This window comes from Diaporthe amygdali (genome assembly GCF_026229845.1).
Source record: "Diaporthe amygdali strain CAA958 chromosome Unknown NODE_43_length_333103_cov_65_012416, whole genome shotgun sequence".
Taxonomy (NCBI): Eukaryota; Fungi; Ascomycota; class Sordariomycetes; order Diaporthales; family Diaporthaceae; genus Diaporthe; species Diaporthe amygdali.
This window is the reverse complement of record NW_026517063.1, coordinates 1-110,492: the sequence shown is the minus strand read 5'-3', so window position 1 is coordinate 110,492 and position 110,492 is coordinate 1. Positions and strand designations below refer to the sequence as shown.

At 53.2% G+C, this 110,492-nt stretch overlaps 34 protein-coding genes across 34 annotated transcripts; 16 read left to right on the top strand and 18 right to left on the bottom strand.

Annotated features, from left to right (window-relative positions):
* Positions 1-1,767: 1,767 nt before the first annotated feature.
* J7T55_000034 (uncharacterized protein) lies at positions 1,768-3,494 on the bottom strand (the record flags this gene model as incomplete). Its single annotated transcript, XM_053134244.1, has 2 exons — positions 1,768-3,290; positions 3,350-3,494. 2 exons carry the CDS (start codon positions 3,492-3,494, stop codon positions 1,768-1,770), a joined length of 1,668 nt encoding a protein of 555 aa, XP_052987935.1.
* Positions 3,495-4,587: 1,093 nt separating this feature from the next.
* Positions 4,588-6,032, top strand: J7T55_000033 (uncharacterized protein; the record flags this gene model as incomplete). Its single annotated transcript, XM_053134243.1, has 2 exons — positions 4,588-4,672; positions 4,732-6,032. The coding sequence occupies 2 exons, from the start codon at positions 4,588-4,590 to the stop codon at positions 6,030-6,032; spliced, it is 1,386 nt and encodes a 461-aa protein (XP_052987934.1).
* Positions 6,033-10,221: 4,189 nt separating this feature from the next.
* J7T55_000032 (uncharacterized protein) lies at positions 10,222-12,123 on the top strand (the record flags this gene model as incomplete). Its single annotated transcript, XM_053134242.1, has 4 exons — positions 10,222-10,273; positions 10,327-10,679; positions 10,731-12,023; positions 12,079-12,123. The coding sequence occupies 4 exons, from the start codon at positions 10,222-10,224 to the stop codon at positions 12,121-12,123; spliced, it is 1,743 nt and encodes a 580-aa protein (XP_052987933.1).
* A 945-nt stretch (positions 12,124-13,068) lies between these two features.
* On the top strand, positions 13,069-14,440 carry J7T55_000031 (uncharacterized protein; the record flags this gene model as incomplete). The annotated part of the gene is made up of 5 exons (XM_053134240.1): positions 13,069-13,299; positions 13,362-13,633; positions 13,694-13,731; positions 13,797-14,243; positions 14,406-14,440. 5 exons carry the CDS (start codon positions 13,069-13,071, stop codon positions 14,438-14,440), a joined length of 1,023 nt encoding a protein of 340 aa, XP_052987932.1.
* Positions 14,441-15,715: 1,275 nt separating this feature from the next.
* Positions 15,716-17,149, top strand: J7T55_000030 (uncharacterized protein; the record flags this gene model as incomplete). Its single annotated transcript, XM_053134239.1, has 1 exon — positions 15,716-17,149. One exon carries the CDS (start codon positions 15,716-15,718, stop codon positions 17,147-17,149), a length of 1,434 nt encoding a protein of 477 aa, XP_052987931.1.
* Positions 17,150-17,208: 59 nt separating this feature from the next.
* J7T55_000029 (glycoside hydrolase family 3 protein) lies at positions 17,209-20,317 on the bottom strand (the record flags this gene model as incomplete). Its single annotated transcript, XM_053134238.1, has 3 exons — positions 17,209-19,801; positions 19,863-19,914; positions 20,113-20,317. 3 exons carry the CDS (start codon positions 20,315-20,317, stop codon positions 17,209-17,211), a joined length of 2,850 nt encoding a protein of 949 aa, XP_052987930.1.
* Positions 20,318-20,740: 423 nt separating this feature from the next.
* Positions 20,741-22,513, bottom strand: J7T55_000028 (X-Pro dipeptidyl-peptidase C-terminal non-catalytic domain-containing protein; the record flags this gene model as incomplete). The annotated part of the gene is made up of 1 exon (XM_053134237.1): positions 20,741-22,513. One exon carries the CDS (start codon positions 22,511-22,513, stop codon positions 20,741-20,743), a length of 1,773 nt encoding a protein of 590 aa, XP_052987929.1.
* A 704-nt stretch (positions 22,514-23,217) lies between these two features.
* J7T55_000027 (phytanoyl- dioxygenase) lies at positions 23,218-24,500 on the top strand (the record flags this gene model as incomplete). The annotated part of the gene is made up of 3 exons (XM_053134236.1): positions 23,218-23,471; positions 23,556-23,815; positions 23,917-24,500. 3 exons carry the CDS (start codon positions 23,218-23,220, stop codon positions 24,498-24,500), a joined length of 1,098 nt encoding a protein of 365 aa, XP_052987928.1.
* Positions 24,501-25,297: 797 nt separating this feature from the next.
* Positions 25,298-27,154, bottom strand: J7T55_000026 (major facilitator superfamily transporter; the record flags this gene model as incomplete). Its single annotated transcript, XM_053134235.1, has 4 exons — positions 25,298-25,723; positions 25,786-26,237; positions 26,297-26,896; positions 26,989-27,154. The coding sequence occupies 4 exons, from the start codon at positions 27,152-27,154 to the stop codon at positions 25,298-25,300; spliced, it is 1,644 nt and encodes a 547-aa protein (XP_052987927.1).
* Positions 27,155-27,932: 778 nt separating this feature from the next.
* Positions 27,933-34,690, top strand: J7T55_000025 (bc heavy metal transporter; the record flags this gene model as incomplete). Its single annotated transcript, XM_053134234.1, has 11 exons — positions 27,933-29,443; positions 29,640-29,922; positions 29,989-30,373; positions 30,919-31,017; positions 31,258-31,346; positions 31,645-32,013; positions 32,096-32,649; positions 32,710-33,625; positions 33,676-34,182; positions 34,265-34,407; positions 34,495-34,690. The coding sequence occupies 11 exons, from the start codon at positions 27,933-27,935 to the stop codon at positions 34,688-34,690; spliced, it is 5,052 nt and encodes a 1,683-aa protein (XP_052987926.1).
* Positions 34,691-35,303: 613 nt separating this feature from the next.
* J7T55_000024 (prolyl aminopeptidase) lies at positions 35,304-36,241 on the top strand (the record flags this gene model as incomplete). Its single annotated transcript, XM_053134233.1, has 2 exons — positions 35,304-35,732; positions 35,864-36,241. 2 exons carry the CDS (start codon positions 35,304-35,306, stop codon positions 36,239-36,241), a joined length of 807 nt encoding a protein of 268 aa, XP_052987925.1.
* A 229-nt stretch (positions 36,242-36,470) lies between these two features.
* J7T55_000023 (uncharacterized protein) lies at positions 36,471-38,593 on the bottom strand (the record flags this gene model as incomplete). The annotated part of the gene is made up of 3 exons (XM_053134232.1): positions 36,471-37,660; positions 37,779-38,041; positions 38,175-38,593. The coding sequence occupies 3 exons, from the start codon at positions 38,591-38,593 to the stop codon at positions 36,471-36,473; spliced, it is 1,872 nt and encodes a 623-aa protein (XP_052987924.1).
* Positions 38,594-39,617: 1,024 nt separating this feature from the next.
* J7T55_000022 (uncharacterized protein) lies at positions 39,618-40,403 on the bottom strand (the record flags this gene model as incomplete). Its single annotated transcript, XM_053134231.1, has 4 exons — positions 39,618-39,743; positions 39,898-40,062; positions 40,134-40,259; positions 40,338-40,403. The coding sequence occupies 4 exons, from the start codon at positions 40,401-40,403 to the stop codon at positions 39,618-39,620; spliced, it is 483 nt and encodes a 160-aa protein (XP_052987923.1).
* A 1,346-nt stretch (positions 40,404-41,749) lies between these two features.
* Positions 41,750-42,355, top strand: J7T55_000021 (uncharacterized protein; the record flags this gene model as incomplete). Its single annotated transcript, XM_053134229.1, has 3 exons — positions 41,750-41,898; positions 42,093-42,205; positions 42,270-42,355. The coding sequence occupies 3 exons, from the start codon at positions 41,750-41,752 to the stop codon at positions 42,353-42,355; spliced, it is 348 nt and encodes a 115-aa protein (XP_052987922.1).
* Positions 42,356-43,308: 953 nt separating this feature from the next.
* J7T55_000020 (uncharacterized protein) lies at positions 43,309-45,868 on the bottom strand (the record flags this gene model as incomplete). Its single annotated transcript, XM_053134228.1, has 6 exons — positions 43,309-43,839; positions 44,002-44,015; positions 44,712-44,922; positions 45,022-45,524; positions 45,587-45,783; positions 45,849-45,868. The coding sequence occupies 6 exons, from the start codon at positions 45,866-45,868 to the stop codon at positions 43,309-43,311; spliced, it is 1,476 nt and encodes a 491-aa protein (XP_052987921.1).
* A 350-nt stretch (positions 45,869-46,218) lies between these two features.
* Positions 46,219-47,358, bottom strand: J7T55_000019 (uncharacterized protein; the record flags this gene model as incomplete). Its single annotated transcript, XM_053134227.1, has 2 exons — positions 46,219-46,482; positions 46,729-47,358. The coding sequence occupies 2 exons, from the start codon at positions 47,356-47,358 to the stop codon at positions 46,219-46,221; spliced, it is 894 nt and encodes a 297-aa protein (XP_052987920.1).
* Positions 47,359-48,630: 1,272 nt separating this feature from the next.
* On the top strand, positions 48,631-50,279 carry J7T55_000018 (uncharacterized protein; the record flags this gene model as incomplete). Its single annotated transcript, XM_053134226.1, has 3 exons — positions 48,631-48,825; positions 48,888-49,606; positions 49,664-50,279. 3 exons carry the CDS (start codon positions 48,631-48,633, stop codon positions 50,277-50,279), a joined length of 1,530 nt encoding a protein of 509 aa, XP_052987919.1.
* Positions 50,280-50,463: 184 nt separating this feature from the next.
* On the bottom strand, positions 50,464-52,932 carry J7T55_000017 (uncharacterized protein; the record flags this gene model as incomplete). The annotated part of the gene is made up of 4 exons (XM_053134225.1): positions 50,464-51,110; positions 51,169-51,760; positions 51,809-52,804; positions 52,870-52,932. 4 exons carry the CDS (start codon positions 52,930-52,932, stop codon positions 50,464-50,466), a joined length of 2,298 nt encoding a protein of 765 aa, XP_052987918.1.
* A 2,129-nt stretch (positions 52,933-55,061) lies between these two features.
* On the bottom strand, positions 55,062-60,342 carry J7T55_000016 (uncharacterized protein; the record flags this gene model as incomplete). The annotated part of the gene is made up of 2 exons (XM_053134224.1): positions 55,062-55,250; positions 55,330-60,342. 2 exons carry the CDS (start codon positions 60,340-60,342, stop codon positions 55,062-55,064), a joined length of 5,202 nt encoding a protein of 1,733 aa, XP_052987917.1.
* Positions 60,343-62,175: 1,833 nt separating this feature from the next.
* J7T55_000015 (uncharacterized protein) lies at positions 62,176-62,780 on the top strand (the record flags this gene model as incomplete). Its single annotated transcript, XM_053134223.1, has 2 exons — positions 62,176-62,192; positions 62,294-62,780. The coding sequence occupies 2 exons, from the start codon at positions 62,176-62,178 to the stop codon at positions 62,778-62,780; spliced, it is 504 nt and encodes a 167-aa protein (XP_052987916.1).
* Positions 62,781-63,170: 390 nt separating this feature from the next.
* J7T55_000014 (thioesterase family protein) lies at positions 63,171-64,358 on the bottom strand (the record flags this gene model as incomplete). Its single annotated transcript, XM_053134222.1, has 4 exons — positions 63,171-63,388; positions 63,544-63,602; positions 63,792-64,079; positions 64,270-64,358. The coding sequence occupies 4 exons, from the start codon at positions 64,356-64,358 to the stop codon at positions 63,171-63,173; spliced, it is 654 nt and encodes a 217-aa protein (XP_052987915.1).
* A 6,130-nt stretch (positions 64,359-70,488) lies between these two features.
* Positions 70,489-73,897, top strand: J7T55_000013 (uncharacterized protein; the record flags this gene model as incomplete). The annotated part of the gene is made up of 2 exons (XM_053134221.1): positions 70,489-72,474; positions 72,530-73,897. 2 exons carry the CDS (start codon positions 70,489-70,491, stop codon positions 73,895-73,897), a joined length of 3,354 nt encoding a protein of 1,117 aa, XP_052987914.1.
* Positions 73,898-74,863: 966 nt separating this feature from the next.
* Positions 74,864-76,574, bottom strand: J7T55_000012 (Cytochrome P450 55A3; the record flags this gene model as incomplete). The annotated part of the gene is made up of 7 exons (XM_053134220.1): positions 74,864-74,976; positions 75,156-75,345; positions 75,419-75,577; positions 75,630-75,813; positions 75,867-75,979; positions 76,067-76,330; positions 76,386-76,574. 7 exons carry the CDS (start codon positions 76,572-76,574, stop codon positions 74,864-74,866), a joined length of 1,212 nt encoding a protein of 403 aa, XP_052987913.1.
* A 1,878-nt stretch (positions 76,575-78,452) lies between these two features.
* Positions 78,453-78,974, top strand: J7T55_000011 (uncharacterized protein; the record flags this gene model as incomplete). The annotated part of the gene is made up of 2 exons (XM_053134217.1): positions 78,453-78,474; positions 78,553-78,974. The coding sequence occupies 2 exons, from the start codon at positions 78,453-78,455 to the stop codon at positions 78,972-78,974; spliced, it is 444 nt and encodes a 147-aa protein (XP_052987912.1).
* A 122-nt stretch (positions 78,975-79,096) lies between these two features.
* On the bottom strand, positions 79,097-82,178 carry J7T55_000010 (cytochrome p450; the record flags this gene model as incomplete). Its single annotated transcript, XM_053134216.1, has 5 exons — positions 79,097-79,633; positions 79,719-80,964; positions 81,515-81,572; positions 81,685-81,842; positions 82,120-82,178. The coding sequence occupies 5 exons, from the start codon at positions 82,176-82,178 to the stop codon at positions 79,097-79,099; spliced, it is 2,058 nt and encodes a 685-aa protein (XP_052987911.1).
* A 392-nt stretch (positions 82,179-82,570) lies between these two features.
* J7T55_000009 (uncharacterized protein) lies at positions 82,571-84,160 on the bottom strand (the record flags this gene model as incomplete). Its single annotated transcript, XM_053134215.1, has 2 exons — positions 82,571-83,508; positions 83,617-84,160. The coding sequence occupies 2 exons, from the start codon at positions 84,158-84,160 to the stop codon at positions 82,571-82,573; spliced, it is 1,482 nt and encodes a 493-aa protein (XP_052987910.1).
* Positions 84,161-87,193: 3,033 nt separating this feature from the next.
* On the top strand, positions 87,194-91,041 carry J7T55_000008 (uncharacterized protein; the record flags this gene model as incomplete). Its single annotated transcript, XM_053134214.1, has 3 exons — positions 87,194-87,389; positions 87,539-90,366; positions 90,574-91,041. 3 exons carry the CDS (start codon positions 87,194-87,196, stop codon positions 91,039-91,041), a joined length of 3,492 nt encoding a protein of 1,163 aa, XP_052987909.1.
* Positions 91,042-91,991: 950 nt separating this feature from the next.
* On the bottom strand, positions 91,992-92,378 carry J7T55_000007 (uncharacterized protein; the record flags this gene model as incomplete). Its single annotated transcript, XM_053134213.1, has 1 exon — positions 91,992-92,378. One exon carries the CDS (start codon positions 92,376-92,378, stop codon positions 91,992-91,994), a length of 387 nt encoding a protein of 128 aa, XP_052987908.1.
* A 747-nt stretch (positions 92,379-93,125) lies between these two features.
* J7T55_000006 (uncharacterized protein) lies at positions 93,126-94,825 on the bottom strand (the record flags this gene model as incomplete). Its single annotated transcript, XM_053134212.1, has 3 exons — positions 93,126-93,653; positions 93,746-94,185; positions 94,786-94,825. 3 exons carry the CDS (start codon positions 94,823-94,825, stop codon positions 93,126-93,128), a joined length of 1,008 nt encoding a protein of 335 aa, XP_052987907.1.
* A 104-nt stretch (positions 94,826-94,929) lies between these two features.
* J7T55_000005 (uncharacterized protein) lies at positions 94,930-96,511 on the top strand (the record flags this gene model as incomplete). Its single annotated transcript, XM_053134211.1, has 4 exons — positions 94,930-95,267; positions 95,329-95,749; positions 96,065-96,097; positions 96,476-96,511. 4 exons carry the CDS (start codon positions 94,930-94,932, stop codon positions 96,509-96,511), a joined length of 828 nt encoding a protein of 275 aa, XP_052987906.1.
* Positions 96,512-99,403: 2,892 nt separating this feature from the next.
* On the top strand, positions 99,404-100,490 carry J7T55_000004 (uncharacterized protein; the record flags this gene model as incomplete). The annotated part of the gene is made up of 4 exons (XM_053134210.1): positions 99,404-99,437; positions 99,559-99,627; positions 99,728-100,055; positions 100,118-100,490. The coding sequence occupies 4 exons, from the start codon at positions 99,404-99,406 to the stop codon at positions 100,488-100,490; spliced, it is 804 nt and encodes a 267-aa protein (XP_052987905.1).
* A 1,140-nt stretch (positions 100,491-101,630) lies between these two features.
* On the bottom strand, positions 101,631-104,851 carry J7T55_000003 (uncharacterized protein; the record flags this gene model as incomplete). Its single annotated transcript, XM_053134209.1, has 2 exons — positions 101,631-101,931; positions 102,009-104,851. The coding sequence occupies 2 exons, from the start codon at positions 104,849-104,851 to the stop codon at positions 101,631-101,633; spliced, it is 3,144 nt and encodes a 1,047-aa protein (XP_052987904.1).
* Positions 104,852-107,506: 2,655 nt separating this feature from the next.
* Positions 107,507-107,983, bottom strand: J7T55_000002 (uncharacterized protein; the record flags this gene model as incomplete). Its single annotated transcript, XM_053134208.1, has 2 exons — positions 107,507-107,921; positions 107,976-107,983. 2 exons carry the CDS (start codon positions 107,981-107,983, stop codon positions 107,507-107,509), a joined length of 423 nt encoding a protein of 140 aa, XP_052987903.1.
* An 86-nt stretch (positions 107,984-108,069) lies between these two features.
* Positions 108,070-110,166, top strand: J7T55_000001 (uncharacterized protein; the record flags this gene model as incomplete). The annotated part of the gene is made up of 4 exons (XM_053134206.1): positions 108,070-108,312; positions 108,434-108,645; positions 108,820-109,341; positions 109,941-110,166. The coding sequence occupies 4 exons, from the start codon at positions 108,070-108,072 to the stop codon at positions 110,164-110,166; spliced, it is 1,203 nt and encodes a 400-aa protein (XP_052987902.1).
* Between the last annotated feature and the right edge of the window lie 326 nt (positions 110,167-110,492).

Below are 110,492 nucleotides of genomic sequence, written 5' to 3'. Positions count from 1 at the left end.
CGAGTGCGAGTGATTGTACAGGTCAAGGGTCGTCTGATCTGCTCTCGAACTCTGCGACCGCACAGCCGTTCCCGGCAATATAAGCTTAAGTCACTCTGCTGTAACACCTCCCGGATGCCACAGTAGGGTACCAACAGCACGTGATCTTGGACTTCATGCTGCCGACTGCCGGATCATCCCAGGACATGTCTGGTCTCAAGAGCTGTTTCCGTCCATAATAGTCACGCAGCAATAATCAGCCAGGTACGTAACTTTCCATCTCACCCAGAGTACCTCGGAACCAGGCAATTTTCATATGTCAGGCCACTAGCATAACATTCTTGCTGGTTATGCCAGATCGGAGGGCAGGGCTCCTCCCACTCTCGCATGGCGGAAATGTGCCTAGCCTAGTACTTCAGGGCCAATGAGGCTTCATCTGCAACCCTTGCTTTCTAGAGTACCCTGACGGATCTGTGAGGCTTGTCGTGTGGTCCAGCTGGGCCACATGCGCAGATCTTGGCAAGCTAACGCACTCATGGTTCGATGACCAAGGATTGATGCCCGGAGATTTGGAAAGATATGTCGATCATCGAAGTCATGCAAGTTTCTCCAGGCTTTTTGGGAACAAGAGCCAAATCTGATATCGGGTACCGAACATCTGGGCCAAGATTTCGCATACACGCCAGACGAGCCCACTGCCCATGCAGTTTCCGGCCCTTGTCCACAAAGTGTCTGGGAACTTGACAACGGCAATCACTATGCTTTACTGCTACGTCATTTTTACGAATTCGAGATGTGTTCCATTTAGACTCTAAAGCAACCGATGTCAAGAGTCTGGCAGATTAGTACCCACAGAAACGGGAGCATGTTTTTCCAACTTCTTCGCTGCAATGGGCAGTGCGCTGGACTCTGTATCTGCAGCTTTCCTGTCAAGCACGCGCGTACGGGTACTTCCACTGTTGAGCTGAAACTTGACATCGCAGATCTCTGGCAGTGAAGCAGCCTGGGTCCAGAACCCCCATCGGAACTATCTCCTAATCCAGCCAGCGATCTAGATAAGCTTTCCAAGAACGCCCGAGGTACAGACCCCTGGGTCGTCCAAACGCCACGAGTGTCGCCAAATGGCCCTACCACGAGCCGGAGCACCCATCCTAGGCCACACAATGCCCGCTGTTAAACCGTATCTCGGATCTCACAACCGTTGGAGGTCTGTGTAAGCGACTGCTTGATCTGAACCTTAGAGCGAAAGGCTCCGTGGGTATGGGCCGCTTTGTCGACTTCAAACTTCGTCGAATATTCCGAGTAAGCCGCGTGCATATGGGCCCGAGAACTCCACCCACAGGCTCCGGATCGCTCGATCTGTCAAGAGCGCGCTTCGCTTCCCTTGACTGAGTATTTTCCTCGACACAGCACGGAACGAGAGCATCAGGCCATAGCTTCAAACACCCCGGCGTTTTTCGCACCCCGGGCACGACCCGGACAAATAGTAAGACGCGGACACGGGAGAAAATAACGACCGCCGTCGATCGATTGTCATTGCGAGCGAGATCACTGATCTACGTGCCACCACTTTCCGATAGTACACAGAAATCTACAGAACGCGCGCCACCAAACACCAATTCTCATGCCTTGAACTCCGTAAACAATGCCGCAAACCCACTCCCCCCAAAAACATACCCACAAGAAACTCCAGGTGAGAAGTTTACACCAATGCCGGTCCATAGTGGCGCCGCGCTCAGGTCATCGTCGGCGACACTGCTCGGCGAGTCATGACCGCGCCCGCGTCAACTACACGTCGCTTCGTGGGGGCCACTTCACCCTCCTCTCTGCGCGCACGTACAGGTTCGTGGGGCGGATCAGCTGGAACATGGGGTCATAGTCGATGGCGCCGTCGGTGGCCAGGGTGAACTTGTAGCGCCAGACCAGCTTGGTCAGGAAGATGCGCACCTCCTGGAGCGCAAAATTGAAGCCGATGCAGCCACGCGGGCCCGTGGCGAAGGGGATGTAGCTGTTGTTGGGCTTGTTCTTCACGCGGTCACTGTCCCAGCGGTCAGGGTCGAAGTCAGCCGGGTTGCCCCAGATGCTGGGGTTGTTGTGGATGTGGTGCAGGGCCGGGATTACGATCGAGTCCTTGGGGATCTTGTAGCCACCGGGAAGCACAAGATCGCACTTGGCCGTGCGCGCCGGCTGGTATGACGGGTTGTGTCTCCGTTGAGTCTCCTTGATGTAATGATCGAGGAAGGGCAACTTGGCGGTGAAGTCGGCAGTCACTTCTGTCTCGTCGGTGAAGTCATTGTCAACAAGCTCCTGGAGGAGGCGTTCTTGCATGCCGGGGTAGTTAACCATGCCGTAGAGCAGCCACGACAGGAGAGAGCTGGTTGTGGTGAAGCCAGCTCCAGTGGCGACTACCAGGGGCTCCAAGACCCGATTTGTTGGGATCTTATTGCCTTTGTTATCGGTGGCGCGCAGCACGTAATCCACCATGTTGTTTGCCTTCAGTGCAGCCTCTTGCAGGCCCAAGTCCTCCACGCCTCTCGATGCACCCGCAATGACCTCTTCGATCATCACGCGCATACGCTCCTTCGCATCATATAACCTTTTCGGGTCGCCGAATGGGAGATGAGCATACCAACTGCCCATTGACGTAATCTTCTTGTTAAGTTCGAGAGAGGTGGCCATGAGGATCACCATCTCGTGTGGTGGTGCATCCACAGAGGAGAAGTGGTTGAAGTCCATGCCGAGGATCAGTTTTCCGACGGCTTGTGAGCCGAGCTTCAGCATGTACGAGTACACGTTCCACGCCTCATCCCGGTTTGCAAGCTCGTCGAAAACCTTGAAGGCATCCTCAACAGTCTTGTTCATGGTCGGGGCATAGTGACGGACGGCTTTTGGCCCAAAGAAAGGCGGCAGGAACTTGTGTGCAACTTTCCATTCCTCGGTGTCGGTATCGCCCAAGAAGACACCAGCCTCATTGTTCTTGATGGGATAGAGCGGATGGCCGGGGATGATGTCCTTGGTGAAGAAGTCGTTTTCTGAAAAGAAGATGCCTGCCAGGGTGGGGTCGTTTGTAAGATAAGTGGTACTGCCCATGTTGTTTGTCTTAAAAACAGGGCCATATTTCTCAAATAGTCGTTGATGATTTCCCAGATGATCGGGGTAGATCTCAAAGTAGTTGCCGACATATGGCAGACCCTTGGGACCCTGAACGTCACGCACACCCCGGCCGTCAATAGTGATGGCGATTGGACCTTGGGCATCGAGTACGTCTGCGACCGAAGAGAAGGCTTCGTGGTCATTCACAAATCCAACGCCTGGGGTTTGCAATCAGTAAGAAGGAGCCAAACGATGAGAGCTGTGTCCGAATACGTACCTTTGGCTGCCACAATGGCGAAATGTGATGCAACTAGTTGTCTGAGTTCGTCCTCATCTACTGTTGTAGGGACGTCGATCTCTCGTGCTGTGGAGACATCTTCGCCAAGCAGATAGAACTGCTTAGTTGCAAAGTCGGGTCTCATCTTGGCCAACAGCTGGGTTTGTCTAAATGGAACTCCGGGTAGACTTGATTGAAGGTGGTCTAGTTGTCTAAAAGACTGAGAGGATATTACTTTGATGACCTGACACAATAATAGCACGTCTGCATCACAGACTCAGGGACATTGGGAGTGACGATATATAAATGAGTCCAGGGTGGACGCGGCGGCTTCATTATCGGCGGTCAGGGGCTACCTCCGTTGCCGAAGAATGACAGCATTCCGGGAACCCCATTGCTGCAGGCATATCTTTCTTGGTCTGCCGATCGAATCCTGCTAGCTAAAGCCCGCGAGCGGCATTATTAATTCCACAATGTCCACTTGCCGAGGCGTAGACGAACCACTTCTTTACGAAGAAGCGAGTCGAGCCGCGACAGGTGTCACTGGTGTGGTGGACCCGGGCAAGGCGAGATTCAACCAAGCAATGCGACGAAGCGCTGCTGAAAATATCCCATCAGAAATTTTCAGTGGAGTCGGATAAGCTGCCTAGGTATTTTTGGGACCCTTGCTGTGCCCATCCAGTTGCCTCGGCTCACCGGTGCTGGAAAGCAAAATGATGTCCGACTGAACCAAAATCTCACGCCACACGACTTAATCTAGCGCAATGCTGATACCGGCTGTTCAGGAACTGGCGCGTCATGACGCAGAGCCGACGCGAAAGATCGGGGCGCGAATAGCACGAATAGCACGAACGCGACACCAACCAGTAGAAGATCCTCCATTAGCGAGTGCTTCCTTTCCCGGCCGCCTCGCCGCTCCGGATGCTCCCGGATCTGGCCGGCGCCTCGGCAGATCGATAGGTCGGGTCGTAATCAAGCTTCAAGCCTCGGCGACCCACTATTAAATCGAAAGGTCCATCCCTGACTAGTTTTTGAGGGTCCGATACGCGCAGTCCGGCCAAGCAGGAAAGGAGAACCACTTGATGACCAGATATGATAAGCATTGTCCATTTATATACAAGCCTGCCACCAGTACCCATCATAAAAAATGGCAATCGTGTAGTTAATAAGCTCCCCTAACTAGAGAATCCTCCCCTTCCAAAGTCTCTTTCGCACCTCACTTTGGAACACTAGACAATATGTCTGTGGACACAGAATTTACGGCGAAAGAAGTCGCAGCTCACCGGGAGCGCGAGGACGCCTGGATGGTCATCAATGGCGAAGGTGAGCAACTTCAAGGCGAAGTCACGCGCGGGACAAAGAAGCTAACAAGTGACATCCAGTCTATGACCTTACCAAATATCTGGAAGAGCATCCAGGAGGCTCAGAGATTCTGATCGAAGCCGCCGGAACAGACGCAACCGAAGCTTTCGACAATGCCGGACACTCTGAGGATGCTTTCGAGATCATGGCAGATTTCCGTATCGGCAAGCTCAAGGGCGCCGGCAAAGCCGCAGCACCAAAGCCCGTCCGTGTAACGCTGCAGACACCGCCAGCATCAAAAAAGTCCGGCAGCAGCGCATCCACAGCTGTAGGCGGCGCGGTTGTATCCCTTGGTGCTTTGGCCGGTGCCACCCTTGGTCTGCGCAGGATGGACCTGTCAGCATTGTCAAATTTCCTCAAGATAAGACAGATCGAGGGCCCAAGAAGTGCAGGCGGACTCGGCTTTGTCGAGGGCTTTGTGATTGCAGCAGCACTTGCGCTCGTGGCAGGAGGCGTCGCAGCCAGGAAATTCTCTAAACTTCTCGATATGGAGGCTGGAGCACTCCACTATGCACCACACAAGAAGATCCCAAGGGTAGCGAAGGCCGACCCATTATTACAGCGAGGCTTTCTGGACCCACAAACATACTACCCGCTTCCCTTGATCGAGAAGGAGCTTGTCACACCAAACGTTTACAGACTTGTGTTTGAGCTGCCGACGCCAGACACCGTGCTGGGTCTGCCGATTGGACAGCACGTGGCCATCAAGACAACAATTGACGGCGCGACAGTCCAGCGATCTTACACACCCGTGTCAAACAACTCAGACAAGGGCATACTTGAGCTTGTCATCAAGGTGTACGACGACGGCCAGCTCACCGGCAAGTATCTGAAGCATCTGTCTCTCGGAGACGAGGTGATGTTCCGTGGCCCCAAGGGCGCGATGCGATACAAGAGAGGACTATGCAAGAAGATTGGCATGTTGGCAGGCGGCACAGGTATAACGCCCATGTACCAGCTGATCCGCGCCATCTGCGAAGATGAGAGGGATACCACCGAGGTTAGCCTCATTTACGCCAACCGGACTGAAGACGACATCTTGCTGCGGAAGGACCTCGAATCATTCGCCAGGCGATACCCCAAGAACTTCAAGATGTTCTACCTCCTTGACAACCCTCCGGAGAACTGGGCGTATGGCACGGGCTACGTCACTAAGGAGCTCATGGCCGAGAAGTTTCCTGACCCCAAGGAGGACGGCTCAAGGGTTATGCTTTGTGGGCCACCTGGAATGGTGAACGCTGCGAAGAAGAATTTGGTGGAGTTGGGGTACGAAAAGCCCGGGGCATCATCCAAGATCACGGATCAGGTCTTCTGCTTCTAGATCGGTGCATTTTGCAACGGAGCACCCAACCGTGAAGTCTGTGCCTTTTAGCACAAGCAAGTCATTATAAGGCAAGAATAAGGGGCGTTTTCATTTGAATATGGAGGGTTGCGCAGGGAAAACTAGAGGATAGATTTGGTGTTATCGTGCATTGGCTGGCGTCTAGAGACGGTTTACGAATGTTCGTGAGGCTGGAGCATGGCTAGGAGTTGTGAGGCATTTGTTGCCTACCTAAATTCGATATCAATGTCTATCACTCTTACACAAAACCCTGCTGATTCAAATTGTGTGCCATGTGTCTCTAGGGTAGACTTCGGCAATCGCCTCACGCAGGCAGCCAGGGCTCAAGGGAGAGGTTGGACGGGCGGATGATTCAGCCCATGCTCGGACAGGGAACAGCGCATGCACGACGCGATAGCTAATGATCCTGGAGTATACGCGACGCAAATCAAGTAGGGTGCATCATATTAAATACCGATTACCACGTGGGAGCACAAAGCGATGGTTCCGACTCAGTGGGCTGCATGGCGATCACACCACCTGGAAATGGTGGGTGTACATTCAGGCTCGGGATGGCCAAAGACATCTCACCAAATAGAGTTTAAGGGATATGCAGCTTAAAGCCCTTTGCTTTTCTATCATAAGCAAATGCAGCAAATTTCCGCAGATTATCCGCCGCTAGGCCTTTGGACTATACACGGGAAGAATTGCGTATCAATGGCGGTATGGCTGCACTTACTGTGGTAAGGAGCGAGAACAATGACCCAGGCTGCTGAAGTGTGTGTGGTTTAATATAAGCAATAGCTTGTTTCATGCACAGGTCTCCCTGCTTGCCTGTATTTGGGCGTTACCAAACAGTTATCTCGACGCCGGATTTGTAATCAAAGATGGTCTGACTATGCATACATTAAAGTCGTTGTTGTTAGCCTTTATTTTGATTAAGCAGCTTTTCCGAATACGCCGGAATAATAGATGGTATCGCGGAGAGATCGAGAAAAAGGGCTGAAAGTATATTGTGGGATGTTAAGGAAACCACCTGCGAGTCATAAAGGCGTCGCATATAGCTGGGAATCGATGAAGCATTAGACTCTGCGCCTCACATGAAACATTTCGTCGTCTACCTACCGCGCGCATACATGCACAGCAGCCCAAGATGCCTGTCAGCCCTGTTTTAAGGTCCAGCTACAAGGGCGCTGACGTGCTAGTCGCATACTCTTATCAGCTGCCAAGTTATGATGTCCATTCTCGATCATGGAAGGTTTAGACAAAGTTCACGAGGTTGGCGCGCGTATCAGCTTTACAAGATCTTCTCTGGCAAAACGTTGAACAAGCATTGCCAAGAGCGTAGACGCCACCACATCCCGAACGCGGCTAACACGGCAGGAAGTCCACAACCTCGCCAAATTTTGCCCAGACTAGATCCCCCATCTGATACTTCCGAGGAATAGGCGACCGTATTACCACCACAGCACTCCTGGCGCTTTCCACAGCCCACGGATCTGAACAGAAACCTACGCTGTCGATACAGATAAGTCTCGAATTGGCCCGCATTTGATGCAGAGCTGAAACAGCTTGGTTCGCCACCTTCAGCATAGGTCATAGAAAGTACCAAGTTGGTACCGACTACACAATCTCGAGAGCACACAAATGTACCCTGTCCAGAACTACGATAAGAGACCTCTTCTACAGTTGTATCTAAGTAACGAGTTGTATGCTTCTATGGAAGTATTGAACATTTGAAGATGTGCAGCTAACGCACTGTCTCACATTCATCGAGCAAAGTTGGTTTTCGATCTGACAGTGATGGAGACAGTGCAACCAGCTTTCATGTTGGCAGAGCCCTGTCGAGGAGAGGCAACAACTGCCAACAAGAGTGGTTGTTTTGTGCTGTACAAACTTGTTACTCGTGAGGAGTTCTCATGCATGAGGATGGGGTAGAGAGAACGGGAGGGCTGTTTCTTTCAAAGGATCCATATAATTGAACGGCTTCGTCGTCGAGACTCTGCCAATGAATGAGCCTTCTTTGGCTATCTGCGAGAGCGTCAGAATGCTGCCTTGCGACTTCACTGGTGAACGCGGCATGGCCATCTTTTTGTCAGCTCACAGATCTACTCGTTTCTGTTGCATTCATTGAATTGGCTCTTCAACAAGATGTCTCAGAATACACAAAATACCTAGTGCATCAATTCTCAATATGAAGCGAGTTGCATTTTCGTAGTCGTTTGCCTAATTCAACCGTCAGTACAATCAGCAAGGCGGGTCGCAGGGCTTGGCAAGCTGCTTCCTTCCTGAAGTCTCTTGACAGATTTTTGCTCGCGCTCGTGTCCTACTTGAGGCAGCAGTACAACGACATACAAATCCTCAGATGAATATCAAATAGCCCTATTTGGTGGCACATTTACCCCTGCTTGAGATGATGAGTGTACACTCATGCTACCAGAAAAAAGACTTCTGGCCTGTTCGCGACCTCACCAATAAGCCCACCGGTCAGAATCTCTATCAAAGGAAACTGGCCAGAGACGTTTTTGATAAGGAGATGAGCCGGAGCCTTCCAATGCATGTGGGTGTTGTCAAAAGCTGATAAATGCTTAACTGTGAATCCGCGCTCAGTGGAAAACACGATAACAGACCAGCAAATATACTCGCTTGGTGTCAAGTCTCCATACTTCACACTCTGATGACAGGAGAATGGCGAAATGAGGGTAGCGTTTGTTCTGATGTTATTGAGCAGTCGTTGGGGGCCAGCTGAGCACTGCTGTGCAGAGTATATGGTTTAATTTGTGTAATTTCTGTTTGTTCTACTATTTAAGTCGACCTTTTTGCGATAATCTGCAGCCACAGCCAGAAGTATTCTGTCGCCAGCTTGTGACACTACCAAATTTTTGAACTCTGTTGAAGTAGCGAGTAAATAGTTGTAAACAGGGATGCTGTGGAAACCCACTTTTTGAATCAGGACTTACATGAAAATGTTATTCATCTTCAATCATATTGGATCCATCACTGGTCGAGGTGAGTGGTAGTTGAGCCGTTGCAAACAGGGACGGAAGAGTAGGCGAGTTGACTTCGATGTTACTGGAAGGGATGCAGCTCAAATGTCGAGGTTAAGCGGTGGATTGAGCCACAAGACTAAGCAACTTTGTGACTTAAGGATGACTTTACAAGCCGTCCTTTTGTTTCAGTTTTCTTTTCTTCGAATAGATGCAATGTTGGACGCCTGTGTTGACTGTCCACGAAAGCAAAACGTTCTCGGAGTTGCCCCGGGTTCTCGCAATGCTGATCAAATGAGTGATTGGAACGCAGTTGGAAGAACTAATCAAATTTCCATTTGCACAAAGTGAAAAGACTGAAGTCTAGAGATTTTCTCCAATGCAAGAAGAGAAGCCTGTAACGCAAAGACTTGTGTTGCAAGCTACACAAAATGTGGAAGATGCCTCTCATCTCGGAGTTTGTTCTGTCGGCCATTTCGCGGGCGTCGAGTGACTGCACTTGAGATGCCGAATTTGCGCTGCAGATGTGGGGCTTCTCGGGGAGTTCGTTGCTCACGCCAACGGCGCAAGCTTAGCCTTTCTGCTCCGCTACACACACAAGTGGTGCTTACTCATTGCATGGCCCAATGACGGTTTACACAGCGAGTCTGCCCAACCCCGAACCATCGCCGCGTCATGGTCCACGCTTCATGACACTTTCTGCAACACTTGCTCAACAGGCATGTGTAAGTCCCTGCATGGACCTGCATGGTATCAAAACTCCAGTATCTGATTTGAACCATTGGCAAGACCGTCTCATTCGGCCCCAGCCGCGTTCAAGCTCGGGGAGCGAGCCTGGTGTCGTGACACGGCATTCACCGGTGAAGACAGTCTCCCTGGATCGTCTGGCTAGCTTCTCTGAGTAACCTACAAATCATTGGTATTGAGGTTCAGAGAAGCTTCAGAATTGAGGGGAATCAGACAGTGTTACAATCCAAGGAGCTGATCTGCCTCAACTACTGGCAAAACACCACGTCTCAATAGATAACATGGCATGTCCACCTGGAGATATAAGAAGGGCATCTGTCCACCATCGTAGCCAGATTTTGTGACATTCGAAAATTATCCTTCTCAAAGATCCACTGATTTTTCAGTACATCTCTCAGTATTCAAATTATACCTGACCAGTGACAACATTGAGCCCAATTGAGTCGCCGCTCATCATGCCTATCATCACCGAAGCGCCCAAGAAATTCGACTTCATAGTCGTCGGAGGTAAGTGAAGAAAAGCCTGAATGTTCATGTCAGTGATTAAGTTTCCTCGATAGGCGGTACAGCTGGCTGCGTCGTGGCCGGTCGTCTTGCGGAGAATCCCAAGGTCAACGTGCTTGTCATCGAGGCAGGCATAGGAAACCCAGAGGATGTTGATGCTATCACGACTCCCGCCCGAGCCTTTGAGCTTCGAGGCAGCAAGTACGACTGGCAGTACAAGACGACCATGGTCGACCGGCCTGAGTACACTCGGATTGAGAAGCCCAATACTCGGGGCAAGGTCCTCGGAGGCAGCAGCTGTCTAAACTACTACACCTGGATCCCCGGCAGCGCCGCAACCTTTGATGATTGGAGTGAATTCGGGGGCGATGGTTGGACGTGGGAAAGCATCAAGGACTACCTCTACAAGGTAAGCCCTAGCAAGCCTTCTGATAATGTATCATCTGCTGAAGAAGTCTAGCCCGCGACGTACCACGATGACCACGGTGATTTTAGGCCCGAGCTCCAGTACATTGGTCAAAACGGACCACTTCCAGTTTCTCACTCGGACTTGGTTCCTGAGCTTAAGCCATTCCGAGATGCCCTGGAAGAAGCCTGGGTCAGCAAGGGCGAGGAACTGACCGACGACGTTCATAACGGCACCATGAGGGGGCTATGGAAATGCACCAACTCGATCTACAACGGGAAGCGCTCATCGAGCTGGATGTATTTGAAGGGAAAGGACAATGTGGCTGTTCTATCGAGAACCCACTCAAGAAAAATCATCACTGAGGACGGAAAGGCGGTTGGCGTTGAGGTCAGCGGCCCAGACGGCGAGACCTACTCCTTCTACGCCAATTACGAAGTCATCGTCTCACAGGGAGTCTTCGAAACTCCCAAGCTTCTGATGCTTTCTGGAATCGGTCCAAAGAAGACCCTGAAAGACTTCGGCATCGACCAAGTTGTCGCTTCGGAGAACATTGGCCAGAACCTCCTTGACCATCCGATCATACCCCACGTCTTCAGACTCAAAGATGGGTACGGTCTGGACGGACACCTCCTCCGTCCCGGTGCAGCGCACAGTGCAGCAGTTGACGCTTATAACACCTCAAACAGGGGTCCGTACACCAGCGGGCTGCTCGAGCTCGTTGGGCTTCCACGCATAGACAAATGGCTCGAGCAGGACGCCGAGTACGTTGCCTATAAGAAGGCCAACGGAGGCGTGGACCCGTTCGGCCCAGGTGGACAGCCGCATTTCGAGATTGACTTCGTCCCAATGTTCTCCGATGCCTTCCAGTGGCACATTCCTTGCCCTCCAGAGGGTGACTGGCTAACCATCATCGTCGACCTGCTCCGCCCGCTTTCAAAGAGCGGCGTCGTGACGCTCAAGTCGGCGGACCCGCTCGTGGACCCCAGCATCAACCTCAACTTCCTGGAGGATAAGCTGGACATCATCGCTCTACGCCAGGGGCTCCGCTTTGTGGACGACATACTGATGAATGGTGATGGGATGAAGGACATCATCGGCGAGGACTATCCTTTCCCAATTCCTCGCAACTCTGATGAGGCTCTGAATACGATGATCAAGGAGCGTTTCCAGACCGGCTTCCATCCTTGCGGCACATGCCGGCTCGGAAAGGACATCAGTCAGGGAGTCGTGGACAGCAAGCTCAAAGTCTTCGGTGTCGACAGGCTCCGTGTCATCGATGCTTCGGTAATCCCCGTCATTCCTGATTGTCGTATCCAGAACTCGGTCTACGCGATAGGAGAAAAGGTATTTATTTCTTGAACCAACATATGTGTAGAGGATGCTGACATGATTGTTGCAGGGAGCCGATATGATCAAGGCTGCTTACCCGGATTTATACGCTTAATCAGGAGTATTTACTTCGAAAGGGGATTCCAAGGGCATCACAGGTGGGCGATCAGAGCAAATTGCGAGAATGGACTTATCTAGAAGTTATTTTCCCTAAGCAGTTAATTTTAAGGTTCTTACCTCCGCGATCAATTATTCCCCCTGCCGCATGGCATTCCCGAGTGCCACGCTTCTAGGGGGAAATGAATGCTGCAGCCACACATGGGCTGCCGTTCTCCGAGGATTTCAATATAGAGTTCCGCCCGCTAAACCAAGTAATTTACGAGAAAGCTTAACACAAATCGATCCTTAACATGAACAGTTACTGCATGATAGCGAACTTGCTAGAGGTGTTTGAAACCCGCTGACCCCTCCTTCAATGCAGAATATTTCCACTCATCGGACACAGCGTATGACAGTGTGGGGGCAATTCTGGCCCTGCTTGTGATTGCTGCAGTCCCGCAAGGTGTCCAAAGTCATGGGAGGGGTTTAAGCTAAGCCCCGGGCATCCAGCTGGTGAAAGGAGGATGCAGATCCCAGCTCTGATATTGACCAAGCATGCATGTGCTTAATCTACAGCCCCTTTTGAGGCAAACTTTCGCAGTCGATATCACGAGACAGTCTTAAAGATCGTGGGGTCAATCATCGATTTGAACTGACGGTTCTCGACCAGGGAAGAGGTACAATTCATTGATTTGTCAATCCACACATCGCATTATGTATGCACCTATCCTTAGAAATAAAGTTGTCTAAAGTAGATTCATCTCCCTTGCAGATATTCGATAGCAGCTGTGTGCTATACAATTAGCGACCGCCACGGCCACCTATGGACACTCACTCACTCACACCTCCTCATCATTAGCGTTCATCGAACCCTGGTGTCAACACATACGAAGGTCATTGCTTCCATCCCTCATGGTTTGAATTCTGTTGCCCACCAGTATTTCATCTCAAATCGTTCAAAATGCTGCTCCTTTGTGTCTTGCTGATTTTGGCGGCCTTCGCTGCATCCTGCGACGCGTATGCCCACGCGCCTAATCATGTTGATGGCATCGCGATTAGCAAACTTCAACTTCTCTCCCACCGTGACCTGTCCACGCGCAACGACACCAACTCAAGCAGAACATCTGGTGTGTACAAGCTCTCGGATCTGTATGACTCTACCAACTTCTTCGATAAATTCTCTTTCATGGAGGTGAGCGAGCTTACATGTCCCTACTCAACCAAGATCTTGCCACAAAGCTGACCCATGCCCAGAGCCGTACGGGCACAGACGAATACACCGATGTTGACCCGACGCATGGCTTTGTGCTTTACCAGAATCGGTCCGAGGCCGAGCGCCTTGGCCTCGTGCAGACCTGGGGCGATGTCGTGGGAATCATGGTAGACTACACCAATGTGATCGAGAATCCACGAGGCTACGGGCGGAACAGTGTCAGGATCGAGAGCACCGCGACTTACAACCACGGCCTGGTTATTGCCGACTTCTCGCATCTCCCAAAGGCCCAGTGTGGAACATGGCCAGCCTTGTAAGCCACGGTGGCCCCATAGCTCCAGTCTCTTATGTGACACTGACAACCTCGATGTAGCTGGATGTACGGACCGGGCTGGCCAAAGAGTGGAGAACGTGAGTGCGGTGCTTTGACCTTACCGATCAAAAGCTGAACATGAAGCTGACACCGAGGCACCCAGTCGACATCTACGAGCAATGGAACGCGTACAAGTTCAACAGACAGACCCTCCACACAGACCACAACGCGACAGTCGGCAACTGCACCTACAACTCGACCAGTGCCCTCGGCTACCACAGCTTCGACATGTCCAACTACATGTACCGGGAAAGCTGCGACGTGTACGCGACAAACAATGACGGCTGCTCCAGCTGGGACTATGAGGGTCCATATGGGTCCTCGACTGGCGGCTTCTACGCTATGGAGTGGACAAGCGAGTACATCAGAATGTGGACTTGGCACCCGGACCAAGTGCCGCTGGATGTCAAGCATGGAAAGCCTGATCCGAATACCTGGGGCCTCCCTGGTCTTTCTGTGGGCGGCTCGCTCTGTGACATTGACAGGGCCTTTCAGAACCAGTCTATCGTGCTCAATGTTGACTTCTGTGGTGACACGGCCGGATCAGGGAGTGAGTGGACTATGACATGTGCCGCAGAGACGGGTTATAGTAGCTGTGCGAGGTATGTGGCGGCAAACCCTGGGGATTTTCAGGAATCGTGGTTTGGTGTGAGGACAATCAAAGTCTACACCTTGAAGTAATTCCCAGTGGATATCTTGCATGTCTGGTTAGAGACATCTGTCAACCCCGGTATGATCTCATTTTGAGTCTGAATGTCGGGCTGCAACAGTCACTGGACCAGGAATGGGCAAGCTCGAATTACTTTCAGTCTGCCATGATACTCGTAATTGAGACAGAAAATGTTCAAAACAATATCCACTGGCAACAACCGATCAATGAGACAGCAAATCATCAAACAAAATGAAGTGTGAAAATTCAGGGCTTTGGTATAACAAGGCAGTTGGAGAGCAGATATCGCAACCACCTGTTGAATCCAGGAAGCCTTGTGGGGCTCAAACCATGCTCAGAGGGCATGTGTGCATCCATTTTCCTCTGTTCTAGTCCACCCAAGCCACTGTGCAGCACATTGAGTCCCCTTCAACTATGGATCCACTTTGTCTGTCCAAGAACAAGAGGATAAAGAAATTTTCAAAAACAGCCAGGGCCCCAGAATCTCCAGAATGAGAGTCGAAAAATGTCGCACTCATGCACCAGCCCCGACCCTGCGGACATACGTACAACGACAACTATGCCAAATGTATCAGGCCCACAAGTGGCACCTCTTTGATGACGTGGTGTTTGATGAACGAGTCTTCTTACATTTGAAATTGAGGTCAGTGACTAAGGAGCAGACAGCAGGCAACTAGGAGGCTGGGTCAAATTATAATGGGTGCCAGCGCACAGATTGGCCAAAGTTGGGTCGTTAAGATCCTGCACAAAAGACAAGGGAAACAAAACATGACGCGTGGTTCTTAAGCTAGTCACATGAGGAGCCGCCGATGCGTGTTTATTCGATTTGAATGTGACAGCAGGGCGATCTGCTGGCCGGGGTTCACTGTCTAGGCCAGGTGGTTGGGGCTGTGAAGTTGTTGCCAAGCCACGATCTCACCATTGGATGGCCAACTCTGGAGCCAGGAGAGTAAATTCCAGACGCTACTTCTGAACACCTAGGCCAATTCAAGACGCTTTCATGGTTCAGCACGCCGTAGCAAAAGACTTCTAGCTTCCCGGCACGTTGGGTCAATTAGTTACATAGCCACACTTGCTCTTCGATCCTCCAGACCGCTCATCATCCTTCGGCCCGTCAAATAGTGATGCCTAATCGGGGCATATCAGAGGCCGAGCTAACTCACTAGTATTCCTCTGATGAGTTCCCTCCAATGAGTGACTGAGCTATGATATTTGAAATGTCCACCAAATAGACTGACTGCCTCATGCCCAGTTCCCCCATCTAGATAATGGCATACTTCTACTTACGTACAGATTGGAGCTGACAAGGTCTGTAAATACCAGCTACAGTCAAAGTCATCCATACGCACAGGATGACTGAGTCTCTTCAGCTGGACGAAGTCCCAGTCCCCAAGTACATTGAGACCGACGAAAGGGAATTCTTTGCTCGCCTGAAGGCAATTCAAAACAAATATCCAAGCTACCCAGTTGTCCCAGTGACAAAGCACCCCAGCACCCCAAACCCCGATCCCCATCACAACCTCTCAAGTACCGAATCATGGAAATCCGCCGCCATCAGCGACACCCACAACCTCCAGGCTGACATCCTAACCGCCCTCTTTGAAGATATTACCATGAGAGACATTGCCGCAGTCCAGTACCTTATCAGACAGGGCCTCATCGCCCCAGACTGCCCCAACGCAACCGGCGAGACCCCCCTGCTGGCAGCCATCCGCAGCCGCAGCGTTCCCATGGCACGCACGCTGCTGGCGCTCGGCGCTCAGCCGAATCAGTTCGGCAAGGTGGGCCCGGACCCAACATTAATTCCCCCACAGACAGGCCGGGACCGCACGCCGCTCATGCTGGCGGCGGCGATGGGCAACCTCGTCTTGGTGAAGCTGCTGATGGAGGAGCACGGCACCGACGACGCGCTGGTCGGCCCGGCGGGGGAGATCGTGCTGCGGCTCGCGGCTGAGGGCGGCCACCGTGATGTGGTTCGGTATCTGCCTGCGCGGCGGGCGGGCGCGTGGCGGCGGCTGAAGCACAGTAAGGAGGTGAAGAGGGCGCGGCGTGCTGTGGCCGCCGCCGGGAGGATTGTTGGGTTTCTCGGTTGGACTCTGCCCCGGTTTCTGCTGTGGGAATTTCCCAGGGAGGTTGCGAAGTGGGCGTGGAGGCATAGGCGCCTGTTTGGGGAGTTGTGTGTGCGGCTGATCAAGGGCGTTCCGGAGGGCTTGATGGTGATTGCTAAGGCTACTTATCGGCTGATCGAAGGCTTTCCGACAAGCTTGATGTCAATATTCAAGGCTGTTTATCTTCAACTCAAGGGGCTGCCACGTCTCGGCTGGCAGGTGGTTATTTGGATCTCAAAGGCCTTGCCGCGGGCCTGGAAAGTTGTACGAAAATGGCTGGTGGACGGCGCGAGGGCAATCGGTGGTGCCATTGCCTTCGGAGCCGTCCGGCTGGTCTCACTTTTGCACTCGCTCTTCGCTGCTGTCATCAGTCGCCTTAAGGAGACCAAGCTGAAGGACCTTGGGCATGACCTTTTGGTTGCCGTGGATGCACTCTTCAACAAGCTGCCCAGAGAAATATGGTCTTTTGTATCTCAACTGGTGGCGGTGTCCTGGAGGGCTCTGAATGCATTCTTTTGGAATGATTGCGTATGGCTGCTGTTAGAGGTGGTTTGTTTTGTCCCACGCACCTTCTGGTCGATGCTGGAAAGTCTGCTGGCATGTGTTGGCCGCGGGCTGGATGAGCTTATCACTCTGCTCAACCCGAAGAGGTTTCCAGCGGGTACAACTCGATCATAAATAATTCAGCTTGGATTGAATGCTATTTTCGTTGAATTATTGCTCACGTATGTGGCCTTTCACACACTGCTCATCGTAACATTCAGCCCCGTGTTCACTGCATCTCCACCATGCTCCAGCGCCGCGAAAGTGTACTCGCCCTTCTCCAGCTCCCATTCATCCCATCGATTGATGATTTTCAGATACCGATCAACATCCAGATCCATGTTCACGGTCGCCTCCTCTCCCGCGCCCAAGTAGACCCTTTGGAATGCCACTAGCTGTTTGACTGGCTGGACTATACTAGATGTTCGCCCGAGGAGATATACCTGCGGAACATAGCTGCCGTCCACAGTGCCGTTATTTTTGACGTTCACCGAGAAGGTGATGATATCTCCTGACGTGAACGTGCTTTGACTCGGTGAGGCATTACCATCTTTCGCTGTCGCCGGAGCACTGCTCGCTTCAAAGCCCGATATCTGGAAGGTCGTATACGACAGGCCATACCCGAATGGATAGGCCGGCTGGGAGTCAACGTCGAGATATTTGATCTTCCGCCCAAGACTCTTGTAATTATAATTAATTGGCACCTGGCCCACGTGCTTCGGCACGCTGACAGGTAGTCTCCCACCGGGATTGACCCTCCCGAACAACACATCCGCGATGGCCTGCCCGCCGCTCTGGCCGGGGAACCCGGCGCTCAATACAGCAGCGCTCTGGTTATAGTAGTCTGGAATTGCGAATGGCCGTCCACCTTGCAGGACGAGCACGACGGGTTTGCCTAAAGCATAGATGGCCTTGGCCAAAGCGTCCTGGCTCGGGGCGAGACCTAGGGTAGCTCGATCGCCGCTCTCGCCGTCGCTGTTCCACGCTGCGCCGACGGCAAGAACGATGACGTCTGCGGACTCGGCGACTGACACAGCCTGTGAGACTGAGTCATTGGTGGGATCGCTGCTGACTAGGTTCCAGAAGAGCAGAAGCTGAGAGTTTAGGGAGGCGACATTTTCGATCTTCTTGTAGAGATTGAAGGCTTGATATTCGATACGTATGTCGTATGTTTCCCCCTTCCGAAATTTGAAAGGGGCGGCGCCATCGGGTGGCAGGGTGCTGTTAGCTTGGGTATAGGTGAACTGTTGGATGTTGCCCAAGATGTTGCTCTGAGCGGTCAGTGGGAAGCCCCATGATGTGATGAGCTCTCCATCAACGTGGAGCTTGTACGTGCTATTCGCACCAACGGCAACACCGATCCATCCATCCACGTCGACGTCAACTGGAGAAGTCACGGTGCCCTCCCAAATAGCACTGAAGTTGTTGGATGGCAGACCCGGGGGAGGATATATTCCCCAGTCAAGTGCAGGAGCCTCCAAGTTGGTGATCAGCGGCTCACTGAAATTTGCATCTGCAAAGTATGTCACTTGCAAGCCGCCCGCTGTGCCGTTGGGGACTGAAAGAAGATATGGTGGGATAACATGCTGTGCATTATACTCCCAAGTGTTTGATCCCCAGCTAGAGACCAAATCGAAAGTGGTATCCATGTCTTCGCTGTATGACAGTATAGCTTGTCGAACTGTCTTGGCGCTGTTGGCTGGGTACTCTCCCCATTGACCGGAATAGTCGCCATAATTCAGGATATCAGAGAATGGCCCGATAAGTGCAACCTTTGAGATGCCCTGTTCTCTTGGCTTCAGAGGCAGTGTTGCATTCTGGTTCTCCAGCAAGACGATACTCTTCTGGGCAGCTTCGAGCGTCAAATTTCTATTGTCGTTCACTATCCGAACCGGTTCAATGGTCTGTGAGACAAAGGGGTCGTCAAACAATCCCAGATCCCATTTGACGCCAAGCACGGATTGCACATGCGACTGGAGAGTTGAAAGCTCCAGCGAACCGTTGGCGACGAGTTCTTTCGTGGTGCTCAGTAGAAGCTCCAGTGGCCAGTCGTAGAATTGCACCATGCCACCAGCGTTGTACCATTGTCTGATGGCATCGGCAGGCGAATCAGCGACCGCGTGCTGAGTATAGATGTCGTTCATCCCAGTGTCATCAGCTATGACGAAGCCATTAAATCCCATATCATTCAGTGCGTCGTACAATTTGGGATTGACGTGAGCAGGGATGTCGTCGAACTCGTTATATGCCATCATCACGCCTCGAACACCTCCAAGCTGCACCGCGGCTCTGAAGGGGGTCAGAAGATCCTGGAAGACCTGACGGTTCCCGTGCCCCATGAATGGGCCCGCGTTGTGACCAGCCTGGGGAGATCCATGCGCTGCGAAGTGTTTCATGACGGGCACGACGGCGTCGGGGTCGGACCAAGAGCTGTTCTTTGACAGTCCGGACGAGTAGGCCACGCCCATGTGAGAAGTCAGGACTTTATCCTCTCCCCACGCTTCTTGCATGCGCCCCCATCGCGGGTCCAACCCCATATCGAGCACGGGGGAGAAACACGCGTGAATGCCAATAGATCTTGCCTCGGTGCCGATGGCGCGACCCACGCGATGGACCAGGCCTGCATCCCAGCTTGCTGAGAGCCCCAGACTTTGGGGGAACATTGACTGCTTGAAAGAGCCGACCCCGTGGAGACATTCACCGAAGTGCATCAGTGGTATCTTCAGACGGGCTTTCTGGAGGTTGAGCTGCTGCACTTCGTTGTAGTGTGACGTATTCAGGGAGTACCTGCTGGGATCTCAGTGTCTTATTCATATTGTTCCTGGTGGCGCAGTGGAAGACCTCATACCAGTCGTGAATGATGCCGACTGGTGAGTCGGGGCTGAATCTCATCGTGTAGTCTTAACTTTACAATCAGCCACGATGTGTGGATTTACATGGCCAGAAAGCTCAAGAACCTAGGGAGAGGCGCACCGTAAAGCTCATTGTCCGAATTGACACCAACTATATCACCGCCAAAGGTCAAGTGCAACTGTAAGACTGCCTATCGTAAGCAATAGAGTACTTTGGATGTCGAGTTCGGGTTGGTGACATCTCACCGAGATCCTCAATGGTCATGTTCGAGACGACAGCGTTGATGAAGGCCTCTTTTCCCAGGCCCGTGCCGTGGACTCCAGCTCCTTCGATCCATTCTGTCGCTGGATATGGATAGGCAATGACTTGCTGCTGGTCGCGAGCCAGTACAACTGGGAGGAGAGGCGCTGTGAGTAGAAGGATGAGGTGGGCGGCGCGTGGAGGGCCCATGGTGGGTGAAGAGGGGGTAGGTGCTATGTGCAGTCGTGTACAGCACAAGACTGTATGTCTACATGTTTCTTCTGTGTACCCAACACCTGCTTTTGATTGGCATCGTCATTTCGTCGTGAAGTTGACCGAGCAGCGAGCAACGTTACAGCTACAGCCACAGCATCTTGGTCTGATTAGCGCACCGGCGTTTATTTGCCGACGGGTATTCTGAGGATGCATTGCAAGTGGAGGAGATGTGAACTATCGCCGGAAATGATATGCGCTCATGCTTGCACCCAGCAGTGCGGGGAGGATCTTGACAGTGCAAGGCTCGCCTGGGCGAGTGGGGTCAGGGCTGGGTGGTCACATTCAAAGGTTGGGGGGGGGGGGGGACAAGACTTGAGCTGAGGTCTCTATAGTCCACCCGCGATCTCGTCAACTTATTTACACAAACGGAAGAATCACATGGCTAGCATACTCTCCTCCCGAATGCAAAACATGCCGTCCCCGATTGAGCCCATGATCGAGCCCAAAATTGTTCACAGCAAAACTCCGCCCGCTAACAACCACCCTAACGCTCTCCCCCGCCTCGAACTCAATTCCCGTAGCCCAGATGCCAATATCCAACCTCACCACCTGCCCCGGAGTAATCTTCTCCTCCCTGTCATGGGGGTGATACGGCCAATGCGGATGCATGCTCTTACTCTCGTCGATTGCCCGGTGCGAAGCGCGCAGAATCCCGACAGGGCCCTTGTACAGCACGACCTCCGTCTCCTGTTCGGGTGAGAACTCGTCAAATGACGTGACCGGAATCCCGTTCCACGGGATGTTGAGGTTCTTCATCTGTTCGCCGTCGCGGTCGAGTTTCTGAACCATGACATACACGTCCATGTCGTCGTGTTCGGGGCAGGACATGTACAAGACCGCCTTTGGTAGGCCCATAATGCGAGTCGTTTCCGCGAAGGTGTACGTGAATCCGACGCTCTCGCTAGTGGTCGAATCGTAGCTGACCTCGACTGCCCTGCCCGACGGTGCTCTCCCAGGCACAAGTTCCTTCTCTTGCCCGAGATAGAACTCCCTGTACTCGGTTCTTTTAGGTGGGAAGTCCTCCTCGACGATATTTTCGATCGCCTGCGGGACCTTGTTGCCAAACCTCAACAACGCCATCCTCATCCTCGGCGTCCTTTCCCACCCGTTTTTCTCTTCCTTGAGATAGTAGTCAAAGAAATCGAACAGCTCGGCTTTCGCCTGAGAGTTCCCCCAGAGATCAAACCATTCCTGCCACGGGTGCCATCTCAACCACTTGTCCTCCGAACCGACCTCCAACCACGCCCTTATTGCGCCCATCCCGTGCATTGTGTTGGTCCACGTGCCCGTGATGTACGTAGGGACATTGATCCTGCCCATATCCGGCCTCTTATCGTTCCACCACGCGTTGGCCAGCGGGTGCCGCTCGTACATGCCCCGGAAGCTCTCGAGCCCGTTGCGCCCCTTGAGCATATGCTCGACGATGAGCCGGTCGAAGAGGTCCCCGGCGTAGATGCCGCCTCGGGCGAATTGCTCGCGGTACAGGTCCCCGCAGCCCTCCCACGGCGCGATGGCCCTGAGGCTGGGCGGGCGCAGCGCGGCAATGAACCACTGCGCGATGGCGAGGTGCGAGTTCCCGGCCAGGCCGACCCTGCCGCTGCACCAGTCCATCTCGGCCACGGCCTCAATGACGTCGTAGCCGTCCTCGGCTTCCTGCGTCCCCATGATCACCATCGTGCCTCCGCTGTCGAAGGCACCCCTGGTGTCCACGTTGACGATGGCGTAGCCGCATGGGACCCAATCCGCCGGGTCTGGTGCCTCGAATTTCTCGAGCCCTGAGAGCGTCCCGGCGGGTATGCCGAGGTTCCACGGTGTCATGTAGCCAAGGGACGCCAGCCCATTGAACTTCTTGCCGAAGGGGGACCAGCATATCAGGGCTGGGACGTTTTCCGAACCGGGAGGGCGAAGGATGTCGGCGTAGAGGGTCGTGCCGTCGCGGACTTTGATGCCGACGTCGTGATCGATCCGGATGTCGCAGGGGAGGGGGCGAGAGTCAGTATGTGGGTATTTCCAGCCCTTGGGGAGGGTTTCTGAGCGTGGATTGAGACCGGCGTAGCCATCTCTGCCTTTCACGGGGGCATTGAGAGATTCGATCGGGACTTCCACCCCGCGGAAGGTTGTAGACTTCATCTGGGAGAGATAATTAGGAGCTCGACGATCAAGTGATTGCGTCTCCGAGTGTGGCCAGGGTCACGAAGTACACGACAGGCAAGGGGGGAGCTGTGTGGAAACATAGTGACTTCTGCCTTCATTTTATTATGATGGGTTATTCTCTTTTCCTCTTTCCCTTTTCCCTCCAAAGTTTTCCAATATCATCAACAGCCGAAAATCTTCCCCGTGATGGAGCTCGGGAGTGAAATGTTTGCTGCAATTGTGTTAATGCATGCCACTACTACCTCACCTCCGTGGAGGAGGGGGCCCACCAATTCCCGAGCCGAGAGCACCAAGCTGATGCCGACGTTCCCGAACCGAGTCTCTCCGTGCCGACTTTCATGTTTCACCCACCGTTTCCGTGCCGGGCCGAGAATACAACTCAAGAACTGAGCAAGATGGCCAGAAGGGTATCCTCGGGGCAGTCTACCTGCGTATGGCCGCGTTAGAATTACGAAATGACATACAAAGTACTAGGATGAGGATGAGAAGATCAGATGCTCAACTAACAATCGACAGATGAATATAAAACATATCTGACGAACCTTCTTCATAGCTTTATTCCCTACATGTTGTAAAGTCAATACACGGGATACTCTGAACTCAATAGTATAAACCCGACCTGATCAAAGTTTCTCTTCCCTCGCGAAAGAAAGTATTCCACCCCTCGTAAATTCGTCAACATGGTCATCGCCACAGACTACGCCTCCTCCTCCGCGACCACTACGGTCCTAGCCAGCAAAAAGCTAGAGTCTTCTTCCGCGCCTCTGGCCCCCAAGCCAGCTGGCCCCAACAAGCTCTTCGCCAAGGAGGGCGTCACCTACGGCGACTTTCGTGATGACCTCCTGCGAGACGGCTACGCCGTTGTGAAAAGCGCCATCCCCCGCGAGAGGGCAGACAGATACGGCGACGAGATGATGTCCTACCTCGAAAATTTGTAAGTCCAAGCCAGGTTCCCCTTCACATCCGGCATGGGCCCCCTCTCCCAAACAGTCAGTCACTAAGTAGTGTACCCCTCCAGCGCCGGCGGTCTCGGCTTCGACCGTAACGACCCCAGCACGGTCAAAGAATCCAATCTCCCAATCATAAATGAGAAGGGAATGTGCTTAGGTTACGGGATCGCCCACGAGTCTTTCACGTGGGCTATCCGTCAGGAGCCGGGCCTCGTCTCCGCGTTCGAGAAGGTGTACGACACCCCGGACATCATCGTCTCCTTCGACGGCGTCAACATGGCTTTTCCCAACCGCGCCGATGTCGCCCCCAATAAGCCCTGGCCGCACCGTATGTACAATTTTTCTCGCTATGATCGTCCGTCCGTCTTCTTTTAGAATTTCCAGACTGCATTGTTCCGGGTTCCGTAGCAGGTGACTAACATATGGCAGAGGACCAGGACCCGGAGAAGCCCGGCTTCCGCTGCCTCCAGGGCCTCGTTAACATCCTCCCCAACGGGGACCGCGACGGTGGGCTGATCGTCTGCAAGGGCGCGCATCTCCTCAGCGAGGAGTTCCACGCCGCATTCCGGGACGAACCTGATAAGGTGTGGGCGTGGACCAAGGAATGGTATGGCTTCACCGAGGCGGGAATGCGGTGGCTACAGGACAAGGGGTGCGAGTGGGTCAAGATCAACGCAGAACCGGGCGACCTGCTGGTCTGGGACAGCCGGACGCCGCACTACAATCTCACCCCGGAGGGCGAGTCGCCGAGGTTTTGCGTGTACACGTGCTACATGCCCGCCGCGGAGGCGACGCAGGAGGATCTGGTGAGGAAGAAGGCCGCCTTTGAGAACTTGCAGAGCACCACGCACTGGCCCAACGCCATGCACGTCGGCGGCCTCCCCGTGAATAGGAACGGGGAGCCGTGTCCTTACAACACGGGGAAGCCGAGGGAGATACCCAGGTTGACGGAGAGCGGGTTCAAGATGACTGGTATTCCCTATATTCAGGGTGCTCCAATCGTGGCTTCCTAGAGCCGGCGTGGAGGATTTGTCTTATTTCTGTACCAGTTTATTGCAAGGATTTAGGTAAGGTCGGGCTGAAACACAGATACCTTTATAAATTGTTCGAAGAAAATCATTCTATTTGCAGAATTAACGTCCAGGAGTGCTCTTGTCAGATACGTGCAAATGTCAACCGATAGGCATCTCCCAATCTTACTGGTTATGATTAATATTAGACCATGTCTACCCTCTGCCTCCTTCGCTTGCCTCTCTCCCAGCGTGAGCTGCGGCTGCTCAGGCAGAGCCCTTGGCGTCTCTCCGCTGGGGCGAAATAAGGCATAAAGTTGCTTTTTGGACTTGTTACGATGCTTGTCTTTTTCTTCTTCTCCTCTTATGGTCCCATGATCTCGTCGGCCTGGCCGTCTGGTCAATGGCCACAGAATGGAATCCCGATCCTGCAATATCATGCACCGCACCCAAAGCCTCTTAGACTTTCGTCTCCGCAGTCGCTGGGAATATTAGTTCAAACGCTGCAGAGGGTATTCTACTACACTCTCAATGGCTTTTATCGCCACCAGAGCATCCCCATCTTGCGCCAAACCTCACATGGCTGCGTCCTTAGCAGTGAGCGGCATCGAGGAATCGCACCAAGCGCGCAGGTACCTTACCGAAGCTTGTATGGGAGCTATAGGTCAAGTTTTCCAACAAAGTGCTGGTCACGGGCGCGAACCTCACGTTGCAAGTATCACGGAGTTCGCGGGCTAATCCTGCTGTATTACTGCCAAAGTGTCTGCATTTTGCGTTTCTTCTTCTGGCGCGTACACGAGCTATCCCTGAGCCATATCAGGCCACAGCTTCTTCGTGGCCCACATCCGAATACGGCTTCCAAAAAGGTACATGGGAACCGTAATTGCCCCAAGCACACCGGAGATGATCGCAAAGATGTTCATTGCGCCATTGTAACCTGTCAAACTGATCAATGGCACGGTCGAGTAGCTAAGCCCGAATGAAATGAACCCTCGCCCGGCGCAGATTAACAAAAGCAGGGGTCCGGCTTTGCTTGGAAAACTGTCAATAGCATAGGTGATGCCGACCAGGCTGGCTCCCAAGAAGGCGAAGAATCCCATGTGGTAAGGAGCTACAATTGTCATCCAATGCCAGCGCTCTGGGTAAGCGCCGCCCTGGCCATACAAGACACAGGCGATGATAGCCGATGCGATGGGAACACTTAGGATAATCAGACGGTATTCGGGCTGCTTAACGTTAGAATACACCGACTCTGACCACCGAGTATCATAATGGTGAAGTCACGTACCTCAAAGATACCGTTCTTCAACCTGCTCATCGTCCGAACTAAGATATCAGACCCGTAACCGAGAAGTGGGACCATAATGACACAGTCCAACACTTGAACAAGCTGGACATATCCTAGCCATTCAGACTGGAAGGAATACGGCGGGGACATGAGAATCGTGGCAAAGGTTGATGCTTGGTAGACGTAGATGCCAAGGAACGTGCCGTTTACTAGGAGTATCCAGACGATGTTCAGAAGGCAAAGTGCTTGGAGCGTCTCCTTGTAGAACACAAGGGTCTGCTTCCATTCTGGCTTGAAGTGAAATATCCTCAAGTCGGATCTCCAGGTTCGCTCTCCAAAAACCTCAGGTTGAAGCACATGGTTCTCACGAGTTGTGACCTGGAAAACCATCTCGGTGTCCCCCTTGTCGGTGACATTGCCGTTGTCATCTAACGTGAGATGAACAGCACCACCTGCAAATTAGATCCGTCAGCATGCCGAAGTAGTCTTCTGTATCACCAGGCCAACTTACGATCAGCATCACTTGGTCTGCTGTACTTGGTTTCCACCGCGAAGAAGAATGCCAAGCCAAAGACGACAAAATTGATGATCGTGATAATGATGTACCACCACTTAGTGCCCCATGCCGGAACGATGTAAGCCGTGGCAACGAACATCCCAGCAGTGCCTACGGTCTGGACACCGATAAACCATGATAGCTTGGCACTTCGTTCATGGAGAAAGTGGATTTCCTCGATGATGAATGGAGCCAACGCCTCGCTTTGGCCAGCGGCGATGCTGTAGAAGTTGCGTCCGGCGATGTGACTGCTCAAGGACCCGGAGAAGGCGCACCAAATTCCAGAGACTATCATCAGAACTAGAGATGCAAGAAAGACAGGACGTCGGCCGACTGTCACGCTGAGAGGCATGGAGAAGAGATTGCCGATGCCCATGAACAGTGTGGGGTAGGTGAGAAGGTCTGTTGCTCGAGTGGCGTCCTCGGGTGGGTATTCTTTGAGAACTGACGGAAAAACGGCACCAAGGCCAGAAGTCACCAGGACAGCAATGGCTGAGTACGAGCCGACAACGAATATTATGAGGTATTTGTGCCATTTTGGGAGGTTGAGGGGGTCTATCGTTTCCAGTCAATTCGATTCTTATCAACTTGACGAAACATATATCTCCAAGTTTCACTAAGCTCAAAAATACAGGGTGAAGAAATACCTTTTGGGTCTGGGCTTGGAGTTGGGATGAGGACAACAGACCCTCCTTGAAGTAGTTGAACTGTGCCATATGCTTGGGTTTCTTGTGGGGTGTGAGGTGTTTGGTTTGGCGACTCGACTGTGTCGACCGTAGGTTCATCGTCTTTTGGAGCAGAATATTTGGACATGTTTCACTGTTCCAGTGTGATAGCGGCCTAAGTGGTACTCGAGACAAGTTTTGCAAGCTTCAACAATGCCTCCGGACCATGAGGTGAGGTCGGTGGTTCAGAGTCAAGAATATGTCTGGGGTCGATAAAGTTCCATGACTGCTTCTAAATACCCGGGAGCCTACTCACGAGCTATCTGCGCACAGCATCTTAATAAGCTCTCCCATGTTCATTCAGTCGAAGGCAAGCGTGTATGATAATACGACTTACATAGTATTAACGCGCGGGTGCTATTACACATCCGCCCTACTTGGTTGGCTCATCGGTTCGGCTCAGACCCATCAAATGCCGATTACATCGGACACTGGCCCTAATTGCGGAATACGTCTAAACGCGCATAGGTTGGGGCAGTTTACCCCGGGCCCCCACAACTTTACTGAAATTAACCCCATGGGGATGATCTGGGGAAAACTCATGATCAGCCACTCACAGAAGAGTTCATCCGGTGAAGATCTGTGATTGTGGGAGCTCACTAGCATCCCCCACCTTCGGATATCTCTGAGCGTCGTCGGGACGGAATGAGGGGCCGTCCCTCAGAATGTCAATTTGGTCCGAACCGTGCCCAGTGATTCGGAACCTAAGTCAAGAAAGTGCACTCCTCTCTCTACGACACACTTCGATATCTTCAACCGCTGCACCAGCCGACGCTACAATGAGCTCTCTGGCTCGGGAGTAGGATTCATTCGGTTCAATCAGTCAGTAAACCAGTCCAGCTCTCTCATTGGTCCTCACACAATCAATGTCACCATCATTCGGGAACCCCATATCCACTCCGACAGATTCTTTCGCCGACCCGGGCTCGGACGGGCGGCTGGCCAAGCGGAGACGTATCAACTTCGCTTGCAACTATTGCCGCAACCGCAAGACGCGCTGCGACGAGCAGAAACCCTCCTGCAGGGCCTGCATAGCCGCCGGGATCGAGTGCGTCACCACTGACCGCCGGCGTCCAGGCATCGAGGTGCAGCGGCGAGAGGCTAAGCGCCGCACGTCTCGAGCATCCAACTCGTCTCTACCGCAGTCGTCGACGTCGGCGGGAGCGTATGCGTCCCCACAATCGGCCGGAGAGGCCGGAATCTGCAATAGCTCGGCCAATGCTGGTATCCCCGGTCATAAGGGCTTACCTGTGGCAGGACTGGGACAAGACGATGGCTCGAATACATCGACGGCTCGTCCACCTGAACTGAGGAGCTCAAGCTCCACACCTTCCGTCCCCCAAGAGGAAGAGGAGTCTGCTCCCAGCAACGGCAGGTTCCAAGGAAAGTTACCCGTAGTCCGACCAAGCCGTCACAGCACCTCAGTAGAAATCCTAGCCGACTGGCTCGATCTCGCCTCTCGTCGGTTGGGGTTACCAAACAGTAGGGGTCTGCCGCCATACACCAATAACCGATCATCCCATCATCGTATACGCATACTCCTCTCATCTGGGCCATGCTGTTTCCCTCCCGCCGAGTCCGCGCGCTTGTTGGCGGCTAGGTTCTTCGACGGACTCAATGTTCTCCACCCTTTACTCAACCGCGACCGGTTCGAAAAAGACACGGACATGGCATTGGGTTCAGGTCCGACAGGATTTGCCGAAGCTAGAGGCATTGCCCTTCTCGCTCAATTGTATCTGGTTTGGTCCATTGGCTTCGCTGCACAACCTCTCCTCGACCCAGTGGTAGACCCGCAGGAGTATTTGGATTACTGCAAGAACTTACTTGGTCACCTCGTCACCACTAACAGCGTCGAGAATGTACGGGCGACTGTTCTTTTGGCCATATGTATGCACTGTTACGACGACTGCGCCGGAGCGTGGAACACGCTCACTGTCGGAGTCTCAATGGCGATGTCGATGGGCCTTCACAAGCCACGCACTTCTCGCCGCAACTGCCAGAACAGCAAACCAGATTCCCTGGACTACGAAGAACGTCGGATTTTTTGGCTAGGCATATACTCATTTGAAAAGTTTCTGGCGTTTGAGATGGGCCGTTTGTCATTGATTGACGATGAGGAGTGTTATTCACCTCACGTGTATGACCTTGCAACACATACAGAAGCCGGAACATCATCCAACGGCAGGGCTTTCGCCGTCACTGTTGATCTTGCGAGAATTTTCAGTGAGATTGGCCGGAATTCCGTCGTCATTAGTAGAAAGGAAGACGGTGTTGTAGGGCTTGCCCTACAGGCTGTCATCGCCGAGAAGGTTGAAAAAGTGGGCGAAGCACAACTACTCCTTACCAGATGGGCCGAGTCAGTCCCTGATGAACTAAGGTGAGCTACCATAAAGCATCAAAGATGATTCCAAAGCTAACTTCTCGTTAAAGACCGACGTCGGACATTCTTATTGGGTCTAAAATATGTCCATTCGCGTCATATATTTCCATGCAATACAATAACGCGTAGGTTGTGCTACTCAAGACATGCCCAACATGGTTTGTATTTGTCACTATTACTTACACTATTGTAGCCTCGTCATTTTGTCACGCAACAGCCTCCTTATCAGCGAAGAGGCAATATCCTTAGCCGCAAACACGATCGCCAAAGGAAAACCGTGGGACTACATTGTACGAAACGGGCAGTCAATAGCTGTCAACGCTGCCAGAAAGATGTTGCGATTACAAGTTGAGGTACTTGATTCTAAATCCAATGCAATATATCCAAGCCTGCTTGTCGCGCTACATGCCCTGGCTACCTTGGCAATACACATCGTTACCCACCCCGATTCCCGTATTTCGGCGATGGACTTACACGTAAGTGACCTCCCACACGCAGCTTAGTATGTAAGCGAACAAACGCATTGACTATTCTCCGAACAGCTTCTTCGTATGGCTTCCGAGACGATAAAGGAAGTATATTCACGGATCCGTGTTGACGGCTTGTTCGACAATCTGCTACAAAAGGTTGAAGGGATTCTGTTACAGGCGACGCAAGCTTCAAATCGCTTAGGTGCTCAAACCATTGGGGAAGCCATTCTAGCAACAACAGGAGCCCAGAGTAATTATTGGTCAGCCCAAGCCTCCGAGCCGAATCAGACTCCCGACAGTCGGCGTGGAGAGAGTGAGGGCCAGATGAAAGATGCGGGCCCTATTCCAGCCGCGTCAGCGGCACCGCTATTCAACCAGAATTATATTGTCTCCGACGCAGACTTCGGGTACGATACTATGGGCGACATGCCTATAACGGGAGACGAGTGGTCCCCAAGTCAGTCTGACGGGGTCGGATGGGATTGGTCGTGCTTCTCACAACTTCTGGCTGAACAATTTCAGCCGCAATGAGCTTACCCTTATGGCATCGCTAATGCTTTTCCCATCGCTGTTGAATCAAGGAGATAAGAAGGCCCCGAGTGTCACAAAATGACACTAGGTAAGCACACTGGAAACGAGCAAACACCATGTGCCCACTCTTCTCCATTGATCACGTAAATGGATTTTAATTTCATCATCAATCGACGAAGCACGTGCGACGCATCAAACAATTTTATACGAGACACTGAGATATGTATCTGAAAAGGGAAGTTAAGGGGCAAGAGATATCGACCGATGGAAACCAGCTGCAGCGGCCATTCCACCCAGGTGCCCATTACGATAGGTCGAAGCCAATCTGTGAATAACTCTGATGCAGAAGCCAGTACTTTCCTCAGACCAAGCTCATTGCGGACAAGTACGGCACCCGGGAACCAGCAGACATTCAGTAGGAATATGACCAAATCTTCGCCTTTATCAAATTTCTTGCTTTCGCATGGACAGAGTTCCTTTGCAACTTCCAGGAAGATGACGAATGCTACGGAATGCACACTCTCACGGAGATGGCGGCAGGTAGCGACGCTCGCAAAAGTCTTGTGAGAGGTCTGGGGAACAGCACATGGTGGTTCAACGCTGCTACATGAGACTAGTAATTTTGCAATGATGCCCTCACAACATATGGGACTATGGCTGATGAGTTCCGCTGGATGGAGTCGCAGGACTGCAAGAGAGGCGTTACGGCGGGCAGCACGCGTGCATGCTCAGTAACGGCACTGTTGCACTATCATTGTGCTCGATTGTTTGCTTGTCACAAATGACCCACGACAACACGTTCTCGTCAAGTTCTTCTCGCACTGGGCATCCAATGGCTGACGCACTTCGACACCGGCCTCGCCAAGCTGCACGCACATGCTCGAAGCTACTTACAGGCAGTGAGCTGATAAGATAAGCCACCGATAGGGGCCCTGGCCACAGGGTCCTCCAGCTTAAGAGCAGAGGGCTTGGGGCTGCTGGTGGTCTGTGCGCAGTCACTTCCAGTCACACACTCGCGCCTTCACGCCGTCACAATGAGGATGAATAATAACATATTATAGTCTTTAATAGTAGTGATTCTGTAAAGAGCAGATCTGGGGATTCTTGAGTCTGTCTGCAATTTTGGCGGTGTGTGCGTGACTGATTCCAGTTGTGGAAAAGGGGGGGGGGGGGGTTCACTCCGCCTGTAAGGGACAGCTGGATCGTGCGACCCCTGTCAGCACCTCATCGACGGCAGAGTCGGATGTGTTTCGACGACCCGACGTCAGCACAGCTCTCTCAGCTCATGGTTCGACCGCAGCGTCAAATACTCATCAATTCGATTCGTTCTCCTCCATTACGAACATCACCATGGCGGGAGTCCAGACGGGGCTGGAGGTAGCTTTCTACCTCTACCCTTGTGGGCTGTTCGCGACACTGCTGGGGTCGCAGTCCGTCAAGTACTACCGAGAGCGATACGGCAAGCTGAACCGAGACGCAACGGCCGACGAGAAACAGGCCGAGGCAACCCGACGCTTCTATGCCCGCCTGATCTGGTGCTTCCAACTTCTGCTGTCTCTGCTACTGGTAGGTCACTCTGAGTCTACGACACGCCGGCGAAGCCATTGGAGCAGTTTGAACTGACCCTCACTCTGTCTCACCCACACAGCTGGCCAGTATCGTGGTGGTCTTGCGCGATGCTATCGCCGGTCACGCTGGCGGTCCTCAGGCTGCCTTCCCCGACAGCGCCTACTTGGCAGCACATGTCGGCGTACTGCTGTACTTCTTAGCTGGCCTGCTGCCCGACCCAGAAGGACCATGGTCTCCTGTCGCCGCAAATGGGCACGCTTGGGTCACCGGCGTGCTGCTGGAAGCCGTCATCGCCGCCGTCCTCAAGACCCAGCAACGTGCAATTGGACTTTCAGAGGAGGTCGTCGACACTTTGTTCACCCTCAGCTTGGCCAGGCTTGCTGTGCTTGTGGTTATGATCGGCCTCATGGCCCTGAGGCAGTATAAGCTGAGATCATCCCTATCTCGGTCGGACGCGGCCCCTGAGGAAAGACAATCTCTCCTTGGGAATGGCCAAGGGCCTGTGGCCGACTACGGTGGCGCCCACGCGCACATGCCCGCCATCAAGCCTGCTTCTGGGAAGCCTCCAGGGGTTCAGGGCACTGGCTGGCTCGACTATTTCGCCGGCTTCCGCGTTCTCTTCCCCTATTTGTGGTATGTGCGACCACGCAAACCTGCCTACAAGTCCCTCTCATGTCTCTAATTGCTCAATAGGCCGAAAGACTCGCCTCTTTATCAAATTATCGTGGTCATCTGCATCATCCTCCTGGTCTGCCAGCGTGTCATAAACGTTTTCGTCCCTGTTCAGCTCGGGCGCCTGGTAGACACTCTAGGATACGGCCACATACCGTACAAAGAGATCGTCCTGTACGTCGTCTATCGGGCTCTGCAAGGAAATCAGGGAGCTATCGGTGCTGCTCGCTCTGTTCTTTGGATACCGGTGTCACAATCCCTCTATCGACGTCTGTCCTGCGCTGCATTTGAACATGTTCTTGGCCTCTCCCTGGAATTCCACTTGAGCAAGAAGACTGGTGAGGTGACAAGCGCTCTCAGTCGTGGCGCTGCCATGAATACTTTCCTGGAGAATTTCCTGTTCCAGGTCTTCCCCATGGTCTTCGATATCTTCGTAGCTGGCTTGTTCTTCTTTGTGGAGTACGATCCCTTCTACACAATCATTGTTTTCTTTATCATGTGGTCTTACATATTTCTCACCATCTACATGGCCAAATACCGTTCGAGGCAAAGGAGAGACATGGCTACCAAGAGCAGAGAGATGGATGCGGTCAAGACCGATGCTATCATGGCTTTCGAGACGGTGCAACACAACTGTGCTGTCGTTCAGGAGACCGACAGATTTAGGGAGCACGTCACGATTTACCAAAAGGCGGAACGTCTAGTGCTGTGGTCTCTGAACGGGCTCAACCTCACGCAGAGCTCAATCTTTTCTCTTGGGACAGCGTTGCTTGTTGGCGTTTCGGCATACAAGATCTCCGTTGGCGAGCAGAAGGTCTCAGAGTTCGTCACTCTGATTTCCTATTTCTCCCAGCTCCAGGCGCCCCTCAACTTCTTCGGCACGTACTACACAATGCTGCAAAACAATCTGATCGAGGCAGAGAGGATGCTCGATCTCGTAAGTTGCCCTTCGATGAGAATCATCCTGGCCAAGCTAATGATTCGCAGTTCAAAGAGACTTCTGGTGTTGTGGAAAGACCTGGTGCAATCAAGCTCCCATCACCGAGTGGCGAAGTTTCTTTCAACAACGTCAGATTCTCCTACCAAGACAAGGCGAAAGACCCAGCCCTTGACGGCGTCAGCTTCACTGTCGCGCCGGGCACGAAGACAGCGATCGTCGGAGAATCTGGAAGTGGCAAGTCCACGTCCCTCAAGCTGCTTTTCCGCTTCTACGACGTCGATGACGGTTCAATCACGGTGGATGGATTCGATCTGAGAGACTTGAAGATCGACAGCTTGAGGAGAAATATCGGCGTTGTGCCGCAGGACACAGTGCTGTTCAATGCCACGATCATGTACAACCTCTTGTATGCCAATCCTAAAGCTTCCGAGGCCGATGTCCATGAGGCATGCAAGGCGGCCAATATTCATGACCGCATACTGGCCTTCCCGGATAAGTACGATACAAAGGTCGGAGAACGTGGCTTGAAACTGTCTGGCGGTGAACGCCAAAGAGTGAGTTAAAACTATCGCTACGAGCTTGGCTTCTGTTGTGAGCCTCTAGAATGTGTGTGAACTAACACGTGAATTATCCTAGATTGCCATTGCAAGAGCGATCCTGAAAGACGCTCGTATCTTGCTGCTGGACGAGGCCACCGCGTCTCTGGACACGCATACCGAAAGGTTGATCCAGGATGCTCTGGAAAGGGTCACCGCTGGACGAACCACAATCACTATTGCGTAAGTCGATACTGAATCCCTAGTGAGATTCACAACCCGCGTGTGTTTTTCTTTGTTACAGAAGAGCCAGAGACTGACATGCCGCAGCCACCGCCTTTCCACCATCACCACATCCGACCAGATCGTGGTGCTCCACAAAGGCAAGGTCGTAGAGCGCGGTAGTCACCACGAGCTACTAGAACTTAATGGACGATATCACGCAATGTGGAAGAAACAGACTACAATCGAAAAGGGGGACCAGGAGAAGGAGAAGTTAGGCGAGACATCTGAAGCGGAGCTCTAGGAGTAATAGCCAAGAGCCGGGAGCTTCCTCCACGGCTGGACTCAAAAGCGACGATAGATCGTGATGCAATTGTAAAGATAGACAATCCTGTACAATTATGCCAAGGAAAATATGAGTACTTTGAAAACAAAAGTGCAGCGCCCTGGCCGCAGCAGAAAGGCAACTCCTCACAAGGTTGGGCTGCGATTTGCAGCAAGGCAGAGGCAACGAGTCCTTCTCGGGTCAGAAAACTTATGCCGCCATTCCCAAGGAACAACTTGTGGGCGGCTCTGGGGCTATTTGAGGCTTTGCCACGATCCCGCATGAGAGGTGTGGATCCTAAACACACTAACGCATCCTACAATACGAGCCTGGAGTAGTGATTAGCCTGCAGCTGCCACTCAGGTTGGCCAACAGAACCAACAGTCAGCCCGCAGGCCATGAGTGCTCGTCACGCCCTCACAGAGTTCCATCAACGCCCAGTGCTTACCTTCATCACTAGCGGGTCTGTCTCACGTCACCGAGGGCTTCGCACAGCTTGGTAACAACTTCACAGAATACATCGCAACGTCGCGCCTTTGCAAACAAATCACCTTCTCGTATCGGCAAGGAATTCTAACACGAAACGCCCAAGATGCCCCCAAAACCTACATTCGTCCTCGTTCCAGGCGCATGGCACCGGCCAGACTATTTCGCCCAGATCAGAGCATACCTCTCAGACCACGGATACCCCTCCGTGGCAGTCACGACGCCAACCGTGGGGTCAGACCCGCCGGCCACCACAATGGACGTCGACACCGATGCCGTCGCCGCAGCGGTGGGAGAGGTGCTGGACGCCGGTAAAGACGTGATCTTGATGATGCACTCGTACGGTGGCGGGCCCGGCACGGAGGCCACGGGGAAGATCGCCGAGGAGCTCCTCCGGGCCGGCCCGGGAGAGGGCAAAGGCAAGATCAAGAGGCTCATCTACGTTGCCGCATTCATCCCGATTGAAGGCCAGCCTTTAGGGTCGCCGGCTTCGGTGGTCCCGGGGTTTGTGCCTGTATATATAGATGTTGGTCAGGTAAGACGACTTAGATTCCCGAATATTTGCTTCTGTGAACTCTAGCCCCACTGTCGGGATGGTCTTTTGTTTCCTTTTTTTTTGTCCTTCTCGGGGTCTCCGGCATCGATCGCTAACCAATAGCTGCAAAGGACGGAAATACCACCTGCAATGAGAAGGCACTTGAGTGGATGTACGACGGCTTGCCAGAGGAAGAGCAGCAAAAGCACTTCAAGGCACTTCTCTCACATCCATTGGCACCGTTCATTGAACCACGCAAGTATGTTGGGTGGAGGTATGTACCGTCAACCTACGTGTACGCCGTCAAGGACAAGCCAGTTCCTCTGCAGTTCGCCGAGCACATGGTGAAGCAGGCTCAAAAGGAGGATGCCAGACAGGGCGGAGTCCAGGCTTTTGCAGGTGAGCTAGGGGAGGTCTACATGGACTGTGGGCACTGTGCCATGTTCTTGGTCCCTGAGAAGGTGAAGGAGCTAGGCAAGATTTTAGTAGCTGCTGCGGAGGAGTCCTGACATATGCTCGAGTCTCAATATCACGAAGTCCATTGCATCACTTCAAATTGAGAGGGACGACGGGAATGTAAGAAGTTTTGTTTACTGTGACAGACGTAATATTAAGCTTTTTCTGGCTAGACATAACGACTAAGAACGTTTTTGTTGGGCGTTTCCCTGCGTCCTTTATGCTTCTGAAGCACTAGTGTCCGGCTGCAATTTTTCTGTTCATGAGCTGTACAAAGGAAAGCTAATAGTAAGATATCATATCATCCGGGTCGACCGCCCAGCCGCCGAAATTATCGATCCCTGATGTCAACATGGGTATCGCCGGCGCCGACTGCCGTGACTCCCAGCGCTCTGTTGCCAGCAAGTCCGTCTCAGCCTGCTCATCCTCTGATTCTCCATCGGACAGGTTTTCCTCTTGCTCGTTAACAGCGTTGTCTGCGGCCTGGATATCCGTTGCATCAACATTCCGAGCAGGCATAATGCTTTGATCCCACCTGAAGAAATTGTCCTCGTCCCAGATATGCTTGACTTGCTGCAGCTTGTCTCGGTTGTTGCCGTAGTACGACTTCATAAAATCGGTTTGTGGTAGACTCGCGTCCGGGAAGTTGACGAATGCGGCCTTGCCTGCGATGGAGTACTGTTTCAGCCTGTTCTTGAACTTTTTGGCAAATCCTCTCATGTCTCTTTCCAGCCACTTGTCCTTCCACTGGAGCATTATGTAGGCGTGATAAATGGTTTCACGCCAGCGAAAGGCTGATGCGGACCTCTCTCTCTTGGTCGTCTGACCTCCGGCATGGATGAACGAGACCTGGCACAGGCCAGAACTCTCCCCGCTGAATAGGGCTTTGAACGCTTCCAGCTCCTCTTTGATGATAGCTGTGATCTTTGTGATCCTGTTCAGATCATTTGTGAAACAAAATGAGCTGAACAAACGAAACGTGCTATTAGCCGGAGTTGACCTTTTGGTTTCCTCGTCCCACTGAGCGAAGAGGGTTTCGTGCAAGAAACGAGTAGTCGGCTCGGGCAGAGCTCGGCGTTTTAGATGCTTTCCCAGATCTTTGTTCAAGATCCCCTTATTAATCAGCCTCGAGAAATCGTCGTCTGTGCCATCAAAGTAGGCAAGAAAACGGACCCCTATATCTCCGTTCTGTTGTTCAAGGTCGGAAAGCCAGGAGCTATCAATCGTCATCTGTTCTGGCCATTTCGTCGTATAGAAATGGTTCATGGTGGCGATCAAGCCGGTCCCATCGTCATCTTGCCTCGAAAAGCCGAGGAACCCCCTCCGGCTTCGATCAATCTTTGGAAACCATGTGTGTCTCCCAGCCACGACAGTGTGATCCGGATCAGCCAATTGATAGACTCTTAACTTCATCTCAACCACCACACCGAAATTGCCACCTCCAGCGCCGCATAGTGCCCAGAATAACATACCTAGAAATTTGGGTTTTAGTAAATTTCTTTCTCCGCATCTTTGTGGGTAACGGGACAGTTTCCAAGGGTGCCTGTTGTATCAATCAGGGAGGGAGTTGATTTTCGATCAGGTACTAACCATTGGCTGTGTCTGCTGCATCTTCGGCAGTCACAGTATATGTCTCTCCATCAGCGGCAACAATCGTTACTTCAATAAGAGAGTCGACTCCCATGCCGAGGCTTCTGCTAAAAGGCCCGATGCCCCCGCCCAATATGAACCCACTCACGCCGACACTCGGGCAACGGCCACCGTTGATCATGAGCCCATCTTCATTATCAACGAGGGTTCTATACACATTTCCCCACAAGGCGCCTCCTTCTACGGTCAACACTTGGTTTTGCCTGTAAATATTAGAAGGATATACCAACAAGGGAAATTCTTTACGCTAATCAAGAGGAAGCGATGGCCGAATCTATCAAAAAAGAAAATACGATTTTTATTTTACGGTCGGTATAACAGGTGTCAGATACGTACTTGTCCAAATGAACACTGCTCATGTCCTTGAGGTCTAGCATGATGCCATCATTGGGGAAAGAAGAGCCAGAGTACGAATGGCCGCCATTCTTGATCGTAATAGGAATATTGCGCTCCTTCGCCTCTGTCACGATTGTCTGGACGTGCGCAACAGTCTGTGGTCGAATGACATACGTGGGCCTTGAGAAGCGATAGAGCAGGTTCGAGCACGCGACTGCACGTTCGTACTCCACATGGCCGGGTATAAACACCAGGATATCTTGAGCTTCGAATATGGCGACAAGATCAGGTTGGCGAGGTCGTCTGTGCTCCCTTCTCCCCGATTTCGCCGACCGTGCGCGGGCTTTAACGACACCAGCACGGCTTTTGAAGCGTGTCTTTTCAGGCTGTCCATCTTTGGTGATTGGCTGAGACGCCATCATGCTGGCTTTTAGGCACGGAGATGGCAGATATTGTCTTGTGTAGAACAGATCAGAGGGCTTAATTAATGCTTAGTGCTCATCGTCTTGCCAGAAAGACTGCAACAAAAAGAAATAGCAGCACAGGACACTTCTTCTTTCCAGTGGGTGATATGTGAGTAGGTTTATACAATTTAAATGATTAATTCAAAAAAGCAGGTGAACGCTCATAATAATTGCCGTCTTTGTTTCAAAATTCCAGTGAGACGCCACTACACTGGAGGGGGTGGCGTTTCGATCAAACAATGAAAGACGGCGACGGGAACGGAGTCCCCTTTCAAATCGAACCTCTTTCCGTCCCAGTACTTACATTTCTATTTAGTCACGTTTACTCATTTAGGCACAACTCGAGACATGAATCCCGGCTGAATCAAGTTGCCCACTGCTGAAAACGAGCATTGGAAGACCCACGAGATATTTCACCCCGGACTTGTCGAGGCAACGTATCCATTCTTGTTGCAGATTCTGCACAATGTTTTGTAATTGAGTGTTCGTTCACGTTGATGCCGCCCTTACATAAGGAGTTTGTGGGACTTGCAAACAATTCAATGCCCATCATACGATATAGACGCACGATCAACACGTGGCGAACGAGAATTACGGGAAGAAAAAACTCCCAATGCCTATAGTTTTGAAATGAGCAATGTCGAAGATTTTTGGAGCGCAGCCATTCAAAGATGCTGCATGATGAAACATGCTCTCGCTGAGTGGGAAATAGCAGTATCACCATGCAAACTGGACGGTTTTAAAGACAGTCGACCAGTGTGGCAGATTTATGCAAGAGTAGTGCCGTGAGCTACGTCGCTCTAACACCGCAAAGCTGTTCGGAAATGGAATCGTTTCCTGGGCTTCCAATACAACAAAGTCACCCATGGATCCGCACATGAGCTCTGTCTGAGTACTTCTGCGGCGTCATCTCTCCTTATTCGGACTCGTTGTTTTCCATCCTGTCTACCCGTGGACAAATACAGGGTGGCGACGATATCTAGAACGGCCAAATGCTCAAGAAAGCAAGCTTAGCCCTTCCGATCAAGACCCCCCATAAGCTCCAGTAGGATACCAACTCATAATTTCTGTTCAGTTGGATAGCGCCCTCTATCGGCTTGATCCACTAGAATGAAACAATTAGCGATGCTCTTTTGGGGGACCCTCTGTAATAAGTTGACTTCCATCAAGGGATGAATCCGGCCAGAGACGAGGGGGGGGGAGCCGCATCCGTCCCGTGCCGGTGAAAGCAAACAGAAACCGCCAAGAAAATGGCTCACCCGTGGTCGTCTCTCGACATATACTTCTATTGCGGGTGGCTTATCCAGGATGCTTTGGTCATCCAGTACGCCGGCTCGTAGGCCCACGTTGTCCTTCATTGTTGGCTCGCCGCCCGTTCGGAAAAGAGTTGTGCCGCATGTGGAGCAGAAATGGTTGTTGATGTCCTATGATGTTTCAATTACTTGTATCAAATTGTGGCACGCTTGAATAGAATGAGTAGTGATTCAGAACGTACATTTCCGTGATCCGATGTCTTCGTGTACACCTTTGGCTCCCCCTGCGTTACGGAGAAGTTCTTCTTCGGGACCTGATAAACAGTGAAGTTGTTGATCTTACGGTCGTCATGGCAGTAGCAGAGCGCCTGAGAAACAGTTCAGTCGAGTCAACAACACTGACAGAAGACTTAGACTGTCGGATTGCGAATGCTCCGGCAACGTACCGTATATGCAGGGCTGCCAGTGTAAGCGATTTGTATCTTGCCGCAGAGACAGCTCCCTGTGGGCATCTTCAAATCCGTGCTTATGCGAGCCAAAGGAGGTTGATCGGCTTAGATCAGCGTCGCTCTATGTACTTAGTGATCACAGAAGATTCAAAGACCTGCCACGCTTATAGTCACGGGCATTCAATGTCTCCTCTGTTGCAGCTGGGTCTGGTTCACAGTCAGCAGTGTGAGGTCAAGGCCCTGAGATGGTTCGGGAATGAAGAGAGGTAAGAAGTGATGTGCGCATTCCTGCTGTCTGCATAACACGATCTAGCATAAGCACTAACAATCTCCGCTGTCTGTGGAAAGCAAAATGAGCCCCCCCCCTGTTGTTTAAGCTGTGCTGCAAAAACAATAGAAATTTGCTAGCAACACCAGCAACTTACAAATATCCTCTATAACACGCCGCGTATACATTCAATTAAGATGCAATCAATTAGAGTTAAATCTACACTTATTAAGCATTCCAAATATATATAAAAATAAGAATTAATGATAATGCGCAATAAGATTTTGATAAAATAATGATGAAAGTTGATGTTTGCAAATTTGATTAGTAATCAAGTTTTGCTTAGTATGAAAATATTTGAGAGTGAGCCGTGCTGCAAAACCAATGCAAATTTGCCGGCAAATTTGCCAGCAACATTGACAAAACGACAGAGGGGGGGGGGCTCATTTTGCTTTCCACAGACAGCGGTCTATTTACCTCACTTGGCGACCAATCAATCGTTCCAGTCAGATTAGCGATATCATCTTCCATTTCCGACTAGAATATTGATATGGTTGACTAAGTCTATAAATATAAGGTGTTTGAACTCAATACAATACATTGCTTTGAAAATCCTCGCTCCAAGCTAGTTTTGTCGTCGTACTTCATGTGCGGTATCCCACCGGCAGATTTCATTGCGTACATAAACGATGCAAAAGAGAATCCGAAGTCCATGCCTTCACCTAGATCACTTCGACTAAGTTGGGAAGGTGACCGAGATCCGTATTTGAAGAACCCGCACCGATACCTCGAGTGACGAGCACAAATATATGAACGACATGAATGAATATGTAATTTCTGTTCAATATTTTGGAGTGCAGGCATCTGTCTTCAGTCCCTTTCTAGGGAATTTCTCGGTATTTCTGCCATCCATTGGAAGATCCCAACTTGAGTTTGTGTCCTACTCCATAGATACCACCGCGTGTCGGAAACTTTCGCCCTATCAGTTTTGTAAAGTTTCAGAAGCCAAACAGTATCGTTGAAAGCCACTTTGCGACATGAGCCCAGCATGCCAAGGACCAGGAACGTGCTTGTGAAGGAAAGCTAGGAAGCAATGCGTGCTTGGTTCAGATACTGGGAACACCGGAACAACAAGCTCGACATGACGAATCTTGTCAAGCCGCCCCGCTTCGCGTATGCAACGTCCACCTCATCCGCACAGACTTCGCAGACTTTGTGGGAAACAGCGACGTCTCGCGTTGATCAGCGCGACGGTCTAGCCTCAACCTTATACTGCGGAACCAATGGTTGGTCCTCGTTAACATTCAAGCGTATAACTGAGTTTTAGTCGAAATGTGATATCAACTGGGCCTTAATGAAGGTCTGGATCTGGCTGATGTTATAAATAGGGAGGGGCCCAACATTGGCCATCGGCATGTTCTATCTCCATCTGACATATAACCACCCTCAACATCGCATCTTGAATATCCTCTGACCCTCTCAAGTCAATACGAAAAATATTGCTCCTCCATTTGGAAATATCATCATGGACTGCGGATGTTCGTCTACTGGGAAGGGTTGTTCATGCGGTTCGGACTGCAGCTGCTCCAACTGCCTCGTAAGTTCTTGCCTGTTCGCTGTTGGATAGCTTGGCCTTGTTAACCCATTCACAGGACAAATAGAGTTCGACTCCACGTCTAGTCTGCTAGTGTGGTTACGAGAGCAGTGGAAATTTGACTCAGCTCGCATATTAGATATGCAAGACTGAAGGCTTTAGGCAACATGTATTGGGGACTTACGTCTACGTTTATTTCAGCAGCAATGTGACTTCAATTCGCACCACTACAACAATTTATGCGGAAAGTTGTTGTGGTTGAAGGACCCACAGTCTTTATTACAGCTTGCTTGAACGTTTTATTGGTGAACACTATGTATCTTAGGATTGGTATTTGACGTTGACATCCGAAATGCAAAACCTGGGTGTCTTTTTGGCGTAACCTGGGCTTCCTAAAACCGTATACCGTGCTGTCCAGAGACGTAGTAGAAAAATAAAGGCAAAGGAGAGTCGGACGTCTGACCAAATAGAGATCCCTGAGCCTTGTCGAAGCCCTCAATGCATGCAGCATTTTCCAGCCGCAGCAACCACGGAGACCTAAGGCCGACCTTTCTAGATGGGGGACCTTTCAGCCTCGTTTCAATAGTCGTTGGCTCAAAAATAATAATGACATATTCATAATTCATGTACATACATGGACTCTATGCCGCTCGCCACCGCTGATGGCTCATGCCGGCTCAGGCCGTTTCCGAAGTTGAGACAAAGTATAAGAGTCGACGTTTCTGTCTGTTATCTTTGCCGCTAATGATGGTGGCATACCAACGTTGAGATCAGCGTATGACATGCTTGATATCGTTCACACCCCAATGAGACGGGCTAGAATTTTCTATAGTGAATGATATTGAGGCTGCGCTACCCATCGTTTCCTTCTTCAACAATCGAAGCGTATTAAGATACTGAAGATGAAATGAGTTCCACTGTATTTCAAACACATTAGTAGAGACCACAGTACACTTGAGGTTATAACAACTGGTTAGATGATTAGAATATCAGCAAAGGAAGAAGCCTTACGCCACGTAAGAGGTAGGAGCCAAGCCACCAATGCAGCATTCAGAGCCTCGGATAGGAATCGCTGTTCGCCCTCGAACTGAACCTATGGTCGGCTTTCACGTTCCCGCGTCACGACAGCGACCGCCAGAAATTTCGACCCCGGCAAAATGGCATGGAAGAGCATGGCCAGGATATCGAGGGAAGGGAGTCCTCTGTGCTACGGCGAACACGTTGTGTGCAGTCTGCCAGGTCTGCGATCTCTGCAGTATGCCGTCGTCATAGATCATAAAGGCGACGTCTTTCGTCTGGTTTCCAACCATCCAATAATGTAGCTCACTGCTAATGAAAGCACGATTGTCGAAACTATTTCTATCGGCGTGCGTGTCGTGAATGCCAATATCCCAATCGGACAGATGAGGCATATTGTGTACCAGGGCAGCAGGCCTCTTGATCTCGACGTGGCCGGCATCTACACTGATCTCTGCTGTCTGACCCCCGGTTGCGCCTTGACTGATGGTGCCGTAATGGCAATAGGTGATTGACGCGACGGTAGTAATATTGTTGAGGGCCGTGTCGTGGGCATTGGTGTTAATGTAGCTGTACCTCTCGAGCACTTCGATGACGGCTCTCGTTGCTCTTGCGAAGTACTACGCACGACTGGTGACCTGGGTAATGAAGTTGAAAATGAGTTGCTTAGACTGATCTGTCGTCTCTTCTTAAACAGTCAGTAATGTATCGGTGATGTGACTGGCATTAATGGCGCTCACTGAAAGAAAAAGCGCAAGAGAAGCCGCCTTAAGGAGACGCACCTTCGTTCCAAAGACTCTAATGTCACGAGAAAGAACTACTGTCACGTGTCTGCGCTGCTAACCATCGGCAGCAAAGACGCCTGTTGCAGCCTCCCACCATGTGGGATATCGTGATGAGGCGCCTGACTATTCAGTTGTCGAACTTACGCAAGACTATCTATTTGTAAACGTCCGAATAAATTCAAGCACGTGAAAGTCTTGGAGCTAGTGGAAGTGTGCAATTGAGAACATTCTGGACGCGACGTTCAGAGTCTAGGTGATATCGTGTATAGATAATCTGTTGTTGGGTGTGATCCGTTCCATCACAGGGGGAAAAAGATGCGCCAGCGCAAGAGCGTAGAAAATAACATTCTGAAAAGCCAGTAGGCTGCCTGCCTACCTAGGTACCATAGCGTGCCGGACGCGACGGGTGGATTGACCTACCGGATGATGTGAAGCGTACTCTCATCTTATTGGACAACATGCGAACTCCAGCCCAGCCACGCCCAAGGTATCCCTGTCTCAACACGGTTGACCAAGAACCAACTCAAGTGCACAAGGCTCGAGGCGTTCTCTGGATAGTCGTGTATTATTCCGGTCCACCTGATCTTAAAGCAGCCTCTGGCTTAAAAAAGGCCCTCGGTGATGGTGTCACTGCGCGGCTCTTGCCAAATCGTCTTCGAGGCTGTCCAAGAAACTCGGCCCTCGGGGCTCGTAGGACAGCACCTTACTTGTACGATCGGGGCTGGATCGTGAGTTTGATCCAAAGAGGAGACGGGCGACGCCCGGAAACGGGATGTGACCAAGCATGGAGTCCAACTCTTCTAAGGACACCTGCTTCGCCTCTTCGGTTGCGATCAACCCCTTTCGTTTTAGAATCTTCCCAGTGGCTTCTGCGATTGCTTTTTGCGATATTTCTTCGCTGGTCAAAAAATAGTAACCCTGTGTGGCAGGAGACGGTGTTATCAGAATAGCACAGCTCCAGCGCTGGCAGAAAATGTTTCTTCCGAACTGAACGAAGAGTATTAGATGTATACATACCTCACGACCCCAGTCAGCGCCTTGTCCACCTCTAGCAGCAGACTCGATGAGCTTCAGGAAGACCTGAGCTACATCGGCGACATGTACCCTGGAGTATATATTGGAACCAGAGCCTAGATAGAATGTCGCCCCTTTCTTAACGCTCTCATCGTAGAGCCATGTGTAAAACCCGCCGTCGATACGGCCAGTCCCGGTCCCTCTGCCATGGATGATTGGCGGGCAAACAATCGCAGTCCTTAGCCTGTCCCCGTGGCTTGTCCAAGCTTCTTGGATTAGGCTCTCAGTATTACGATGGAGCTTCTCGCTTGGAAAGGACCATATGGCATCGATATCATCGATATCAGACCATACCTTGGGGTGTAGTTCACCGAGGTTGTCCCACTCAACGATGATACCTGTGCCACTTAGATGGATGTAGAAAGCTGGCAGAGACGCAGCAGCACGTTCAGTCACTCCTGCAAGAAGTGCTTTGACTGCAGTCTCGTGATCGGAGTCGCCGTGGTCTTGTGTCAATCCCATTAGCAACTTTCCACAGAAGGTCTTCTTTGATACTGTCTGAACATACGGACCATGTCTGCCTTCGACGCAGTATCTTTCAATACTTGGAAGTCTTCAAAATTCCCTTGAATGACTTTCACGCTAGGGTATTTCTCATAGAAAGACGCTTTCGGTTCACGAAGGAGCACAGTGATGTTGTAGTCCGGGTGAGCTGTCACAAGGGTATTGAAAACAGTTCCACCAACGTATCCTGTAACGCCTGTCCTATATAATGTTAGCAGGCCTGTGGAAATGTTTTCAATTAGCCATAAAGACTTGAAAGAGCATACATGAAGATTTTGGGAGCCATGGTGAAGAGAAAATAGACTGTTTGGACTGGAAAGATGCAGGTGAATCGATACGGTGTTTTGGTGCCAATAGAACTACATCACTATATTCCCTGATTTTGTATTTATTTTCGCCGATGATAAAATATATATAAAAGTTTGCATTACTAAAGAACTTCGCATTTCTAATCACGGGCGGCTTGATGTTGCTCCATGTCTCCGAGAGCGCCTGGGCGTCCTATGAAATTCGGCCACAAAGAACATCTCCCCTGCGTAGGCGGAGCTTGAACAAGTGGGTTACAGCATGGATTGGGACTGCGAAAGCCGTGGACCGGACTAATGAGCCGAGAAGATAGTCCAAGTTGTCTACAGTCTACACCAGCGACCGAATTTGTTTCCCAGCAGTTGGAGTGAGGAGTGGAGTTGAGGTACACTCGGAGTCGTATTCGTGTAAGGTTGACGGGCGCTCCACCGGCCCACAGCTCATGAGCATGGCATCGATGTCTACATGGGCCATGCCTGCAATCCACTCATCGCACTCATGGTATCTCAATGGTGATGATGGTGAGTTGGGCTGGTCAAATGAAGCTCGTGCTTGAAAATCGTTGATGTGCTCCTTTGGGACAGCAGGGCAACGCTATGTCTGGTCCATTTCGTATTGCCGGACGATGGGGGAGTGCTCTCTGAAGAAAATTGTTGTTGAGCTGAAATCACATGACTGGAAGACTGGTTGAATCGATTGATGAGTGACTTACGATGAATCTATCAAAATAATTTCGAGCTTGGCCCCATCTCACTTGCCTGGGCGATCTTCAGGTCTCATCCTTTTGCCACGATTGCGCACTCTTTCCTCCTGGCTCTTTTCGCCAGTTTCGAAGCTTACTGCATAGCCCGAATCATTCTGGCTTAGTCGTTCCATTTCTGCACGCTCCCAGGCCACACGGTAACTCTTTTGCGCCGTAGATGCCTTCCCAACGTCTACCGGTTTTTGCTCACCCAGTCGTCTTCTCTCCTCCGCCCTCTCTCGATCCAGTCGCTCTCTTTGCCTTTGCTCTTCCTGCCTCTGCAGTTCCAATGCCTGGCGTCTAGCTCGATCAGCTGCTGCATTCCTTTCACTTTGAACACGGGGAGTCAGGGCAGTGAATCCGTCAGTTTCATCGTCTCCAGACCTCATCGAGGAGCTTCCACTGCTTCCAGTGCGGATGGAACTCTTCGAATTTTGAACCGGAAGCGATGTAGAAGTCTCTTGGGAATTCCGCCCCGAGGACGGGGCCTGAGAAACTGGACGGTTCTTCTCCGAGGTCTGATCAAGTATAGTGCCACCAAATGTGGCAGTTTGCCGCCACTGATGCTGATTCTGGCCCCGCTCCAGCGTAGCAGATCGATTATCGGTCGAGCTTCTGCTGTAAGATGCTCGGGATCCATTGGACTTCTTACTAGAGCGTATACTAGTAGAGTTGGAGGACTTAGAGGTCCTAACGCTGCTTGGCTTCGAAGTGCTGGAGGTACTCATCGTTGCTGGAGTCTTTGTATCTCACTTGCCCTTAGAGTTAGCAAAATCTAGCGCAGACCCGGGAATTGTGGCCAGCACAATCAAGACAATCTTGGTACACTGAAATGAGTAAATCCAAGGATAGCTTGGGTTCGGACTTGGTACTTGTAGGGTATTGAACGATTCGTGAGAAAAGATTATAATGAATGTGATATTGACCAACACAATTGATCCAGCCAACTGCTATCAGTAAGTAGTGATGGTGGTGAACGAAGCCTCTTGCAAAGAATTACGGTAACGTTTGAGCATTCGTCCAATTTATATTATTCCTCGCACTGTTCTGATAATATAAGTCTTTCCTTTTTCAGCACTGACTTGCACTACCTCAGAGAAAATCCCCCCTCCCTTCCCAATTTGTCAGGTCATGTCTTCTGGCTTGATACAGAGGCCGCATACCACACCACATGAACAACGGCCCACTGTTGGTTGCAGAAATAACAACAACTCGAAATGATGTACAACGCTTGGTTGCGAGTCACAGTAAATACCACTTGGCTAATTTCTCAATTAGTGTGTGTTTCCCTCTGGTACGGGAAGCCAAACCTTAAGGCCTGCCGAACTGGTCTCTTTCCCTTCAGCTGAGAGACTCTTCATTGCCTGTCCAGTGGCCGCCCGAAACAAGTGTCAGATTTTGGCCGGTTGAGGACAGCAATGTTGGCCCAGCAGTTTTGCTAACTACTAACAGATGCCAAAAGTACAGTTGGTTGCATGGTGGCCTCCTCAGCTGAAGTCCAAGAGAACGCTCTGATTGCTGGCTGGAGGGTGTGGCCCCCATTGGGGGCAGATGTTAGTAAAACGAGGGACCAAAGAATGTGCCAGCCAGCCGCTCCTTGAAGCTGGTTGAGGCTGGACAAGCCCTGCCCTCGTTGTCCCAAGCATCCTAAATATAGAAATTTTGAGGTGTCAAGTCTCAAAAGACACATGCGATCAATTCTTTTTCCAAGACCGCAATCTGCATCGGCAGGGGAATTCGGTGGAACTATCAGTTTTGCGTATGCATGTTGGTGAGTCGGGGGCCTTCACCCTCTGGTTTCCAATTGCACATAACCCCTGTTACGAATAACCAATGAAAGCAACGGTGTGAAGATTATAAGCTAATGCAGAGCCCGCAAGTTGTTCTTTTATTTATTGCTGCTGCTCAATGCTGTGGCTTAAACTGCGTTCAGCACAGCCCCTACGCAACTCATCAGGTGCCCCCCCCTCAGCAGGCCTGCCACTAATTCTTTTTCGACCATGTCTGACATCAATGATTCAATCAACCCAAGATGTGAGGATCCTGACATCCCATGGGCTGCTCCAGATGATATGCAATATGATAGAGCAGAAGCAGCGTTGGAGGCTAGCCACAAGGAATTCGGCCGCCAGGTCTTTCGTGATCTTTTGGAAAGCCTTGCGATAGATAGGCTTGGCAAAACCGATGCAAGAATCGTAAGTCATCGGTGACAGTTTGGTGGCTTTTGGGATAACAACCTTTGTTAACCCAGATTCAGGTGCCGCCAGTCATCGGAGGCAGCTACAACGTGATATACGGGCTGGCGTTGGATGATTCTCCACCTAAGCGTCTCTTGAGAGTACCAAACGCTAATGTTGCTTTTGCTGATGAGAAGACCGCTGGAGAGTGTGTCATTGCCCAGTTTCTGCAAGATCGGACATCAATCCCGACTGCATCGGTCCTTCATTATGGTCTATCGCACCAGACCCCAGAAGTTGGGCCACATATCATCATGAAACGCATTGAACATTTCTGGAGTATGTCTTCAAGACTGAACAAGCGATACAAAACCCGAGGAGCTCGACATATCCTGGATAATCAAATACCTAGGGATGAACTCAAAGCATTGGATATGCAAATGGCACATTACCTTCTTCAGTTGCTGCCTCACCGCTTCCCTCGTATTGGCACACTGGCTCGCCTCAAACACAACACATATGTCGTCCAAACAAGGCCGTTGACAATTCACATGCAGCAAATGATTGAGCTGTCAAACATTCCACGATCAGCATTACCGCGCAAAGATGAAACATACTCCACAGCAGACGAATGGTATACAGCCTGCTCCAGAATGCATATAGCGCCGCTGCTCTTCCAACAAAATGACTTTATTATCACGGCCAACGATTGCAGAAACAAGTATGTTTCTCGTCTGATATTTCACCGATTAGCCAAGGAAGGCAAGCTGTCACAATTTGGATTCGAAGAGGACTCTTGGTCCGTCCAATCGAAAGAATCCTGTGCACGTTCACGGGCGCTGTGTTCGGCACCTAGCGGCTCGGAAGACTTCGTTCTTTGGTGTGACGACCTTCGCCCAGGTAACGTGCTTCTAAGCGAAGGGGACGAGGTCGTTGGCATCGTTGACTGGGAGTTCACTTACGTTGGGCCAACACAATTTGCTCTTGATCCGCCCTGGTGGCTTTGTCTGGACAATCCCCATAACTACGATGACGGAGGGCTCGAGTGCTTCACAAAAGTTTATGAGAAACGCGTCAAGACATGGCTCGAGGCCGTCGAGGAGGTAGAGAAGAAAGTCGACCCTGTATCTTTACGCCTCCCTCACGGCATGGCTCTCTCAAGGTATATGCGCGAGAGCTGGGAAACGGGGCGTTTCTGGCTGAGTTATGCTATACGGAAGACTTGGGCATTTGACCAGATCTATTGGAAGTATTTGGACGAGAGGTTCTTTGGGAAACGGCCAGACGGTCTGCCAAGGGCACAGCTGTGGACTACTCGACTCCATTTGTTGAACGATAGGGAAAGAGACCAGATGGAATCCTTCGTGCAGAAGCGAATGGAAGAGACCAAAGTGAGGAAATTAATTGATCACTGGGATCCAAAAGACGTGCAGAGGAGGTTTGATGAAATCCTAGGGGAAGACGGTGCATAAAGTGCTATTGACTGAGCCTCATTTTTGTGGCCACTCAATAGTCTTCGCATGCGGAGGACGTTAACCTGGCTCTTTTGTATATGTGTCATTCGATCTGACAGCGTTTCTTATCTACACCTCCTATAGAAGACGACCTTATCTTCACCGTGAGCACACGTCTCAAGGTAGCACAACTAAGCCGACTTCACCTGGGCCGTTGAGCAGCGGCCTCGGTCCCAGGGCTCGGTGGCGGTGGACCAGTCGTCCAATTGGACGGATTAGGTCCCAAAACAAAGTCCATTGTTCCGCCTTTCTCAAAGATGTCGGACCAAGTGACCCACGACTTGTTCCACTTTTCTCCGTTCACCTTGAGGCTTTGAACATAGTAGGACGTCTCACTTCCGTCGCTGGTTGATATCTCCAGTTTCTTCCCACCACCAAGATCGATCGTAAGATCGCGGAACCAGGGACTCCCTACCAAGAAAGTGGTCTGGCCAGTCATGGGATACAAGCCAAGCATCACCCATAGCACCCAGGTCTCCATTGCACCTGCATCTGAGTTACCCGGTAGACCGGTAGGGGTTGGAGAATAATAGGCCTTGGCGAACTTGCGTGTGTAGTAGACGGTGAGATCTTGGCGATTGACAAAGTTGAAAAGGTACGGGGTCGTAAATGAGGGCTCGTTACCAGGGTTGAAGATCATCCCGTCGAATGAGCCCGCAGGGTATGCTCCTGGTTCGAACATCTTCTCGAGGCGCTTAACGAAGGTTGCCTCTCCGCCACAGTATGATATCAGTGTGTCGATGTCGTGGTGGGCATTCCAGGAATACTCCCAAGGCAAAGCTTCGTAATCTTTAACGCTGTTAGTGAAAACCTGAGCCGTCTTGAAACAACCTCCCGGACTACTTACAATAGTCAGCCCAGTAGCAGCCTCCGCAGCTTAGAGGATCCTGCGGGATGAAACCAGTGAGGTTCCGTGGGACAACGAATCCAGAGAAGCCGAGGGATTTGGCGTCGGGATTCCAGTGGTTTCTCCAATTATGGCTTCGTTTCAGATACGTCGATGCAGTCTCATCGCCCAACCCATGTCCGACAGTGTAGACAGCAAAGTCGTTCACCGAATATTCCACTGCGCGGCTGACGGAGCGGCCAAAGGACGGAGTGATGAAACCATACTCAAGCCAGTCCGGCAGAGCCCCTCGGCCCTCTCTGGTAGACCCAGTGGGATCACGGGGATCGTTGTTGTTGGGCGGCGTCACCTCTGCGTCTGTGAGCATTGCAGAATAACCATCCTCCCAATTAATCTTGCCCCGTACGCCCTTGACATACGCGTCTGCAAGGACATTGTCGCCATTCGAGCCGCCCTGGGTCGCCCCATTCCAGAAAGACGAGCGCGCATCGGGCATGAAACCCACATTTCTCCAAACGTCGATGAGCGAGCGAATGTACTCCTCATATGCCACAGGCTGAATGACATGGAACAGAGCAGTACTGCAACGAAACTGTGGAAGTCAGCTCTCGGCCTTGATGTAGAATTGGTCTTGGCATACCAGATCCCAAAGTGTGAAGATGTCATCATAGTATGGCTCCGAGGAAGCCCACAAAGGATTCTCCCCCGTCTTGTTGGTCGGGATTATGCTCATGTGGTACAGTGATGAGTATAGTAGCTGCAAATCAGTCGGATTCCTCGTATCCGTAGTCGTCACCTTGGACAGGACCTTGCTGTTCCATGCATCTTTGGTTCTTTCTCTCAGGCTCTCCAAAGTTGTCCCCGTGGAAATTTGCGAGTCGACGTTGGAGCAGGCTTGTTCCGTGGAAATGAAGGATACGCCAACCCTCGAAGTGACTTTGCTTTCATCGAATGTGAAGGAAACACCAAGACGCGAAGTTGATGTGACATTATCACCAGCAGGATACTCAAGGAGAGTGCTGTTGGTGTTGCCAGTGCCGAGGAAGGTCTTGTATGTCGATGGAGCAGGGTCGAAGTGCCCGCAGAAGTAGACTGTCCACTTTGGTGCTCGATTCCAGCCATTGTTGTAAGAACCATAGCCCTTGTAATAGCTTTGGTTCGTATCCCCGTCAACGACTTCAATGTTGCCTCCTAGGTAGGACTGCTGGAGCCCCATGCCGCGGTAGCTCGACAGCACATGGCTTACGTCGACGATGACATTTCTCGTCTGGTTGGTCTCCGGAAACGTATACTGATAAAAGCCCGCTCTCTCGGTGCCTGCCAACTCCACCGTGATTCCAGATCCCAAAAACGATTGATAGTACCCAACTTGGCTCACATCAGGGGAAGATCTTGTGTCATTGTGGTCGGCCAGCGGGTTAATGACGGTTCCCAGGACCGGCATTTGCGAGACTACGCCGTACTTGGGCGCACCGCCTGTCCCACTCTCGTGAAGCATGGAGAAGCCAGTAAAGTTGCCGGTAGGTCTATAGCCAGAATACGCGTCAGATCCGTCGTACAGATCTGGACCAAGTTTCACTATGCCCAACGGCCAGCTCACGCCCGGAAAGGTATTGCCCCCATTCGCCTGACCAGTCTTTGTTCATTGGTCAGCTCATGATAATGATGCTCACCAGTGTACCCCCGAGATGAAGGACTCACGCTTGGTAGCACATAGTCGGTCAAGTCCGCAGCAGTCACCAGGGATGATGACAAGACCGCCATGATGATAGTATAAACGAGCGGCATGATCGCTGTAAGTCAAGAAGAGTAAAAGATGGGACGACGAAAGGGGCACAGCAACGTTTGAGCTTCATGCTAGCAGGCCAACGGATATGTCCGCGCTTTTCGTCAACTACAAACGACTTCGTTCGATGAAGAAGCTCGCCAATGTGCAGACTGACAAGAACAGCGCCGTGACAGCCCAGCCCGTGTGAATAGAGCCGGCAGACGCATGGGTCGACAGGGGCAGTGGGTCACAACGTGGCTGTAAGCATGTCTATGAATGGGCAGGTGACATCTGTAGGAATATGCAGCGCTGGCTGCATATTGAATCGGGAAAATGACACTGAAGAAAAGCGAAGGGGCGGAGTCATCTTAAGAGATGAGCTTCAGTATTAGGCAGGTGAAGCAGGCAGATATGCCCCGCGTAAGTGTGCGAACTATCATCTGAGCAATGTAACGTGGGTTGCAACCCTGCTTCCGAGTGTCCTTCGTGACCAGAGGCCACCTCATGTGACGTATTTGGAGGTGTGCGAGAAGCGGTCATGGCCACTGGCAAAGATACAAAACGAATAAAAATAGTGGTCCTGTCGCTGCTGACGGGCTTTGTGATGGGAAACTTGCATTGCAGCATGGTGCGTCGTGTGCGGGATCAAAACTCAATTCGCAGCGCAAATGGGCGAAGCTGGTCACGATCGAGGATAGTGTTTGGTGAGGGGCTTGATTGAGCTGTGCAAGAGGCACCAGCGGATGTGACCCATTCCAAAAGTTATCGGTCAAAGACCGTTTCTGAACTCAGTCAAGTTTCTGTTGATTTCTGTGCATAGTAGTTCCTGGATGTTTTTCATATGTTGTACGTTGGAAGTGCATCTCTGGCTGTGCACATACGGTGATGATCGTCAGGCACGTGGTGGAATCTCTCGTCTTCATTTGAACTGTAACCTGGTCTGATCTGCTTCTCTTGGTTGGGTATACCGTTGCATTAGTTTATACAGGGGTCAGATCCATGGTCGGACAAGCTCTCGGAGAATAGGCTGCAAATGAACCCGTCCCACAGAAAGACTCCGAACATTTGGAAATGCGGACCACAGCTCGTTTTTCACGTGATCTCCACCAGATTCGCCTCATATTCAGACGATGAGCGATAGGTTTTAATGTCAAATTTCCAGTCTGAGGATAGGATGTTATGCCTCGAAGTCACAACAACACCATCAACCAGGGAGTCGGAGTTTTGAAGGTTGCGAGGGATCAGGAGCCAACGAGCGTTGACACCTGTCGACCTGGATGATACACCACGATAGCAGTCTCCATGGTCAACATCGCCTCGTGAAATCATGTGAGACAATGTTTCAGACATGGCTGTCGCTCGGAAAGACTACAGTGCCTCCTGGTCACAACGGCACATAGGCGGAAGAAGACTCAGCTTCGTGCCACTACAGGCCTCACGGAATCACACGTCAATCCAGATGACAGGGGACAAAATTAGACAGATGGCTGGAAATCTCTCTCCCTCCTCATTACTCCCAATGCTACAGAATTACCAGACAATACTGGGGGGAAAGACAGGACTATGTATGAACCAAGCCAGGAAAGGACCAGTATTACCCGGTTGGTGGTCCTGGATGGCCTCTCCAAGTCGAGCCTCCCATGCACGCGCTATCGAATCGTAGCAGACGTGATCAACCAACAGCTGCGTTCATGCCAGCAGCTTTTCGGATCCTCCCGCGTGTTTTTCCTTCTTCCTTTCCACCCTTATTTCTTCCTTGTCTCCACTTTCCAGCCAAGCCAAGCCAAATATGTACGAGATTCGCGGGAAAAGAAAATCTTCCTTATCCCCCAAAGTAGCTTTGTGGGTATCCTTTTTCCTGATTCGTTCAGCCCCGGTCCCAAACCCGTTGACCACCCGTATGTATGTTTTGGTTATGTTTGTACACAAACGAAACAATATCCTTAATGCCACAAGGGTGAGCACAAGGGTAAGGCTTCCGTCAAACCCCTCACTCGTGCTGTCCGTTTTCCGACATGGTCCCAATCGGCCATGGACGAATCATCAAGTCTTGTTCGGGTCGACCTTAAACTTCCAAGCCTCACAAGATCAGGCAGCTCAAACAGATGTAGCTTTCTGATCCTTTCTAGTATGACGTACTAGCGGTAAGAGGTCGCATGGTGTCTGTGATCCGCTGCGTGAGGTTCGTCATGGTGGAGATATTCCTCAGAGCCGGGTCACTGGGAACCGTGCTGCTGAGGCGCAGGAATATGTGTTCAAGGCGGCCCTTGAGCAGCGACATGACCTTTGGTGTTATCTCGCGGACTTGTCCCTCCTAAGTTATGAGTGTGGTCAGCTCTTGCCCAAGCGAAAGTGATGACGGAAGAAAGAGGCCGTATTGTGGCAGTACTTACAATTCGGGGAAGAGCCTCGAAGAAGGTCACCAGGACCACCTCCGTCCATCCGAGCTTGGTGTGCAGCAGCTGTGGGTTCTCCAGGTTCGCTGTGACGGTCGCCGCGACCGTCAAGAGCAGCAGCGGGTTTAGGTTCTGGATGAAGGTCGCATCGTACTTGGCAAGGACCTGCGAGAAGACTTCCTCCTCGTTACGGGTGTCCTGGATCCAGGTCATAACTGCGTCATCAAACTTGCCCTGGGCCATGTAGTTGCGCACACGTTCACAAGCCTGCTCGAGGTCCAGACGCTCGCGGTTGTCCTTGGTTGTGGGTTGAAATACAACCTGGGACCCGGAGAGCTGCGATGCGGCAAGTGACTGTGGTTGCTGCGGCGTCTGCTGGATTTGCTGCTGGCCAGAGATCTGGTTGGACTGCTGACTGGACGGGCTCCCAAACTGCTGAGACTGCTGCAGAGAAAGAATGCTGGGGTTCACAGGCTGATTGGGGTACTGCTGGTGCTGATGCGGTGGGGAGACAATGGAGCTCGCAGGTGCCCATTGCTGCGGCGAGTTCACCGCAGCTGCAGCCGCGTTGGAATACTGCTGTGCCACATTCTGGGGGCTGCCGTAGTGCTGCTGAGGCAAGACTGCTTGGGCAACGTGTTGCAAAGCCTGAGACTGGCTGTGAGAAGGGCTGTGGTATGCGCCATTGCCCGGTCCTTGACTCTCCTGCGCAATTTGTCGAGAGCGAGACGAATGCGGTGGTGACACCTTCCGCTGCTGCTGCTTGACAAGTTCGGTCTGAAGCCTCAAGATCTCCTCCTGGAAGCTCGCCTGGGCGGTGACCAAGGTGTTCAGAGTTTCTGACATGTTGGTGTTGAGGGCAACGAGTTGATCAAACTTCTGCATGTCTTTCAGGCGTACCTGCTCAATGGCACTGAATTGGTTGTTGACGTTCACCAAGATCTCCTTGCCGCAGGCTGTCACAGCCTCGGTAGCCAGCTTGGTGAATCGAGGGATGATTCTATCATCAAGGACTGCGTAAAGCTGCTCATCGATCTTGGCAGAGAGTGTGTGGACCATCTTGTCGGTCATGGACTTGACCAGGTCGGGCTTCCGCAGAGCCTGGTCCATCGCATGCGGGAGGGCGCGCTGCATTTCCTTCTGCACAGACTGCGAGACAGAACTGCCGAGCCTGTTTCCAAGCTCCGCAGACACGGTGCGAGTGACGACCTCTCCGACTCTAGGCGCGATGGACTTCTCCATCTCCTCTTCAATAATCTTGGCGAGCACACCCTGGCAGTTTTCGTTAAGAACCTCCGAGACCATACCAAGCAGCTTGAGCTGGCTGCCTTCGAATTGGCCGTCGCGAGCTTTGGCATCCTTGTCGAGATTTTGACGGAGACCAGACAGTCCGGCCTGGAACGAGCTCGCAATATTCTCAACGAGGCGCTTCTCCATGGTGTTGATGCGAGTGTCGACCTCTTGCGAGAAACTTGAGGAAGGAGTGGATTTCGTGGCCTTGGCTGGCTCGTGGGTTGTGGTAGCTACGACCTTGGGAGGGTGGCCGTTAGTCTGGGCAGCTTCACGTTCACGGTCAGCCAACGCGGCAGCCTGGGCGGCAGCCTTTTCAGCAGCAGCCTTCTTCTTTCGGCCCTTCTTGTCAGGCTTTTCAGCAGGAGCTGGCACCGCAGTTTCTTCCTCCTTGGCCTCTTTGTGCTTCGGTGGGGTGGCTACCTTCCGCGCCGATGACTCCGGTGCGGCTTCAGCGGCCGTTTCCTTTGGTCGCACAGCGAGCCGAATCGCGGGCTGCGTTGCTGCGTCCTCGGGAAGTTGATTCTGGGGCTGGGGCGGCGGTGGCCTCAGCTTCGTGATTGTTACAACGCCGGCTTGAGTAGCGTCGACAGGGTTGATGACCTTGTTGTCCTCGTCCCATCCAAGCTCTGACGCTTTGATGGAAAGACACGCCACGCCCTTGGAGTGCATGGCATAGAGCTCGAAAAGCGTAGCCTCAGCGCCCTCGCTGGAGGAAGCGGGGTTCTGGAGAAGGTAGAGGCTTCGCAAAACTCCCTTGTTGGCGAACGAGTACTCCCGCATGCCACTGATGACTGCCGTAGAGTCAGGAGTGGGGATTGAGGGGTCTTGCGCCACCAATTTTTGAATGTAGTCGACCTGAGACGGGTTGTTTTTCAACGCGTACTTAGGCGCCGAAAGGTGGAGGAAGTAGACGGAGTTCCGCGTCGGGTGGCCGACAACAATGATACCTGACGGGGGGTGATACATGACACTGCAAACCGCGTCGGATTCCTTGCTGTGAGGCAGGTTGAATTCTTGGACGGGCTTGCCCAGTGCCAGATCCCAGAGCTGCAACGTGTGGTTTTGTTTCATACCCACGATCAAGTAGCGCAGCGCGGTGCGCTTCTGGTACGGCCGGAGCTTATCCAACAGCAACACAGAAGTGGGCCAGGCCTTTTCACCTTCTGGTGTTGTAGTTAGAGTCATCAGAGGCTCCTTAACCTCGGCCGAAGTGTGTGCTGGCATCGGGTTGCGAGGGTCAGATTCCTCGTCAGGGGCCGTCAGGTCACGGACATCCCAGAATTTGACGCGGCCCGACTTGTCGAGTGAGACAACAACAGAGTCATCCTGACTGAAAGTGAAGTCCTTACCAGCCTTTCCAGTATTGATTTTCAGGGAGCACTCCTTAGCAAGTCGGTCTGTGTCGACGACGCGGTCATGGCCGGGCTTGATGAGATTTCTCTGCAAGACAAACGATGGCCAGATGATGTTGATGGATTTGCCACGGCCGACAGCAAAGTACTCTGGGTGGTTGGTAGAAGTGCGAGCGCGTGTCTTCAAAACACCGCCCGGGGCGTCTCCGCCCTCCTGGGCACTGCTTGGTGGCAGAGCAAATCCATACTGCTCTAGATGCGCGTCGTCCAGGTGGTCTTTCTCGCCGTCCCTGACCTGGACCCAGTAGACCGTGCCACTGATACCGGTGCCAACGATTGCCTCCTTCTGGGTGATGTCCTGGTCTGCGGGGGTGGAAGAAATCGCAAGGTTGAAAATGCGATCCTTCGTATCAGCAAACAACTTGGCATCACGGCCATCGTCCTGCCTAATTACGCGGAGACCGCCAGCCTTAGACATGCCGTACGCCAGATATGCTTCAGAAGCAGCCACGAGGTTACGGTCGATTTGGTCGAACTCTTTCTTGAGCCGAGCAATGTCGAGAATGGCCTCATCGCGGAAGACGGGGCGAGTGTCATTGGCGCCTTCTTGGATCGAGATGGAGATCCACGGCTTCATGGGGAAGTTGAAGACCTTGACAGGGCTCGTAGTCTCTTCGATAACGACGATCTCGTCTTCGGCCTCGGCGCTCTCCCAGCTGTCAGCGACAGGGCCCTGGGCGGCGTCATCTATGATGTCTCGAACGACTTTCGCCAACTCGGGACGGAATGCGTCCTCGAGGGCATCCCTGTTCTGCTCCTTCTCGAGCTCATCCTTGATGTCTGAAGCCGCGTGGGCAGCTGCTTTGTCAAACTCTTTATCCGTTTGAGCAGCCATCAGCTCCTTGAGATCTTGGGTGATCCTAGCCTGCGCTTGCTCATCTTCAGCACGACTGATCGCCTCGCGTGCCTGCAGATCAGCCTGGTTGGCGATGTCGCTAACAGCCTCAGCCACTGTCTCCTTGGGTTTAGCCTCGGGCTCGCGGTCTGGGAAAGAGGGTTCGCCATGGTGATCCTGTGCGCTGGAGGCATCCACCTTTCGGCGAACAGACTCGCGACCTTCCAGGTGACTGTTGGAGCTTGACAGGCGCTTGTGTTCCGGCCCGCCGGCTGATCCGGGCTTCTTCAATATCTGGACCAGTCCTGGGGCTTGACCCTGGATGCTGGGAGAAGCGGACGCTCCAGGCGTTGTGGACTTTCTGTTGGCTCGATTGTGAGGAGACACGGAAGCAGTGAGCTCGTCGAACGGATTGGTATAGTTGAAAATCCCAGACTTTGTAGGAGGGGTGCCATCTCTACTGGATTGTGCGGGAGCCGGAGAAGGCTTGAACTTGAGCTGCGGCGGGAGGACGGCGTCCTGCGAGACGAATTCGAACGAGTCCGCAGACGGGACAGCAGGACCACTGCCACCACGATGAGAGGAGTCGGACAGGACCCGCTCGAGAGTAGCAATGTCCTGCTTGTTGGATTTCTCGCTTGCGGGGGAGGCGATCTTGGCCGAGTGGTCGGCGTCGCTGGGCGCGCGAGGCTCAGGACGGGCGTCGCTCTGGCTAGGCTTGGGTCGGTTCAACAAGTTGAGCAAGTACTGCTGCGTGTTCTCGGGCGGGGGCGCGGTGTTCCAGGTGGTTTCAGTCGCGGGCTCTTGAGGCTGAGGCTTGGGCGAGTGCTCTGACCTGGTCTCATCGTCCTGGAACTTGCCTCTCATAAGTGCAGCGAGCAGGCCGGTGGGATCGGCGGAGGACGGTGCGGGGGCATGAATGGTGCTGGGCTGCTGGTTTGAGGCATGACGAATGAGGGACTCGCGGTGAAGCTGTTCCGATGGCTGGTGTTGTGGCTGCTGCTGCTGCTGCGACAGGCCTTGCTGTCCACCTGAGCCGCTGTTCAATTTCAGAAGGCTCAACAAGCTCGAGGTGCGATCGTCGCCACCTTCAATTGGTCTCGCGGCAAATCCGGGGGGATGCTGCGACGCGTACATGGCACCAGCTGGCGGGGTCGGAGCGGCAGGAGGGTTGTAGTCGGTGCTGTCTTGAGAAGGGAGCGTTTCGTCTACGTGCTGCTGCTGGTGGTGGTGGTGATACTGGGGAGCTTGCTGGCTGCTGTTGTACGGGTTGAATTGAGAGCGCAGATCATAGCCGTAAGGCTGCTGGTGCTGCTGCTGCTGGTGCTGCTGGTACTGAGATGCAGCAGATGGATCGATGTTCTCATTGCCGCTGGACTGCTGGGAGTGGTGCGAGTGCTGGCGCTGGAGCTGGGCGAGAAGAGAATTGAGCGAGCCATCGCCTCCGCCACCTCCGCCGTAGCTAGCCATGATTGAGCTTGAGCTTGGACTGCAGCTGATGGTGTGGCTAGCACCAGGGCGAGGTGAGAGTGATCCGAAGTTGGAGTCGGTCAGCCCCGATGTCGTCTTTACAGCTCCGTCCAGGCCAGGTCTTGGGGTGGGGATGGAGGAAGGGGGGAGGGAGTTGTTGATGGGCGCGAGTGGATGATGCTGTTGGGTTTTCCGTTTGTTTGAAGGGATTGGGTTGCGGCTCAAAAGTCACGGCTGGGCGAAAAAGAAAAGTGGAAAGTTGGTCGATGATGCTGGGGTGTGCAAGGGTGTTACCACTACACGGACACCCAGGTTAGCCCTATTACGCTTGCTTGCGTAACGAGCGAGCTCGGCTCAACCAACCTCGATCGGCAATTCCAAAAGTGCGAGACCAGACTCCTCGAACACCACCAACCGAGTACGGCCTGTGCTGATGGTGACACCTCAAGGAAATGCGAACGCGGACGCGGAGGGGGAAAGGTCGGCGCAAGGTGAGTGAGGTGAGGGAGAGGCGAGGCGTGATTAAGAGTGGAGAGGAGACGGGCGAGAGGTCGGCTTTCTTTTTTTTCCCCCTTCTCTGTTTGTCGGCCCAAGCGTTCAATTCAGGCTCTGGCGCAGTCCAGCCCAGGTGGTCGGTCTACCAGGATTGGGAGCCAGGTAGTCTATCTAGTATCTACTTTACCTACCTAGGTACGGTACGTGGCTGGCATATGCCGGCAGCCCTGGAGTTGGGTTGACAGCTCACCTGTCGCCTGTAGCTTGTGCAGCTGCAGCAGCAGAAGAAGCAGAGGGGAGGGCGGGAGAGGGAGACATGACAGTGATAGTGACAGTGACAGTGACAGGGTCATGTAAAAGATGGGGCAATTGGACCAACAGAACACGCCCGCCACGCTGCACCAGTCGAGTGGTTGGACACCAGCCTCCAATCCCAAAGCCTTGTCTATCTGTTCGTCTGTCTGTCTGTCTCTCTGTCTGTTTATCTGTCTGTTGTCTTGTCGTATGTCGTCTGGTGTTCGTCTGACAGGCAGATTGGCTGCCTTCCCATCTGTTGATGTTGAATCAGAACCCAATGCTCTCCAACTATAGCTATGCGAAAGAAACGGCGGAGACGCTGCTGCTTCTAGGCTCGTGCTTCTGAAAGTCTCCGGTCTGCCGTTGGGCGGGACCGTTTCGGCTAAGCTCACCAAAGTGCCCAAGTCCCTGGGTTGTGGTGCTTACTGTGCAACTAAGATTCGGCCCAGATATTCTTGACGCTGAGCGAGTCTCCCCCATCGAGCTAGTTGGCGCGCATGGGCTAGATCCCCCTCGACTTGCCCAGAGGAAAGCGCCGAATCCGAATGCATCGCCATCCTCCCCGACGTCAGTCTTGTCTGTCTTTTCACCAACGTCTTTTCTTCTTCCTCCCCTAGGAACACGCCCGAGAGCATTCCACACTCCCGCAGCATACAAAGCGCGCATTTAATAGAATACAGCCTCGCGGCCTCATATTGCCCGTCTCGACAGGCTCTTTAATCCTCCACCCATCCATCTGTATTTGTACTGCACTTTCTGTGCCTCACCCTCTGGCCAGCCACGTCCCGCTCTCGATTTCCATTGCCGCCTGCGCTGCGCTCGAATCCCACGCCACCTACCCTCTACTCCTATCTACCTACCTGACATCGACCCAACTGCATATTCCGCAACATACGCCCAGCTTACCTGCTTCCTGCCATGATCCGGGTCTCGAGCCTGTCACGGTGAACCGAGCACACATAGTGTACACAACCCACGCAGGGACTGCAACATCCCACCCGAATTCCCTCCTCATATAGTGTTCCTCAGCGAGCCGGCATCATGTTCTGCTTACGAAGGTATACCCAAGATCGTCCTGGCCCCTCGTCCCCTTTCAGAACCTCGCCCCGCTTCAGACTCACAAGTGAAACCCAAGCTGACCTCACGCGCGTGTTCGTAGCTGGCTGCCCCTCCTATTCATCCCGACCAACGCCTCCCCGGCCTTCATCTTCCTCTTCTTCGTCTGCACATACTTCCTCAACCGGCCCTGCATCTACTGCTCCTTCCTGCTGCTGATCCTGTTCATGACCTCGTGCAACTGGTCCGACCGCTGCTTCTTCGACTTCAGCTCCAACTGGTTCCAGCCTCGCCCGGGCGTATCCTACTTCACCGACGGCACCGCCTCCTTCACGTGCCCCGAGGCCGGCGGCTGCAGCCACGACGGCGCCCTGTCTGCCATGGAGAACATGTCGGCCACTGCGAACGCAACCTACCTCGTGGCTAAGGACACTGTCAACGCCACGGCCAACGCGATGATGGGTGCCGCGGTCGAGCAGGTCGCCCAGACGAGGAGCGAGTGGACGGGCATAGGAATGGAGTGGTTGAGGACACTGCTGGGCAAGAGGGAATGGAGGATAGAGTGTCTGGACGTCTATATCCGGCTGTGATCAGTGCATGTCGTGACGAGTTGCTGGTTGGTTTTGGAAAGAAAATGCATAGCCTGGTTTCTGTGCCTCCATTGGTCTTTGGCATCCCGGGCTCTGTTGCTTGGAGCAACGGAACACATACGTCTGGCTTTACCGGATCTTGGGAGGGCCAACGGGAAGCCACGATGTCATAATACCCTTTTGTTCATAAAATTATCGTATGAAAGCGCACTCAATTGCCACGGCAAAGAAGCGGTAGACCCAGTCACGTAACGGCCATATGAATGTGCAATGAGCTGTGGACATGTCTATGTGCAGTTGCTTTCTGGCCAATGCTCGAGCAACAAACCTACCGGCACGCTCTAAAGATGACCAGAGGCCGACTCTTCAGCAGCACTGTGGTGTTGGATATCATAACTTGGATGCCGTCTTCTCCTTTCCATCCTCGTCCCACTGCTCGTCCCACGGAACCTTGAGCTTCAAGTGCCCCGCCGGCGTAGGCACGTGGATCTTGTGGTGGTCGCAGACCGCATACGTAGTCTTGCCATCCTCGCTCGTCATCCATCCCTTGATGTAAGCCGTCTGCCTGCCTACCTGGTAGACATAGGAGTGGACGATGACAGTCGTGCCTGCGTGGAGTTAGAGGAGGTATTCCCTATGCCGCGCCGTGCCATGCCAGGTCGGGATATGCTCTCGCAAGAAGGCCCAGCGAAGACAATGCTTCAGCCAGCGGGGGCGCTGACCCGGTGCTGAAGCTTAAGATCAAGGTGACCTATCCACTTACCGATTGGCACAGCCTTTAGATAGCTGATATTCAGCGTGCGCGTCACGCCGCCCAAGAATCTACAACCAGGAACATCATCAGTATCAAGCACGACCTTTCAATAGCCGTCACAGATGCCAGCTCGTCATGCCTCAGTCCCTAACGAACCCGCGCTCACCCATCTCGCCCAACCCAGTCCCGCCAGCGAGCGTCAAAAGACACGAGGACAAAGGAGATTGGCGGGCGAAAACCAGCCGAGGGACACTCACGTCCAAAACCCGGGCCGCGCGACCGGGCCCAGCGCAATCGTAGTGAGCATATCAAAAATAACCCCGGCGGCACCACCATGCATGACGCCGTTGTAGTTACCCAGCTCGGCGCCGATGAGCAGCCTGGTCGTGCACGACGCCCTGACGCCCGCCTCCGGCGCAGGCAGGCCGGCCGCGTTGGTGGGCACGGCGTGCGGCGGGCCGATGGAAGCGTCCACCACGGTGCAGTTGGCCATGGTCGCGTTGTCGAAGGCCGGCAGGCCCACACCGGCCTGGACGAGCTTGTACCTGATGGGTGGGAGGAGACTGTGTTAGCGGTGCGGGTCTACTCGGGCATCATGAGGCAGCCGATACTGCTGATGATAATTCATAAGGAAGCGAGGGGCTGCTCTGTGCGCGAGTGGTTTGTCATGGATGGGTGTGTGCGACGTGATGCAATGCGGTGCCATGCGATGCGATGCACTGGGGGCCGCCATACCGATCGAAAATAGCCTGCACGGCGGCCATGGCCCTGCGCCTGTTCTCTTCCCTCGAGAGGGTCTTCTCTATTGATTTGGGAGGCGACATGGTGGCGGCGTGTGACCGACCCGTCTGATCAATGTACTGCCTTGTCGGCGCCCTCTTTGCTGTACCCTGTGGAGCGGCCGTTCGTCACAGGCGCTCGTGGCGGTGGTCCCCAGATGAAATGCCGGCACCCCGGTCACGGATTCGGCCCGGGGAATTGTTGATCTTGGACGGACCAGGGGGGCAGAAGGGCGAGGTTGCCAGAGTCACGCGCAACCCCGGAGCTCAGCCGTAACCCGCCGTCCCGCCGCCACGGCAAGCAAGGGCAAGGCAAGGAAGGTGTCAGTCGGGGGCAGGGGGCGTCCAACTTGAATTCTTGATTTATATCTTGGTCTGCTCGTCAGCAAGCAGCAGTGACAGGCGCAGGTCCTGGCTCTGGCGAGATTAATTCCGTTTTGCCGACGGGGTATACACGTATACTGATGACGGGAGACGAGTCATACGACAGCGGCGACGCGCAACATGGGGGAAGGGGTACTCTGTGCCGTGGTGGTATTTTCGTCCGCCAATGTTTCAATATTTGGATATCTCGCCTGATCCTAATATTTGCATTTGTCTGCCAACTGCCAAGTTTCGATGTTTTTGGAGGCAGTTCCTTCCACGGAAACCAAGCAACGCATGGGTGTCATACTTAAGGATGGGGGTTTGGGGTACGAGCTGCCCCGGAAACCGAGGCACCATTTCCCAGGACCAAGATTGGGGAGCATTCACTGAGTGAGCACCAAGATCCGGCCAACTTATTCTCTCCAGATCCCAGGTACGTGGGATCCAGGGGAATCGGTCCCTGGGATGGTTCGCATACATTCTATGGTACAGTATGTAACATAATTGTCTGCATGAACATAGGTTAGCAGGTTCACATACCTCTCAAGAGCCAATATTAATCTCGTGCATATATTTATTGCATGCAAACAGGTACGTGGGCCGGCCAGCCCGACCATAAATGCTTTTGTGATCAGAGTTGCTGCTGCGGAGTCACCCGTTTGGCAGTTCGTCTGTGATAAACAGATGCGGCGGCTCTGACCAGGTCCATCTATTATTAGCGACGTCAGAATGGAAACCCGTGACAGCCTCTCGAGACCTTATTCTCCAGCGGCCTGATTGACTGGAGATGCATGCTGCCCGGGCAAAAGGCACAAAAGCGGGTGATGTGATTTCCGCAGACCCTTCCGAGAGACCCTCCCGCGACAAGCCATCCTACCTACTATAGTACCTCAGCCAAACCTGTTCAGCCCCTGGGCGGTGAGGACCGTGAGAAAGAAAAGGCAGCCCTAGAGGTTATGTTGATGACTCCGAGTCAAGTTGCCTGCTGCGGTGCTTCGACCGCGGAGCCGGACTTGCGCAAGGGCAAGAAAAAAAAAACTCTTCGCAGTACAATCCACACACACCACCTCCTTTCCACGGCCCAAAAGGCTGCTGGAGGCCGGGAACGCAGGATTGCCAAGACGGAACCAGCAGCTCAGGTGTCTCAACCGTCGCGGTCTAGATTCTCTCCTGTCGTCACTAAACCTTGACATGTGCGGAGGAGGGCGTTTGCGCCCCATCCTCCTCACACACCGCGTGCAGCGTGGCCGGGTCTATGTCTCCGGGAGAAGATCATACACGAGTATTGTCTGCGCCTTTGTCTACTTGCCTGGCACAGCCCTCAAATTCTGTGAGCCCTGGAGCAAGTGATGAGATCAAGACTATCGTTAGTGAGGCGGACGAAACGCGGTTCCGCTGGATCCATTGGCTCCGCGTTGTCCATCACGAACCACGCCATCCCGACGAGCGGAACTCTACTAGACCCTGGCTCAACTATGGGAAATGCAGAAAATACCATGGTTTGGGAATCCAAGTCCCGTTAGTTTTCCCAGTTTCTGAGTGTAATCAAACTCTCTTCCCGCGGCTGTGAGCCAATCTGTCAGAATTTAGTCTCCACCGACAGCACGACCAGATCATTCCTGTCTTAGTCCACAGGCTTGGAGCAGAGTCTCCGTGGCAGGTGTTTTAGAGGCGCGTTTGTGTTGTCGGGCTGTCCCTGACTATCTGCCTGCTACTGTAGGCGCCATGGTCTTGCATGCCTTAGTAGACGGGGTGACGGGGCTAATCAGTGCAGACCTGGATCAGCGTGAGCTGCACTGTCGCCTCAGAGGTGACACATCAACAAGTGCAGGCTCGTCTGTCGAAAAGCATCAAAGCTCTTCAGATGAATGATGAGCAACGCCGGAGTTACCCTGTGCGACGGGATGGGCAGTGAGATGTCGTCACAAACCCCCCATTCGATTCATCCAGAACGCTCGTGGTGGAGAGAAGGGTAAGCGGGATGACGATTGCCAACACCACAGCACTGGCTCTGCTGGCAATGCTGCGGACTGCTGTGCTGCGCCGTGTCCGTACAGCAGCAGTAGCAGTAGTTCGCGAGCGCAGCGGAGCAGTACAGTACTGACGAGCCTTCAGGGTGGTGGTCTGTCGGCATACGTCGTAATGTAGCATCGCATCGGCATCTAGAGCCTCGCGCCGAGCTGTCGAGCCCTCCACAGACCAAACCTTAAAGCAAGTTCGAGGGGGGGTTTTGGTTCCTCGTTAGCATCGTGCCTGGCTGCCATGGCTGTCGAAGCCAGGTGGATCATTCTTGCTGCGGTTCCGCAAGGAGCCCCGAGAAGTTGGAAATCTGGGCTCGCTCGTCTGGGAAAGACGGGAGAGCTACGGCCACGTGAATGCGGCGGTAAGATGACCCCACGGTCAAGTTCCTGGTGGACTGGTGGAACATCGCATCGAACTTGGAAGCGAGTGGAACCTCCCACGCACATCATCCAGCCTGGGGGAAATCAATCCCCACCGCATGGAATGCTGTGGTAATAGCTGACCTGCAGACGACAACAACCAGACCTGGCAGGACTGGACCTGCCTGATGTGGTGGACAAATAGACGAGGAGGCCAGCGACCAACCGACCAAGGCGACGAGATCTCGAGTTCCCTGCCCGCCCTGGAGACTATAGCTTGGCATCTCCCGAAGTGCCGTGTATTTTACCATGGCATTGGAAAGTGAACAACAACTCAAACAGAGTTTGGCAGGGGCTCAGGGTGGACATTTTCCTGGGTGCTGTACAAATTATGCTGCTGAGCGGACGCTATTGATGGACAAACAGTCCATTATTGGTGACGCAGCCTCGTGCGCACGATAATTAGATTGTTGTGGCCCCCCCTGGAGGGCGGCGCACATTGTGGTCAAAGAAAGACCGCTCGAGACCACAAGAAATGGATCCGTAATGGATAGAAATGACTGACTGAATGACTGGCAGTGTTGACTGAGTAACCGGGCGAATATGGAACTCGACTCGCTCACATCTCGATGCTCTCTGCGAAGCCCAGCATGGTTGCTTGCTCTGACAAACACTCGCTGCTATACAGTGCAGCAGTACCACCGCCGTGCAGCCTGGCAGGCCTGGCTGCACCTCTTTCCCCCTTTCCTGTTGGCAGCTGAGGTGGTCTGAGTGAAACAGCTCTGGCGAGGACTGGGCTCATGGATTCGGTTCTAGAAGCCCCAAAGTCCCATCAATGACGATGATGAGGTTTGAGTGGCAGGTGGGGGTGGGTGATAAGGAAGGAACCGGCTGGCGCGGGGGACAGGCGCCCTGCGTCGCTTGTCCCTCCCCAGCGGTGTCGTTAACAGCGGGCTCTGGAAAATAGGGGTCCTGGCCTCGCTGGGCCCTCGTCATTGGCCAGCACCCCGAATTGAGATGTGACGCTGCTGCGGTTTTGAGTTTGGGTCTGCACAAGGCAGGCCCGACCAGATTGGGGCCGCAAGCTGCCTTATGTCGTCATTGGTACGCCACCAAGGAGCATGCCTGGGGTACGTACTGTACCTGGGCGACTGCCGCAACGCGTGCAACAGGTACACGGCAGTCCCTGGCTGGTATTTGGCTTTTTCTGGATACGGACCCGTCCTCGTTCAGGACCTCCCCCCTCCCCCAAAGATTGCCTCTTCTGTCTCTCTGGCTTTCAGCTCCAATCAGGTCTGTGTGACTCCAGTCTGGCTATTTACGGAACCCACCGCCATCATGAACCACAGGCGGCTTGGAGGTACTCACAGTTCGCATCTAATTGATGTGAAACCATCAGGTCAACGGGCTCCCTTCAGTTAAACCTGAAGTTGGATGGAAAGTGGGACACCATCGGCGACGTCCAACATGCCAGGCATGCTCGCAAGAGCAGAGCACCCGCTTTTCCGTCGTCACGGCACTTTCATCATGACGACAACGATTGGAGAGGGGACGAATGTCACGAGGAGGAGCTCCAAGTGATCAAGTGCTTGAGACGGCGCGGTGCCTGACTTGAGCTCCCAGATGCCTGAGTACCTGACATTAGACAGGCCGCCAACAACGTCCAAGGTGGTGGCACGCGCGTTGTTTCAGCGATCCAAGTTGTTGTGAGGAGGAATGGGCTCCATTTGTTCGTATGGAGACATGCATGCTAGACATCAAACATATCCCGACTACCCACTGCTCTGCGGAAACACTTTCTTGATATGCACACAGCAGGCAAGCTGTCATGAGTTTCTCAAGTGGTAAGGATGGAGACAAAAGTGATAGCCATTCGCTGAAGCAACGGTGCGATAAGATGGCAGTATAGTCTAGTGCTGTACCTTGGTGGTTTGCGAGCGGCGTAGATCACTTCCCTCTCTGAACAATTGCTCCGTACGTCTTCCTTGCACGACCCCCCTCGTCTCCCCGTGTGCTGTCTTCGTCCACCTCGTGTCTTTCCATCCATCTTACCATCCAAGATGTTTGTGTGTCTGTGAGTCTGTGCAGTAAACTACTGTCTGCGCGGTACGGCGTCGATCAGCATGGCCGACACAACGGATCAGTGGTCCGGGGGGTTATTCTTCGGCAGTACAATCTGCATGTTGATGATCTCGGGCGAACAGGAAGAGCTATCGCTCAGCATCACATAGACCATTCAAGACGACGTGCCGTGCCAGTCCTGTTCGAGCTTTAGACCAGTTGCGTGCTATTAGGCCTCGCCTCATGTCGGCATGAGACTAGCAGTAGGTAGATACGGCGTATCACGTCTGACAGGACCCCTCTTTCTCTAGCCCAGGCGACGGTCGAGGCGATTCCCAAAACAGACGGCCAAGTCCAGCAAAGGCTTGTTCCGCACCTCACACTACCCAAGCACCCAGGCTGGCAAGGTGGTCTCCCCCCATCTCTTGGACCCCTACTTTTCGGGTTCCTCTGCTTCTGGAGGTCGTGGCCGTGGCAGTGGCCGTGACCAAGTTTGGTGGTCCCTTTTCACATTTTCACCTTGACTTCGCTTCAATAATTCCCAAGCGCATTGATCAATTCCTGTCTAACACTCTGACTTTGTCTCTTGTTTCCCTGTTCATAGTAGAGCTGTAGCAACCTGGCGACCCACCTGAATCTACAGTACGTACCTCCCCGAGGTCGGTTGGGTCTCCTCATCCCAAGGGTCCATTTGCGTGTTCCCTGACCTGAAATTGATGGGCCTCGACCCCTCCCCATCCCAGACCCCCTTGTCCCCTGCCGCCCTCTCTGCAGGGAACTTGCTGATGACATCTATGTACTGTGCCCATCAGCAGCCTCGACTTGTTGGACAACCTTCCCCACAGGCAACGCAGCAAGGGTCTGGGACCACCAAGTATTACTACTATCATATCCAATCCACCCTTGGACCCCCATGAATCCCATTCCGACATCAATTCCCATTTCCCGGCGACCTTCGATTCCCACGTCTCTGCTCCGGTCGTTTCTGTGCTGCTCGACAACCTCGCCTCCTTCCAGCCTCACATGAAGCCCGCGCCAGTCGACTATCCGAGACAATAGACCTCTCACTTTTTGGTCACACGCCGGCCTTACGAAGAAGGAATTTCGAGACTCGCCGAGACACGGTGAGAGAGCAAGCCGGGTGAAGTCAGCCATCGCCACCCATACCTCGAACTTGGCCACCTCCGACCAACGAAATTAGAAATCACCATATGCAGCCGTTTGGTGAACATGACCTTATGAAAGTTACTCGAAGGCAGGACGGCCCTGACACCGCAAGACGTGGACGAAAGCTTCGCCTAAGAACAAACCCACTTTTGCATGTCAGCGGCGACAACTCGCATAGAGCCCACATAAACCACAGGGCGATGGCGCCTCCAGAATCGAGGAACAATTTCGAGCGCCCTGCTCCCACCGTTTACTACAACATGAAAACCTCACGACCACCGCCTATTACGTCAAAATCTCACCCTGCGCAACCATTTCCCTCGACCAGCTCCTCCCACGCACGGTCACAATCAAGTAACCAGTCGAAGACCTCGACCAAGCCCTCGTCACCCATGGCCTCTCCCCGCGGTCCTCTGTCGGTCGCCGCCTCGCAGCCTCCCAAGCTTTCTCCGTCAGCCACCCCCAAACATCTCTCGTCCACACCGCTAGGACAAGTACAATGTCAAGATGCGAGAACTCCTTCTCCCAACTATTTTGGGCAGCAGGTCGAGTCCGTGGACGCTATGGAAACAGGCGGTGCCGGTCAAGATAGATGGAGTCCCTCAACGTCATCGGTGAAGAGCTTTGGCGCCGCTCTACCGAAGCAGGTGCCTCTCGATGCCAACCCGGATTTTGAAGCTTTCAAAAGGCAGGCAGATGCAAATAGGGGAAGATCATCTTTTAACCTGGGATCATCTCATTTTGGAGGCACTACGCCTCTCACACTTGCATCGGGACCACCAGCAATGAGGCCGCGTCCTTCAAGATGGAACACTCACGGCACCGACACATCGGTGCTCACCCAGTCGCCTCTTCATACCACCGAGATGCCGAGGTTGAAGGAGGCGATTCCCGAGAAAATGGATGTGGACAGCGCCAGCATCAACACACACGACTCTGCGTATGTTTCTGCCGATTCAAAACGTAACTCAGAAGCAAGTGTCAATCAGCCCAGCTTCTTCAATCTGCCAAGACATGAGTCGCCCGCGCAGTTTGATTCATCCTCAGATAAAAGAGGCGGGCTGTCCAAGGTGGATGATCGTCACCCCAGATTGTCGTTGGTGCATGACAAGGCCGATCCGCCGTCGCCAAATCCAGTCTCGCATCTCAAGGCCCGATCAGACACGGTGCCTGCTACGCTGGAAGCGGCCGCGCCGTCTATGATCGCGCCGACACAGTTAAAGGAAATGTTGGACTCTCCCTCCAAAAACGAGGTATTACTTCTGGATCTACGGGTTTCTCCACAATATGCACAGTCTCGCATCAAAGGAGCGTTGAATTTGTGCATACCAACGACATTACTGAAGCGTGCCACGTTCAATCTTCAAAAGCTTCAACAAACCTTTCAAGGCAATTCTGATCAGGAGAAGTTTGCGAAGTGGCGAGACACCAAACATATCGTGGTCTATGACGCGTTCTCGTCCGAGAGGAAAGACGCTGTTTCCGCTATGAACACAATCAAGAAATTCACTAACGAGGGCTACGCTGGTCAGTGCTCGGTCTTGAGGGGCGGATTTAACGCCTTTGCCGCATCCTATCCGGCCCTCATAGAGAAGGGCAATACTTCAGAGCAGGCTCCTGGCCGGCCGACGCTGTCATTAGCAGGCGCCGGCGGCTCGAGCAACGACGGAGGAAGACCGAGTATCGCACCTGTCGTCGGCGGAGTAATGCTTCCCAACACGAGTAGCGCAGCGAATCCCTTCTTTGCCAATATTCGACAGAACCAGGACCTAGTCGATGGTGTCGGGCAGATGGATGTTAAAGTGCCGCAAGGAACAGAGATGGAAGCACTTCCGGGATGGTTGCGTGAGGCTGCGACTCCATCGGACAAGGGAAAGAAGGTCAGCGACAAGTTCCTGAAGATCGAACTGGCCGAGCAGTCACGCATGAAGGGTGCTTATTCCTACCTCAACCCCGGGACAGCCGTGGGTGCTGGAGGAGAAGCAAATGAGAAGGTCGTGTTGAGCGGTATTGAGAAGGGCAGCAAGAACCGCTACAAGGACATCCTTCCATTCGAACATGCTCGTGTCAAACTGGAGGGGAAGCCTGAAGGCGCCTGCGATTATGTGAACGCCAGCCACGTCAAGGCGTCCAGAAGTCACAAAAGGTACATCGCCAGCCAGGGCCCACTGCCGGCGACCTTCGAGGTAAGGAAATCGAGCCTACTTCTGCACCAGTGCGCATTAGCTAACCTTTCCATAGGATTTCTGGTCCGTAATCTGGGATCAAGATGTTCGTGTGATTGTGATGCTCACAGCAGAATCCGAGGGCGGTCAACTCAAATGTCACCCGTACTGGAAGGACCGGGAATTCGGATCCCTTAAACTCCGGGCGCTGTCAGAGAAGAAAGTGTCACTTGATATCGACAAGAATAGTTCACAGCCCGTCACATCGGTCGATTCCAGTGATTCAGGCTCCTCTTCCAGCACCGCCCAGCCAGACGATGCCTTCGGCTTTGGTGCCGCAGCGGCTGAAATGGGCCGAAGAAGGGCAAACACCACGACGACTCTGGATGCCAGTCCACAGCAGGGTCAGCCCAAGTCGGCTGCGAATCCTTCCAGCCATGGCGAGACTCCATATGTGATCATTCGAAAGTTCGCACTGTCTCATGCTGCTCACCCCTTCGCTCCCATGCGCGAGATCACGCATCTGCACTATCCTTCCTGGCCCGACTTCGGCGCGCCCGCTCAGCCCAGTCACCTCCTTGCCCTTGTCGACCTCGCAAATGTCATGCAGCGGGCAGCCCTTCCTGTTGACGTTAATACCACACTAGCCTCGGCCCAAAGTCCTCGGCAGTCTGAATCGTCCGGACAGGGAAAACCTGCACGCAGTCCCAAGAAACGCAGTCGTGCCCAAAGTGGAATGCCTCTCGCTTGGTGGGAAGAGCCTGAGGCGGACCAGAATGCGCGGCCGATGCTTGTCCACTGCTCCGCAGGCTGTGGACGCACTGGAACTTTCTGCACAGTTGACAGCGTTATCGACATGCTCAAGCGTCAAAGGATGCGCAATATCAAGAAGGCCAACGCCAATATTGAGAAGAAGGTCCGCGCCCACAAGCTGCAACCCCCTCCCCAGGCCAACCACGACCGGGAGGGAGACATCGCCATGGCCGGTCTGTCTTTCAACTCGCTTCAAGGCGCATTCAGCGACCGAACCGAACGGCGAGATCCTTTCGACGACGCCATCAGTCCCGGCACCGCTGCGCCGCCGCTATCACCTGTCTTCCCCGACATAACCATGGCATCACCGTCTCCCGCTCGTTCTTCTTCCTCATCCGATAGCGAGGACGACTATGGCAGCATCGATACCTCGTGGATTGACGACGACACTATGGATCTCATTGCTTCCACCGTTACTGATTTCCGGTGCCAGCGCCTGTCGATGGTGCAAACGCTCCGCCAATTCGTTCTCTGCTACGAGACGGTTGTCGAGTGGGTGTGGAGACTGCAGGAGCGCGGCGGCCCTGCGGGCTCTGTTGTCGGTGCACCCGGGACAGGAGCCGGTGGCACAGCCGCGATGCGGGCTAGGGGCCGCAGCGGAACTGTGGCCCACGTGGGACACTCGAAGTAGGAATTGCGTGCCAATCCACCAGGCGGTGACGAGAATGCCCCAATCCCCGGGGCGATGTCGGTCGTGGGCATGGTTTGGAAGACGGTGGATCTCGATTGAATGAGTTTTCGCAGCAAATATCGGTCGTTCAGCTTTTTTACCACTACAGATACGGGTTGCATCAGATACATTTCGGTTACGGGCGGTACAGGGAATACCAAACCCTTATTATTCCAGGCGTTATTAGGTACACGGAGCCTAGGGTAGGCTTGGGACAGATAGACCACTGTGGTCCTTTTCCCACGGCGTTGGCATGGTTCAGAACAGAGAAACGGCACGGGTCTGGGTTCACCGGAGCATCTGTGTATAACAGACGGTCGATTATGTGTCCCATATTACACCTCCAATATCAATATCAATGCTGTCCATGAGTACAATTTTATTTGCCTTCCGCTTGACATGTATTTCTTGGTTGGACAGGCAGGCTGGCTGGGATTACGGTTGATGCGTGCCTGGTTTAACTTTATTTGTTTGTATCTACATCGACAAATATCATCTACGCAAGAACGGTATTGTGTGACTTCCAAATATTCACACGCTCAAGCCATCTAATGTAACCTCCGATTCATTCAAACTTGGATACACTTCAACAAGGTGTAGCACACGCATTACTAGTATTCATATTGTGTACAACTGGCGATAGTAAAACAATTAAATTCTGAAAGTTCATGCTTTTCAATCTATATATGGAGCTTGAGAATCTTTTCATGGGGAATTATAGACATAATGGATGTATTAGAGCAGCGTCTTGGCCAACAATATGGAAACATAGTACAAATCAAGTCCTCATCAATGTAAACTCCAACACAGCCCTTCGCGGAATGCTTTTGTGCTTTCCCACTCCCCATTTCGACACGTTAGAAGATGTCTTGCTTTCAGTCCTCAAGACCCGAGCAATATCCGTGTTGGTTGTGTAGATGACAGCGTTTACCATGTCACTGGGAGCTTTACCACGCCGACGTCCTTGTGAAGTGGTGTGAACTCCAGCTCAGAGATTGGAACAGCGATTTGAAGGTTGGGCAGTTTCTGGAAGAGAGTGGCTGGTTTGGCGCGTCAGTCATCTGCATTACATGCTTTATGCCTACCAGATTGCGATCCTACGAAAGATAGTGACACAGAGTACGGAGGAGTGGAGGAGCTGACGGAAGCGTGGACGGGGAAGTTACATGAACGTGTAGAACTGAGGTTCAGAGGGAAATGTCACAGAAGCCCTACTTACCAAACACAAGCTCCATCTCGGCGCGTGCAAGGGGCTCGGCGATGCACCGGTGCGAGCCGAAGCCGAAGCCCAGGGCGTGGTTCGGGTCTGGGGTGCGATGCATGTCGAAGACGTCCGGGTCCGGGAAGACTTCTTCGTCACGATTGCCGGAGGCGTTGGCAGCGATGATGCCTTCGCCTGCTTTAATGGTCTACATCATCTCAGTCTCGACCATCCCCCTGGGGTAGCCTAGGAAAGACGGGGCAGGCGAATGGAAGGCCTACCTTGCCGCCGAGGACAATGTCCTCCTTGGCTACCCTCTTCATCGCCATGGAGGACCCAGTGTGATATCTGCAGAGTTCCTCGACGAAGGCCTTCGAGAGGGAGGGATTGGATTTCAGATCCTGAAGTTGGGAAGGGTTGCGGAGGAGTTCGACCACGCCCTGGCTTGCGTTAGCCATCAGCCAGACCACACTAGAGAGGAGAGACCCTTACGAGCGCAATCATGTTCACCATCGTGGCATTACCCGCGACCAGCAGCAGGAACGCGATTTGCACGGCATCGGCCTTTTCAATGTGTCCCGGTCTCAGCTGCTCGACGACGAGTTTGCTGATGAGGTCGTCCTTGGGCTGTGCGGAGCGCTTGTCGACCAAAGTGGCGAGGTAGTCGAGCAGTTCCCTGAAGGGCGCGTGGGTAAGCTGATGGAAGAAAACGAGTATGAGACGGCTTACTGATTGGCGGCTTGCGCCTGGAGAGCTGTGCCGCTGCCGTTTGTGCGGATCGCGTTTTGCTGGGTCAGGTATTCGAGATCTTCAAAGGGGACGCCGAGGATGGTGTAGATGATCTTCCCGGCATTCACGTCAGCATCACAAGTTTGATTTAAAACCCCAACCAACGCTCAATAATAGTTAACTTTGCAAGTCCCACTTACATAAGAAGGCACTGGCAAGGCGAAGTTCTCAATGAGGTCAACTGGCTCCTTGCACCCCCTCGCAATCATCTGATCAAGAAGCTGGTCAACCGTCTTCTGGATGTACGGTTCCATCGTCTCAACATGCTCGGAGACGAAGAAAGGCTCAACCATGGACCTCTGGTACATGTGGGCAGGAGGGTCCATGTCGACGAAGGTGGGCTTGTTTTTGGCGGCTGCTTTGCCACCGGCGCTGAGTTCCGGGAAACCTGGTCTCGTGCGTTCCTACGGTGCGTCGTGTTAGCCACTTTGAAAAATCAGGGATTCTGAAAAGGTTCACCTTGGACAAGCGGGTGTCTGTAGCCACGGCGCAGACATCCTTATACTTGGTCACAAGCCATGCCACCGAGCCGTCGAAGAGCTTGACGCGGGAGGCGGGCTCTGTGGCGCGGAGGCGGGCGTATTCGGCTGGTGGCTCGAGGCCGGAGGCGCGCTTGAATGGGAAGGAAGGCGGCTCGGCGGCTGTCATTTTGCGGGTTGAGAAGGGGTACCTGAGGTTTGGAGTGATCTTGAAAGACCTGAGTAGACGGGACGTAGAAATTATGGAAGAGGATGTGAGCAGCTCGGTGATGCTCCAATCTCCACGGCTTTTGGCGAGACTCAATCAACATTTTATATTCTTTGAATTATTTTGGAACTACGTCACTGAACTCCATTGTCCGAAAGCACAGCCGGTGGGCGAAAGTACATCTCGTGGTGGGTTGTAGTCTGATCATGAGCGACACTCCACGATGTTGAAAAATGAGATCGTAATGCGGAAGACCCGGCTGGCCAGTGCCGCTGGAGCAAAGGCTGCATTTACCAGGAATGTCTCACAAGAGCATGGCACACAGGGATTATGTTGGCTGGTGATGTGCTGACATGGAGCGGGAAGAGCCGTGGAGTTGTTCAGATCTGACTTCTTCGGAACCGGGTTGTGGCCACTCGTGATGCCAGATGGGTCCGCCATGTCCTGACTCTGCAGCGTCTAAAACTTTTCTGGCGATGTGTATTATTGAAAGTCGGGTGAGGCTAGTCATGTTTCCTTAAATCATGCATGGCTTAGAAATCATGGACTTGTAATAGTTGAGCTTCGATGGAGAACGAAGACGCATTTCCGGTTCTCCGAGGATGTATATTCGTTGATTACCAAGATTCTGCCCAGAGACGAACAATATCCAAAGTGTCGAAGCTAAAGCCAATTCCTAATTGAGAGTAAGATTTGGAATAACCATTTAGATAAAACACAATCTACCGGATAAGTAAATAAAGACCATTAATTGTTTGCACCAACACTTTTTGTGCTGTATCTTCTTCACAACACTCAGCTTGAGGTCTTCTAGCCCACCTCTGCAATCCCGAAAAATGGACCACCAGGTTTGAAATTCATAATTGTTACAATGATCGTCATTCCTGACGAAGAGTTGATTCTGTCGATGGTCGTAGAGTCGTGGTACGGGACTCAGCTGCCACATATGGCCACCACCAAGACAAGATGTCAGCGCCAGCTCCAGCGCCAGCTCCAGCACCCCAAACACCGCTCGAACACTCATCAACTCCCAGTGAGGCCTTCCAAATATTTCAAGAGGCTTCTGAAATGAAGCTGACGTACGGGGCATAAGAGGTGACAAGAGGCCAACAAGATTTAAAAACACTCACCTGATGTTTCTATCTCCCACACTTTGACTCTCGCCTGAACTTCTTCATAACAAGCCACCAAGCACTTCCTATGCTGAGAAGAGGCCACGAATCTTGCTCTCAGAAGCAAGATGGAAAGGCACACCTGTCTCCCGTCAAGAAGGTGAGAACAACTGCTGAAGTTGTTGCCAATCCACTGCCAACTTCTCACGCCTGTGCTGCTGTTTTGGATTTACATATCAATATTTGTCTGTGCACCAGAAGAATTCTGGCTCTCTGATTGCTGAAAATTGAAATTACAGAAACCATGTTTACACTGAATGTGCTACGACTGCTGAGTATCAGAATCAAAAGCAGGGAAGATGCAATCTGTATAGAAGCATTTGGTTGCTCAGTCGTGTGCGGCTAGGACTAGTCTTGCTGACCAGAACCAATCAAGCGAATTTTGGAGGTCAGAACAGTAAAAACATAAAAGCTTCCATAAACAGTGAGATTACCATCTACGGCACAGAGGATTGTTTCGGAGTAAGAAGGGCGCCATAGCTTAGCCTTCTGCCGGAACTGAGATATGTCTATGACATCACTGTGAAGGCAAATCTAAGCGTCTCTCATCTAGACAACCTCTATTCTTCCCACCATAACGCTTGATGATCGTCTCATGTAGTAAAATTACACATTTTCTCCACTCACTAACATACATCACATGCACTACATTTGGCCGCTGTACATCATGTCTAACGCAAGTCTCAACGGTGAGTATGGCCTTTGGACGTTGAACTCCCATTCAAACATGCCCCTTTGAGATTGAGTAGGCACTCACTGTGATACAGTGTTCCGCCAGCCCCTAAAGCTCTTCTCGACACAGCCGATGACAGGCTTCCACCGCGATGGCTACTGCCGCACCACCGCGATGGACCGCGGCAATCACGCCGTGGCGGGCATCGTCTCGGAGGATTTTCTCGATTACACGGCGCGCCAGGGCAACGACCTTCGCCCCGTGGGCCTCAGCGAAGGGTGCAAGTGGTGCTTGTGTACAGGCCGGTGGCTCCAGGCCTTCCGGGCCTTTGAGAGTGGCAGCATCCCGAGAAGCGCCGTCCCGAAGATTGACCTGGAGGCTACGGAGGAGAGCGCGCTGAGAAGTGTCGACCTGGAGACTTTGAGGGCGTTTGCTATTGAGGGGCAGAGGCAGCAAGGGCAGCAGACCAATGGAGTGAACGGTGTGAACGGCGTGAATGGAGTAAATGGGCATTAAGATCAAGCCACCTGACTTCAGAGAACGCGAGGTCTAGTAGCTGATGATGGATTTCTTCCGGTCCCCCACGCAGCTCAGTCTGGCTGGCTAATTTTCGTTCGTACTCCTCTATGGCTTTAATTTTACGTCCTCTTCACCGCCCTGAGCGACACAGTATCAGGCCGCCTCATCTGCAAAGTGATTTGGGTCTCACTATCCTCTATAACCTCAAGACATCGCTTCCGAGCCTGCTCCTCTGTCTCTAAACCCTCTGGCACGACCTCGACTCTATAATCCAGCAAGAGACTCGAGACGACGGCCATCACCTCGACCTGCGAGAATTTCTTTCCTGGGCAGACGCGGCTACCGGATGACCAGGGGAAGTAAGTAATGCCTTTGCCGTCGGAAGATGTCATTTTCTCTGCAACTGAAACGGGCATGTCCAGAAGCACCTCAGAGGCGATGTCACTAGATTGCTCAATCCATCGATCGGGTCGGAAGACCAGGTGATCCTCTCCCCATACCTCAGGCATGGTGTGGGAGGCGATTACGTTCGGTGCCACTGTCGTCCCGGGCGGGATTACGACGGATCTGCCACCAATCAATAATTCCTGGCCATGAGGTCCGACAGTGGCCTTATTGATACTCAGCACCGGGGCATAGAAGCGGAGTGTCTCGAACTAATTGAAAGCAGTTAGTGCTGCAACGTTCACGGGGACATACCCATGTTTCGTGCTGCTGGAGCTGTCAGTGGGAATAGCTTACCAAGAATGCACGGCAACGCTTCAGATTAGGGAATACATCCTCATAAGCCCCGTTCACCTTCCCATCGACAGGTGCTCCGTAGACCAGATCGACCTCCTCACGCACCCATTCCTGCCACTCCGGGAAAGCAGCCAGTAAATAGATAGCAAAGCTCAGAGAGTTGGCCGTAGTTTCATGCCCGGCAAGGTTGTACGTAAACAAGTTGCCGTAGAGCTCAGCGTTGCTCAGACTTGCAGTTGTATTGCCGCCGGTCTTCTTGCTTTCCTCGTCTCGTCTGACTTCTTCAGATTTCAAGACCAGAGCGCTCAGGAACGTCGAGTCATCCGTTCTGGTATTCCCGTTTGCAATATCGGCCTTCCTTTGACGCACCATGTCCTCCATGTACTTGCCGAACACCTTGTGAGTGCTCACGAATCGGGACAAATATTCGCTCGGAATGCACCATTCCGGCACGCGGTACAGCCACTTAGGCGTGAGCACCAGCGTGCGCACGCTGCTGAGAAGGGTGTGCAGGCTCTCGCGGTAGCTCGTAGCCTGGCCATCGCCACTTTGAATTTCACGCCTTGTGGTTTCCGCATGATGGGCAGGTTGAAAGTCCCAAGACTCTCCAAGCGCAGCAGTTGCCAAGATGTTCAGAGACACAGCCACCGTGTCCGCAGCAGTGGAGTTGAACCCCTCAGCCCCGCGACCACTCCAGTACGCAGCAACCTGCCCGGCCTGCCGCAGGGCCTCATCCCAGACGAGACGATTGTTACGCTCATTAAACGGCGAGGCTGTGATGCGGCGGTGGCGCTGCCACTCGGCGCCCGTGACGGACGAGATGTTAGGCCCGTAGATGTCGACCAGGTTCAGCACCTCATGCGGCTTGTCGAAGTCCCTCCTACGGCCGAAAACTTGCGCGTTGACGGCCGGGTCGGCGCAGTGGAACTCAATCTCGCGCGGCGTCACGTGCATCCACGACCTGCCGAGCTCCTGGGCCAGGAGGTACTTGTCGTCGAAGAACCAGCTAAGGACGTTGTACCGCGTCCACGACCCGAGGCCGAGCGGGAGGTTCTGCCTCATCCAGGGCGCCAGGCGCCTTTGGAAGACGAGCCATAGAGGGTTGAATTTGCTCACGGGGCTGACGACCACTGGCAGGCCGGTTTTGCGTGCGATGGAGTAGTTCGTCGCGAGGGAGATGGCGGTGCTCGCGAGGAGGTAGACGACGAGGAACGCGATAGACCAGATGAACCACATTCTCAAGGTTCTACTTTTGTATGAAGATAAGCAATGACAAAGACTCTGAATATCTCAGTAGTCGATGAGCGCTGAGTATATGTAGTCTAGTTGATATGATGAGGCTTGATACCCTTCACCTCCACGTTTAATTAAGATTGAGGTGCATGAACCATTAACGTGTCCATGCTCCTGCGTCGGTCCCGTATTCGTACCGCCGGCCAATCGCTTGACACTTTGAATAATTATTGCCTTACATGGATGCCACGAAGCGGACAGTAAACGGACTTGAAAGCCCGAATAAACATGGAGATAAAGCATGCGGGTTGTTAAAGTTACCGATAGACATTACGGGCAAAGATTGGCAAGCAAGAGCTTGAAAACGTCAATAGTCAATATAAGCACTACTTGAGACGCACCACTAGCGCAGCTCAGAAGGATCGCGCTTCGACGATGTGTACTGAATAATGGCCGAAGACTTCTTGCCAGGTATTGGATAGTATGCAATTGTAAATCAAAAGAAACATAGGTCTCAATTGATGCAGCACAGCCTTAAGAACATAATCAGCTACACCACTCACGTCTCCTGACTGACAATGGCAAGGATATACCGGTACAGTCTAACAATCAAGCCGGCGTCTTATAGCAATAGCACTGTTGATTCTCATGACAGTCATGCATGACCAAGGAATACAAAAGCCTGTTCCACTCAAACAATGAAGCCGTAAGATCTCAAGGTCCTCAGACTCACCGTTGGCATCGACTATCGTCCCATACAAGCCCGCCACAGCTGTCCGCTCGCGCTCAAACCTGATGTCAAAGCCGGATCCCTCAAAAGAGCGCGCAGACTCGCCATCAGGCCCCCCGCGCGGCAGTGCCTCCTCATCGAAGAGAATACCAATATTGTCTCTGCCGGCAATTCTTCAGATTTAGTGAGGAAAGAAAGTGTTGGTGTTTGCAATTGGAATGTCTTGAGGCTGTCGGCCGGTCGAGTATGCGGTCGACCTGGAAAGATGGAGACAAAAATTGCACGCAGGCATTCATCAATTCCCCTCCGCGAAGATACTTTTGAGCCTCAGGAGTTGTCGCCAAAGTTGCAGCCTGTGAGCTCCAGTCAACAGTTGGCAGGCTGGATCAAGATTGAAATGTTTGGCATATTCAAGGGTGTGGGCGCTGATGCTCTCACAGAACCACGAAGAAGTGATCGTAAGCTAACGCCACCGCCCGTGTGGACGCTCTGCTCATGGCTGAGACCGATTGGATGGCCAAGTATAAGAACACTGACGGGTCCAAGGGCAGCCACAGTCGCGCCTCTCTGCTAGATATTGTGCAGATCCCATAGTGGCTGCCGACAGATTTCCTCAAGATATAGATGTAATTAGTCCATAGAGGCCCATTGAATGTATGATTAGACACGACAGGAATTTTGGGTCCAGATACTGCACGACGCTGCTCTCAGGGGTGACTTGGGCTCAGTGCAAGTCTATTCATCATTTCATCAATAAAAACCTCTACCCGTAGTGTTGTACAAATCGGAGGAGTGCCCGCGCACTGCTTTTGCTTTTCAAAGCACTGCTTCCTTCCGCCACCCCTTTTCGGCCACCACACCGCGTCACAACTCGCCAGCGCCGGCCAAACTACTTGAACAGACGCTGTAAGCTGACCTCCTTGCTGCCGTCGTGCTTGTTCAGGATCTTGGCCGTGGCCAGCTCAAAGTCCTCCTGCGTGACGTGCACTCTCCTCTCACGCAGGGCGTACATGCCAGCCTCGGTGCACACGCCCTTGAGCTCGGCACCGGAGCAGCCGTTCATCTTCTCGGCAATCTTGGTGAGATTCAGTCCACGGGTCAGGTTCATCTTGCGAGAGTGGATGCGCAGGATGTCGGCTCGAGCCTCGACGCTCGGTGGGGGGAACTCGATCTTCCTGTCGATTCGGCCGGGTCGCAGCAGCGCCGGGTCGAGGATATCGAGCCGGTTCGTTGCCATGATGACCTTGATGTTCTTGGTGGGCTCGAAACCGTCGAGCTGGTTGAGCAGCTCCAGCATCGTGCGCTGGACCTCCGAGTCGCCACCACTGGAGCCTTCGACCCGCGAGCTGCCGATGCTGTCGATCTCGTCCATGAAGATGATGGATGGGGCGTGCTCTCTCGCCATGACGAACAGCTCGCGCACCATTCGGGAACCCTCGCCGATGTATTTTTGCACGAGCTCCGATCCGGACACTCGGATGAATTTGCAGTCTGTGTGGTGGGCTACTGCCCTTGCCAGGAGGGTCTTGCCTGTTCCTGGTGGGCCGTAGAGTAGGACACCCTTTGGTTGTGCGATTCCGAGGGATTCGAAGAGTTCGGGGTGCTTGAGGCCAAGCTCGATGACTTCTTTGATCTCTTTGATCTGTTGGTCCAAACCTCCAATCATGTCGTAGGTTGAGTCGGGCACCTTTTCCACCATCATGAGGGAGACGAGGGGATCCACGGAGGAAGGCAGGATCTTCTCGAGTTTGTAGGAGTCTGACAGGAGGGTAACCCGTTTGCCGACTGTGAGCTTGGCGATATCAACCGAGTCTGATACGTCGACGACTGCAGTGGTTGTCAGCAGAATGTTGGGGTGAGAACCATCGTCGCATGACTGGCCCGGTGTCTGCCCCATTGTGCTTAGATCGTGATGGTGAACAAGGAAACACGTACCATATTTGCCCTCGGGATGGACCTTAACCAGCACCTTCTTGGTGCTCATTACCTTGACGACCTCTCCAACGTAGGAGCCCGGTTGCTGCAACAGACCCAGCTCTTCGCGGAGAAGCCGCACCCTTGAGTTGTAGTCATTTCTCTGGGCCTCGAGACGGCGCAAGACAGCCTGACCCTTGAGGATCTCGAGCTTCATTGCCTCGATCTTGTTGTGGTAGTAGTTGTCGAGCGCCATGGTGATGGAGGCTGCTCGGGGAGCTTCAGCTGAGGTTGGGATTGGGGCTGACGTCGGAGGGGATGAGCTCGAGGGAGACTGGCCGCCGTTGTCCTCGGTGGTGGAGGAGGTTTGACCGTCTGCGAGGGAGTTAGAGGCTGTGTGGTCGAGCTGCGCTGGTAATGGGTTGTGTTGTTTGATGGATATGAAGATGTCGGTTGTCACGATGCGGCGCAAGCATAAGGCGAAGAGCTGCCACAGGCGTTGCCGCAGGCAGTCTCGGCCAACGCGTCCATCACGGCCGCTGATGGCCCGTGCTTCCTGACCCATGTCGACTCTCTTGCTGCGATGGAGCTGGGGTATTAGATAAGCAAGAGAAACGTCATCTTGGACCAAGCTCACGCTTTACGTCTGGGGACAGCTTGACTTGACATTATTCTTTGTTTGAGTCCACAATCAGCCTGTATATATCGATATATGATAGTCTACTCTTGGGTACCAGGTGCTAGGTATTCGCGGCACATTGTAAACTCATGTTCAGCCAGCCGCAGAGACTGTCTCGGTCATGAAGTGCCTAAGGCCGTACGTATCTTAGTGGGAGGGTAGCGCAATCATTTGTGATTTGTGCCTCCCAAGGTCATCCGTCTGGGCGAACTCACCCTCCTTCACAGGTGAACCGTCACGCGGCCGCGCATGTCTGGCGCAGAGCTCCAAGTCTAGACATCACCTGGCGCTTCCGAACGAGCCGCATAATGCCACTTGTGAGAAAACGAAAATACTGGATGCTTCCCAGGAACCCTTGATTTGTAGGCTTGGGTTCGTCCCTCACGGTGCCCTGTCCCAGTTGGTCTTTGGTGGGGGGAGCGAGGCATATCCCAGGTTGATTTTCATGTTTTATGAAATACTTAGACTGCTATTAGGTGTGCCAACATACTGCTCGAATGTTTCAAACTCAATCGGTGCCCAAGAGAAAGAGCAAGATGGCGGTGAAGCGCCACCAGACATAATCGCTAGCCAGTGCCTCGGTCTATCGGTGATGTCCACGGTAATCCGACCTGATTTCACAGTCACAAACACAACTGCCGGAACTGATTCAGTGCACCTACAGTAGCCAGCCACTTCGATCATCTTGGAACTGGAGCAAATAGAAGCGGCGTAGCACATGGCAAGGGGGCAGCCATGTTTGTGAGCTTGTACTGTGTAATAACACCAAGACTGGGGGCAATTGGCGGTAAGATCGACTGCCTCCCGTACCCTAGGTAGTCTTGTACTGGTCTTGGAAGACTAAAAACCAACGGTCAACTTGACACAAGTTGGAAGCAACGCAACCACACCATCGGGAGAGCCTCTCGCATCACATGGGGTGGCAGACCCAAGCAGCCCAAGGTGGATGATCTGAGATGTGGACCCTTTGGGTTGCGTCCGACCCAGCCGACTTGCACAAGGTTGAGGCGGCAAAGCGCCCGCAGCGAATAGGGCCCGAAAGATGATGGGACCCTGTTCACGATGATGCCTCTGGGCACGGCACCGAACAAAGGTGACCAGTGACCAGCGACCAGTGACCAGTGGCATGATGCTGACCAGCTCCATAATGTAGACTACTGTAGACCACCATACGTTTAGAGGTCTTAGATACCTATCGGTTTGCAGCATCACTGCACTTCTGGTGGGCTGAGTCGGGGCGCCGGGCCACTGTCAGACGGTACGGATCTGTACCCCTCAACATGGTATTGCACCAGGGCATGCATTGCGACATCATCGGGCATGACGACCCTCTCTTTTCCTGTGCGCACAAACATCCACACACCCACACCCACCCGCACACGGCTGCATTGGGCCCGCGATTTGCAACAGAGATCGATATCAGCGTGGCACTGTGGATGTTGGTGTTGGTGTTGGTGCCAGTGCCAGTGAAACGGGACACCAGAATGGAAAAGTATCTGCATGTCAGAAGACGGGCTGATGCTGCTGCAGGAAGATTGTAATATCATCAGCAATCCAGCTGTTGCTACCCGCCGCGTGGTTGTTGCTATTTGGGATCCTACCGATCGTCGTCATTATGTTCCACAAGTACCTAGGCAGCCAGGTACCCAAAGTACCTGTCCATCGTGCTAGTCCACCTACACAGCAGAAGCAGCAACAGTAGGAAGAGTAGGAGGAGGAGGAGTTAGTGGAGGCAGAGGAGGTAGACTACGGTATCAGCCATGGCCGAGGCCTGATCGGCTCGGCTCCGGTTTTCTTGTTTTTCTTGGGGCTGTCTGGGGTGGACACAGGCCCATCACAGCCCTGCGTTGCCCTCATCTGGTAGGCCAGCTTACCTAGGTACAGGTGCCTCCCGCCTGTAGCTTGGGGCATCCGTGCCATCTCTGCAGCCCTGGACCCGGTACATGTGCCGCCCACGGGCAGCCAACACTACCTCTGCCTGCTAATGTTAGCCATGCTCGAGCCATGTCATGGCCAGGGTTGCAGGGTGCCTGCTAATTATACTGTGGTACAGGTGAAGCTGGTGGAAGGATCAGCCTGCGGTTGGTTGGCTGGGGCACTGGGCCCTTCCTCCAAAGTCCCAAAGTCCCAAAGTCCCAAGACTTTTTTGTCCGATGTTGTTGATCTTTCGCAAAGCTGGGCTCGAGTCACGTCCGAATTCCAAGTTCAAGTCCAGGTCCAAGAAAGTGGGCGGGAGCTTGTCCACTCCCACTCCCACTCCCACTCCCACGCCCACGCCCACACTCTCACCAACTGCAGCTGCATGTAACTGTAACTGTAGATACGTACCACGGCGGAGTCCTGTACATACCGGCCTGTTCCTCGACCCTCCTCGTCCTTTCGACCTTCGAAGCGAAACTGTACCACGCCCACGACGGCTTCCTTTTTACTTTTGCCTTAGATTAAATTTCCGAGCTCGTTGATCCGATCCTCCTTCTCGTTGTCGTCTGCCTGGGTTTCAAAACAGGCACTGCCATGACTTCGACCTGCCTCTAGATAGGAGCTTCACTCTCCTCCCTCTTCCGTCAGCTCGACCCACACCAGCTCTACACATGATCGGCCCTCCTCCTCGCTTCTCCCCAGAATCACCACTACATGTAACGCTCCGGGCCCCCATTTCGCCCTCTCTTCTTCGCCCCTGTTCCTTGTTTATCTGCTTTTCTCGTACGTACGAGCAACTCGATACCCACCTCTTCTCGAGCACATCAGCCCAAGCTACGCCTATATCGTCGTGCCCGACACAACGCGACTTGGCTCGCCTCGATTTAGGCAAGCAGCGAGCTCACCGCGCACACCTCGCTCGCCCCGTGTATGCGCGTGTGATATAAAGCACTCCCTTGGACGAGTCTGCCGGACCTCCACACGAGCAGCTCCGTCAAGATGGACCCTCCTCACCAAAACAACCAGGACGACGCCAGTCAGGCGTCGCGCCGCTCCTCTATCACGCATTCACCCACAGACGTCCGAAGCGCGAGCAGATACGAGTCCATCACTGGCCGAGACGACGACGGTCTTTCAGAGAGCTATCAGTCTACGGATACTGTGCGCAGGAGACCAGATGCTACCGCAGGATATGGTACGTACTACCTGCCACTTCCCGTCATTTCAGGGCCCTGTGCCCCTAAATTTCGCCTCTGCATCTTCCAATCTCGATGACATCGCGCGTGTCTCGCGCTCGTCCTACTCCATAGGCCCTATGCTAACCAAGCTTATCCGCCACAACAGGCACCAGCAGCCCGTCTGTTGGCACCGCCTCCTCGTCGCAATATCTCGAGCCCGTAGTTTCCAACGAGCGGCACCATCAACGAATGGGGACCAACTCGTCACAACCTTCGCGCTCGCCCGTACCGCCCTCGGCCCACGACCGTGGAAGGGCCAAGCCACGCAAGCCGCCTCTGTCGCGGCGAGCTTCCTCTAATACACAAGCACCCCATCGTGGCGGCATTTTCTCCGTGGACGATGCGCTCGACGAAATCGCGGCAGATCAAGAGGCTGAGCGCCAAAGTTACGCAACGGTTCGGAGAAGGCAAGCTGGGGCTCCAAAATTGAGCAGGATACAGTCGAGCCGAGACGAGGTTGCATCCAGCGAAGACTTGGCACCCCCAAAGACGCCCGTAATTGTGGAGGAGGAAAATGATGACACTGCGGAAGCCGAAGCCGTCGAAGAGAGTGTGCAGGCAGGTGATGGGATGGACGACGACACGCCGGTCGATGACGACGACGACGACGATGACGACGGTGACATTAGTGACGCCGAGAGCTTCACACTCAAGGACAGGCAGGCCGCCATCAACGAGACACATCCATTCGGTATAAGGCTGTGGAAACCTGCTCTCTACAAGAAGGATAGATCGGTCCAGAAGAATGCAGAAGTGGACATCCACAGCTCGCCTGGCGGTAGGGTCAGCAAGTGGCTACTGCTGTTCAACATTGTTTGGACACTCTGTTTCGGCTGGTGGATGTCTCTGATCGCCTACTCAGGTGCTATCGTGTGCTTCCTCTTCGCCGCGGCTCCTAGCGCGCGTGAGTATGGACGTGTGCTATGGGGATTGGCAGGATATCTCTTCTACCCCTTCGGCAAATTCATCCGACTCGAGCAGCAGGAGGCGTACATCGACGAGGATCAAGGCGAGGGTCGAAGCATCAGCGAGTACGAGCAATGGCAGAGCGGCGATCTGGAATACGGAAGGCTGTTCTTCGGTCCCGACATGGGCACCCGGTCTATAGTTGGAAGATCACGAAGGAGTATTGATTCCGAGCCCAGCGAGACCGACAGCTTGCTGGGACGCGGCCGAGGCTATCACGGCCACAGCAGCGACGACGACCTGCCCCGTATCAAGAGGCGGCTCTTCGGCCGTGGTCAGTGGAACATTGGCCGGCTCATCTTCTTCATCTTCTTCTACGCCCTCATTACACCCTCGCTGTTTATGGTGTCGGCCATATGCTGGTTCCTAGTCTTCTGGATCCCGATGGGGAAGGTCACCATGCTCCTCTTCGATCATTTGCGCCGGCATCCGTTGGCCTTGTCATTCGAGTCCGACGTCTCGTACGCTCGCATACCGGCGGCGCCTCACTCTTCCGTTATTGTCTGCACCTATCGAGCTGTTGGACTGAAGTACTGGAAGTACACGGTGGACGGCACCAACATCTTCCTCATCAACCTCATGGCCGTTGTGTTGTTCGTCATCCTCGACTGGGCATTGCTGGAGGGCGTGTTCCAAGTCCACAATTTCATCACCTCCCCCGGCTTCCTCTTCGTTGCCGGTTTATTCTCCATCATTCCCTTGGCGTACTTCATTGGTCAAGCTGTGGCTTCCATTTCAGCACAGTCGTCCATGGGATTCGGCGCCGCTATCAATGCGTTTTTCTCTACTATTGTAGAGGTATTCTTGTACTGTGTCGCGCTCAAAGATGGAAAAGGCGCTCTTGTGGAAGGTAGTATTGTTGGCTCTATCTTTGCCGGTATCTTGTTCCTGCCCGGCCTTTCCATGTGCTTTGGAGCGATTAAGCGCAAGACACAACGCTTCAATGCCCGCTCGGCTGGTGTGACCTCGACGATGTTGCTCTTCGCAGTGATAGGCGCATTTGGACCGACTCTGTTCTACCAGATATACGGCTCCCATGAGCTCAACTGCGTCGACTGCGTCAGCAGTGGTCATTCTAAGCACGGTATGGGAGCGAGAGATTGCCGCCGCTGCTACTTCAGTCAGACTCCCGCCCTCGACGAGCGATTCTACCTCGAGGCAGTCCGCCCATACTGCTACATGGCGGCGGCATTGCTGTTTTTGAGCTATGTTATTGGTCTCTGGTTCACACTGCGCACCCACGCTGCGGTGATTTGGAATAGCGAACAGGACGAGAAGAGGCATGAGGAGCAAATGCACCACGCTGCCATGGGTGGCCGCTCAGCCCCTCGTAGCGGGTACCCGTCCATTGGCGAGGCCAGCGGCATTGATGTCCGTGACAGCCAAATTTACAAGCGAACTCTGGGCCAGACCCTTAGGCAGGTCGGCCTGCAGCCCAGCACTTCGAGCAACGGCGCTGCCGTGACACCGCACATCCCGCCTCCAAGGTCTGATACCATCAGCTCGTCGATGCATATCCCGGGGTTCTCCGAGGCCGAGAATAGCCAGCTCGTGCAGCAGATCGCCGAGATTGCCAGCACGGCTGCTACCGCTGCAGCTAGAGACGCGCGAGGCAGCATCGCTAAGAGCACTCCTGCGACGACGCCTCACCTACCGCAGGGTCATTCTTCTGGAAGAGAGACCGCCATGAGCTCTCACCGGCCGCCACCCATCCGCACCGCGACTTTCCCCGAGCACGAGGACGCCGTCGGCGCCGAGGCTCACGCTGGTGGTCATGGAGGTCACGATGCGCCGAATTGGAGCAGGACGAAGTCCGCCGTCATCCTGATGGGCGCGACTGTACTATATGCGATAATTGCGGAGATCCTTGTCGACACAGTGGATGTGGTCCTCGAGGGCTTTGCGATTGACGAGAAGTTCCTGGGTATCACGCTCTTTGCGCTGGTGCCAAATACCACGGAATTCTTGGTAAGTTCATATCCCAGCTTGTGTCCTGTATTTGGTTGATTTTGTGATGAGCATTATGCGTTACTACCCAGCTCACTCAGACGCACTTTTTGCGGTTGCTGAGAACACGTTGAATTATCTACTCCTGACCCCCTTTCACCTTTTCTAAATTTCACACTACATGCCGACTCTGTCTTGCTTGAACCAGGCTGACCGACCGTGATGCAGAACGCCATCTCTTTCGCCATGAACGGCAACATTGCCCTCTCCATGGAGATCGGTTCCGCATACGCACTGCAGGTCTGCCTCCTGCAGATTCCCGCACTGGTCCTCTTTAGCGCAGTGTACACCATCACGATGCCCAACGGCGAGGCGCCGCTCGACATGGCCAAGTACACGTTCAGCCTGCTGTTCCCGCAGTGGGACATGGTCACGGTGATCCTCTGCGTGTTCCTGCTCAGCTACATGTACGGCGAGGGCAAGAGTAATTACTTCAAGGGCTCCATCCTCTTACTGAGCTACCTCGTCGTTGTCACGGGCTACTACTTCACTGGTTTCGGCGTTGGCATTGACTCCATGGGCGCCGAGAGCAGGTTTGATGTGTGGAACGCCGAGGCCGGCGGCTGGACGTCTTGGGAGAACAGTCGCGAGAGCTTTAAGACTATTGGCAGGAGCACTTCTGGCGTGGCGTTATAAAAGATTGGGGGATTGCGAGGTGTAAAATGCTCTGGAACTGCCCTTCCTTCCTGGTCCGGTCCTCCTTGCTGTTGACCGATCATGGGTTCTTTGGGAGGCATCGTGTAGCACTGGCCGGCCCGGTCGGTGTGGTGTACTTGTTTCAAGAGTCTAATATTCTGTTCATTGTTGTTTGTTGTTACTGATGTCTATCTCCTCCCACTTTGACCTGACTTGGATGGATCTCTCTGCGTGCGTGCGTGCGTGCGTTGCGTGCATGAGAAACGGCTATGCTTGATTGATATCTCACGGGGTTTTGTTTTCATTTTTTTTCTTTTGTCCATCACGGTAGCATATCGATATCCCATCTTCTCTTCTCTTCTTCATCCGCCTGCCTGCCTATCTGCCTGTCTGTCTGTCTGTCTGTCTGTAGCTGCCCTGACCTGGATGGTTTGGAGACTAGCCTGCGTCGTGCAAAGCTGGGACAGTATTTGTGTGCGTGTGTGTCAGGCGTGTGGATCTGGTTTTGGCTGGGTCTCGCCTTGTGCGAATGTCTCGAAGGAAGCAACGTCGCCCGCGTGCAGTGCGGACGTACAAGTGACCTTTTTTGGCCACGCGTGTCTCTCGTTGACGTGTTTAAAGGCTGTTCGAGAGTGTCTCCTCAGCTCCTCGGTCAAAGTACGGGCAGACTTGGTGTGTAGCGAACAGGACGGCTGGTGGTCTTCTCTCGTTCATGTGTTGTTTCCCCTCCTACATCCTTTCACATGTCCGGGTCTCAGAGTCTGGAACACGAACGTGTGCGACCCTCGGGTATCGTTGAGGCTTGGAACACGATGGCAATGATGCCTTCAGCTTCAGTTGCCTCAAACCGTCCTCCGCGAAAGTGCATCCTGACCACCCTTGCCGTGGTGCCAGATCAGCAACATCAGACTGCAGCCACCGAGCTCACACAAGAATCTACGCGACGCTGGCTAGCTGCTTGCTGGGGCTGGACTGGTATTACCTGCGCTGTGGGCCCCGTCACGTCCAGCACAGCCGCACGTCGCACCCTGCCCGGCCTGGAAGTTCCGCACCTCTCTCGTCAGCCGGTTGAGCATCCGGCGCAGGCCTGCATCACTCAGATCTCTGCCTGTCGGCGCGGAGCCTCGGTTGCACGGGTGGTCCGTCGTCGGGCAGTTGCACGGGTTGCAGGCGCATTGCGCGTTGGCCGGGGGCGGCCGCGGCGGGTATGGCTGGGCGTTGCAGTCGCATCGCCGCTGGATCGTCGCTTGGAAGGCGCTGAAGTCTTCCTGCAAGGTGTGGAGCTCCCCGAAGAGGGTGTCCGTGTCTGGCGCGGTCAATGGAAGCATGTTCGCCATGATGGATTCGAGGTTGTTGTTGGTCACGGCTGGAGGTCTACGGGCCTGGGAGTTACTTTTTCGGTGCAATTATCTGAGAGTGGAATTCGAGGTGCAAAGGGCGTTGCCTTTCTCATCTCATGAGAGTCTTGAAATTCCGGACTAGGCAGTACCTTTGTTTGTGTCCACATGGCTCTAGGCACAAGGCTGGTTGCGGTCACGAAGGACAGCCGCAATAGGTCACAAAGGATAGACAAGGCTTGTGTTTGGAGACATAGCCTCTTATAACTGCATAGAGTAGTCTTTTTCTATGTACATCGGAACAGAAGGACATTAAAATGAAGCTTTCCACTGTTGATTCTTTCTTTTCATCGCCTCCTCACGTGTTTGTGCCCAGCTAAGCAAAAAGGTGCACCCCTTTGGTTGCCTATTTGACCTAAAGCAAATCTTCTTCAGACTGAAGAAGGTGTTCTCCATGCATGGGGGAAATTGTTCTCTCTTGTTCTCAATTGAAGGCCTTTCATCTGCATTAGGCTTGATATGTGACATAGCTAGAGGATGTCAAAAGAAAAGAGAACTTGGCTCAGGGGCAGTCTTTAAGCCTTCGAATTGTATTATATGGTCTATATGGTCTACATTTGCATTTCTGCCCCCTTTGTACGTTGCCGTATTTGAATACTGAGGATTCTTCTAGCCGTTCTTTTCGCGGCCACAGCGTCTTTGAGATCCAGGCTTGGTGTAACGGTATCATCAAGCCTACTCACTCAGCTATGAGCATTGTTTATAACTGGAATATTCCATCTGATCCGTCCAGCCACTCAAACTCTCAATGAGTTCCGGGCTGAGTCCCCTGTTGGTCTTTATGAACATCGTCTCGAAGGGATGAATGCTCCCACCGCCGTAATTACCCTCCGCTTGAGGGTCCCATGCTCCAAGCGGCTCACAGAATGATGTGGCATTATGCTCCCGCGAGGTTTGGTACTGAGTGAGAAGGGTGTCTACCTTCTTGCCAGCGCCGAGGATAATGCCTGTGGCTGAGATCTCGCCCTGCACGGCCTCCTGACGATTGGCGAAGCATTGTGATAGCCCTTTCTCGAACCAGTCAGGGCCGCTCGGCTGGTAGTCGTCTGGGCGTGGGAAGTCATCTGCGTGCGAAAAGAGTATTTCCATCCATTCGTCATGCCGTGGGCTTGTTGCAGGTGGGTGCAATAGAAGAGAAAGACCTTCACTGTCCGTCGCCCAGACCATGGACTGTACGTGTGGCGTTGGCCAGCAGTTGATCGAGATACCGGCAAGCTATTTAGCATCTGGATGTCAGCTTTGAGGTCAATTCGCTACTGCAAAGCATTCATAGACAAAGTTGACCATCGGAGAGTGCCTACTTTTACCTCGCGTGTAATCTTTGACAGCAATCGCTCCGTCCAGCAGATACCATCAGCCCAAGTTGGCATGAATGGTCCGCGCACGCTGGCATTCATTAATATGAACCGGCTGTACCGTCGCCATAAGTCATCCTTCGAAAGAACCTCAGCATGCGAGCCGAGGTCGTAGCAGGTATTCGGCCGGCGGACGGATCGGATTCCCGGGGCATCGGGGACTAGAGAGTCTGCGTCGGTCTCGCCATTGAAAATGAAGACAAAGTCTGCTGCGGCGTGGAGCCCATGGGCGATGAAGAATTGCAGGTTCCGCCGCGCCTCTTTGCTTTCGCTGTACACGTATGTGACGAGAGGGCGGTCCGTCTTAGAAGCAGCTGCATCATAAGAGAGGGTATCTATCGAGGAAAAGTCTTTTATGGGTGGAGATGTATACGATGGCAGTCCGAACTTCGCTGTTTGTTAGTGAAGCCGAAAGATTGTCCATAGTGGTTGTGGACGACAAAGGAGAGCGCCGTACCCATATTAATGCTACCGATATGCAGGCGACTATCAGTAAAACACCGGGAACACGGTACCGCACATAATTGAACATTTCATTCGAACGTCTTAGGAAGGAGATGGTCACAAAGAGTTAAGCTTGGTTAGGTTAAATATGGATCACGTAGGATTCGACCGTAAGAGCAAAGAGGCGAGAGGGATGCTCTTCGAAATGCGCTTTGGAAAAGATTCCCCAGATATGGATTCAGGTTCTTGCGATGAAGGACCAATGACAGGGCTAAGAGCAACCAACACGTATTTTCGGGCGGCGCAGTCCACTTAGAAAAAAAGAAAAAGGCGTGAGACCCAACATATCCATATTCTGAGTTGCACCAAGGCCCACAGAGCCACTTTGGGCCCATTCCTCATCTCATTGAGGGCCTCTAAGTGGCTACGGAGAATCGCTTGCACAACTGCGATTCCTTCAAGCTTAGGCGAGATTTTGCCGCACTACGCGCATGCTGTTGGTGCCACTGCAAACCAATCAGGCGTATCTTCGGGGCGGTTAAACCAACCGAGTGTGGTGATGATGGCCGTAAATAAAGAAGAGGCCATGGTTGTGTTGAAACCAACGACGCCGCCGCTCCCGAATACTGGGTTGCGAGGAAATTATTGTGAATTCCGCCCTTTCGCGGAGTTCTATCTTGTCTTCAACCACAATGACGAGTGTATCGTCAACCGTTATATCGGTAGGGGGCACTCCCACAATCTTCTTGCCATTGCCCACGCCTTATCCTTCTGAGGAAGGTTGCGGTACAAATGTCTATCAATTGACGAGTACGGCTCCGACATTTCTTGCGTGGGACCCAGTCTATGGCCAGAGTGTTACCGATGCCACGAGCTGTTTCCCTCCCCAGGTCACGACCTGGTGGCTTCAGTCCTCATCGGCATTGATATACACTGCTCTCGGCCCCAGCTTCGCATGTCCTGAGGCGTACTCGACGGTGTCCACCAATTATGTCGCAAGCTCAGTTCAGGAGGTCTACTGTTGTCCTACGTATGTACCCAGTGGCTCAAGTTTGAGGAACTCAGCCGAAGGAAATCAACTAACAGCCCAGTTCATTCACTCTCCTATACGCCCAGCCAAACCAGGGCGAGGCCTTTCCTTCACAATGCACATCAATGCTTACGGAAGGCCAGACGCTATCATGGTTCACCGGCGTGACCTCTAGTACGAGCCGCTCGACGACAACCGTGTTCACTTCCGCCGCTACCATGTTCGCCGTGCCCGTCAATGGTTTCAACATTGATACAAGCAGTCAAGCTGGCTCGACAGATACTGCCGCAGCGGGAACAGCACAGACGACGGCTTCATCCTCGTCGTCTTCGCCGTCTTCTTCGTCCCAATCATCTTCCGCATCCTCTGCTGGGTCGTCGAACCTGGGGCTCAGCATAGGTGTGACACTGGGCGTTGTCCTTGGGATCCTGCTCTTGGGAGTAGGGGCGTTCGTCCTGTGGAGGAGACGACGAGCGAAACTGGTACGACCGCTGTCGAATGGTGCTACTAGTAACATGCCACGGGAGTCTACAGTATTTGAGTGTGAAGGATGGGTTCCGAAGAGCACACAGACTGCACACACCAGTGAATTGAGCGAATTACCCTTGAATGGACCGAGGTCTGTATATGAGTTACCACAAGGGTGGGAAAGATAATGTATACTAATTAATTGAGTCGCTGGGTATCACAAATCACACCCATTCGGAGTTGGTTTCTCCTAATGAGCTCCCCGAGGTTGGCGTTCTGAGCGTTGTGTATCTTTTGCGGTAGAAGTCTCGTCTAAGCTCCCCTAACAGCTGCAAAAGAGTCAGCACAATGTCACCAGATCAGTAAGTCTCCAATTCGACGAGACAGAGCCTCACGTGAAACTGAGTTTCTTTGTGCAGCGGGCTCACAAGCGAGGCAAAATCTTTCCTACCATAGTGGGTAGATATAGGGGCCCAGGGGACACGATGTACGCACGCATGGCTAGAAATGGACAACTGTCAGCCCATGCTCAATTGCAACCCTCTTGAAAACATCGGTCAGAAACAATCCCATGTCCACCCAGTCTATTTGGCGAGGCACCCTATCAGAGATGATTCTCGTATGAGGCTGGCCCTCTGTCCAGAGAGAATAGCTGTGTGACTGAAATGAAGGCTAGACTACCTGTGGAGGCCCAGAAAGGGACGTATTCCTCAATTTTGCGACTAACACCTCGAGGGTAGACAGCTGCCAGCCAGAAACCTAGTGAAATGATCTGATTCATTGAAGTAAAGAGGTAACTAGCCTATGAGATTAGAGTCCCATAGGAGTTTAAGACAAGCACAAACACTTTCAGACCACAATTTGTACCCAAGTAAACGATACGATGTGAAAGATCCTGAGTATTTTAAATGGAAGCAAGGCTCTATCCGACTGAACACTTCATCAGAAGGATGTCTCTGTATAGGTGGATTCTTTCGTTTAAACTGAGCCGTCCTATTCGGTTTGCCAAATTTTGCAAGCCAGAAGTCAAAATACTGAACTTCTGGGCTGTACTCGTATAGGTCGTGTCCTCCGGCCCACCGAGGTTCTCAGTCGCGCTTTTCCAACGCTGCCTATCAAGTACCCTATCGACGCGTTCGAGTATATGACATAGAGCCATACAATGGCCGTAGCATATGAAGCGGAAACAATAATTGGGCTGCGCTCAAGCTATCGCAGATGACTTCCGGGGAAAGTGCCTGTGAGAAGAACCCCAGCCAATAGTACCACCTGCCCTGATCATCCTCGCTTCAATTTTGCTGAGTCCCTGGAATAATTGGACATCGAACGCAATACCTCAAGGAGTCTATTAGTGTTACGGTACCCACTCCTCTGGCCCCCTATCAGAACGCCACAGGTTCGCCTGTAGCCCGTAGCCTCTTAACTATCCTCTCTTTGCGCAACAATAAGTTTTTCCCAGGGATTCTTGTGCGATCGCGTCATGATTAGTAAAATGAATGGCACTCTGAGTCCCAAGTGGCGGGAAGATCCCATATTTTCGCTCGCACATTCCGGTAGTGTTCAGCCCCAGTCTTCACCTTCCTCGCTTTGGCATAGGTCACGAGGTCCGAACTTCGTCAGACATATGCAGGGCCTCACCTCGCAATGAAGCCTGCTTAGTGTGGTGGCCACCTGCCCAGAGATCATCTCCCCCTTGACCGCAGGAACATGGCCAGCCTTCCAGCGTGCCGACACTTGTCGGCCAAACAAGCAAGCTCTCGACTCAGGCTTGCCTGGTCTCCTCTAGATTGGTTCAGCCTATAGCCTCGCTGAGCTGCGTTGATTCTCTGTGTCTGTAGTCCGATCTTTCATCACTGAGCGAGACCTTGCGGTATTCGGATTTGTCAACACGACGGACATGTGGGATCAGGACAACATGTTGGCCATTGGGTTCATTTTCGTGCCGCAAAATTCCCATTGTCGATCAATGTCAAGCCTTAATGACACCAAAGTCGAGGGCACAAGTATTGCTCTTTTAAGTTATCCGTTCGTCAAGGTTGATATATCTGTGTGGTACTCCAGCACGGGCTGGCCTTCCGAGGGGTCGTTGGTACGCGGCCACATTGCGACGGTGGCATGGACCGGATCACTGGGTAGGTCTAAGTTGGATCTTGCATTGTGTGAGTCCGTGAGTCTGAAGATTGTCGTGATGGGCCAAGCTGAGAGAGCATAAGCAGCAGCAGGATCGAGCGGACCTTGCTCAGAACTGTAGCTTGGCAGGGCTGTCCGTCCGCACTGAGATACGCATGGTACACGTATGGATGCCGGTATGAAGGCAGAAGGACGGCCGTTCCGGATTGTCTGGGAACCCTGGCAGTAATAGAATTGGTTATATCATAGTCCATTGAGAGGAGAGAGAGGCACGAGGACATTGTTCCTGAAGACCTGAGCACCTCAGTCGTCGAAGGAAGTGAGCTGGCCGACAGGGGTCCATGTAAGTCGGTGGGGGGCGCAGGGATGGGAGCTGCATGCTCCCAGCCTCCCTCTTACTGCTCTAGACTTTTAGGCTTCTCTTTTCTGCTTAGGTAAGCAAATGCTCGGCCGAGAGTGGCTGTCTTGCGGCTACGTCACTGGCTAGCTATGCAGGAACCACTTTAAGGTGGGGAGGTACCCGCCCGCGCTAAGCCCAATCGGGGACGGTTGCTGCCCCAACCTCCGGAATTTTGTTTACGGGATCCTGGGGCAGAGCACAGGAGCATCAGCAGCATCCTCCACCCACCGCCTCTGTCTCCTCTGTGCGTTCCTGGAGCCTCATTGAGATGGGTCATTGACAACCAAGTACCACCCCTGGCCTGGCCGCAGCTAATCCTGTTGCTACGGACGACCAACAGGTACATACATGCCCACCCCAGCAGCCCCAGACAACTCGAAAAAAAAAGTGGTGGCGCAGGTTTGGGATTGCTCTCCTTGGCTGTTGTTGTCGACCGTCGATGCCGCCCAATTGGCACTACGTAAGGTACATCCACTATCCACTCGTGCCCTGCCCTGCCCTTCCTGCAGGCCCTGCAAGCCTGCATGCTGGACCGAGCCGGACCAGAACCGCATGTGTATGAATGAGCGAGTGCGTTTCCCAGCCATCGCAATACTCGAGACGCCAGTCCAACCTTGTACACGCCCGTGGCATTGCGACACACGAGAGCATTCCTGCATTGGTTTTCCTCCTCGTCCTCTTTCTCTCTCTCACTCCTTCTCCATGACAACCACACTCACATTACCATTACACTTTCGACTTGCATTCCACCCGCAGCTGTAGTCTCACTGCTATCTCCATATCCATCTCTATCTCTCCTCCTCGTTGTTCACCTTACCCACACACTACCACAGTGGTGTGGCTTACCGGCTATCATCTTGTATCTCAACATTCCAGTCTGCCGCCCACCACCAAGTCAACAAACAGCGCCGTCCCGTCTGCTCGGTTCCCCGAGCCGTCCTTCATTCCAGACAGGCACTCGCCAGTCTCAAAGCGGATCCTGTCAACAGTAGCAACAGCACACAGCAACACCACCTAATTCCCACGGCCCTGACAGCGCGATCCGCCAACTGGCCCGCCAGGGCGCCTTCGACGTCCCTCCGGCTCTCCACGGAGGTCGGCATAGGGATCAGCAGCGGCGAAGGTCACCGGCGGCAACATGGCGAACGAGAGGTTCAGAGTAGGATGGTACCGTACGTTCGATCGCCCACCAGCCGCAACAACATTCCAGTCCCCCCAAAGCGTCTTAGAAGCCACATGGATGGCTTCACAGAGACAGAGAGACAGACAGACTAGCTAACACACGTTCTCTAGGCTTCGTACCATTCCTCGGTTACCACCATGTGTTGATGATATTAATAGCGATAGCAATTATCCTGCTATGTAAGTGCCTACCCAGCGTCTCCACAACGACTCCACGCGCGACAACGCCCTGAATCAGGATGCGAGTAACAGGTGACTGACTGACAATATCTCCCTCCAGCCCTCCTTCTCGCAGGATGCTCATCATCAAGTCCGCTCATCCCCGACATCTTCCTGATATCCCTCTACTATGACGACTACACGCCGCGGCCCGACACGGCCCAGGTCAACTACGCCGCCTACTCCCAGATCAGCAGCCTTGCCGGCGACGCTCACCTGCAGGCCCGCGTCGGCTACTTTGGAATCTGCATCAACCCGGATGGCGGTAGTTGGTTGTGCTCCAACAACGCCACGGCCTTGGCTCAGGAGGTCTCGGTCGACCAGGACCCCCTGAACCTCATCTGGCTCGCCAGCCAGTTCAAGGACTCGATCGTCTTCCCCTACCTCATGTGAGTACTCCTCTACGCTTAGCTCCGACTCATAGGCCTGCCGAAGCTGACCCTGCCCCCAGAATCATCGCCATCATCTTCGCCTTCATCTGCTTCCTGCTCCTGGCCACGTTCCCCGGCTGGCACGAGGAGGAGGACAGCGAGGGATCGGACCGCGAGGTGAAGCCGTTCCCCAGCCGGCCTGTGTCCCAAGTGGCGCTGGCCATCATCTTCATCGCGTCCATCTTCGTGCTGGTCTCCGTGCTTTGGCAACACACGGCGTCCGTCGCCGCTAGTACTATCGCCGAGGACTTTGGCAATGGCAGCGTCAAGTCCGGCGTCGGCACTAGCGCCATGGTCCTCGGTTGGTTCTCTTTCACCCTGCTTATCATTGTCACCATCGGTCTGCTCGTCATGATATTGAGCATAAGGGTGCTCAGCCAGCTGGCTGATTAAAAGGGATCACCTCACTCTCTGGAATGAAAGAAGTCCCTGGAGAAAAGAAGGATGGTGGGAAGGCGCAATTGGAAAGATGAAACGATGATGGGAAATGCTATGATAGAAACGGGTATGAAATGGGAAAAACATCCACACAACAATATGAACAGGTCATCGTGTACGAACGGAAGGGAATGCCACCTCCCATTTCCGCATTCCATGACGACGACGACTACTCTACAACCTCCACCTCCTACCTACCCAATACGGTATATAATGAATGAACGGGAGGACACGATGACGACAAGGCCGCACGTACGACACGAAGTGGTCGGTCCGGGCAGGGCAGGGCGGGACAGGGTTGGAATGGAACGGGCGGCACACGTGGATGGGGCAGGGAACATGTACATGCACAAAGCAACACACTCTGGCCCTCTCCGTCTCTCTCAACCACGTCTCTACCAACAAACAAGAAGGCCAGCTCCAGAAATGGAATAACCGACCAAAACAGGCTGAGAGGGGGAGCAGAGATGAGGAGAGAAGAGCCAAAGAAAGCAGCATCTGGGAAACGGAGTTTATATCCATCCACAAAGGAGAAGGGGTTTTCGGTTCATGGTTTGAAAAAGAAAAACCAACCGCCCTTTTTGGTTTCTGTGCGACTTAATTCAGTTTATTGCGCTTTTGTTTTATTCCTTCTCCTCTTTTAAACCTTTCTGTTCGCTTATATTTGTATTTCCCCGTACCTTGTACTGCCTTCGAGCAGCGTATTTGCGCATTAGGTCACTAGGATAGAGAGGATACCTGCTGCTGTCAGCCGACGAGCAAACATCGTTGGCGAGCAGGCACCTAAAACAAAAAATGAAACTTGAAGCATCAATCAATAATCAATCAATGGACCCGTCACAGTTCCATGTCATGATCCAGCTCATGAGGAAATAGGACTCCTAGGTCTCATTAAAGAGATGCTTTCTTAGGGATTCTAGGTACACCATGCTCATGTGATGCATGCTTCCGGCCTCCAATGGCAAAAAGGTACCAGTACCGCCTGTCCATGATATGCAATGCCTTTTGGTTATTTATACGCCAAACTCCGTCCCATGCTCGCTATTTCAAGCCATATATATATGAAAGCAATCCCGTGGAGGGATAATCAGCACCTCATCGAGGCCGTGGGAAGGGGTGCGCCTCGGTGTTCAGCACCCAGTCGTCCAGGCTGATGAGGTCAGGTGCCGAGTACAGCAGGTAATAGTACTTGAGCGTCTCCGCCAGCCAGAAGCTCTCCATGGAGTCGATGGGTGTGGTGACGCCGTCCCTGCTGTTAACCTGGTCCACAGCTGTGGCAGCGACCTGGCTATGCGTGTGCTTCACCACCGCCTGCCACATCTTCCATCCCTTCTCCTGCCAAATGGGGTCACCAGTAATCCGGTACATGTACCACACGGACTCAATCGCCTCAGGCCTGAGTTAGGGAAAAAGAAAAGTCAGTTCAGTGGCCCACAAAAAAACAATGGCGAACGCGGGAATGTGTAAGCTTACCGCAGGATGTATCTCTTATCACCAATCCGCGTAAAACCTGCTGGAAGGCCCTCGCTCATGATCAGATTCGACACGTACTCCTCATGAGTATCAGGCTTGACCGGCCGTGGCGGCAAATTGATGGCAGCCTGCTCGATAGGCACCTGACCCACTGTGCCACCAAAAGCATCGGAAGATGAAGAACGGCCCGTAGTCTCGTCCAAGCGATTGAGTTCCGCCTCAAGCTTCTTCATCTTTTCCTTGATGGCCTTCTGATCCAGCGTTAATGGATCCACAGAGATTCTGGGAGGTTCGACATAGGATGCGTCAGGTACTGGCAAGAGAGAAGCCTCCTCGTCAAGGTCGCGCTTGACAGGCCGGGATGCAGCGTCGTCAGGGCGCCTCGGAGAGCCGTCTGCGTTGTTCGCTGGAATACTACTGCCGCCATGGTTCGCCCCGCTGTACCCAGCCGGCACACCTGGCTCCGAGTCAACCTGCCCCGTCTTCGGCTCCGTCTCACCTGGGTAGCGGGCTCTTTGGGCCATCTCTTCTACTGCTTGGAGTCTCTCAGCTTCTGTGCGCAGTGCTTGTTGTTTCTCGGCCTCCCAGAGCTCAAGGCGCTCGTAGTAATTCTCCATCTGCTGAACCCTCCATTCAGGGTTTGGGTCCAAATATTCATCAGTCCATAATGTTTCGTTCCATTGGCAGTTCTCGACGTTCTTGCAAGGAGCAACATGAGAGTATTCAGGCATGATACCGCTTGGCATCGCGGAATATGCCCAGACACATCCGTCTGTGAGACGCTTGCCGATCTCCAAGTCGTCGGGCGAATCGAAAATCTTCGCGCCGAGGCCGAACATACCGCCGAGAAAACATGTGAGATGTGTGACCTCGTACTCGTACATCATTCTCTCGGCTAGTTCCGTGTCACGGCCACCAGATACCCTGATCTTGGCGGAGAAGAGAATATCGGGGTCATCCGGGACCATGGGGCGGAAAAGAAGCCACTTCTTGACTGCAGCGACCGTCTTTTCATGCATTGTGCGGTACTTGGGCTCGAGGCCACCCAAGAGGAGATATTGCTTCGGGAAATATTCGTAGGCAGAGTCCTGTGATCCTCCCATGGAGTATGCCTCCATACCAGGAGACGTGGTCAAATTCGAAGCCACACAGTCCCAATCAGCAGGGAGGCCGTTTGCCGCCAGCGGCTCAACTGGCTCATGGCTCTGGAAGCGGGAGCTAGCACCAGCTCTGTGCGGAGGGGTCAGATCTGGTGTCTGGCCAACGTTGCGAGAAGGTGCCCCATCCCGTGCATAGCCGTCGTTCACTTGGCGTTTCTCAACATTTCTAAAGCCGCCAACATCGGGGCTTCCTGCACCGCCTGGCTTAACCTGGAACTCTACACTGGGCCTTCCCTGCGTTGACGCGTGGGTCGCCCCTGAGCTTCCAGCAGCGGGTGGGACGTATCCCTCAGGTTCCTGAAGGATAGCAGTCTCGGCCTGTTGCTGAGCTCGGAGGCTGGCCTCCTTGATCGCCGCGGTGGCTGATGCGTTGCAGCCAGAAGCGTCCACATTTTCGGGGAAGATTCCAGCAAGCGTGGGGGCTGTCTCATCGTCGCGGTTTTGCCACTCTTCTAGAGCGTCTGTAATACGGGCAATAGCATCGTAGTACTTGTCTTTTCCAGTCAATTGAGCCAATCTCGTGAATTCCATGGACAACGTGCCAAGCTCTGCTATGCCGGCACGTGTGCTGGCTCTTTTCGGCTGAGATGCAAAGGCCGGCTTCCACTTGTAGTACAGGACAGGCATCCTGTTCGGCGTGTCGAAAATGCCCATCAGGACCTCGGCTAGTTCGACCGCCTTCTTCAGAAGGAGTGGGTAGTCACCTTTGTGGCCGCCACTGACGTCGTATGCGGCAAGGAGTCCTCCTAGATATCTGATGGTGGTCTCAAAGACCGGGATCTCGTTACGATGCGGAGTCGTGGTGAAGTCGATGTCCTTCAAACCCTTGTACGCCGAGTCGAATTCCTCCTTCAGGCCCATTATCCAGAGCGTGTCCATGGCGTCCACCAAGGTAGCCGCCCAGCCGCAGAAAGGGTCCTTAAACGACATTTCGATGGGTACGAGCTCGTCGTGGCCAAAAGCGAACTTCTCGTATCCGTCCCAGGCGTGCTTCATCTCTGCCTTGACCTGCGCCAGGCGGTCCTCCCGCTTCGCCTTTTCTTCGGGGCTCTCGGAGCCAAAGTTGTGCTGGACCCTGGGGATAGACTTTGGTTTGCCGGTGGGCAGGGGAATGAAGGACTCCTCGGGGACTGGGAACCACTCTGGTTGCTTTTCCCAGTAGATGGTAGTCGATGAGGTAGTGGGAGCTGGGGGGCTGTCTGGGAACCTGCCCGGCGGATCTTGAATGTGTAGGGGCTCGTCAACTGCGTGCGGATAGGCATCCCCAACCTTGCCAGGTCGGCGATCAGGGATGAGAGGGGTGGGCGGCTCGGTAGTGGCAGGCGGCTCCAGTTCTGGACGCCTCCCTTGGTCAAGTGGTGTCAAGGTCTCCTCCAGAGTGGGAGCAGGCGGCAGGGCAAAGCCATCCTTCACTTCGGTGGTGGTCTTGAGACTGGGTATCTTGACCTTTTCTTCGGCAACATCTGGGGCGAAAGTGTCCTCGACAACTGGTTTGGGTTTCTCGTCGAGTGGCTTCTGCACCTGGTCCCGCTGGGCGGCCTGAGGCTCTGGGTTGGACTGGGGGACGGCTTGCTGGTAATCGAAACTATTGTCCCAAGCCGAGTTGACAGAGACTCGGTAGAGTAGGAAGACAAAGACAAAGGCGCACGCGACGAAGACGCGGTACCTCCTAAGACGAAGCATCTTGCAGGGCTGGCGGCGGCTGGGCGCCGGGATCGTCTCGAGGGTGAAAGAGAGGAGGCACTTTTTGGGCGCTCAGAGATGTTGCGACAGGTGTCGCGCAGGGTGGAAATCAGGATAAACAATTTGACATGTCAAGTAGAAGGATAGTGGGAGCAAAGGAGTGGCGAGTCTGGGCGCGCAGGAATGTGTACCGGGCTGTACAAGTGCAGGGCGAGGTTGTCGATGCAGACGGTTGTGGGGGCTAGAGGAAGTGGACGAGGTTGACGATCATGTCGTGGGATGATGCAGGGAACAGGCGCAGATCGCAGGTCGCAGTCAGATTCGAGGACAGACAGACATGAGCTGCTGTCGTGCTTGGACTCTGTGGTCGCGTGGTCCGAGGAAGGAGAGAAGGAGGGGAGGAGGAGGAAGAAGAAGAGACAGCGACATGACAGATGCGATAGGAGAAACACAAGAGCAGTCGCGAGACAAGGGAGCAGCCAGCCCTGCACGCCCTGGCAGCATGATGAGATGGGTGGATGGATGGATGGATGGATGGGTTTCTCGGGTCTGGGATGGAGCCAAGACAAACGACGGCTGCGCTTGCTAGCAATAGACAGAGACAAGAGCTGGGGGTAGGTGCTCCGTGCTGGCTTGGCACCGTCTCACAAGGGCAAGAGGGAGCTAGGGTGGACACACACCTTCCCTCACTTAAGCATTCACTAGAACGGTGTTGGCACTGGCAATGGCAAGGCAGGACCAGGAAAGGGCAGGACTGGGCATGGCACGCGACCTTTGAGACCGAGGTCTGTTTCCTCGTCTGTGTCTGTGACAGTGTCTAAACGGAGTGGGCTATGATAAGAGCAGTAAATGGCATGTCTTGCGATGAATGTCCATGATACCTAGGTACCTGCAAACTTACATAGCTCAAAGTTACCTCAGATGCTCTACGGTCAAGACCGACTGACTTTGGGCCAAGCAATTTCTACAGACAAAGGCGAAGTTCAAGCAGGAGCCCAAAGCAGGCACACACTCTCTCACAGACGCAGCAGGGCACAGCTGAGAACCGGCAGGACGGCAGGGGGGTAGGATGGCGAGGATGGGGCCGACTCAAGCACCGTTCTGTTTCTCTGTCGTTCTAGCCCGTTATGGACCACGGCCACTGCCCGAAATGGCAAGTCGAAACAACAAACCAAACGCCCAGACACGCGGACACAAGGGCACATGGGCACATGGGCACATGTGCACACACTATCGAGAATATTGTAAATAGACCCTTGGAGGGGCTGGAAGCAGGCTGCAGGAGTGGCTCTTGTCCTCCACTCTTTAAGCTTGTAATTTGGCTCAGCTCAACACACGAGGGGCAATTCAATCTTTTCTTCATATAGCGCAGTAGTAGTCCACTTAGACAACCAAAATGTGTGTAAATGTGTGTGTGCATGTACCAATGTGGCACGAGAGCACCGTAGCACCCGCGGGAAGGGGCCACGTAGTACATTGCACACAATGAACTGATGACCACCCTCGGATGCCACCTTCCGCTCTCACCTCTGTGCTTACCAGTCCCGAATGTCTGGATTGGGTAACCGCTGCATCAAATATCGATACTCAACCTCGACGTCCGACCTCAAATCGGCCATCGCCCCCAACTCTGCCCCTCCAGCTTGACAGCTTCCCTCTACTTCACCTCAACCCCACTCCCCTCCACATATTGTAGTCTATATTTATGTGGTAGACTATCAGCTTGGCTCGTATCGTCCGTCTCGCGGACCACAACCGAACAAACACACCATATCCCCATGCTTGGCAAATTGCTACAGGCCCCATCTGCCCCCCATCCAAATAACGCGGAGTACCGAGTAGCCTCGCAGCCCGCTGCCCATGACTCCATTTGTTTTAATTTAGGGGTCCAGCGCCCGTCTTCGTCCTTTGTTCCACCTACCTGTGGTGCTTGCTTCTTAGCGTCGCCTGCCCGGACGGCGGCTCATCTCCGGCTGACACTCTGTGCCATTATTGATTTACCCCACCAATGCACGGCTCAGAGCCACGTCTCGAGCCTCCTCCGGCCTCCTCGGCAGTCGCGTGACTCCCAGCCCGTGAACCAACTGGGCTTCCCCTCTTAGGTGCCATCTCGAAGCTGAATCTCAGTATGGCAGATCAGCTTCAGGCCCGCGCGCGGCAGTGAACTTCCGCGTTTTCCATGGACAAAGGCCGGGATATCAGGCTCCGGGGCCGGGCCCGTGATTCGCGCCCACCGCAAGTCGTTGGGTCCCTGAACGCTGCCATAGTCAACTCCTCTTCACCTGGTAATTTCTGCTCCGCTGATGAGAGAATATGGAGGTAGTTATGCCGTCTCGAGTCCAAACATGCCCTCCCTGAAGGTGAAGGATGCTGTGTGGGTTGGCGAAGTCGACTATCAGGATCCGGCCGGCGAGTGCACTCACACGGGCCGCCTGAGGCTCTAGCCGGCTCTATCGGCCCTGGCAGGAAGTCGCTATGCTGATCCTCGCTGGGGGAAGTCTTCCTCAGGATCGCCTAGGTGCTTCTCGTGGCTGCGCAGCCGGCGCCAGATCCTGACACCTGTACCTTCGGGACAACTCCAAGTCGATGCGGTGATGAGTGGCAGTCACAAGAGCGGGCGCAATGGCTCCCAGCCAAGCTTTATGAGGGCAGAGATCAGCGAATGTCTGTGGGAAATGCCATCCCGTTGTTGTCCAGCTCGGGATCCCCACAAAACAGCGGACTGGCGAAGGCTCGGTCCGCTAAGCGACTTGTTGGGCCGCACTCGGGAGCTAAATTATGAGTCTGAGGCGTGAGCTCCGTCCGGTGTACACTCTCTTGCAACGGCACGCCCTGCTTCATGGATTCCACAAACGTGTTGTCGACCTGGTGGCCCTCGAGCGCGCATTCGCTGAAGCCGCGCAGAGGGTCTGGTTGGCTTGTGAGGATTCTATCAGTACGAAGGAGGAGCATCACGATGTTACCCTCGCCGGCGACGCCAATGGGAAAGTCGCTGGCTTCAACGTAGACATGCTCCAGGAACGGCTTGGTATTTAGTGTGCTGTGCCTCAAGCCTGCAGGAGTGGGGATCCTGTATTGGTTGGTTTCCCTACTGGCGTGGTGCACCTGAACCAACAGTACATACCAAACCATCGTGATGTAAGCACACATCCTCTTCTTAACCAAAGGTCCTTCACTTCCCTTCCAGCTGGCCAACAAGGCGAGCATCTCGAGTAAAAATGGCCGTCAAGGGGACTATCCTCGTCACAGGGGCAAATGGTGGCCTGGGCAGTGCCATAGCAGAGCAAATCGCCTCGAAAGCCGAGCTTTCCACCTACCACGGGCTCTACACCGTCCGAGACACGGCTCACGCGCCGGCCCTTACATCCGCCCTTGAACACGGCACCGCACACTCGCACGATCTCCTAGCCCTCGATTTGACGAAGCTCGATAAAGTTCGAAGTGCCGCAGAGGATGTCAACGTGAGTTCGCCAGGCCCAGTCGCCCATGCTCCAGCGACATCCTTCTCGTAGACCCGGTGGAAGCATTTCAATCTTCGCACCTGTGGTAGAAGTGACCCGATGCTAAAGATGCACTTCACAGAAACGAGTTTCCACAGGCGAAATCCCGCCGATTCGCGCCCTTATCCTAAATGCCGGCTTCCAAGACTTCGGCAAGCAGTCATGGACGGACGATGGGCTTGATACTACCTTTGCCGCAAACTATCTCGGCCATTGGCTCCTCACCCTTCTCTTGCTGAAAAGCATGGACAAGGAGGCCGGGCGAATTATCGTGATTGGAAGCCAGGGTCACGAGTGAGTGTCTACTTTCCAACTGTTGTTCTCTGTCAAGCAGTCTTATCTGGTCTACCGAGTATTCCGAATTTGAATCAGTGAGGTTACACTGGACTATAAATGAAAAAATGGCATACTCGTGAGAACAGTATCGCGAACAAAGGACCGAGACTAATCCATGGCACAACCGCGCAGTACCAACGACCCCCGAAACGCACGCACCAGAGCCTTCGTAGACCAAAAATACAAGACCATCGTCTCCGACGCCGCCGGCTTCGACGCCATCGCCAGGGGCACCTGGAGCCCCGCGACCGAGGACGCGGGCTTCCGCGGCGGGTTCCGCCGGTACGCCGCCTCGAAGCTCTTCCTGGTCATGATGCAGCACGAGCTGCAGGCGCGGTTGGACGCGGACGTCAACGCCGCCGCGCTGGGCGGGCGGATCTGCGTCCTCGGCGTCGACCCGGGCACCATGTCCAGCGGGATGCAGCGGCTCGCGCCGTGGCTGATCCGCGTGCTGCTCTTCCAACTCATCTACCCGCTCGTTCTCTACTTCAACCCGGACAGTGGTGCCGTGAGGACGCCGCGACGTTCCGCGGGCGATGTCCTGGAGGCCGCGTTCGGGGTTGGTGAGAGAGGCGAGCTGCCTAAGGATCAGTATTTTGATGGGAGGACGCTTGTGGAGACGGGCGAGGAGTCGAGGGATGCTGTGAAGCGAGCGTTGGTATGGAGGGAGACTGTTAAGTTGGCAGGTTTGAAGGATGGTGATACTGTTCTTGCTAATTGGCCGTAGGTCATTGGGCTTGATCGATGTTTGCTTAGAGGTGGCTTCGTGAAATGGCGGACCTCAATCGAGATGCCACTCTGGGGCCGCCTCATCGGGAATTTTGGGCCACACGAGCTCTTACATTCTGCCATAACTGAGATGGTCGCTCAAGGGGGTGTGGCTCTAGGGGACCGGAGTGAAGCCCTCACGTCACATTGTTCCATGGTCATTTCCCCAGCTCATATTGGGATGGAACTGGCCGGTCGCAGGTGCCCAACGAGCATTAGAAGAAATGGCCGGGCTTCATATTCCCAATTCGGAGGGGATTAGCTAAATACATACGCTCCACAATAACGCCTCAATTTCAAGACTGTACTTAAATTCCACGACCACCCAGTAGGCCAGAATAGGAAACCGACCGCGAAAACCCTGGACCTTCAACGAAATATTGTTTTTTTTTCTCGACAACCACTGAGTATGTGTCGATTTTTGATCATATCGAAATCGCCAAAGTGAGATGCCGATCCTATGAACGCCAAGGAATTGGTTAAAGGCTGAGTGAGGTTGTGGTGGTTGGTCAGGTCGATCCGGCGCTTGTCACGGATGACAACGCGCGGGGTCTCCTCGTCCTGCGGTCCGCGGAGGTCGTCGCCACCGTCACGGTCCCCTCGCACGTTCCAACGGCGCCGGGAAGGTCGCCCGGGGAGCGCCCGGCCGGCCGCGGGTTGACGGCGACCGGCGGCTACTCACGGCGGATTGCGAGTCTGATAATGCACTGATTTTGGTGCTGAGCTGGGGTCGGGTTTTTGTCCTGACAGACTGCCACCAAGCTGACACCCTTATGCACACAGGAATTGCATAAACCACAGTCGCAATTGTGGTGGTAGTTGCCACAGTTACAACTATGATGGCAATCGCCACAGTTGTAACTATAATGGTACTTGCCCCCAGTCACGACTATGGTGGCAATTGCAACAGTCGCAACTATGGTGGTAGTTGCCACAATTACAACTATAGTGGCAATTGCTACAGTCGCAATTGTGGTGGTAGTTGCCACAGTTACAACTATGATGGCAATCGCCACAGTTGTAACTATAATGGTACT